The sequence below is a fragment of the Molossus molossus genome, unplaced genomic scaffold, assembly GCF_014108415.1.
Source record: "Molossus molossus isolate mMolMol1 unplaced genomic scaffold, mMolMol1.p scaffold_m16_p_2, whole genome shotgun sequence".
Classification (NCBI taxonomy): Eukaryota; Metazoa; Chordata; class Mammalia; order Chiroptera; family Molossidae; genus Molossus; species Molossus molossus.
The window spans coordinates 104,552,354-104,670,011 of NW_023425355.1; the positions used below are offsets into that span (position 1 = coordinate 104,552,354).

At 46.1% G+C, this 117,658-nt stretch overlaps 5 protein-coding genes, 1 long non-coding RNA gene, 1 other non-coding gene and 1 pseudogene across 11 annotated transcripts; 1 reads left to right on the forward strand and 7 right to left on the reverse strand.

The window, feature by feature from the left end:
* Nucleotides 1-7,210: 7,210 nt before the first annotated feature.
* LOC118635442 lies at nucleotides 7,211-13,589 on the reverse strand (annotated as a pseudogene).
* A 19-nt stretch (nucleotides 13,590-13,608) lies between these two features.
* On the forward strand, nucleotides 13,609-20,039 carry PCSK1N (proprotein convertase subtilisin/kexin type 1 inhibitor). Its single transcript, XM_036271457.1, has 3 exons — nucleotides 13,609-13,748; nucleotides 18,793-19,265; nucleotides 19,592-20,039. Exons 1-3 carry the CDS (start codon nucleotides 13,635-13,637, stop codon nucleotides 19,785-19,787), a joined length of 783 nt encoding a protein of 260 aa, XP_036127350.1. The 5' UTR covers nucleotides 13,609-13,634; the 3' UTR covers nucleotides 19,788-20,039.
* A 1,082-nt stretch (nucleotides 20,040-21,121) lies between these two features.
* ERAS (ES cell expressed Ras) lies at nucleotides 21,122-21,814 on the reverse strand. The gene has a single exon (XM_036270047.1). The coding sequence runs from the start codon at nucleotides 21,812-21,814 to the stop codon at nucleotides 21,122-21,124; it is 693 nt and encodes a 230-aa protein (XP_036125940.1).
* Nucleotides 21,815-26,405: 4,591 nt separating this feature from the next.
* HDAC6 (histone deacetylase 6) lies at nucleotides 26,406-46,381 on the reverse strand. 5 transcript variants are annotated; one of them, XM_036270905.1, is made up of 29 exons: nucleotides 45,736-45,845; nucleotides 45,109-45,231; nucleotides 44,896-45,024; nucleotides 44,673-44,761; nucleotides 42,724-42,808; nucleotides 42,587-42,627; nucleotides 41,830-41,926; nucleotides 41,587-41,684; nucleotides 40,500-40,604; nucleotides 40,307-40,375; nucleotides 35,480-35,606; nucleotides 35,302-35,367; nucleotides 35,150-35,209; nucleotides 34,983-35,072; nucleotides 34,567-34,673; nucleotides 34,410-34,477; nucleotides 33,998-34,163; nucleotides 33,780-33,908; nucleotides 33,448-33,616; nucleotides 33,021-33,154; nucleotides 32,482-32,550; nucleotides 32,173-32,365; nucleotides 30,639-30,788; nucleotides 28,325-28,499; nucleotides 27,723-28,213; nucleotides 27,527-27,634; nucleotides 27,250-27,396; nucleotides 27,032-27,160; nucleotides 26,406-26,833 (listed from the first exon to the last, which is right to left on the reverse strand). In XM_036270905.1, exons 2-29 carry the CDS (start codon nucleotides 45,199-45,201, stop codon nucleotides 26,765-26,767), a joined length of 3,453 nt encoding a protein of 1,150 aa, XP_036126798.1. In that variant the 5' UTR covers nucleotides 45,202-45,231; nucleotides 45,736-45,845; the 3' UTR covers nucleotides 26,406-26,764. The 5 variants fall into 5 exon arrangements, with proteins under 5 accessions (XP_036126798.1, XP_036126799.1, XP_036126801.1 ...); XM_036270906.1 differs by lacking the exon at nucleotides 45,736-45,845 and adding an exon at nucleotides 45,646-45,684; XM_036270908.1 differs by lacking the exons at nucleotides 45,109-45,231; nucleotides 45,736-45,845 and adding an exon at nucleotides 46,311-46,381.
* Nucleotides 46,382-52,262: 5,881 nt separating this feature from the next.
* GATA1 (GATA binding protein 1) lies at nucleotides 52,263-60,461 on the reverse strand. Its single transcript, XM_036271487.1, has 6 exons — nucleotides 60,354-60,461; nucleotides 55,732-55,970; nucleotides 54,854-55,231; nucleotides 54,611-54,756; nucleotides 53,970-54,095; nucleotides 52,263-53,260 (listed from the first exon to the last, which is right to left on the reverse strand). Exons 2-6 carry the CDS (start codon nucleotides 55,949-55,951, stop codon nucleotides 52,889-52,891), a joined length of 1,242 nt encoding a protein of 413 aa, XP_036127380.1. The 5' UTR covers nucleotides 55,952-55,970; nucleotides 60,354-60,461; the 3' UTR covers nucleotides 52,263-52,888.
* Nucleotides 60,462-69,204: 8,743 nt separating this feature from the next.
* GLOD5 (glyoxalase domain containing 5) lies at nucleotides 69,205-80,634 on the reverse strand. Its single transcript, XM_036270124.1, is given in 6 exon segments — nucleotides 69,205-69,244; nucleotides 69,679-69,757; nucleotides 69,760-69,802; nucleotides 70,790-70,869; nucleotides 70,872-70,944; nucleotides 80,575-80,634. Coding segments are annotated over 6 exon segments (375 nt in total).
* On the reverse strand, nucleotides 73,655-73,818 carry LOC118636785. The gene has a single exon (XR_004960767.1). It is a non-coding gene; the product is annotated as a U1 spliceosomal RNA (small nuclear RNA).
* A 20,226-nt stretch (nucleotides 80,635-100,860) lies between the features above and the next one.
* Nucleotides 100,861-103,534, reverse strand: LOC118636304. The gene is made up of 3 exons (XR_004960643.1): nucleotides 103,348-103,534; nucleotides 101,493-101,692; nucleotides 100,861-100,970 (listed from the first exon to the last, which is right to left on the reverse strand). It is a non-coding gene; the product is annotated as an uncharacterized LOC118636304 (long non-coding RNA).
* Nucleotides 103,535-117,658: the final 14,124 nt, after the last annotated feature.

Below are 117,658 nucleotides of genomic sequence, written 5' to 3' on the forward strand. Positions count from 1 at the left end.
ACTTTCTAGTTCTACGAATTTGACTACTCGAAGTACATCAGATAAATGTACTCATACAGTACAGCTGACCTTAAACAACACGGAGGTTAACAGAGCTGACCTCACACACAATTGAAAATCTGCCTATAGCCCTGGCTGGTTTGGCTCAGCGGTCAGAGCATCGGCCAGCGGACCAGAGGGTCCCGGGTTCGGTTCCTGCTAAGGGCACGTACCTCGGTTGCAGTTTGTCCCCGGCCCTGGTCGGGGTCGTGTGGGTGGTGACCAGTTGATGTGTTTCTCTCACATCGATATTTCTCTCTCTTCCTCCCTCTCTCCATCCTGCTCTATCTGAAGATAAATGCAAAAATGTCCTGGGTGAGGATAAAATTTAAAAAACACACATAAAACAACCCAAATTTATGATGTTACAGTTCTGTAAGTCAGAAGCCCAGCACAGGCCTCACCCGGCTAAACGCAGGTGTCGGCAGAGCTGCATTCCTTTCCGGAGGCTCCAGGGGAGGATGCCGTTTCCCGCTCATTAAACTGTTGACAGAATTCAATTCCCTGGGTTGTAGGAAATTTCATTGTATGTTTATATCACATTTTGCCTATCCATCATCCACTGGTGGACCACTGAATTGCCTCCACATTATGACTGTTGTGAACAATGCTGCTATGGTGGGAGGGGCACAAATATCTCTTTGAGACCGTGCTTTCACCGAAGATATTTAATGGTGATCCAAGGCATGTTCGTCCAAAGGAAGCTATCTGAGGGGAGCTCCTGAACTCCTCAGTCCCCAGGGCCAGCTCAGAAGAGATGGTCATTCTCTCTCTATGGCCTTTTCCGTTTGTTGCAAAACAACACTCAACTTTGTAACTAAATACAGGGGAGGGCAAAAGAAGGTTTACAGCCTTCAGTAACCACAGTTTTCTTCTTCTTTTTCTTTTTGTTGTTGTTGCTAATCCTCACCCGAAAATATTTTTCCATTGATTTTTAAATAGAGTGGAAAGGAGGATGGGGGAGGGAGGGAGGGGGAGAGAGAGAGAGAGGTGAGAGACACATCGGTTGGCTGCCTGCCACATGACACCAACCATGGTCAGGGATCGAACCTGCAACCCAGGTGTGAGCCCTTGATCCGGAACTGAATCTAAGACCCTAAGGTCACTGGGGCTCGCTCTAACCACTGAGCAACCTGTCAGGGCTTTGTTTCCTTTTCTAAAAAAGTTTGGAGCCCTGGCCGGTTTGGCTCAGCGGTTAGAGCGTCGGCCTGCGGTCCAGAGAGACCCGGGTTCGGTTCCCGCTAAGGGCACGTCCCTCGGTTGCAGTTTGTCCCCGGCCCTGGTCGGTCGTGCGGGTGGCAGCCACTCGATGTGCTCCTTTCACGTCGATGTTTCTCTCTCTCTCTCTGTTCCTCTCTCTCCCTCCCACTCTACCTGAACAAAAAAATGGAAAAATGTCCTCGGGTGAGGATAAAAAAAAAAAAAATTTTGGAATGCTCTGAATGAAGGATAGCATCTTTCTTAATACCTACTAAAATATAGGTATCTTTTAAATCTGCCTACTTGACATAAAATGAAGTGACCAAGATGGCCTTAATGTTCCTCTGACTTTACTAAACTTCAGAGCAGATGCCTTTTTTCCCTCTTGCCTAATTGCCCTGACTAGAACCTCCTGTTTAGTGTTGAATAGAAATGGTGAGAAGGGACAACCTTATCTTGTTCCTGATCCTTAGGGGAAAAGCCTTTAGTCTTTCACCATTATGATGTCAGCTGTGGGATTTTTGTCCTTTATCAGGTAAAAGAAGTTTTCTTCTATTCCTAGTTTGTTGGTGATGTTGATTCATGATTTAAAAAAAAAAAAACATATGAAAGGGTGTCAAATTTTGTCGAAATGCTTTTTATTGAGATGATCATGTGGTTCTTGTCTTTTAGTCTACTGATATGGTCTATTACATTAATGCATTTCAGATGTTAAGCCTGCCTTACATTCTTGGGATAAATCCCACTTGGTCACGGTGTATAATCTTTTTTTTTGTTACTATAAATGTTGGGTATGGTTTGCTGGGATTTTGTAGAGACTTTTTGAGTCTATATTCATAAGAGACATTAGTCTGTAGTTTTTTAGTGATGACTTTGTCTGGTTTTGCTTTTGGCCTCATAGAATTGGAAAACAGAATTGGACAATGTTCTCTTCAATTTTGGGGAAAGTTTGTTAAGGATTGTTATTAAATCTTTATTTATTTTTTTGTTAATCCTCACCCAAGGATATTTTTCCATTGATTTTTAGATAGAATGGAAGAGAGGGAGGGAGAGAAAAACATCAATGTGAGAGAGACACATCTCTCATATCAATTGGTTGCCTCCTGACCAGGCCTGGGATCAAACCTGCAATTCAGATACATGCCCTTGACCAGAAATCGAACCCAGAACTCTTCGGTCCTTGGATCGACACTCTAACCACTTAGCCAAACCAGTCAGGGCAAGGATTGCTATTAATTCTTTAAATGCTTAGTAGAATTCACCAGTGAAGCCATATCATTCTGGGTATCTTCTTGGGAAGCTTTAAAATAAATGATAATTATGAATTAATTTCAGTAGTTTACAGAAACTTCGCTCCAATAGAGCTCTGTTCCTTTTCTCCTCCTTTGTCCTATTATTGTCAGGCAAATTATATTTTTATACATTATAAGTCCATCAACACAGTTTTGTAATCATTGCTTTATGCAGTTGTCTTTTAAATCAGATAAACAGAAGAAAAGAGTTATAAATATGTATTTATACTGTGCTTCATATTTATATATGTAGTTACCTTTACCAGTGTTCATTATTTCTTCATGTGGATTTGAATTATCTCCTAGTGTCTTTTCAATTCAGCTTGAAGGATTCCCTTGAGTATTTCTTTCTTTCCTTCTTTCTTTCTTTTCTTTTTCTTTTTTTGTTAATCTTCACCTGAGGATATTTTTTTCCATATATAAATATTTTATGGATTGAACGTGCCTTTGAACAGGAATTGAACCCGCAACACTTCAGCTCTCAGGCCAATGCTCTAACCATTGAGCACACTGGTCAGGGCCCTGTAGTATTTCTTGTGGGTCAAGGCTGTTAGTGATGTTTTTGTTTAGCTAGGAATGTCTTTAATTCTCCCTCATTAAAATGTTTACTTGTGGTAAAATACACATAACATAAAATTTCTCCTACATTCTTTTTTTAAAAATATGTTTTTATTGATTTTTTTAGAGAGAGGAAGGGAAAGGGAGAGAGAAATAAAAACATCTATGGGCTGCCTCCTGCACACCCCACACTGGGGATCGAGCCTGTAACCTGGGCATGTGCCCTGACCAGGAATCAAACTGGTGACCTCTGTGCATGGGTCAATGCTCAATCCACTGGGCTACACTGGCCAGGCCCTCTTATGTTCTTAAAGGATATTATTGCTACCCTGGCTGGTTTGGCTCAGCGGTTAGAGCGTTGGTCCGCGGACCAGAGAGACCCGGGTTCGGTTCCCACTAAGGGCACATACCTCGGTTGCAGTTTGTCCCCGGTTCAGTTGGAGTCATGTGGGTGGCAGTCACTCGATGTGTCTCTCTCACATCAATGTTTCTCTCTCTCTTGTCTTCTCTCTCTCCCTCCCGCTCTAGCTGAAGATAAAAATGCAAAAAAAGGATATTATTGCTGAATTAGAATTCCTGATTGATATTTTCTTTAAGTATTTTGAATATGCCATCTCTTTGCCTCCTGGCCTCTGTTTTCTTCTGAGAAGTCAGCTGTTATTCTTGTGGTAATACCCTTATACATAATGTGTCATTTTTCTCATGTTGCTTCCAAGATTTACTCTTTGTCTTTAGATGTGTATAGATACGGATCTCCTTTAGTTTATTCTATTTGGCATTTGTTGGTGTTAGATGTGTTGATTAATGTTTTACAACAAATGTGGGAAGGATCTTTATTTTGCCCTCATACATGAGTACTAGGTTGATTGAATACAGAGTTTTAGCTTAAAATTTTCCCCTTACAGCTTTTAAGATATTACATCATTGTGTTGTAGTATCTGTTTTGACTGAGAAAACTCTGATGTTCCTCTATATTTTTAGGTGATATATTTTATGTCTTCTTTAGCCTTGGAATTCTAAATTTCCACCAGATCAATCAATTAATTAAGCAATCAAATATTACATGCATACTTTATGTTGGTCACAGTGATAGGGGATACGGCCATGAACATTACAGATGGTGTCCCTGTTCTTAGAGAGCTTCCATTCTAATGGGAGAAAGAGGCAGACAAGTAACAAATTCATAAATATGGGCTGCAATAAATGCAATGAAAGGAATGAACAGGGTGTAATGTTAGAGAATAATGTCTGTGACCAGGCTGCTATTTACATAAAGTGGTCAAGGGAGCAGTTGATTCTTTTTTTTTTTTAAACAATTTTTTAAATTCAGTTTATTATTTATTTATTTATCTTTTAATCCTCACCCGAGGACATTTTTACATTTATCTTTAGATAGAGCAGGAGGAAGAGAGAAACATCAATATGAGAGAGACACATCGAGTGGTTGCCACCCCAACCGGGGCCAGGGACAAACTGCAACCGAGGTACATGCCCTTAGCGGGAACCGAACCCCGGGCCTCTCTGGTCTGCAGGCCAACGCTCTAACCCCTGAGCCAAGCTGGCCAGGGCTGATTCTTTCTTTCTTTTTTTTTTTCTTTATTGATTTCAGAGAGAGAGGAAGGGAGAGGGAGAGAGAGATGGAAACATCGATGAGAGACAACATTGATTGGCCGCCTCCTGCATGCCCCCCACTGGAGATTTGGCCCACAACCTGGGCATGTGCCCTGACTGGAATTGAACCGGCGACCTCTTGGTGCATGGGTCGACACTCAACCACTGAGCCACACTTGCCGGGCAGGGAGCAGCTGATTCTAAGTGGAGCATTGCCAATACACTAAGGAAGGAAGGATGCATGTTGAATTTTCAACATCAATCTTGCATGGCTCTTAATTTTCCTTTTCCACTATCTATCGCTTGGTCTTTTGGGATCCTCATATTTGAGATGCTTCCTCAAAATTATCTTCCTAATTACTAATTCTGTCTTCCATTATTTCCATTCTATGTTTTCAGCCTATTGCTCTTTTCATAGCAGCCTCTTTTTTTTTAATATTCACCTGAGGATATATATTTTTTTTCTTTATTGATTTTAGAGAGAGAGGAAAGGAGAGGGAGAGAGAGATAGAAACTTCGATGAGAGAGAACATCAATTGGCCGCCTCCTGCATGCCCTCCACTGGGGATTTGGCCCACAACCTGGGCACGTGCCCTGACCAGGAATCGGACCAGCGACCTCTTGGTGCATGGGTCGACGCTCAACCACTGAGCCACCTCGGGCACCCGAGGATTTTTTAAAAAATTTATCTTCAGGTAGAGTGGGGGGGGGGGGGAGAGAGAGAGAGAGAGAGAAACATCGGTGTGAGAGACACATTGACTGGCTAGCCGCCTCCCGCATGACCCCGACCAGGGCTGGGGACCAAACCGCAACCGAGGTACGTGCCCCTTACCAGAATTGAACCTGTGACTCTTCGGTCTGCAGGCTGACACTGTAACTGCTGATCCAAACTGACCAGGGCCATAGCAGCCTCTTTTTAAAAAGATTTTATTTTGCCCTCGCCAGTGCTGCTCAGTGGTTAGAATGTCAGCCCCCACACTGAAGGTCACAGATTTGATTCCCAGTCAAGAGTACACACCTGGCCCTGGCCGGTTTGGCTCAGCGGTTGGAGCATTGGCCTGCGGACCAGAGTCCAGGTTCGGTCCCTGCTAGGGGCATGTAGCAAAATAATAATAATAATAATAAAAAGTGTACTCCCCTGAGTTGCAGGTTTCATCCCCAGCCCTGGTAGGGTGCATACAGGAAGCAACCAATTGATCTGTGTCTCTCACATTGATGTTTCTCTCTCGCCCTCCCTCTCTTCCACTCTCTCTAAAAATCAATGGGAAAAATATCCTTGGGTGAGGATTAACTAAAATAAATGACAAGACTTTATTTAGAGCAGTTTTAGGTTCACGGAAAAATTGAGACAAATGAGAACATGTCACTGCTGTACTTCAGACTCACAGGCCTCACTTCACTTGCTTGAATATGCCAATGCTGCTTCTCACTTTAGATCCTTTTCGTTCACAGTTCCCTTTGTCTGAAATGCTCTTTCCTCTGTTTTTTGTTTTTGTTTTTTATCCTCCCCCGAGGACATTTTTCCATTTTTTGTTCAGATAGAGCGGGAGGGAGAGAGAGGAAGAGAGAGAGAGAGAGAAACATCGACGTGAAGGGACACATTGAGTGGCTGCCACCCGCACGACCAACAAGGGCCGGGGACAAACTGCAACCGAGGTACATGCCCTTAGCGGGAACCGAACCCGGGTCTCTCTGTACCGCAGGCCGACGCTCTAACCGCTGAGCCAAACCGGCCAGGGCTGAAATGCTCTTTCCTTAAACCCATCTCCCCGAGTGACTTCTCCTCAACCTTTAGTTCTCAGCATAGATACTTTTCCTCAGGGGAAATTTTTCCAGACCCCCTCCACCATGAGTGGTAGACTTTCTTACCACTGTGTACTTGACAACTCTGGTATAAAGTTTAACTTGGTTAAGTACTGCCAGACAACTATCCAGAATGGCTGTTCAAACCTAGACCCTCACCCACAGTATGTGAGGGTTTCTATATCCACACATGCCCACCAACATTTGGTGTGCTTTGGTTTTCTAATCATTGTCAATATGGTGGGTGTAAAGTAATATTTCACTGTTTTAAAAAAGTTTGTACTTCTCTAATCATTAGTAAAATCGAGCATGCTTCACAGGGCTGAAAACCTCATTGATTTCTTCTTGTGTAACTTATCTGTTCCTATCCTTTGTCCATTGCTGGGGGGGAGGTCCTGTCTTTTTCTTGCTGATTTCCCAAAGTCCTCTTTCTATTCTGGATGTTTAACCTCTCATCATTTTAGGCATAGCAAATATAGTTTGTTATGTCTGTTAACTTTGTGGATGGGGTCTTTCATTAAACAGAAATCGTATTTATTTTTTTTAATCCTCACCTGAGGATATGCTTATTGATTTTATTTATTTTTACTACTACAATATTTTATAACAATAGGAGGTAACTGGAAATACTACATATTAACACAAACTATATGATACACAACCCCAGGGGGAGGAGTCAGCGGGAGTGTGTGGCAGAGACCACTGGTTTAGACTAAGAGCCTTTCAATGGACTGTTGAATAGATTGAATCTGCTGCTTCAGCTGTGAGTCTTCTTTGATGGCGACAGAACAGGAGACGACAGGTCTGGAGACCCCACAGGGCCGCCCCAGTGCCTGCTTGGAGCGTACAAACACACAGGGCACATTCTTGTCTTCACACAGCAGCGGAGATGCAGGGTGATCTCCAGGGGCTCTGCATCTGCAGCCATCACAGTGAACTCAGAGATGCCTCTCTTGAGGGTTTTGGTGACTGTGGAGAGAAGGACATGAGGCCAATAGGTGATGTGGAGTTTGGGCAGGGAAGTCACAATGAAGCAATTTCCAAGGAAAAGAAATACAGATGCAAGAACACTGGGCAAAACTCCCAGGCATAAGCAAATCTCTGTGCTGCAGTGGCCTTGGGAAGTAATAAGGGATTTAATCATCGACTGGCCATCCTCAATGCCTTCCTCAAACCCTCCATCAAACCCATCAGTTCTGCCAGAACACATCCTGAATCAGATCACTTCTTTCCTCTCCTCTGTACCACCTGTCCAAGTCATCACCATCTCTTGCCTGGTTGACTGGAACAGCTTTCACACAAACCCCTCCAGCACGAAGCAGTGTACTGCAACACGTCTCAAACTCTGTGATCTGTGACAGTTTTACCATCCCAACCTGCCACTAGTAATACTTCTGACAAGCTCACACCACATGCAACTGACAAGGAGGTGCAACACCACTTAGTATCATTCAAATGCTTATTCCTGATCGTTTATCTCTGTGGCCCGACGCTGGCCCACGGACCACACTCTGCATTAATGTTGGAGTACTAGACAAGGACACAGGTTCTAAAGCCACACTGCCCAAATTTAAATTCTGGCTCTCATTCTCATTAGAAGGTAAATGTGACTAGACCAGGGACTCCCGGCAGAGACAGGTGCCTTCAACATCCTCCCTGGAACATGCCGACTGCCTTACCCTCATTGGTTCCTTACCAAAGCTACTTGTAGTTACATAGCTGCTGAACAAGGTCCAATCGTTTTTTGGCGAGGTGGGCGTCTGCAAGAGGGTAGGCCTTCGGATTTACATCAGCCTCTGTCAGAGCTGCGGCTCTGCAGTCTCGCCTCTCCTCAAGAAGCGCCCCCGATGTCAGAGAAGGAGCACTCCATTATTGCTTATTGATTTGAGAGAGAGAGAGAGAGAGAGAGAGAGGAACATTGATACATTGATGTGAGAAAGAACATGGATTGATTGCCTTCCGTATGTGCCCCAACCAACAACCAGGGATCAAACTCACAACCTAGGTATGTGCCCTGAACGGGTATCAAACCCGCAACCTTTCTGTGTACAGGATGACGCTCCAACCAACCAAACCACACTGACTGGGGCAGAAATTGTATATTTTGATGGGTACATTGTCAACAGCATTCTTCCTTGCAGCTTGTGCTTTTGAAATTTTGTTCAAGAAGTCCTTCTGTATCCCTAGGTCATATAGTATTTTTTCTTCTGTTAATTTACATGTTTTCCTTTTACCTTAAGGTCTTTAAGCTGCCTGGAGTTATCATTTGTATATGGAGTGAGGTAAGGCTCCAGCTTATTTTGCTCCAGTTTTCCTAACACCTTAACCTTTCTGGCCTTATAACACATCCTAATATCTGACTGGTAAAGGCCATCTTCTTTACTCCCCTTCTACAGATTTTGTTTAGCTGTTTATATTCCTTTTTATTTTACTTTTTTGTTGTTGTTGTTGTTGTTCAGATAGAGTGGGAGAGGAAGAGAGAGATTGGGAAACATCGACATGAAAGGGACACACTGAGTGGCTGCCACCCGCACAACCCAACCAGGGCCGGGGACAAACTGCAACTGAGGTATGTGCCCTTAGCGGGAACCGAACCCGGGTGTCTCGGGACCGCAGGTTGACGCTCTAACCTCTGAGCCAAACCGGTCAGGCCTTATTTTACTTTTTCCAATTATAGTTGACATTCAATATTATATTAGTTTCAGGTGTAGAGCATAGTGGTTAGACATTTATGTAGCTTATGAAGTGATCCCCTCATAAGTCTAGTATCCACCTGGCACCATGCATAGTTAAGTTATTACAATGTTATTGACTGTATTTCCTATGCTGTACTTTACACCCCTGAGAGTATTTTATAATTGCCCATTTCTATTTCTTAATCCCTTCACCAAGCCTCTCAATCTCCCTACCATCTGATAACCATCAGTTTTCTTTCTGTATCTGTAAGTCTGTTTCTGTTTTGTTCATTTATTTTGTTTTTTAGATTCCACAAGTAAGTGAAATCATATGGCATTTATCTTTCTCTGTCTGACTTATTTCACTTAGCATAATACCCTTTATGTCCATCCATGTTGTCTCAAATGGTAAGATGTCATTCTTTAAAATTTTTTTTATTTATTTATTGATTTCTAGAGAGCGAGGAAGGGAAAGGGAAAGAGACAGAAACATCAATGAGAGAGAACATTGACCGGCTGCCTCCTGCATGCCCTGCACTGGAGACTGGACCCACAACCTGGGCATGTGCCCTGACCGTGAATTGAACCAGTGACCTCTTGGTGCATGGGTCGATGCTCAGGCACTGAACCACACTGGCCGGGCAAGACGTCATTCTTTTTTATGACTGAGTAATATTCCATTGTATATATATGTACCACATCTTCTTTATCCAGTCTTCTTTTGATGGGCATTTAGTTTGCTTCCATTTCTTGGCTATTGTAAAGCTGCAATAAACATAGGGATGCATATGTCTTTTCAAATAAGCGTTTTGGATCTTTTCAGATAAAAACCCAAAAGTGGAATTGCTAGGTCATAAGGTAGTTCTATTTTTAATGTTTTGAGGAATCTCTATACTGTTTTCCATAGTGGCTGCACCAATTTGCAATACCACCAACAGTGCTCAAGGGTTCCCTTACTCCACATTCTCATCAACACTAGTTGTCTGTTGACTTATTTTTTTATCCTTACCCAAGGATATGTTTTATTGATTTGAGAGAGAGAGAGAGAGAGAGAGAGAGAGAGAGAGAGGAGAAACATCGATTGGTTGCATATGCCCCAACCAGGGACGGAAGCCGAAACCCAGGCATGTGTACAGGATAACACTCCAACCAACTGAACCGCACAGGCTAGGGCTGTTTGTTGACTTATTGATGACAGTCATTCTGACAGGTGTGAGGTGATATTTCCCTTCTGCAGAATTGATTTAGCTACTCACAGACCTTTATTCTTTTATATAGATATTTATTTATTGAGATATAATTCACATATTATAAAGTTCACCATTTTAAGGTGTACAATTCAATGGTTTTTAGTATGTTTTCTAAGTTGTGGAACCATCACCACTATTTAATACCAGAACATTTGTATCACCTCAAAGAGAAACCCTGTACCCATTAGCGGTCACTCCTCATTCCATTCCCTTCTCCCCTGAGCCCCTGGCAACCACTAATCAATTTTCTATCTCTATGGATTTGCCTATTCTGGACATCTCACGTAAATGAAATCATGCAGTATGTGACTTTTTGTGTCTGGCTATTTTCACTTAGCATATTTTCAAGTTTCATTCGTATTGCAACAGGTATCAGCACTACATTTATTTTAATGGATGAGTAATATTCCATGGTATGGATATATACCTCATTTTGTCTATCCATTCATCAGTTGATGGACATTTTGATTGTTTCTACTTTATGGCTATTATGAAAAATGCTGCTTTTAACATTTGTGTACAAGTTTTTGTGCAGACTCTTTATATACATTTTTTTTATCCTCACCCGAGGACATTTTTGCATTTATCTTGAGATAGAGTAGGGGGGAGAGAGGGAGAGAAACATCAAGACACATCGAGTGGTTGCCACCCACACGATACCAACCTGGGGCCGGGGACAAACTGCAACCGAGGTACGTGCCCTTAGCGGGAACCAAACCCGGGACTCTCTCGTCTGTGGGCTGACGCTCTAACCGCTGAGCCAAACTGGCCAGAACTCTTTATATATATTTAAAATAATTTTTATTGATTTTCCTTAACATATTCAGATGGGACTTAAATTGATATTATATTGACATTATATATTAATTTGGATATAATTGACATCTTTAAAATATGAAATATTCTCATCCAAGAGCATAAAATGTGTCTTCATTTATTCAGATCAACAAACAGCCCTAGCCGGTGTGGTTCAGTTGGTTGGAGTGTTATCCTGTGCACATGCCTGGGTTTTGGCTTCCATCCCTGGTTGGGGCACATGCAACCAATCGATGTTTCTCCTCTCTCTCTCTCTCTCGCTCTCTCTCTCACTCTCGCTCTCGCTCTCTCAAATGAATAAATGAAGTTTTAACATTTTCTCTATAGAGGTCTTATATATCCCATTTATACCAGTTAGGAAACTGGTATAAATTAGAAATAGCAGTGTAACAATATTACCACAAACCACTCAGCTTAGAACAACATACAACAACACTGTCTTACAGTTTCTGTGGGTCAGGAGTTGGGGTGCTGCTTAACTGGGTTCTCTGCTTAGGGTCTCACAAAGCTGAAATGAAGGTGTTTACTGGGGCTTAGCGTTATCTGAGGTTTGACTAGAGAAAGATCTGCTTCCAAGCTCAGGTTATAGGCAGAATTTAGTTTTTGTAGTTGTAGGACTGATTTCTTTTTTTAAATTGATTTTTAGAGAGAGAGAAGAAAGGGGAGGGAGGGAGAAACAGAGAGAGACAGAGAAGCATCAATTTGTTGTTCTACCCATTCATGTATTCAGTGGTTGATTCTTGTATGTGCCCTGACTGGGGATCAAACCTGCAACCTTGGTATATCAGGACGATGCTCTAACCAACTAACTGAGCTACCTGGCCAGAGCCAAAGGACTGAGGGCTTTCATTTCTTGCTGGCTGTCTCCTGGAGGCCACCCTCAGCTCCTAGAGGGCATCCTCTGTTCCTTACTGCCTGAGGTTCCCCAAAGTGGCCACTTGCTTCATCAAAGCCAGCAAGGGAGTGAAAATCTCTTCCCTTGAAATGACAAGATGGTTGTCTCAAACTCATTTTTAACATAATTACATACAAGTAATCATGTACATCTGGTCACCTTTAGTCACGCATGAACTCAAGAGGAGGGGGTTATACAAGAATGCGAATGCCAGGAGGCAAGGATCATGGGAGCTACCTTAAGTATGTGTTCATTACACCATCCTAGGGTATTTAATCTTCAGGTCCATAAGGAGATGCATATAAGGATTTTCACTGTAAAGTTGTTTGTAATACTGAGGAGATGGAGGCAGTTAGAATCAATGCATTAGATATACTCATAGCAAAATAAATGGATCTTTCTTTTCTTCACGTTTAATGTATGCCATGTTACCATACTTCATTTTAACTCCAAAATGAAAATATCTTCATTTTCATCTGATTATAATAGTAACACATACTCATTGCAACACTTTTTTTCATACAACAGAGAAAAATGTAAAGGAGAAAGTGACAAATCATTAGTTATCTCCACACCCATACATAACCACTAACATTTCCTTTTTTACATTTTCCTCCCTATGGATACACACGTCTTATCAAAGTTTTTTTTCCTTTGATGTGTCATTTTTTAAGTGGCTTGAAATACTTTCTGGAACAATGTATGAGTAAAACCTACCTACCTATGTATCTATGGAAAAACAAGTAAATACAGACAGTAAAATAAAGTCAGAGACAGAAGGAGGGTTATAGATATAAAGGGAAAGAAAGAGTCAGAGGCAAGGAGAGACAGAGAAGAGAGGAAGACAGAGTTATGGGCACAGGACAAAGAACCACGGAGAGCCGTAGAGAGATGAAGATACTAGCAAAAAGATAAGGACGGGATGGAAAGGAGCATTTATTGAGCTCCTACTGAACATCATTGTTATTAAACTTTCAAAGTCACTTTGTGGGGCAGGTACTAATAACCCCCTAATACAAGTGAGGAACTGAGCCTTAGAATGGTGAACTGACCTGTCCATGGTCACATCACCTGAATTGAACCCATGGCCCTGTAAAGGGTCTGGTCCATAGAGGCGATCCGTAACTGTTCATCCAATAAACAAAGTCATATATCTCTTCCTCAAGGACTCATCTGAATCCATTTTTCCTGTCTGCTAAGGCGACAGCAAGGTCCGTTGCCCAGGCAACTGCCCTCCAAGTGTCATGGCAACCGCCGTCACAGTCTCCAGCTCTCCACCATGCCCCTTGGGCATCTCCATGGTGACCAGCAGGATGGAAGGGCTGCGGGGAGCTCGGAGGATGCGCCTGCGTCTGGTAGCGGGAGGGGGTGGGTAGGGGATGGCAGGGGCCCCCGGCGTGCGCAGCCGCAGAGCACCGCACCCTGGCCTGCGAGCCCCGGCGCTGCGCATTTGCCAGCCAGTCCGCCCGTCCGGAGCCCGGCTCGCTGGGGCAGCATGGCGGGGTCGCCACTGCTCGGCGGGCCGCGGGCCGGGGGCGTCGGCCTTCTGGTGCTGCTGCTGCTCGGCTTCCTTAGGCCGCCCACTGCTCTCTGCGCACGGCCGGTAAAGGTGCGACCTCGGTCGGGCAAAGGGTGGGGGAGGGGGGAGGATGCTACCGTAGTCTCGCTGACCCCGCTCTTCTTCGGACGTGCGGAGACATCTGCTAGGGTGGCCCGGGGTCCAGCCGCCAGTCCGCGTCCAGGCCATGCCGGCGACCCCGGGGCCGGGCTGGGTCTCTGGGTTGCGGGCGGCGGTATCGGGCTCGGCCAGCAGCCGCGCCCTGGCCGTCCCGCCCCGCCTGGCGCGGGTGGCGCTGTCCACGGGTCTGCACACATAAAGGAAGGGGCTGCACACGTCTGTGTGTGTGCGCGCGTGATGTGATGACAGGGGGGTGAGGGTGTGGTGTCCTTGTAAGTACAGTCGTCCCTCGCCACTTCGCGCTTCGACGGTCGCAGCCTCACTCCTTCGCGGTGTTTGGGATACAGTGTTTGGGAAACCGCGATAGAGCGAAGCCCCGGATGTCCGAGCGCGAGGTGGCGATGGACGACTGTCTAAATAAAGCATCCTACTTCGCGGATATTCCTTTGTCGCGGTAGAGTCTGGAACTGGTTGACCGCGATAAACGAGGGCCAACTGTATATGTCCTTTGATGTGAGCGCTTTCCATACAAAGGTGCCGTTATGGGTCCGGTTGTGCAGTGTGTGTGATGCTGGGTGTACTTATGTGTGTCTTTTCTCAGTAACACGCTGTGTATGTTTTTGAATCCTATAGCGGTGGCGTGACCTTCGGGCGTCTGTGTGTGTGTGTGTGTGTGTGTGTGTGTGTGAGAGAGAGAGAGATTTAGATTTTGTTTTGGAGGGCGTGGTCTTTGCATCCCCGGGTGCATTTTGGTTCTGTTGGACTGAGTGACTAGGATTTTGTTATGTGTGTTCATGAGGCTATTTCTCCCTGTTTCTTTGTGGAGCTATGTCATTGTGGGAAGGAAGAGCCTTGTCTCTGCTGCATTGTGTCTCTAAGGGGGTGGTGCGTGTCCTTGCATCTGGATGGCTTGGCAATTGTAACTGCATAAGCAGCCTTGTGTGAACGTGTGCAGTTCCTTTCGTGTGGATGTGGCAGTGTTGCGTTGCATATGTAACATGTCAGAGCTTGTCAGTCAATGTGAGTGTGTGTAGAGGCTGTGATTGCTGGTGAGTGTGATTCCATAGGGGCTGAGGGGTGGTGGGTGCCAAGGGCACTTGGAGCACATCCTCTTCTAACTCTTCAGAGCTGGAAGATTTTAAAATAATTAAATATTATATATATATATATATATATATATATATATATATATATATATATATGATATATGTTCAATGTAAGGAATAATGATGAAATAACCCCCATGGGTATCTACCACTCAGTTTAAGAAATAGAGCATGAGCAATATTTAAAAGCCCCTGGGTGTCCCTCCCCATATAAGCCCCTCTCCTCCATAATCATTATCCTGTATTTCTTGTTCATTGATCTCTTACTTTTGTTTGTACCTTATGACATATACAATATCTTGTTTAGTTTTTTCTCATAGAAATGGAATCATACCGGTGTCTGGTCTCTGGTCGTCACTAGGGGTCACTAGGAAGTCATCGGTGATTGTTATTCTCAGGCAGTCTCCAGTGGAATTCTGCAACCTGCTTTTCTTTTTTTCTCTCTACACTGGTTGTGAGATACCTCCACACTGAAGTGTGTGGTTGTAATTTATTTAAAATTTTTATTTATTGATTGATTTTAGAGAAAGAGGAAGAGAGAGAGAGAGAGAGAGAGAGAGAGAGAGATCAATTTGTTGTTCCACTCATTTATGCATTCATTGGTTGATTCTTGTATGTGCCCTGACTGGGATCTAACCCACAAACTTAGCATATTGGGATGATGCTCTAACCAACTGCACTACCCGACCAGGGTTTATAATTCATTTTTTTGCCCTGGCCGGTTTGGCTCAGCGGTTAAAGTGTCAGCCTTCGGTCCAGAGAGACCAGGGTTCGGTTCCCGCTAAGGGCATGTATCTCTGTTGCAGTTTGTCCCCGGCCCTGGTTGGTCGTGCAGGTGGCAGCCACTCGATGTGTCCCTTTCACGTCAATGTTTCTCTCTCTGTCTCTCTTCCTCTCTCTCCCTCCCACTCTATCTGAGCAGAAAATGAAAAAAATGTCCTCAGTTGAGGATAAAAAAATATATATATATATATAATTCATTTTTTATTGCCGCATAATAGTTTATCATATGAATATATCATTAGTCTATGAGTGCCCTTGCCAGGTAGCACGCAACCCAGGCATGTGCCCTGACCGGGAATCGAACTGGGACCTCTCAGTCCATGGGATGACGCTCAATCCACTGAGCCACACTGGCCGGGCTGCTGCTGTAATTTTTTTTTTATCCTCACCCGAGGATATTTTTCAATATTTTGTTCAGAGAGAGAGAGAGAGAGAGAGAGAAAGAGAGAGAGAAACATGGATGTGAACCCGGGTCTCTCCACAGTCCGACACTCTAACCGCTGAGCCAAACCAGCCAGGGCTGCTGCTGTAATTTTTAATGAACTTGTGTCTAGCAGCATATGCAAAAAACTTCTCTGGAGTGTAACACCTCAGGAGTGGGTCATAGGAGACGTGCACCTTTTTAGATATTGCCAAAATGTTCTTCAGAGTTATTTTGGCAATTGATTGATTGCCAACCAGCAATGTATGTGAGTTTCCATTTTTCCCACATCCATGCCAACATTGGACGACATTATTCAACTTTTTGCTTTTTTAGCAATCTTTTGGCTGTATTTTGCATAGTATCTCACTGGCATTTCAATTTGCATTTTCCTGATTACTAATGAAGTTTACTATATTTCATATGTTTAGTAACTGCTTTTGTTTCCTTTTCGTGAAATACTTGATTATGAATTTTGTCTGTTTTTTATTTTTATTATATATATGTGTGTATGTATGTATATATATTTATAAAATATATATATATATTTTATCCTCACCCGAGGACATTTTTCCATTTTTTGTTCAGATAGAGTGGGAGGGAGAGAGAGAGAGAGAAACATCGACGTGAAAGGGACACATCGAGTGGTTGCCACCTGCACAACCCATCCAGAGCCGAGGACAAACTGCAACCAAGGTACATACTCTTAGCAGGAACCGAACCGGGGTCTCTCTGGACTGCAGGCCAATGCTCTAACCACTCAGCAACCGGCCAGGGCTGTTTTTTATTGTTTTTAAATGTTCTTTGAATATTGGATACTAATCCTCTATTGATGGTTTGTGTTGTAGGCATCTTCTCCCACTCTGTTTACTTTTTATTCCTTTTTTAAAAGTTAATTTTATTTTATTTTACTGATTTGAGAGAGAGAGAAACATCGAAACATCGATGTGAGAGAGGAACATTGATCAGTTGCCTCCTGCATGTTTGCAAGACTGGGAATCAAACCCACCACCTTTTGGTGTATCAGAGGACTCTCAAACTAACAGAGCCATCCAACCAGGGCTACTTTTTATTCTTTGTATGGTGTCTTCAGACAAAAAGAAATTCTTAACTTTAATGTAGCCAAATTTATTTGCCCTGTCTTCCATTTTCTCAAATTTGGATCCGTTGTTCCTGCATAATTTATTGAAGGAATTTGACTTGTCCCCACTGCTTTTCAGTGCCACCTCTGTCATGGAGTAAGTGTCAATATATGTAGATTTGTTTCTAAGCTTTGTTTAATCCTGTTATTTCCTGTGCTGTGTCTAATCTGTTTAACTTGCCCATTTAATTTTTAATTTGATGTAAAATATAGTTCTAGCCCAATCAGTGTAGCTTAGTGGTTGAGCATCCACCCATGCACCAAGAGGTCACCGGTTTGATTCCCAGTCAGGATACATGCCTGAGTTTCTGACTCGATCCCCAATAGGGGGTGTGTGCAAGAGGCAACCAATCCATGTTGATGTTTCTCTCTCATTGATGTTTCTATTTCTCTTTCCCTCTCCCTTCCTCTCTCTCTAAAAATACATTTAAAAACATATTAAAAAGAAAAAAATAAAATATATTTCTAGATGTTTCTTTTTCAAATCTTCATTCATGGTCAGTTTTCTGTCCTGGCTCATACCTTTGATACTTTCTTTTATTTCTTTAAACTTATTGAAATTATATCAAAACTGTCTTAACTAAATTAGTCATTGGGTAATTTATTCTACAGATAGACTTGCATACCTGCCAAATGATATATGAACACTGTTATTCATTCCAACATTAATTGTAAGATAGCAAAAGACTGGAAACACCCTAAATGGTCATCAATTGAAGACTGGTTAAATAAACTATTGTACATCTACACAAAATGGATTCAATGCAGAGAAAGACAAAAAAAAAAAAAAAAAAAAAAGCAGCAGCCCTGGTTGGTTGGGCTCAGCGGTTAGAGCCTCAGCCTGTGGTCCAGAGAGACCCGGGTTCGGTTCCCGCTAAGGGCACGAACCTCGGTTGTGGTGTGTCCCCAGCCCTGGTTGGGTCATGCGGGAGGCAGCCACTAGATATGTCCCTTTCACGTGGATGTTTTTTTCTCTCTCTCTCTCTCTCTTCCTTTCACTCCCTCCCACTCTATCTGAACAAAAAGTGGGAAAATGTCCTCCGGTGAGGATTAAAAAAAGAGAGAGAGAGAAAGAGAAAAAAAGAAAGACTAAAGAAAGGATGCTTTAAGGAACTGATGTAGATAGATTCCAAAAAGCAAGGTGGGAACAGTCTGCTGCTACCTTTTGGTTAAACAAGTGGATAATAGGAACCTGTAAAATGCAAATATAGGTTCCTATTGTCCACAGTATTAACATAGAAAATCTATAGCTATCTTATCTACCACTGCCACTTCCATAAAGAAACCTGGTCTCCAGAAGCCCTGGGGCAGTTCTGAGTCACTAGGAAATTGGTGTGTGTGTGTGTGTGTGATGGGGGATCTAGGGGTCCTTGTGGTCTTCAGTGTGTCTGGAGATATTTGGGGGTCTCCAGTGGCCTTAGGGGTGTCTTGGTATATTTAAGGGGCCATGGTGCCTTTGGAGACCCCGGGGTTCATCCCTGACCTGACGGACGCCATCTTTCCCTCCACTTCGTCTTTCCCCAGGAGCCCCGCGGCCCGGGCGCAGCCACGCCGCCCTTGGGCGAGGCTGGGGTCCCCCACCGCTTCCGGCGGGCAGCGGCGCGCGGCGAGGCAGCGGAGGCCGTGCAGGAGCTGGCGCGGGCGTTGGCGCACCTGCTGGAAGCCGAAAGGCAGGAGCGGGCGCGGGCCGAGGCGCAGGAAGCCGAGGACCAGCAGGCGCGCGTCCTGGCGCAGCTGTTGCGCGTTTGGGGCGCTCCCCGCACCACCGACCCGGCCCCGGGGCTGGAGGACGACCCCGACGCGCCCGCCGCGCAGCTGGCCCGCGCCCTGCTCCGCGCCCGCCTTGACCCCGCTGCCCTGGCAGCCCAGCTGGTACCCGCCCCCGTCCCGGCCGCTGCACTCCGACCCCGGCCCCCAATCTACGACGACGGCCCCGCGGGCCCCGAGGCCGAGGACGCCGGTGACGACACACCTGATGTGGACCCCGAACTGCTGAGGTAGCTGGTACGGGGTGGGCGGAGGGGAGGGGCGGGCGGACGCCTGGGTTCCCGGACCCTAGGAGGGAGGCCCTGGGCCCAGGCTGTGGGTACAGAGATGCGTGCCTGGGGGGACAGTGGCGGAGGTGCACTCTCAGGCCCGGGGTTGGGTGACTCCAAAGTCCGGTTTCTGGGGAGAGGATGGGGAAACGCGGACTTTGTCCCAAAGCAGTGGGCTGGGGACGGCGGGTCCCCAGACGTCATGGGGTTGCAGGGCCGTCTGGGATCTAGGGCCCTGGCGTTGACACGCCCACACATCTTACTGCCTCCGTTCTGCTCCCCTGCAGGTACTTGTTGGGGCGGATCCTCGCGGGGAGCGCGGATTCGGAGGCTGTGGCTGCCCAGCGCCGCCGCCTCCGCCGCGCCGCCGACCAGGATCTGGGCCCTGATGTGCCACCTGAGGGTGTGCTGGGGGCCCTGCTGCGCGTGAAGCGCCTGGAGACTCCTGCGCCCCCCGCGCAGCGCCGCCTCGTGCCGGCCTGAGCACCGCAGGGGTCCTGCGCGCCCTCGGGTCCAGGACCACCCCTCCCCCGCCAGCACGACTGCTCCTCCGCCACCGAGGGCCCACGGCCGCCCCTCCCCCATACCCCAACTGCTTGCGCCAGCACTGCTCCTCTGTCAGCAGGGGCCCATTCATGGTCGCCCCTCCCCCGACACCCGAAGGTCCCCACCAGCCCGTTACTACCCTCTGAATCCCCCAAGATCACCACCCCTGACCCCACAATAAATACTATCTGCAGCAGCTATGCACTTGTCTATGAGTGGTGGTTTCTAGGGGCTGGTGGACTGGGTAGTGATGGCCACCCTTAGACCAGGAAGAGCGGCCCCTGGCCTCGGGTCTGGCTCTTTAGAGACCCCCTCCCTTAGTTTGTGCCTCAGTGGCAGTGCCCGCCCAGATCCTGTGTCCCACTTCTAGGCCTCGCTCAGGCAAGGGGAACCCAGAAGGCTTTGGCGCCACTTTCAAGCTACCTGCGTTAAGAGAAAGGGAGTGGACTGCAAAGCCAGGGCTCTGCCCTTCCAACCCATTCACATCTCGGCATGAAACTGCACAGTATTAGAAATCAGAATCTGGGCCTCCAAGTCGTTAAGAAAGTGTTATTTATCAAGGTAGAATGATAGGACATATCTTCTTTACATTTGTTAGCTTTATTTGTAATGTTTAAATATTCATTTCTATTGAATAGAAGCTGATCTATCTTTACCTAGTCCTGAAGATACAGGGTGTTGGAGTGTTGGTAGCTGGTCTGTGGTCATGGCCTTTGTACTTGCTATTCCCTCTGCCCCTAGTTATCTGCAAGTTTTGCTCAAATGTCACCTCAGTAAGGCTTTCCTTGACCTGTCAGGCTTTTATCCCTTCACCTGCCTTTAATACATAGTCTTATGTCATATGTACAAGGGCAGGGATGTGTGTGTGTGTGTGTGTGTGTGTGTGTTGTCTGTCTCTACATCCTTTGCACCCAAAGCAAGGCCTGGCACACAGCGGGCTTCCCCACATTTCTTGAATGAAAGAGTTTTCACAATTCAAGTAACATTCTCACCAGTTTCACACCCACCCACATAATGCTTGGCATAGAGGCAGCTTTGAAACCTGAGAACACTATTTTATTTTGCACAAAATCTCTCAACTTGACAGAATATAATCAATAGTATGTTCCACATTACCAAAAAGCCCACCACCAAACAAAAACCTTCCCGGAAGAGGGGTCCATCTATCCCAAATACACCCAGTGTCCCACATAGTTGGTTGCTCGGGGTTCTCATATCAAGGAAGCATCACCCTGGCCTGGGGGATGGTCCATTTTTCTTGATCAAGACCTTCAGGCCACAGAACAGCCACAGTGGCACATGGTCTTCTGGTGCCGAGACTTATTGCCACCTGACCCTGCCTCAGCCTCCTTTGCCATGGCCTCCTGGACCCTTTGGATCTCATGGATGAGCAGGGAAAAAGCCTCTTCTACACCTTGCCGTGTTTTGGCTGAGGTCTCCACAAAGGGGGCCCCCCAGCTCTTCGCAAGGGCTATAGCAGCAGCATGAGCATCTCCAGTGGTGGTCACAAGGTCGCACTTGTTGCCCACAAGGACAAGGGGCCGGGTATAGTGAGGACCCCAGGTGGCCCGCATCTGCTGCAGCTGGGTTAGAGATGAGGGGTCATCGAGGGCAAAGACACCCAGCACACCATCCCCAACAGCCAAGCACTGGTCACGCAGGGCCTTATGAGTGGCCTGCCCGGCTGTGTCCAACACATTCAGAATGTAGCCCCCATGGTCCAGGGTCACCTCCTTCCAGTAGGAATCCTGGATCGTGGGGTCATGGTCTTCCACGAAGCACTGGTGGTTTAGCTGGATGGTCAGTGCGCTCTTGCCCACACCACTTGCGCCCACCACCACTGCCTTGTACTCCGGCAGCTGCTTGCCCCTGGAAGGTGCCTGAGACCTGTGGCTCTCCTGGGTGCTAAGGCTCCATGAGCCCAGGCCCAGATCAAGCATGCTAGGCTTTTTTGGTGGTGCCATGCTCAGGTAAGAAATATGGACAGCAGGCCCTGCAACTGGGGAGAGAAGAAAGACAATTGGGGGGTGGGGGGCAGGGGGTGAACAGTAGGTTAGACCAGGAGACCATGGGGGCAAGGGGGCAGCTGGTGTCACTGAGTCAACATTTACTGAGTGCCCAGTGTGTGCTAATCACCTAATATGCTATATTAATTATTTATGTTGTTTATTCTCTTTCTCTCATTCCCTTCTACGACATAAACTCTGTGAAAGCAGGGATTTAAAATATATTTTTCTTTCTTTATTGATTTTAGAGAGAGGAAGGGAGAAGGAGAGAGATAGAAACACTGATGAGAGAGAACATCGATTGGCCGCCTCCTGCATGCCCTCCCCCCCACTGGGGATTTGGCCCACAACCTGGGCATGTGCCCTAACCAGAATCGAACGGGATTTTAAAAACAGCTTTGTTGAGACATATTTTATATACCATAAAGTTAATATAGTTAAAGTGTACAATTCAATTACTGTTAGTATATTTGAGGAGTTATGCAACCATCACCATAATCTAATTTTAGAAACTTTTTGTCACCCCAAAAAGGAACTCCCTGCCCATTCGTTGTCCTGCCCCACTCCTGGGATTTTGTTGGTTTTGATATCCGAGTTTGTTGAACCCCAGCCCAGCACAATGCCTGTCACACAGTAAGTGCTAAGCAATATTCCTGTCCCCAGGGAGTATATGTTCTAAAAGGTGGGGACAATGAACCAAATAAATAAGCAAATTATGATGTCTATTAGCCATTATCTAAAATTCAGTCTTTATTACTTATTCAACATACTGCTACTGGGAATCTACTCTATGACAAAGTGGGGGAAAATCTATAACAAACCCTGGTCCTCAAAAATGTGATGATCACCTGGCTTGTGTTGCTCAGTGGTTAGCATCAACCCATGCACCAAGAGGTCGCTGGTTTGATTCCTGGTCAGGGCACATGCCCAGGTTGTGGGCCAAATCCCCAGTGGGGGGCATGCAGGAGGCGACCAATCGTTGTTCTCTTTCATCGATGTTTCTATCTCTCTCTCCCTCTCCCTTCCTCTCTCTCTAAAATTAATAAGAAAAAAAAAAAAGAATGTGACAATCTATAGTCAGGAAGACAACAAAGATATTTCAACAACAGGTGGTAAGCATGCAGAAGGTGCTTGGTTAATGCTAGCATTTTTATTATGATTCAATTTTCATTCATTACTTAAAGAAGTTCCTGGCATGCCAGGTATTGTGATGGGTGCGGGGATGAGGGGTGTGGGAATGTGGCAGTGAACAAAATAAAGTCCCTGCCCTTGGGAGGATTAGATTCTAAAAGTGAGAAAGAGACAATAAACAAGATAAGCAAGTAAATTACCAAGCAATTAGAAGAGGATGGGCACACAGCAGGTGCTCAATGAGTGTTATCTATTAATAGCAAATCACCGTTAACTCATTCAATACACATCGAGATCTTCGTTCAGTGTGTGGCCTCAGGAAATGCATCTTAATGGCTGCTGCCTGTCTCCCTGGCAACTAGGGAGCAATGGCAGTTTAGGGGTAGATGGGGGGTTTCAGGTGTCCATGGGGGTTTGTTGTCTCGGAGGTGGAGGTCAGAATGGGGGAGCAAGGTCTAGCTGTGCGGTCCTCAGCCCAGAGAGATCCCTGAAAATAGTTACTGGATGTGCTCACCAAGAAAGAGGGCCATGAGGAAAGAGTTAAACAGGACAGAGTTCTGGGGGTCCCCAATGTTGGGGAGACAGAAAGAGGTAGAAGATCTCTCTTTGAGGACAAACTGAGAGGAGGGGGCGAGGGTGGAGGCAGTGAGGTGGCCACCGCAGTAGTTCTGGCACGATGGTGGTGGATGTGGAAAGGAAAAGTCGGATTCTGGTATATTCTGAAGGTGGAATTAACTGGCAGGATTTGCTGAGATTAAGAAGCAGGGAGGGGGTCAAAGATGACTCCTCAGTTTTGGGCCTGGGGAGATGTAAATCTGAGGTTCCCATTATTTGAGGGTGAGGACATGTGAGATGGGCTCTTCCCTCTTGGCAAGTCGCAGTGACTGTGACTATCATCCTAAAAGCACTAGATATTATTTACTGAGAACCTAGCTCATGCCAAGTGACCCGCCTGCCATGTCCACACTCAGGCCTCCTGATACCCTGGAGAGGTGTTGGCTAACATCACCGTGGCCACTCTATCAGTGAGGAACAGCAAGGGAGGTTCAGAGAAGTGAGGGTACGGTGACTGGCCTGAGGTCCCACAGTTCATCAGAGATCAACACAAGAGAGGTCTCACCCTTCGCAAGTAATAGAGAACGACTTTCTGTGCCAAGTGCTATTGGAGTGTCATTATGGGGTTCTTAGGACCCTGAGACCCCCCTCCCCCACCCCACCCCACCCCACCCCCATCCATGCTTCCTGGACCACATCCTTTGTGTGTCTTTTGTGTTCGCCTAACTACCTGTGGGGGGTGGGTTGGGGGTGGCACAGATTCAGGGAGAGTGGGGGGTGGGGAGACCACCTTAACGTGGGCCCTTACAACCCTGTTCAGGGCTAGCCCGGGACCTCACCGCACTTCCCAGTGACTAAGTCAGGTGCGGTTAGAAGGCTTGAGGCAGGAGGAGTGACCCCCAAGTTTTACCCTAAAACCCTGACCCTGTGCTCACTCTGGACCATCTCGGCCAGTTTTTCTTTAGGGGGGACGGCGTAGGGTAGGGGAAGGGACCTTTCACCCTCAGGCTGGGTCCGCGAGTCCGCAGTCCCACTTCCCGCCCTGCACGGTCCCTGGCCCAGCTCGGCCTCCACAAAGCCAGCGGCCGGCTGAAGGAGCTGGGATGTGGTGGCTGGCCCCCGCCAGAAGAGAAGCGGCAGAAGAGGAAGGGTACCCTTAAACCCCACCTCCGTCAAACTCCTACAGCCCTAGGTGGAGAGCCTCCCAGGTTGGGGCTGGGCTGAGGGCCCGTCCAGCAGCTCACCTCAGTCCTGGAGAGGAGGTTGCGCCGGGACCCGAACTCGCTGCAGCTCTGACAGGACCAATAGTGGAAGAGGTGCAACTCTAGCCCTGGAGCGGGGGTGGGGGCGGGGGCTACGCATGCGCATGGCCCGCCCTCAGGCCCCTCCAAGAACATATCCCCTCCCCTCACCACCCATCCCTGTCAGGGGGTGAGCTAGGGTCTTGCCCTTGCCTGCTGGTGTGCACCAAGGAAATTTGGGGTGTGCTGCCGGCAGCCAGACCACCCTGCGTGCCCTCTGCGTCCTGCTGCATCTTACCCTTACTTTGCCCCCAGTCAGGGCTTCGGTTTTTGGGTTTTTAGTGTGTGGGGGTGTTGGATTTTTTTACTTGAATGGCTAGACTTTGGGAAATATAGACTTTGGGAAATGTTTTGGGAGGACATAGAATCTCTACTGCCTCAAGGCGGCTTTTTGGTAGCTTGGGAAGAGGGTTGTGTCTGTTCTTGGAGGTAAAGAGTGGCAGAAGAGTGGTTATCCTGTCAGGGAAGAAAGAACCTGGTATTAGGTAGACATGTATCAAAGTTAAAAGATTTCCCAGACTCCCTTGCAGCTACCACAGTCATGTGACACAATTCTGACCAATGAGATGTAAGCAGGAGTTATTGGGTGGGGCATCCAGAATGTTCCTTAAAGGATGAACTGAGCTGGCCACAGCTCCCTTCCCCTCACCAATTCTCTTTCTTCTTGACTGAATAGGGCTCTCCTGGTCTTCTTGGGGCCATAATGTGGCCTTGAAGAAAAGTCAGAAACCTCAGCTCTGGACATGAGTTGCCAAATTAATTCTCATGTAGGAGAAATAAAACCCCCAAATTATTGCCTGGCCAGTGTAGCTCAGTGGTTGAGTGTCGACCCATGCACCAAGAGGTTGCCAGTTTGATTCTCGGTCAGGGCACATGCCCAGGTTGTGGGTCAAATCCCCAGTGGGGGGCGTGCAGGAGGCAGCCAATCCATGTTTTCTCTCATTGATATTTCTATCTCTCCCTCTCCCTTCCTCTCTAAAATCAATAAAGAAAAACAAAACAAAACAAAAACAAATTATCCTCCAGTTCCCCACCCTGGGTCCATAGTAGGCAATCCTTCCCCCTGAAAGCTACTCATGACTATTCAATTTAAGTATGTTAAATGTGAATACTCCCCTCCCCCGAATCAAGACAAAAAGACAGATGGAGATACTGGGGCCTGGTGAGAACACTTTCTGCTAGTTTTCTTGCCTCCTCAGCCCAGGATGTAGCTGGGACTGGCTGTAAGCCTCTCATTTATTTTTTTTGGTACATGCCTCTAGCAGGAACCGAACCTGGGACTCTCTGGTCCGCAGGCAGCCACTCCAACTGCTGAGCCAAACGGGCCAGGGCCAAGGCTCTTATTTCTAAGGCACTGATTTTCTCACGGATTCCACCATTTAATCTATAGTGGAGTTGGTCAAGCCGCTTGCTCTTTTTTGTTAGCTTTTTGGGTGCTGGCTGGGCAGGGAGTTGACCTGACGAAGACCTATGCCCTCATTTCTTCTATACTCATTAGCCATTGGCCAGGAGTGTAGGATTCTCCACCCAAGCAAGGTTAAAAGGCTCTCTTCAGGTTTTGTAACAGTTTGTACTTTATTACATAAGTAACCCACCATACCTGCCGGTTGATCCCCCCTCCCTCCAAAGTATCATCTTCTTGATAGCAGCACCCTCTTGGGGCCACTGAGCTGTCCCTCTTTCTTTTCTGGGGCAGAGTAGATGGAGTCCATAGAGCAGGCAGTGGGCAGGGGGAGAGCTACAATGAATCATCATAGTCCTCTTACAGGTATTTAAACTTAAGTCAGCATCCTTGGGGAGTTGTAGAGTTTTCAGGAAGGATGGAGTGAAACTGCCCCTCATCCAAGGTACAGGGTGGAATGAACTAAGGCTGGTCTATCTTGGGCCTCCGAAGGTGGAGAAGAGGAACACGTTCTGGGAGTTAGTGTGAGTGGGGCATGTCTTCCCCAAACTTGTTCTGGTGAGCAGCGTTCTTCACGTCTAGGAGAGCCTGAGGAGAAGGCAAGAGAGAGTGAGGACCCCCTCTACCTCAGCCGGGAGGCTGCCCCCACTCCAGCCCTCAACCACCCTATTTCCTGGACTATCTCACATGCAGAAGGGCCTCCTTTTTCCCCTTATCCAATCACAGAAGGTATGTGTGTGGGGGGAGTGAGTGTGCACACATTAGAGGGTCCTGCCTAGGGCCCACCTGGTGGTGAACATAGGCCTGACATCGGTAACACCAGGTAGACAGGTCAACGTAGCTGAGGACCAGCGGGTGTCCCGAGCTTTCATGGTGCCGGATCATATGGGCATTGACGTAACGACTGCAGTAGACCTGAGGTTAGAGATTGGATGTTGGGTAGGAATCAGCCCAGGTTTGTTCCTGGGCCAGCCTGGGCCCCATCCCCTTCCTCTGTTGCATACCTCATAGCAAGAAAGACATGCCCAGTTCTCCTGGAGTGCTCCACAGTCCTGGCAAGGTTGGGTCACATCCAGGCCAGTTTCAGGAATGGGACATACTTCCACCAAATGAGGACACCAGAGCAGTGGTGTCACAGCATAAAACATGGCCTGGGTAGGTAAAACTGAGTAAGCTAGGGACTTATTTCCCCATTATATGTTCCTGCATCACATGCTCCTACCTGGAGGCACAAATGGGTAAAAGAAGGAAGCCACCGTTCCAGCCACTCCCTGAGCTCACCTGGTCAATGTCCCCAAAGGCCTGCACTGGCACTGAATCATCCATGTCCTGACCTCCAGCGGCCTCTCCTAGTAGCCTCTCCTCTTCTGGGATCTCAGACTCTAGGGCCTTCTCAATACACAGAGGCAAGAGGTGTCTTTCAGAGTCCCAATTCATGCCCCTCTTTCCCCTACCTGGGTGTGGTGGTGGGTCTTACCTGAGCCTTGTTGTCTAGTTCCAAGGTCCTGAGATTCCCAATCAGTGTACTGAGGGATATCTTGGGTGTGGCTCCTTGCACAGGTGAGGTTGGAGTCTGGCTGTCAGTGCATGAGGCTTGAGAGGTTTGGATCAGCTCGGCTCCTCCCACAGCCTCCTCTGAGGTGGTGTGGTCCAGTGTGGCTCTCCCTGTGGCTGCCTCCAAGGCAGTCTGGTCTAGTGTGGCTCCCTCTGAGGTGGTATGGTCCAGCGTAGCTTCCCCCGTGACTGCCTCTGATGACTGGTCCTGAGTGAGTTCTACAACTGTCTCTGACTTAATCTGGGCTGGAATGGACTCTTGCACAGATGATGCTGATGTGGCCTTCTCCATGCCTGCATCCAGAATGTTCCCTTCTAGTGTGGTCAGCCTTTCAGCTGACCCAGGATTGGCTGGTTGGGGTGCCTCCTTGGTGATCAACTTAGAACTGAAGGGCCCCTCCTTGTCTTCGACCTCTGGAACCATGCAAGAGAGATCCTTGAGTATGGGTACTGTCTCTTCTCCTGCCTCTAATTCCTGCCCACCCCTAAGCCCTCCCTTGTCCCCAATTTCCCAGGCCCACTCACTCATTGTCCGCAAGCTGCGCCAGTATCTGCGATGGACTTGGATGGTCTCAGTGATTGAGGCCAGTGCCCCTAACAGTGGGGGCCGTGACAGGGTCAGCAGAGGTGGTGGGTCCCCAAGGAGGCTGCGGGTACAGGCAGCCATGGACTCCGAGATGGATGTCAGGTTATAGCCACCCTTTTGAAGGAAGAGGAAAGTAAAAGGTGTGATGGAGTGTCCTCAGGAAATTTGGGAGACAAGATGTCCTGCTTCCCAATCCCTCCTCAGAGTCCTGCAAGTCTGGAGGACGGCAACAGGGGACAAATGAATACAACCCATATCTTGTCAGGTGGGCAGCACCCATTGTGTGAGGTAGTTGTTGAGGGGGGATAAACTGCCATGTAAAGTGCAAGATAATAAGCACAACAGTCCTGACTGGTGTCAGTTAGCTGAGCGTTGTCCCATGCACTGAGAGGTCACTGGTTCAATTCCTGGTCCGGGCACATGCCCCGGTTGCAGGCTCAATCTCCAATAGTGGGAGGGTAGGAGGCAGCTAATCGATGTTTCTTTCTTTCTTTCTTTCTTTTTTTATCCTCACCTGAGGACACTTTTGCATTTATCTTCAGATAGAGTGAAGGGGGAGAGGTGGGAAGAAAGAGAGAAACACTGAAGCGAGAGACACATACAGTGGGTGCCACCCACCCGACCCCAACCGGGGCCGGGGACAAACCGCAACCGAGGTACGTGCCCTTAGCGGGAACTGAACCCGAGACTCTCTGGTCTGCAAGCCAACACTCTAACCACTGAGCCAAACCGGCGAGGGCTGTTTCTCTCTCTCTCTCTCTCTCTCTCTCTCTCTCTCTCTCTCTCTCTCCCTCTCCCTCTCCCGCTCTCTCCCCCTTCCTCTCTAAAATCAATTAAAATATTTTAAAAAATAACCACAATAACAATACTGATAGTAACATTAATAATAGCTGCTGTTCATTAAGTGCTTGCTATATGCTAGGCCCTGTTCTAAAGTCTTCAAGCATATTTTTAAAATTTTTAAATGTTTTATTGATTGATTTTAGAGAGAGAGGAAGGGAGAGGAAGAGAGAGATAGAAACATCAATGAGAGAGAACACTGACTGGCCACCTCCTGCATGCCCCTTACTGGGGATCAGGCCTACAACCTGGGCATGTGCCCTGACCAGGAATCAAACTGGTGACCTCTTGGTGCATGTGTCAATGCTCAACCACTGAGCCACACCGGCTGGGTAGGACTTTATGCATATTAACTCAATCCTCAAACCACACATGCTCAATCTGTGTAGGAACCTGTCTTCACAGTACAGGAACCTCTGGCTGCACCCACACAGAAACCCCTGCCCCAAACCTAGTACAGGAACAGCTGGTCTTTCTCTCCCCATGAACCCCTATTCTGACCTGGTATGGGAAGCCCCTTTTCGCATACTCCATATGAAATCCAGCCTCTACTCTTTTTACAGATAAAGAAACTGAGGCTCAGTGGTTAGACGATTTATCTGAGGTCCTAACAGCTGGGAAGAGGAAGTGCTGGGCTCGGAACCTGTGCTGATGAAAGAGTCCATGCTCTTTACCACCACTCCGCCATGCCATAAGCAGTCTGGGCGCACTGTGAGACTCTACTAGCCAGTTAATCTCTCTGTGACTTACTGTTCTCATCTATAAAGTAGTGAAAACAAGCACATAATATTTCTGAGAGGATGAAACTAGTGTATGAACAGTGCACAATAATCAGAAGCTACAGCACTTCGACAGTGCTTACCACATGCCAGGCGATCTTCCATGATTATCCAGCCTCATCTGAGGAAACTGGGGCCCAGGGGACGGGGACATTGAGTCATTTACAAAAGGTCAGTGAATTTACTTTGTCTAAGGAACTTGACAGAGGCAGTTCAAGTAGCGGTAAAAAGCAGACTACGGAGTCAGGCTGTTTGGATTCAAGCCCTGGCTCTGCCATTATTAAATGACTAGACCTCTGGCTAGTCACTGTATCTCTCTGTGCTTCAGTTTCCCTGACCTTGAGAGAGGAAAACGATGAGGTCAGTGAACCCCACCTCAGAAGGCTGCTTTGTCAATGAATTAATAATACATATAAAGTGTCAGAAGAGTGTCTTGCACATAGTGAGTACTCAATGGAAGCTGTTAATGCTGGTGCTATTATTAAGGCCCAGTATGTGCCAACAATCCTAGGTGGGGACACTCAAAGGAGATTTTAGGAAATCACCCCCAGTGGTGCAGCCAACTAGCAGAAAGGGCAGGACTCCAAGTCTTCCAAGCCACCCCCATCGGGGAAAGAGGGACCAAGATAGTTACCTCTAGGATTAGGATAATGCGGCCACTGGCAAGGCCCATCAGCAGGTGGGTGAGGTGGGCATAGCCCTCAGGTGACAGCTGGCAGCCCCCTAGTGGGTCCCCCCATGCTGCGTCAAAGCCAGCTGAGACCAGCACCAGTTCTGGATTAAACTAAGGCAGGGAGAGAAGAAATGCATGGGCATGAGGGTGGGGGCTTGGGTACATAGTAGTGAGGTAGACCCAGAAACACTGTGACAAGAACAAATGAAGACATGAAGACGCAAGTCAGAGAGATGGAGACATGGGACTTAGAGGCTGGGAGACACAAGACCAGAGTCCTGAAACCAGGAAGGGGAAGATGTGGGGACACGAGACAGAGAGACATGGAAAAGGATGGACAGTCACAGACACATCAGACACAGATTTAGACATGAAACACTAGAAATGGACAGATGGGGACATGAGGTAGAGATCTGAGACATGGAGACTCAGCCATCAAGAGATAGTGACATGAGACAGAGAGAGACAGAGATATCCTCACACACATGCCCAAGGGTGAGATCAAGAGGTACACACTCCCCTCCCTGGGTCAAACATGTGACACATGTGCACAAGACACAAGGTTTATACATACAGTGCCAAAGAGAGGTGCACACATATTTCCGTCTCAGACAATGACAATTCAAGTACCACACAAAGAAGATGGTCAGATACAGCCACACATACCCACACACAATTAGATAGTCTCATATAGGCCAAACAACACATTGTACTAGTGACGTACACACACAGTTTCTCCCAGAGGAGACAGTAATCCAGTCACCCCTGCACAGACACAATCATACATGTGCCACACTACATAGTCACAACAGTCACACTGTTGTGCCACAGGTGGTCACTTACACTCAGCCACACACACAATTTCACAGTTACACAAACACAGAAGGTAGTCACAGCCACTGTGCATCACCAGACACGTGTACACCACTGAACATGCACATTGGCACAGAGGTCAGAGATGATGCTTTTATCTGCCTTCTGAGTTAGTCACACAGTTTACACGTGGAGAAGATGGTTACCTACAGTCACTCATGCAGAATCAGTCAAATATATACAGGCCATCATTTCCAGTCAGAGAGACACACAAACAGCCATAGCAAAGAGACAGAAAGATGACTGTCACACATGCAAAAAGTCACACACCAGCTGTCACAGAAACAGTACCCATCACACAGAGAAATGGTAGTAGAAATAGCCACCTGCGCAGTCTCACATACATACTCAAACCCTTCCCCACCTTGCACATGCAGTTCCACAGAGATGGCAGTCACACGGGGCTACCGTCACATACAGACAGGAACACAAAGACCACCCCTGCATTCCCAGAAGTCCCTCACAGTTGCACAGAGAAGGCAGTCACATATGCAAAGACCATCACAGAGTCACTCCCTACTCCCTGTTGCTGTCTGTCTTACAGCATCAATCACCCAGAAGTCAGACACATGTGCACTCACTGCTACCCACACAGTTGTGTCACATACACCCTGAAGCTTACCTCATAGGCAATGGGAAGAACCAGACGATGCCAAGCAGTGAGGTACTCAGAGTCACCCATGCGGGGCCCATTCCAGGCCACGTTGACAGTGAAACCTGTGCCCGCAGCCCGGCCCACCTGGTTGCTGGCGCCCTCATCCCCCATGGGAAAAAAGGTGCCATGATCATAGCGGTGCAGGGAAATGTAGAGCACGCTGCCAGAGAGAGACAGGGTGGGGAGGGGAGTGATGACTGGTTAGCAGCCTGGCACCCTTGAAGCCTGGCCATCCACCTCCCTGGCCACACTCTACCCCCCGCCTTAGCCCCTCACCTGGGGTCCTCCTCAAATATGTGCTGAGTTCCATTGCCATGATGGACATCCCAGTCCACAATCAGGATCCTGGGGACGGATAGCTTCTCAGTTACCCAGGACACTGGCCCCTGGGAGAAGGCAGAGACTAGACCCCTGGGGCCTGTCTGCAGGGGCAAATATTGTGGGTGGCCGGACTATGGGTCCCTAGGGACAGTGTTGGGTAGCAAGCTTGAGGGTCCTATCAAAGTAAAGATGACAGCCAAGGCACTCAGGGCCAGACCCCAGGCACTGTGTGGATAATGGACCCTGGGTTCTGTTGGGAGAGTCATCAGGGACCAGAAATGCTGGGAGGGGACCCTGGATCCTGTTTCATAGCACCTGGGTACCACAATCTTGGGGTCTTCTCCGAGTAAGCACTGAGAGGCTAGATCCTTAGTCCTTTTCTGGGAAGTACTAGGCAAATGGACCCTTGGGTGTTTCTGGATAAGTCCTGGGAGCTGCACCATGGGGCCTGCTGAGTAAGCACTGAGCTGTGGGGGGGCCCAGGGAGCCCTCACCGCAGTGCATGCCCACTGATGGCCTGGGCATGGCGAGCAGCCACAGCCACAGAGTTGAAAAAGCAGAAACCGCAAGCAGCATCCTGCTCTGCGTGGTGTCCTGGAGGACGCACCATGGCAACACCATTCAAAACCTGGGGGGAGGAGCAGGGAGCCAAGATCAAACCACTGCCCTCACTATTTTCCTTATCCTTGTGCCCTTGCTTCTCCTCTTCCCCCTCCCACCCTTCCACCAGCTGCCAGGGGTGCCCAGCCCCGCAGCCCCATCTCCATGGCTACACTTCCCAGTGAGCAAGGCCTCTGGTGAGCAGGGGGTCTCTTCCTGAACACCATTACCTCAGGCCCTGCCCAGCTTTCTCAGAGTAGCCTCTCTTCATCCCCCAGAACCCCCTCGCTGAGCCAGAGCCTCACCCCAAAGCAGCCGTACCTCTCCCGCCAGCACGGCCTCCACAAGGCAGCATGTGGCACCAGTGGCCAGCTGTGCACAGGCGAAGGTGCTGGGACAGATGTAGATGGAGTCAAAGCTGGTGCTTTCGCGGTACAGCTCCCGGGTTTTCATTTTCTCTGTGGCCCGTAAACGACCTATGTACTCAGCACTGGATGCACAGAGAGGGCACTGGGGATAGCCAGGTGGTTCCATCCTCTCCATGGCCCCTCTTGTGACCCACCCCGCCAGCAGCCCTGTGTACCCAGGCTCCAGTCCCCAGGTGGTACGTGTGCACTGAGGCCCCATCCTACCCCCAGGAACAAGGGTCTGACCTGTGGCAGGTGAGCAGCTCAGTGTCTGTGGCAGGACGTGTGGGCAGGGTGAGACAGCGCCCAGAAAGGCCCAGCTCCTCCAGACGGCACATGATCCGTGAGACACGTTGGGGTACCTCTGGGTGGTGACTGGGAGATGGGGGACATAGAGGCAGGGCTTAGTGCTTGAAGAGAGAGAAAGACCCCTGCCCACTTAGCCCAGCTCTCCAACAGCATACTTGTCCCACAAGTTGTAGTGATCCATCATCCGTTGGTCATAGACCAGCCCTGTGCGAGCCTGCAACACTGGCCACATCAGGATTGGGGGAGCAGGGGGTGGCCATGGTCCTTCCTCTTCCTCCTCCTCATTGTCCCCCTCCACGCTGTCCCCCTCCAGGGTGTCACCTGCAAGGGGAGATCACATTCACCCTACTCCTCAACCCTGGATCACTGTAATACTCAGGACCTCAGTTTACCCAAACGTAAAAAGGAGTGGGAGGACCGAAACCAGGGCCCAGTGAGACAGAGAGAGGGCCTGACCCTTTCCCACCAAGGCAGCCCAGGAAAGTCAGAGTGGGTTCTAGAAGACAGTCTCCCCCCATGGTTCATTCTATCCCTGACCCGCCATTAAACCCACTTCCTGCCTCCTACCTGATCGCACAAGGATCTCCCAGAAGGGCTCCAGGGCTTCCAGAGTGCAGGACAGTGATGACTGGGCACTGGAGGGCAGGGAAGGGGAAAGTGTGACCAAATGGCCCCAAGGTGGTCAGTGAGGGTCCCACTTTCCCCTTCCACCACCTGGGCTCACCTCAGGCAGGGGGCACCAGGGGACTCCAGCATGGGGCAAGGGTCACCCAGAAGGGTGTGGATTGAGGCACTGACACCCTCAGCCAGGGAGCGCAGGTTATAGCCACCCTGGGGGAATAGGGTGAGGGGGGTTAGGAAAGAACCAGATGTTACCAGGGAAGAATAGCAGTAATATTACCTACCACTAGGGTGATGACTACATGTCAAGTAACAAGGAATTTAGGTGACTTGATTTTGCTCACTAAACAGTGCTATGACATGATTATTATTAGTATTATACAAGGAAGTTCAGTGACTTAGGTGAGGCTGTCCAGTTATGAAGCGGAAATGCTGGGACAGGAACTCCTGCTGAACTTGAAAGCTTTATTCTTATGTCCTCTAGGATTCATAGGCTCAGAGATGAAGTGAGTCACTCACCTCCAGAGACAGGATCAGCCTGCCTCCTGCCAGACCCATGAGTAGGTGGGTTAGCTGGGCAAACCCTGCTGGAGTGGCGGCCATCTCACCCTGGGGGGACACAGAAGGTCAGCCTGGCTCCATGTAGCCCCCTTCTGCCTACCTGCCACCCAGAGAGCCTGCCTTACCTTGGGGTCCCCTTGGAGGGCATCAAATCCAGCAGCCACCAGGACCAGCTGGGGCTGAAACTGAGAGAGGGAAAGAACTACATGAAGCCACCTGTCCTCATGGCCCACCCCTCACTGTCATCCTGCCCCAATACATCCCAGACCCCCAGGACCTCAAGTGCGACTGGCAGCAAGACTTGCAGGAAAGCGGCAATGTAGTCGGCATCTCGCATCCCCACCTGCAGAAAGAAGCACATGATGGTGAGATGAGGACATTCTGCCCTCTGCCTCGAACCACTGAAGGGCAGGGGAGAGCTTCACTCTGGGGGCAATGGGTAGGCAGACACTGACCTGGTTCCAAGGCACATTGATGGTGTATCCCTGGCCTTGGCCAAAACCTATGGTGGACCAGTTAGAGGCCTGCAGGTGGGGCCAGAACCGACCCTGCTCATAGCGGTGGATGGAAAAATAGAGCACACTAGGAGTAGAGAAAAAAAAAGAGATAAGGGGATTGAGGAGTCAATCCACCACATACCCCCAACCACAGCTACCATAGTTGCCTCAACCACTCATTCATTCTTCCCATTAAATCTTTAATTCATACATTCACTCTTTCATTTATTTACCCATTACCTCATTCATTTAATCTCTTTTTTTTATCCTCACCTGAGGACATTTTTTGCATTTATCTTCAGATAGAGTGGGAGGGAGGGAGAGAGAGAAACATCGATGTGAGAGACACATTGAGTGGTTGCCACCCACACGGCCTCAACCAAGGCTGGGGACAAACTGCAACTGAGATACGTGCGGGGACCGAACCCGGGACTCTCTGGTCCATGGGCCAACGCTCTAACCACTGAGCCAAACCAGCCAGGGCATTCATTTAATCTCTTATAGGAATTCCTCCCTTGGCAAACATTTTCTGCCCCCTCAGGTTTAGCTCTGAGACCCTGAGAGCTATCTCAGCCCCCAAGAGCTCCTGACACTGTGGGAACTCTAGATCATGCCCAACCATCTATCTGCCCCTGTGACCTAGGTAGTAACAGCAGGATTCAAATCCTGTGACTTTGGGAGGTCCACAGGGGACATGGGGCTTTATGTTAGTCGGAACCAGCTAAGGCGACCAAGAGCATCAGACCAGGCTGGGGAGCTAACTGTTTCTCCTGGAGACAAAGTGGGAGACTCGGAAGTTAGGGTTAGGAGGTGGTTCTATGTGTGGAGCTGGAGTAGGGGTGCTTGCTAGGGCTCCATGAGGCCAGTGAGGGGACAATTCTTTCTTCCCGATGCCTCACAGGCCACCTCTAGTACTTCTTTTATCATACAGGTGAGAAACAGAGCACTCAGAGCAGTGAGGGGGATTGACACACAGAACAGAAAGCCTGGGAGCAGGCTGTGGAGGACTTAATCCTGACTGAGGCAATCCAAATAAACAATCTCTCATCCATCCATCTAACAGTTCATCGCTCCCTGCCTTACTCCAGGAAGGATTTAAGGCAGCTTTTTCCCCTCTTTTTTTAGGGAAATGCATGAAATGGTGGTAAGCAATTAAACTAGGCAAACTTGACAGTCCCATTTTAATAAATGTTAATAATGTAGTTGTAAATTTTAATAAAATCGATATAAAAAGATTTATGAAATTGAAGAAAATATTTTGGGATTAGGGAATGAAACTCGTGAAAGCTCTGGTATTGAGTAGGTAGGAAATAATTGTTTTTCTTTTTTTTACGCTAATAAATACCAGTTCTAAACTTTTTTGTTGTTGTTGTTATCCTCACCCGAGGACATTTTTCCATTTTTTGTTCAGGTAGAGTGGGAGGGAGAGAGAGGAACAGAGAGAGAGAGAAACATCAACGTGAAAAGGACACATCGAGTGGCTACCACCTGCACGACCAACCAGGGCTGGGGACAAACTGCAACCAAGGTACGCACCCTTAGCAGGAACCGAACCCAGGTCTCTCGAGACCGCAGGCCAATGTTCTAACCACTGAGCCAAACCAGCCAGGGCCCAGTTCTAAACTTTTTATTTTACTAAGTTAGCCATTAAAGGAAGAGAAAGAAATACACCATAGAACATCAAGATTATCAAGGAAAAGAAATAATTAAAGAAAATATTTGAAGAAAGCCAATCCCACAAGAGAGCCACTGGAATCAACAGAACTAATACCCAGGAAACTAAGCTTATAAAGCAAACAGAAGATTTTAAAATAAGGTTGACTGACCCTGGCAGGGTAGCTCAGTTGGTTAGAGCATCATCCTGATACGCCAAGGTTGTGGGTTCAATCCCCAGTTGGGGCACATACAAGAATGAACCAATGGCCCTGGCTTGTGTGGTTCAGTGGTTAGAGCATCAACCCATGCACCACAGGGTCGCAGGTTTGATTCCCAGTCAAAGGCACATGACTGGATTGCATGTTCGATCCCCGGCCCATGCAGGAGACAACAGATCAACCTCTCTCTCTCTCCTTCCCCTTCCTCCCTTCTACTCTGTCTAAAAATCAACAGAAAAATATCCTCAGTGAGGATTAACAACAATAAAAAGAATCAACCAATGAATGCATAAATAAGTGGAACAACAAACTGATGTCTTTTTCCCTCCCCCACTCTCTCTTTCAAATCAATAAATTAATTAATTAAATAAAATCAGGTCGACTGACTTCCAGTGAAGGAATGATGGACTGATAGTACAGGTTTACCTCCCCACTCTCCTACAATCCGAGTCAAAAAACATTAAAGGAATGTTAAACAAGTATCCATCAAGAAGGACAGAATAGGAGAAAGGATTCAGACAATAAGAGACTTCAACAAATCCCTGGAAAGTACTTTGAGGCGCTGGGGGCCTGAGGGGATGCCCTGGGGTTTCCCTTCTGGAGAAATCAAGCACAGTTCCAGGTCACTGCACACAAAATCAGTCCTGAATAACCAGCTCAGTGAAAGATCCAATTCACTAAATTTACTTCTTTCTCTTTACTACTTAGCTTTAATTTTCCTGTTTTACTTGTCTTCATAATAGTCTTTTAAGGACTGTCTAACTTGTCTCCACCCCAAAACCTTGCTGTTGTTAAGAGACAGAGAGATGGGGAGCAGAGAGATTGAGAGGCATGGATAAATTCTTTTTCATTTATACAAACAAGATTACTCAGGAAGGAATGAAAATCAGACTGACATCAGACATCTGTCAGCAACACTGAATGATAGAAAATAATAAAGCAATGTCTAGAGAACAGCCAACCTAAATTAGATAATGGGCCATGGGAGCTCAGGATCCATGGGAGGAAAAAGTGGATTCTACAGAGTCTGTTCAATAGAAGGCTGGATAAACAACTACTTAGTAGTGTCCCCTACCGAGAAGGACTAGCTCAATCGCTTTCTGCTGGAAGGGTAAGCTGGTGCCCTTTCTGGAAGAAGATCTGGTAGTAGATCCCAGACTTTAAAGCATGCCAACCCTCTGACCCAGTAATCCACGATTGGAAATTCATCCAGTAGACATACTCAGAGAAGTGTAAAATTATAAATTTATCAGACTATTCAAGTGTAAAATTATAAATTTATCAGACTATTCACTGTACAATTGTCTGTAATAGCAAAAAACGGGAAGCATCATAAATGTGCCAGAATTAAATGACAAGAGATAAAGCCATACAATGGAATGTTATACAGTCCTTACAAATGAGGTACTTTTTAGAGGTACTAACATGGAGCAGTCCCTACCACATGCTGTTAAATGCAAAAAGCAAGTTGCCACAGACCACGTAGAGGATTATCCCATTAGGCAGTGTGTTAATGATAATGAATATTCACACATCTATAGGAAAAATTTTGCAAGGATATAACCTAAACTATCAACAGGTTTTTTATTAGGGTTATAATGCACTGCTCGGCCGGTGTGGCTCAGTGGTTGAGCGTTGACCTATGTACCAAGAGGTCGCCGGTTTGATTCCCAGTCAGGGCACATGCCCAGGTTGTGGGTCAAATCCTCAGTGAGGAGCATGGGGGAGGCAGCCAATTGATGTTCTCTCTCATTGATGTTTGTATCTCTCCCTCTCCCTTCCTCTCACTAAAATCAAGAAAGAAAAATAAATAAATAAAAAGATAAAGTTGTAATGCATTACTGAGTGCTTTCTGCTCTTTTGAAAGAACCAGGCATCTTTAAATATGGTAGGTTTTGCCTGGCTAGTGTGGCTCAGGGGTTGAGTGTTGACCCATGCACCAAGAGGTCACCGGTTCAATTCCTGGTCAGGGCGCATGCCCAGGTTGTGGGCTCGATCCTCAGTGGGGGGTATGCAGAGGGTGGCCAATCGATGTTCTCTCTCATCAATGTTTCTATCCCTCTTTCCCTCTCCTTTCCTCTGTCTCTGAAATCAATAAAGAAAAAAAAAGGTTTTTGAAAAATATGGTGGTTTTTTAAAATTGATTTTAGAGAGAGAGAAAGATAGAAACATTGATGAAAGAGAAACATCAACATCGATTGGCTGCCTCCTGCATACCCCCTGCTGGGGATTGAACAACCTGGCCATGTGCCCTGACCAGGAATCAAACCCACGACCCTTCTGTGAACAGATTGATGCTCCAACCAATTGAGCTGCACAGGCCAGGGCTTATTTATTTTTATTGTTTTTGTAGAGAGAGAGGAAGGGAGAGAGAGATAGAAATATCGATGGAAGAGAGCTACATCGATCGGCGGCTTCCTGCATGCCCCCTAGTGGGTACTGAGCCCGCAACCCGGGCATGTGCCGTGACCCGAAATCCAACTAGGACTTCTGAGTCCATGGGACAATGCTCAATCCAGTGAGCCACACCAGCCAGGCTAATTTTTTAAATAAATAATTGGTAGTAATCATAATTAGAAAAAATAAAGTAGTAATTTGAAGTTCACGCCAGCTCCAGTGTAAACTGGTGAACAAGATCTCCAAATATTTGTGGACGTAAATCTCATCTCTTCCCATTCTGCTGTGTGTGATCTTGTAACCTGTAAGTCTCAGTTCCCTCATCTATAAAATGGGGAACTCAACATCCCTGCTTCAGAGTGAAATTAAGAGAGCAGCACAGAACCTGGTCCCAGGGCAGGCCCAATAACATAATGTGAATGCCTTCCCTTCCCTCTTGGGCTTCTTCTGGCTGGGCCTCTAAGGGTAGGGGGTGGCTGGAAGTCTAGCATCTGGGATGGCATTTGGGGCATACCTGGGGTCCTGGTCAAAGGTGAACTGTGTTCCTTGACCATGGTGCACATCCCAATCCACAATAAGGACCCTGTGAACAGAAGAGAGGGGAGCACTGTATAAGAGAATCCAAGTGCATCTGGGGGAAGTGCCCAGAACAGGCTACTCCACCCTGTGCCACCCCCATCACATTTGCCCTGCTGCTTGCTGCTAACCTCTGAATGCCATGCTTCTGTTGAGCATAGCGAGCAGCCACGGCCACATGGTTGAACATGCAATATCCATCCATAAGACTGTGCTGGGCGTGGTGTCCAGGAGGCCTGGGCAGGATAGGGAAAGCCACAGATTGGGGGTTCCTCCTCTGCAGAGACGGACTCTCCCTTGTTCTAATCCTGGACCACCAAATCCCGCCGTGCTGATGCCTGACAGTCTGCCAGGAATTGAGTAACTGGGACCCTCAGACTCTCAACCCCAGTCTACTGCTCTCTCTTTGAAAGAAACTTGACGTTCCTGAAAATTATCAATGCATACACCCTCACACCCAGTCATTTTGCTCCTGGGGACTTAGCCAAGTCTATATAACAAAAAGGGTAAAATAACATGTTTATAAATGGACAACAATATTTACTGCAACATTTTTTGGAAACAGTAAATGATTGGGGAGAACCAAAACACCCACCATGAGGGAGCTGGATAATTTACTGTACACTTGCACAGTGGCATTCTACAGAGAAGAGCTTTCCGAGATACCTAAGTGGAAAATGCATGGTATGGAAGGGAGCGTCTTGAATGCTGGAGTGCTCCCTTAAAATAGGGGAGGGAGGAGAAAGGCTCTATCTTCTGCATTTCATCAGTTCTAGGATGCCAACAATGATAAGATGTACTGTGATTTTACATGCCAACAACAAAGCAGAAAATGCTGCCAACTGAATTCTGAAATGTCACTGTTTATAAGATGCATCTGAATTTCAAGATGTTACCAATATGAAAAATATGCATCTTAGAATCAACGAAATATGGTATTTATTCCATGAATAGGCACAGACTATTTCTGGAGGACACATGAGTTACTGGTTACAGTGACTACCTCCAGGAGAAGAAGCAGGTGTCTGGGGGTGGGAGTTGGGAGGGAGATCTTTTCTTGTACCTCCTTTTGTATCTTAAGTATGTAAATATACTACCCATTACCAATATACTAGCCATTATCAATACAGTTTACATTTGAGGGAAGAAATTTTTATTTTTATTCTTTGAGAGAAGAAATTTTTAAAAGGTACAAAGCCAAATGCTGGCTGGTCCTACCTGATGATGGCCATGCCATTCCGGATCTCGGCCCCCAGGACCGCATCCACAAGCCTGAGGACAGAGCCTGAGGCCAGGCAGGCACAGGTGTATGAGTTCTGGAGAGACAGTGGGGAACCAGAAAGAGAGTGAGGGAGAGAGGAGCCCTATCCACTCAGTTGCTTTCCCCAGGGTAGGGTAGGTGTGGAGATTGGCATTTGCAGGATTGCTACCATCCTCTGCCCTCACAGTTCTCATCCATACCGGATGCAGATAAACTGAGTCGTAGGTGTCTGCTAGGATGCGGAGTTCTCCCTCATTCATGTATTGGGTCGTCTCCATCAGATCTATGTATTCTAGGCTGGGGACACAGACAGGGGATGAGATTCAGGGCCCTACCTCCCTCCTTGGCCCTGAGCCAGGGCCCTGTCCCCTCCCCAGCATCAGACCCCTGGACAAGTCAGACCTCCTCAACCATCAATCTGGAGTAACAGCTGAGATATAGGTCACATTCCCTGCTTCTTCCCTAGCCTGCCACATTTCTAGTAATATCTCTTGCCTTTTGCTCTAGCTACACCAAATCCTACTGCTAGGCCTTTGGCCAGAATGTTGCAACTGTCTGTACCTCCCTTCTCTTAAAGCTCAGCTCAGATACCCCCTCTGCCAAGCTACTTTCCTTGGGCAACACCATACCAGGTCCCTTACTCTGGATGCCTACAGCCCCCTGGTCACTCTGTCCACACATCCACAAGCTGTTCATATACCAGATTGTAATAAGAACAATAGTTCGTCAGGCTGATGATATGTCAGACACCATTCTAAGCACACAACATATATCAAACCCTCCTGAGGAACTTGTGTTTACTAGTACCCCAGTTACAGATGACACTGAGATTCACAGAGGCTCAGCAACTTGCCCAAGGCCACAGAGCCCATGATATTCCTTCCCAAAGCATCCAGTCTGCCCTGGTGGGCCCAGGGTAACCTCCTCCCCATCCCTACAAGGTTATCAAAACTTCACCTGTGAACCAACATCAGCTCCTCCTTTTCAGCAAACCGGGCCTGCGAAAATACAAGGAATAAAGGGCTAAGGTGCTGGCTACACCCAGGTCCTGCCAGCTCCTGCCCACTACCCAAGGTGCCAGCTGGGGAACTCACCTGAAAGGACACACAGCGGTCCAGGAGGCCCTCCTGGATTAGCTGCTCCTTGATGGCATGGAGCCGCTCAGGGCCTTCAGGGAAGCTGGGTTGACAGAGATATAGTCACATGCACACACAGATATATACAGGGACATTGGTGAGCTACACATCCGGTCCTGAACTCTTTTCCATCCACCCTTGCATAGCTGCATATACCAGAAGCTTCGAAGTCACCCCTGATGCCTTATTGGCTCCGTTCTCATAATATATCCAGAGTCTGCCTCTTTCCTCATCACCTCCACTGCTGCTACATACCCACCTAGGCTACTGCAGTGAGCTCCTCACTGGCCCTCCTCACTGCCCTCACCCCCCCCCCCCAACAATCCTTTCTTCACACAGTAGCCAGACATTGGTTAAAATCCAAATCAAATCACGTCCCACCTAAGCTCAAAACCTTCTCATGGCTGCCGTGTCATCAAGCCAAGTACTTTTCAGCTAGCTCTCCCCCTGCCTAGACACTCTGCTCCCAGATATCTTCATGGCTCACTCCCTCATCTCCTTCAGATGCCTGCTCCAATATGAGCGAGGCCTTCCCTGACCATCCTATTCAAAACTGAAGAGTTCCCTCCACTACTCTTTTGGCTACTCTCCTTCCCAAGTCAGTGTTTCTCCATAGCACTTCTGTTTCTAACACACTGTATCATTTATTTTTTGTTTGTTTACTATCCGTTCCCCCCCAAAAAAATTGTAATATCCAGAAAGATAGGGGTTTGTTTGTTTTGTCTACTACCATGTCCCTAAAGTTTTTTGACATTCTGAGTCTTCTACTGGGGGAGGGGAGATAGATACTGAACTGGTAAACACACTGAGTATAATGAGCAAACAATGACATGGGCTATGAACACCTCAAAGATCAAGTGTATGGGGGAAGGGAGCGGCCAGGCATAGCCCTCTCTGAGAGAATCTTCTTTTTTTAAATTATTTTTGTTACAGATGTTTGTCCTTTTTTCCCCATTGACACCCTCCTCCCAGAGAATCTTCTTGAGATACAAATGTTAACTGGGAGAAGAGAAGGTGAAAATGAATCTCTGGAAGAGGGATTGGCCAGGGCAAAGACCCAAGATGAGGGAGTGCCTGGCATGTTGGAAGAACAGCAAGGGGACCAGTGTGGGTGAAGTGAAGTGAAACGAATGAGAAGAAGATTGGCTGATGAGGTCACCAAAGTGATATGGAGCCAGATCACGTGGAATCCAAGAGGCCAAAAGGAAGAATTTGAACTTTACCTTCAAGGCAGAGGTCTGTCTTTGAAATATTTTTAAGAGAACATCACCTCATACATATGTTTTAGGCGGCTATGTGGAAAACAGACAGCAGGAGTGAGAGTAGAAACAAGGAACAAGTGAGGGGGCCTCTACAAGTTTAGGTGAGTGATGATGGTGGTGGCAGGCAAGGCAATGAAGAGAGGTCATATACTGAATACATTTCAAACACAGAGCTAAAAGAATTTGCTGATGGACTACAACCTGTGCGAGCAAATGGGCGATGTAACTCTTCCATTTCAGCACAAATGTCCCTTCTTCAAGCACACCTTCTGGGAACCTTGGATGCTAGTCTAGAGTCCTCTATTAAACACTTTTGAAGCCCCTGGTCTGAAGTCTTCCTATTTTAAACACTTCACACTGCTGTTGGCTGTTTAACAATCCTCTGTCCTAATCACCTATCAGCTCCTTGAAAAGGGAGCCTGTCTGTCTTGTCCAACACATTTGTATCACCAACTTCTGGCACACAGTAGGCACTCAATAAATGTTTGCTGGCTAAATGAAAAGAACCCTTTCAAGCCTGAGTCCCACCTCCTTAAGTCATCTGCTTCCCCACTCTAGGCTAGTTCAAGAAAGGGTTTGTTCTTGCTAATGGCTGTAAATGTGCATATTTGTGTGGTTTGGGAGAGCTGGAGGAGTCAGCCTCACCTGTCATCCCAGAGGCAGTGGAAGTCATTTAGCTGTTCATCAAACACCAAGCCAGTACCAGATAGTGTCTTTACCTCAAGGTTCAAATCCTGCAGGGAAAAAAATGGTAGATACTGACCCATTTAGGGCCTGAGTTGGAGGTAACATCCCATACTATCCAGGATGAAGAACCTCAGGGTTGTGATGGTCATAGGAGGCTAAATTATGGCCAGGCCTCACTCACCAGCCCTTGCAGCCCCACAACTAGGTCTTGCTCTGCTGCGTGGCCAAGCTTCTTCATTCTGCCTTTCTTCTTTACCTCCGCTAGTTTGGGGCTGGAGCGGAGTCCTGCACCCTTCTTAACACCTGGTTTCTGCCAAAGAAGAGAGAAAGGTCAGAGTCCACTGCACGGCCCACTGCTCCCCTTCCTCCTCATCTGGACAGTCTGGGGCCTCACCGAGACGATGCTGGAGTCCTGGGGGGGAGATTGGGGGGTGTGTCTACTCCTTCGATGCCTGGTTGTGGTGGAATCCTGGCCGGTGGAGGTCATGGTTGGGGAGATTTCACCCCTGACGCGGTTCTGGGGGGTGTGGTGGAGGTGACTGAAGGGGCTAGGGTGTCCTGAGGACCCCACATCCCAGCCTCTTCCCAGGCCTCGCCCCTTATGGTAGCCTATCTCCCATAGCCTTCTAAAACTCCCTCTCTCTCAAGGTTCTCTCCCTCCACTGGGGTGTCCATTCCACCTGGTCCCGCCATTTCACTAGACTCCACCCCTTTAACACTATTCTTTCTGCTTTCAAAGTTTTGCCCTTTCAAAGAGCAATTAACCCCCCAGACTCAGTCCATTCTAGGGCGTGATCTTCCCAACAAGTCACCGCCCCTTCCGCTCTACCAAGTCCCAGTCCCAGATCCTTCCCTTCCTCTCAGCCTCGCCCAGACCCCACATCTTAACAGAATTGCCCTTTCCACCCAATCTCCCGGGATAATCACCCACCCTTTCACTCGGCCAGCCCCAGCCCCGGCCCCGACCCGACTCCACCCTTAACGATCCACTTAACTCCACCCCTTATCCGCCGACCGGCACCTTCCACTAGGCCAGATTCCGCCCCTAACGTTTCAACAAGCACCGCTCCTCAGGGGACAGCCCCTTTCCTTCCACCAAACCCCACCCCCTGCCCAAACGCTACCCCTGACGTTTTTCCGAGCCCCTTCAGCCAGTTTCGAGTCACCGCCCTCCAGCCCCCGCCCCCTCCATCGACGCCAACCAATCTTTTCAGCCCCACTCGCTAGGCGCAGCACCGCTCTTTTCTCAAACTCCGCCCAGGGCTAAGCACCGCTCAATTCCCGACGACCTGTAAGCCTGCGGTTGCCCAAGGCCCGCTTTTCCATTGGGCTGGTTCTCTCTACTGACCGCCCAGATCCCGCCCACACCAGCGATCTTGCCATCGGGCCACGCTCCGTGTGAGAGCTACACCTCCTCCGGGAGCTCACCAACGGCCGCTTTGTACGTCAGTACGCGACGCGGGCCGTGCTGCGCCTGCGCAAAGTGCTTGCCCGCGGTTCGCCTGGGCTCTTAGGCTCGAATTCGCCCCTCCCCCAACCTCCTCCGCTTTCCTCCCAGCTGCCCTGGCCGCCATCCTTCTGTTCTCATCCAGTCACCTTAGGAGCCCTCCGGACCCACGACAACTGTGCCTTGCGGCGACTCAAGAGAGAAAGCAAGCAATCAAGCCAACGAGGGAGTTAGGAAAAGGCGTCTCCTCTCCTTCTCGCGGCTTTCCCGCGCTGCGCGCGGTGATGACGTAGCTCGGGCGGGATGGAGCCCGGTTGAAACTGGAAGATGGCTGGTGGCAGCCAAATGGGAGTGGTGATGATGCTAAATGTGAAGATTTTCAGAATTAATGTTCACGAAGGTGTGTCGTGAGCAAGGGAGCATGCCCGAAAGGAATCACACATGATTGTGTCTTTACATAATGCCAGGTTTCGGTTTATTGGGCTCCCCAATAAATAAGCCAGTAGGTTTACACTAAGCAGGTTACACGCAGAAGGGGGGAGCTTAAGCAATAGTGCAGCAGAGCAAGCCCGACGAAGCCCCAATCCCTGGCGGCCTCCACAGATAGAGAGGCGTACGTTGGTATCAAGCCAGGCGGCTACAGTGGCTGCACGCATCTGGGGGGGTGGAAGTCCTGTTGGGCTCCTAGCGTGACCCGTGGTACAGCCAAGCTGGTGCGCGGAAAGGTCGAAGCTTTGGGTTCTTATAGCCCGCAATGGGCGGCGGTCCCACTCATATCGGTGTGGAGATGGAGTCCTTATCAGAGAGTTCAGACTTGCAGTTTTGCGGTCCCATCCCAAGGGCATTCCATTACACCCCATTACCTCAGTCTTGGGCATATTGCCACTTGACATAGCTGTCATGACTGACAGAGACTTCACATTGGGTTGTCAAAAGTTGTCCAAAAAGTCTGCTCTGCTCTTGCTGTATACAAGGTGGTACACAGGAAGCACTCACTCAGTGTCACTAATATTTTGCTGTGGAAATGGATGGTGGGGCGGAAGGAGTCTTAATAGGGGCAAATAGCCCTGGCCGGTTTGGCTCAACAGTTGGAGCGGTTGGAGCGTCGGCCTGCGGACCAGAGTCTCGGGTTCGGTTCCCACTAGGGGCATGTACCAAAAAGGGGAGGGGGGAATAACTGTAATGATAGCAAATATTATATGTCAGGCATTGTTGTAAGCCACAATTCTGTGAGGTAGTTCCCATTATTAAGGCTGCTTTGCAGATAAGGAAACTGAGGTTACATGACTTAGCCATGTGACCTTGGACAAGTTACTGAACATATCCATGCTTCAGTTTCCTCATCTGGAAAATTGTGATAAAATAGTGCCCAGGCCAGAATGTACTGGGGAGGGGAGTTTTTCTTGAGCAGCAGCTCTCCCTGTCATCCTTCACCTAGTAACCTCTGCTTCCAAGTATGTGCATGGAGGCAGTGGGGGAGTTGCTCCCTTGCGGAATAGGGGTGAAGGTGGGGGTGGGGGAAGGAGACAATTCTCTCCCACCCCAGGTCTAAATAGCCCCGCAGGAGGCGGGTTTGTCCTCCTAATCTCCCTTTCTCATTCTTCACCATTTCCTACTGGGCTGTAGGCTGGGGCCGGAAAGATAAGCGGTCTGGGGTTCAGCATCGCTGACTAACAAACAGATTGACAGCCCCACCACCCACTAGCCTGGCCCTCTGACCCTCTTGGAAACCCTAGTTTCCGCCTTCTCTTCCCTTCCACTCTTTTCCTGCCTGAATAAGTCTTGTCCCAGTGGAAGAGCGTCACAGCCCTAAGACCTTTAAACCTCCACATACACCAAAGAAAACACAGTGATACACACTGTCTGGAGTTGTGATGCTTGCAAAGTAATAGAGCAAAGTAATAGAGTAGGGAGTCTTGTAAGGGTCAAGGCCCACTTTTCTGTATAGTCAGAAGAGAACAGAGGTTGGGAAACTTCTTTTTTTTTTTAATCCTCACCGAGGACATTTTTCTATTTTTTTGTTCAGATAGCGTAGGAGGGAGAGAGAGAGAGAGAGAAACATCGACGTGAAAGGGACCCAACCAGGGCCAGGGACAAACTGCAACCGAGGTACATGCCCCTAGCGGGAACTGAACCTGGCTCTCTCTGGACTGCAGGCCGACGCTCTAACCGCTGAGCCAAACTGGCCAAGGTGGGAAACTTTTTCTATGAAGGACTAGATAGTAAATATTTTAGGCTTCGTAGGCCACATATAGCCTCTGGTATATTCTTCTTTCTTTCTTTCCCTTTAAAAATGTAAAAACTAGCCCTGGCCGGTTTGGCTCAGCAGTTACAACATGGGTCTGCGGTCCTGAGAGACCCGGGTTCAGTTCCCGCGAGGGGCATGTACCTCGGTTGCAATTTGTCCCCGGCCCTGGTTGGGTCGTGCGGGTCGCAGCCACTCGATGTATCCCTTTCAGTCAATGTTTCTCTCTCTTCCTCTCTCTCTCGCCCACTCTATCTGAACAAAAAAATGGAAACATGTCCTTGGGTGAGGAGAAAAAAAAAAAGCTAAAAATGTAAAAACTAGCTGCAGCCTGGTTTTGGCCTGGAGGCCATAGTTTGCTGATCCCTGCAATAGAGTGTCAGTCTTTGGTTTCCTTTATCTGGCTGGTATCCTTTTACAGGATAAGTGCAGAAGTTCCATGCTTCCTGAGGAGAGGTATTCCTTTTGTGTGAAGTGTGAGGAATATTCATGGACAGGGTCCCGGCACTTCTGGTGTTTTTCTACTGGGTCAAGCAAATGTCCCTGTACAGAGTGAGGATAGGGATTCCTATAGTTTCTATAGTGTTGTTTTTCCACTGAACCAAGCAGGGGTTTGTATACAGGCCAAGACGATTGTTTTTAAAGAGCTCCAGACTAGGGGTTCCCATAAAGTTCAGGATAGGGATTCTTAGACTGCATTATGACAGGTTCCTACAAAGAGATCAGGTGGTCCAGTTCAGGCTCAATACAGATGTTTCTGTACAGGTTCAGAGCTGTGTTTATATAGACAGGATCTTTATTCATGTCCAGATTCAGTCAAAAGATTTAAAAAAATTTTTTTTCTTTTATTGATTTTAGAGAGAGAAGAAGGGAGAGGGAAAGAGAGAGAGAAACATCAATGAGAGTGAACATCGGTTGGCCGCCTCCTGCATGCCCCCCACTGGGGATTTGGCCCACAACCTGGGCATGTGCCCTGACTGGGAATCGAACCGGCGACCTCTTGGTGCATGGGTCGATGCTCAATCACTGAGCCACACCAGCCGGGCCAAAATATTATTATTAATAGAGCTAAATTAGGCTAGCTGTTGTAACGAACAAACCCAGAATTTCAGGGACTTAACAAATAAATGTGTATTCTTGCTCATACAAAATCCAGTGTGAATATTTACTACTTGTTATTCATGGACCCAGGCAACTTCCATTTTGTGGCTCTGCTCTTTTCTGAGTCCTTGGAGTTCTCACTATTCAGCTGGTAGGTGGGGAAAGAGAGAGGGAGGATTCCATAAGAGGTTTTTATGGGCCAGTCCTGGAAGTCGTGTATGTCACTCTGCACAGACTCCATTGATCAGAACTCTGTCACATGTCCACATCTAATTGTAAGGGAGTCTGGAAGAGTGAGTGAACTCAGGAAGAAAGAGAACAGGTTTGAAAAGCCTATAGCATTGCCTGCTACAGAATTCTGTAGACTCCACAGAGCTATGCTGTTTAATGTGTAGCCACTAGCCAGTCAGGACAGTGGTTCCCATACCAAGTGAGGGTAAGGCTTCCAGAACAAGGCTAGGGCAAGGGTTGTTGGAGAGAGAGTCGCATCAGGGCTTCCTATACAGGGTCAGGAGAGTGTTTCCAGAGGGCAAGGTTAGGAATTCCTATAAAGGATCAGGCCAGAGATTCCTGTAAACTAGTCAAGTTAAGGATTTGCATTGAAAGTCAGATAAAGATTTTCTTCAGAGTCTGGTTATAGGTTCCAGCACTGTTATAGGCAAGGCTTCCTGTAGAGGGCAAGGGCCATGGAACCAACACAAGGTGAGCACAGGAAACCCTGAGCAGGGGAGTCCTGTGCCAGGGAAGGCTGTAGGTGCCTGTATAGGATGCAGTCTGGGCTTAAAGTAGAGGGTCAGGACAGGTGCCCTGCCACAGGTTCAGGAAAGGATGTTCTATGTAAGTTCAAGATTGAGGTTCACGTTGAGAGTTGGATCACGGGTTCCTATGGACTCTGGGGTAGGGTGTGAGGAAGGGATTGTTGTGTAGAGTGACATTGGGGGTCATTGTCAACAATGAAAGCAAGGTTCCTGAACTCAACCAGTGTTCCTAAAGAGTTTGCAGATGAGATTTCTGCAAACAGAATCAGGTCAGTAGTTCAGAACTAGATTTTATTATGAGTGAAGTGTTTTTAAAATGCTACCCGGACGGCAGGGCTCCAGTATAGTGTGAGGACAGAGGTGTCCTGTCCAAGGTCAAGGCAGGATTCCTATAGAGATATTGAGGCTCGTGAAGAGGGTCAGAACAGTCGTTTCTATAAGGGGTGGTGCAGGTGCTTCCTTACAGTATGGGTTCAGAGATTTCTAACCAAGGTAAGGCAGAGGTTCCCGTGCTATGGCAGGATAGGGGTGTCTCCTGTACAAGGTGAAGACTGGTGTTCCTGTCTAGGATCAGGCTGGATTTTCTGTTGATAATTAGAGAAAGGGCTCCCTTAGAGTTCCAGAGCTAGGTTTCTGTGCCAGGCTAGGGCTGCTGTTTTTATAGGGGTTGAGGACCCGGGGATCCTGAACGAGGTGGTTCGAGGCACACTTCCAGCACAGGTTCTGAAAGAGGCTTCTGTTCAAGATGAGGACAGGGGCTCCTACAGGCTGAGAGGGCTGGGGTACTGTGGAGCACCCAGGGACAATCCCTGTAATGAGAATGTACTACTGTGATTCTGCATTGGGCTAGTGTGGTGACTAGCTGAAGGGATGCTGTTCTGTTGGGGACAGCTGCTTGCCCATACTATGTTCAGGATATATGATTTCACAATCCTCATCTCTGGGGCTCAAGGGGAGAAGCCATAAAGAGAAGCAGTCCAAAAGCAAATCCAGATTTGAGTGAATTGAAGATTGAGTGATTTTTTAAAAGAGAGAAAAGCAGCCCAAATAAATGTGAGCAAGAATCATTTTGGCGGGGGTTGGCCCAATCCACTCCTTAAACTCAACATGGTCAGGGCAAGTTACTCATTAGTTCTGAGCCTCACCTTTTCATTAACAAAATGAGTATGAGTGTACTTTTTTTGGAGTATTTTTTTTCAGATGTTCATGAACTAAAGCAACTTCCAGCCATTGTTGACCACAGTGAGCACTCAGGAAATGGTGCTAATTGTTGTTAGGACCCTCTGGGTACTGAGGAAGCTAAGCCATGGAGCCTGGCCCAGCCCTGTGCCACCAGCTGTGTGGCCTTGGGAGAGCCGCTTAACCTGTCTGGCTCATGTGACCTGACTCAGTGTATGCTCCTATGTGAGGGTTTATTCAATGGAAGAGCAAATTCCACTTTAGGGGGAGCAATTCACCCAGGTGAGTAGGTGTGTTGGGGAGGAAGTTGGCACTGTGGTGAGCAACCCCAACTATGGGGCCTAAATATCCCCCCTAGAGGCTATTTTGTCCTCCTAATCTCCCCCTCTCCTTCTCTACCATTTCCCACAGGGCTGCAGGCGGAGCTGGGCTGAGAGAGATAAAAGATGAGTGACAGGAGGTCCCATGGACAGCCCCACGGTCCTGGACTGGCCTTCTGACCTTGCTGGCTGCCATTCTAGTCCCACTTTTTCCTCCCATTTTTGTCCTGGACGTGTCTTCTGTCCCTTGGAAGGGGGTCCCTAACTTACACTGACTGAAACTATATATATTGATACTTCCACAAATAAGTGTACAGAGAGCTGCTCACATTGTCAGCCACTCAGAGACACTGTGACATGGCACATAATATGTGATACGCTCACATACACAGACTTGCACAGAAGTACTGCCCTTACCAGACCCCCAAAGACATCCTGACACGTAGTACCTCATGGTCACACTGTTATGTCTCCACACACCATCATACACAGTCCTTGTTCAACATTCCAAAAATGTTTATTGATCAAATGCTGTACTCAGTACACATGCTGTCATACCATCTCAAAACCACCCTGTGTGATGCACAACCACACAAGCACAACCTCACACATTTCCTCAGCACACCCTGTTACACACTTACTTCCACATTCTCTCACACAGTTGCCCGTGCCCTGTTTCTCACAGTTACCTGGTGTCACACACACCATCTCTCCCAACCTCACCCCCGTGGTTACCACCTCACAGAGCAATCAGCCTGTCTCCCCCCATGATGTATGGATCCACATGTCCACATGCCATATCATACAACCTGGATGCTGTCACACGCGGTCTCATATACGCTGTTATAACTGCACATCAAAATCCACTATCATGAAGGGTCACACAGCCTCACATCATCATCAAAGAATCACAGACACCGTTCCACACCCCACCTACGATGACTCTTTATTCAGTCCCACACAGATTCATACCTCCAATTTCAGGACTTTGGTGGTTTTATTTTACAAAAGCTTTGAAGGTTCAGACCAAGGGGTGTCTGGGGCCCAGAGGGCTGGGTTGTACAGACTGCTGGCTACAAGAGGAGAGGGACCCTACCCCTGCTCTGAGGCCATGCTCTGTGTCCTCATGAGCTGAGTGGTGCCACCACCGTGGTGGTGGTGGTGGGAGGCATGGGGCCTGTGGGGAAGGAGCCTGTGGGTGAACCCAACAGGGGCCCTGGGAAAGGCATGAGGTGGCTGACAGGCCCTGATAGCACCACAGGGCCCAGGCCTTGGTAGAGATGGGCAGTACCAGGTGGGCCTAATGTCAAGCCTGAGGCGACTTCCCCACAATTCCCACTACCACTGCCCCCAGCCACCACCATGAAGCCACCAGCTGGTCCTTCAGCTGTTCCTGTACCTCCCAGACTCGACCCTCGTTTCTTTTTCCCTTTTCCAGATGCCTTGCGGTTTCTAGTCTGAATACCATCCTTCCGCATGGTCAGTGGTCGGTTCACCTGACAAAAGGGAGACCATGAGTATTTCCCAACTTCAGACCTTTGCCTCTATGTCTCTACCAGGGATACCCTTTCCACCCTACTCCTTAAGAATAGGGAATTCACCCAGAGACGTGGAAGTAGGGTACAGACTGAAAACCCTCACAAGAGGGATTGGAGGGGAAGAGATGAACACAGAACTTATATGTATGTACGCATAACCGATGGACATGGACAACAAAGCTGGGGATGGAGTGGGGGGATGGGGAGGAGGGTGTCAATGGGGGAAAAAGGAGAAACCTGTTAAAAAATAAATAAATAAAGAAAGAAAGAAAAGGGAATTGGGTCAAGGACTAGGTGAGCAGGCCCCAGCTATGGCACAGATGTTGTCCTAAGGGATCATGAGCTTGTGAAGCCCTAAGCTGGGAAAAGGCTGGGGGAAGCCTCTAGCCATAGGACTATCTGGTGGCTGGAGGGGAGGAGGAAGGAGATTAGAAATGGAGGAAAGAGACAGGAGCAGGAGGGAAAAGAAAGGCAGGGAGGAGATGAAGGTGCAGAGAAGAGGGGGATGAGGGGAAAGAAGGAGGGAGGCGAATAACAGGAAGAAGTACAGAAGGGAGTGAAGAAGAGAGGTAAGGGACATAGGAAGAATATAGGGGAAAAAAAGAAGGAAGGGAAGGTTTGTGGGATGGGGGAGAACAGGAAGGAGGCTCCGAGAGGCAAGGCACACCTGGTGTAGCTTGTAGTAGAGGCCACAGGCATTGCACACAGGGTCCCCACTGGCATTTCTCCGCCACAGTGTCGTGGTGGTTGTCTGGCAGTTGGTACACTGGGTACCTGCCCGTTTGCTGACAATCTGGGAGAAGCAAGAAGGTGAAGATCAGTGCATTGGGGGGTGGAGGACACAAGAGTTGAGGGTCAGGGTGAAGGTAGGGCTGCCTGGACAGGGTATAGACTGTGGGTTCTCTATGGTGCGAGGACATGACCTCCAGTCCTGGGGCTTTCTATATTGTGGGGGGGACTAGATCAGTAGTTCTCAACTTGAGCGGACATTGGAATCACTTGGGGAGTTAAAAACAATCCTGATGCCCGGGCAGCACCCCAAAACAATTAAATCAGTACATCTAGGGAAGGTCCCAAGGTGATCCCAATGTGTAGCCAAATGAAAACTGCTGTGCAGGGAGTGGACGGGCCTCCTCCTTGCAGCCTGTGAGAGTAGGTTGAGGATAGGCACTCTTGGACAAAGCTGGGTTCCTGTATGGATGGGGAAGGGATGGGGATGTGGGTTCTTGTACAGTGTGAGGACAGGGACCCCTGCATGGGGTGAGAACAGCAGTACCTGGGTAAGGGGAATCAGGCCTGGGGTCTTACCAGGCGCTTCTTGGGCCGGATGAGGGGCCTGTTTTGCCCATTCATCTTGTGATAAAGGCCACAGGCGTTGCACAGGTAGTGGCCTGTCCTGTCCCGCCGCCACAGCGGAGTGGCTGTTGCTCCGCAGTTCACACACTCCCTGGCCTCTGGCAAGGTGGACAGAGGGAAAAGGAAGCCAGGCTCAACCCAACTTTGCCTTAGATGCCCCCCCCCAACCTCCCTGCCCCTTTTTGGGAATCTCACCACAGGTGGCCAGGGGCAGAGTTCCACGAAGCTTGGGGGAGGAATAGGCCGCTGGATTGAGGGGGCTTCCGGTGGGAGAAAAGAAGTTACTGGGAAAGTCAGCGCCCCCATAGGCACTGCTGGGGACAGGAATTGATGAAGGCAGTGCAGGCCCCAGGGTCAAGAGGTCTGGACTCAGTCGCTCTGTCTTTAAGGTCTCCAGGAAACTGCTGCTGCCTTTCCCATCCGGATCTTCTGAGGCCTGGGGAGGGGAGTCCTCGCGGGTGGGGCACACAGTTGAGGGAGGGTAGAGCCCAGTCTTGCCATAGGCCCAGCTGGTGTATGGTGAGCCCCCTGGGATCCCTTCCATACAGTTGAGCAATGGGTACACCTGAAAGACTGTTGTCAGGGTGGGTATGGGAAGGAAGAAAGAAGGGGACAGAACGGTCTGAAGCCATCCTACTTTCAGGGTGCAGTGGTGCCCAACAGCCCCAACATAGTGGCCAACTTCCCAACCTTGTCATGGGTTGCCAAAACAGCTACTGGCCAGTGGGTGACTCCTGGATCCTGAGCCCCACTGGTCACTCTGGCAACTGCAGTAGCCTCCAATCATTTCTAAATGGGCTTTGAGAATAACTGTTGTGATTTGGGGCCCCATGGATCACTCAACAACTAGGGCCTCAACCACCTACTTCCAACACTTCTTCCCAATGTGGCAGGTTGATGAGCATGGCATTGACAGGTCTGGACGTAACTAGGGGAAGTGGTCAACACAGCCATGTGAAGGCTTCTAGCCACTTTCAAGATAACCTCCTTGTGGGGTTCTACCCTAGCTAAGGGTCTCCATGGCAACCCCAATGCATGGAACCAGTGCAAGGAAAGCCACCCAAAGGAGTTACCTGGGGAGTGTCTGTAAGCCTCAGCATCCCTGTAGTAGGCCAGTGCAGCAGCTGCAGCCGAGGTGGTGCTCGGGCCAGTGGAGGAGGCTGCTGCATCCAAACCCTCAGGACCCGAGGGGAAGAAGACCCCTGACTCTGGTAGTGAGGACACCAGGGCAGGGTCCACAAACTGGGGCAGGGGCTCAGAGGTCCCCAGGGCCCCCAAGCCAGGGAACTCCATGGGGCTTCTGAGGTTCCACCTGTGAAGACAGGAAGGGTCCTCAGACAGAAATCCTCCCCTTCCCTCTCCACTCCCTCTTCCCTCCTTTCTCTCTCCTCCCACTCCATCCCCTCAATCTTTATATGCCTCCTTTCCATCTCCCTAGGTCTCTTCTCCTCCTCTCTTTTGCTCCCTTCCCAGTCCTCCCTCATCTCTCCCTAGTCTTCCACTCTCTCTCTTCTCACTCCCCATCCTCCTCTCCTTTCCCATTCTCCTCCCCTTCTTAAAAAATATTTTTTTTCTTTATTGATTTTAGAGAGAGAGGAAGAGAAACAGAAATATCAATGAGAGAGAACATTGATTGGCCGACTCCTGCATTACTCCCCACTGGGGATTGGGTCCACAACATGGGCAGGTGCCCTGACTGGGAATTGAACCAGCAACCTCTTCATGCAGGGTCAACGCTCAACCAATGAGGCACCCTGGCTGGGCTTATTCTCCTCCCCTTCTTGACCCATTTGTTTTTCCTCTGCTCCCTCCCTCTTCCTCTCCCTCTTTGACCCCCTTCTCTTCCTTCCCTTCCTCTTCCTCCCTCCCTTTCTTTCTCTTCTTCCTCTTCCAGTTTATTCTTTTTCCTCTCCCTCCCTCCCATCTCTTCTTTTTCCTCCTTTCACTCAACTTCCCTTCTTTCTTCTCTCCTCTTCCCCCTCTTCTTCCCCTCCTCCTCTTCCTCTCCCTCTCTCCCTGGTCCTCCTTCTCTTCTCTTCCTTCTTCTCTCCTCTCCTCCCCCCTCAGCCACCTTTTCTCCTTCTTCCCCTTTCTACATCTCCTCTACTCCTCTTTCCTCCTTTCTTCTTTTCTCTTCCCCTCCTGTCCCTTCTCATTTCCTCCTCTCTCCTGCCCTCCTTTTTCTCCATCCTTCTCCTCATCTCTTTTTTCCTCTCCTCATTTTTTCCTCCTGTCCTTCTCCTCCTCCCCCTCCACTTCCTCTTCTTCTCCTGCCCCCATATTCTCTCCTCTCCCCCTCTAGAACAGTCTGGGTGGAGTGGGGTACAGAATTAGAGTCCCATGAACCCCTTGGTCACCCCCTGGAACCTGGGGTTTACCCTCCTGTGCTCCCCAATTTCATCTCTATCTGCTGCATCTTGCCTTCTGACTTTCTCAGAAACCCCAAGATTTCCGGCTTGACTCCCCCTCCCCCACCTCAGTTGGGTCTGCAGACAGAGTTCCTCCCTGCTCCATGGGGGGGTCAGTACCCCCCACTGCTTATCTCTGCCATCCCCGCCCAACTTTTGAAATCACCCCAAGGCCACTGGCTTCCTCTGAGAAGGGGGCCAGCTGGGAGGTGTTCCCTTTACCCATACCCACTCCCCTGGGGAAGCTGGCCATAGTTCTGCTTTCTGGTTCCTTCAGTCCCTACCATCCCCAGGCCTCAGTTTCCCCATTTTCCAGATAGGAGGTGATGACAAGGCTAAGCTAAGACCTCTGAGATGGCAGCTTGGTCTATGCCCCTTTGCTGCCACAATTCCCTGTGTGTATCTCTGTCTCCCTGGGTCTTTCTCTGACATTTTTCTATGCTACCATGATATATATTGCTCTATCGGTGTAGTTTCATAAAAGTCTAATGTTTTTCCCTCCCTTTCTCTGTTTTTCCATGTCTCTATGATTGTTTCCATCTTTATCTCTTTCTGTTTTTATTGATTTGGGAGACAGAGAGGAGGGAGGGAGGGGAGAGAGAGAGAGAGAGACAGAGAGAGACAGAGAGAGAGAAACATTGATGTGAGAGAGAGAGAAACATTGATGTGAGAGAGAGACATCGGTTGGGAATCAAACCAGCGACTAGTGCATGGGACAATGCTCAACCAACTGAGCCACACTTGCCAGGGGCCAGGCCTATCTGTGTCTTTTTATCTTTTTGTTTGTTTGTTTGTTTCTCCTCTTAGCTCTCTTTATATCTTTTTCTGTTTCTCTTCTCTCTCCCTCTCCACTCATATCTACATTTCTCTCACTCTGTCTCTTCCTACTTGCTTGTTTCTTCCTGCTTTCTTTCTCTCTGGGCCCCCTGGCCTAATTTCCATGTCTGTTTTACTATCCCCACATTCCTGACCGCACCCCACTGCACACAGCCCCAGATGAGGATCCAGGAAACCTATCCCTGACTCTGACTTGCACTTTGTGAACCCGAAAGCCTCAGTTTCCCTGTCTGTATGATGGAGTGATGGAGATAGAATGGAAGGCCCCCTTCAAACCCCCTGCCAATGTGACCCATTGTGTGGACAGGCTGTGTTGGGCCCAAGGTTGGGTGTTATGCTGGGGAAAAGATGGCCCTGTGGATGCGCCCACAACCAACCTAGGCCCAGGGTCTATCCCCAGGGAAGGCGTCTTGCCTCCGCATTTCAGTCTCCATCTCTTTCCTCTGTGTCTTTCCATTATTCTATTTGTGAATCTCTCTCTCTCTCTCTCTCTCTCTCTCTGTTCCTGGGTGCCCTGCTCTCCTGCTGTCTCTCTTATTCTTTCTGAGTTTCTCTCTGTTGCTCTCTCTACATGTCTCTGTCTCTTGTTCTTTTTCTCTATTTCTTTTCTTTAAATATTTTTTTCTTTATTGATTTTAGAGAGAGAGGAAAGGAAGGGAGAGGGAGAGAGATAGAAACATCGATGAGAGAGAACATCGATTGGCTGCCTCCTGCATGCCCCCCACTGAGGATTTGGCCCACAACCTGGGCAGGTGCCCTAACTGGGAATCGAGCCTCTTGGTACATGGGTCAATGCTCAACCAGTGAGCCACACCGGCGGGGCTTTTCTCTATTTTTTTTTCCCTTCCCATCTCTCTTTGTTTTTCCCTCCATTCTCTCTCTGTCTCCCTGTGTGTCTCTTGCCTTTTGTTTATATTACCACTCTTCCTTTATCCCCTCATCCTCACCCCCCTATAATCTCTCTCTAGCCCCCTGCCCCCCTGCACCTGACACCTTGGTGGGTCTAGAGCTGCCCACCCCTCTCATGGCAGGGGCCCAGCCCCCCCACCCCCGCCCAGTTATCACTCTCCAGACAGAGATAAAGTTTATCTCAAGGCTGGGGGATATGAAAGCTCCTTATCAGCTGCCCCACTAGAGTAAGTGCTGCCCCAACGGGCAGCGGGCAGCAGGCAGCAGGCCGGCACCCTCAACTCTCCCTCGCCCAGCCCCTCACCCCAGGTAACGTCCCTATTCTAGCCCTCAGGGAGGGTCCCTCAGAACTAAAGGGAACAGAGATGGGGTCTGAGGGCAGATGCGTTTGGCAGGGTTTGAGGGTCAGATAGAGGTTGAGGAGTCAGAGGTATGGGGTATAGCTATGGGGTTTAAGAAAGCAGATATGGGGTTTGAGGAGCAGGGACAACCTTAAAAAGTCACATTTTGGGATGAGAAATAGGTTGGGAAAGCAGAGACAAAGTTGAGGATCGGGGTGAAGTTTGAGAATCAGATAAAGTTGAGAAATTAGACATGTAGTTTTAGGGGTCAGAGATGGATTCTGAGGACCATGGAAAAGTTTGAGGGCCCAAGGGTTATGAAGCGGATAAGGGTTATGGAGCGGATATGAAGTTTAGGGGCCAAAAATGGGTTTGGACAAGCAGAAATGTGTCTGATGATTAGAGATGGGTTATGGGAGCACAGGAGGAGTTTCAGAACTGAGATAGAATTGGAGTAGAGAAAGATTTGGGGCCAGAGAGATATGGCAGACAGAGACATTTTAGGGGCTGAGATGGGGTTTAGGGAAGGCAAACACAAGAATTTATGTGACAGTACAAATTTGGAGGAGTAGACTTGGTGTTTGGGATTGCAAAGACATTTTTATGAGTAGGCAAGGGGTTGGGGAAGAGAAATGATTTGGGGGGATCAGAGAGAAGTCACAGGGAACAAATACAAGGTTTGAGAGGCAGAGATGGGAGTAAGAGGATGGAGCTAAGGTTTGACAGGCCAGAGATAGGTCTGGGGGTCAAAGGGAGAGATTAGGGCAGAGGCAAGGATGTTGTAGAGCAGATAGGGCTTGGGGAGCAGAAGTAGTCGGGGCAGGGAAGTGAGTTTTGGGGGAGAATCTGGAGACAGAGACAAGTTCAGGTAAGTGAAAGTCAGAGGGCAGAAGTAGGATTTGGGAGATAAAGGTATGTTTTAGGGGGCAGAGATGGGGTATGGGGAGCGTTAAGGGATCAGGGTAACATAGATATTTTGAAAGGTATAGATGGGAGTCAGGGCAGAGAGAGGGGTAGGGATGGGGGTTGGAAAGACAGAGGTGGTCTGGAGGAGCTGTCAAGGGATTCAGAGGTGCTAAACACTTTGGGGGCCAGCAGTAGATTGGGGAACCTGAAGCAGGCTGGGGGAGTAGCCTTGAGGTAAAAAGCAGCAAGCCCGGAGTTTGCCTTGCTGGGGACTCTTGGGGGGCTGAGACTGACCTGGGCTGGTTGGTGCAGAGGGTTCAGCTGCTTTGGGGATGTGGCGAGCTCAGTGTGATCCCAGGGGGTGTCCTGCCTGGCCTTGGCCTTTGAGGCTCCCTTCCTCCTTCCCTCCCTCCCTCCCCTCTCCCTCCTCCCTCCTCCCCAGGGAGTGGCTGATGCACCAGTGGGTGGGACAGACCAGGGGAGGAGGCGGGCCCCCTGCTGATGGGGCACCTCTTGGGCAGTGGGGGCCTTTCTCCATCCCACCTGCTCACCCCATGGATTCTTGGACCCTGTTTGACTTGGGATCCCATGGACTTCAGTGTCCAACCAAACAATATGGGCTGAAGCCAAGATAAAACAAAAGTAGCAGATATGGTTACAGGACTCTTCTGGGTTTTTCACTGACTGTTTGTAAAGCCTCTATTGTGTGCTGGGCCAGGTGTGGGCTGGGCACTTATGTATGTAAGTCTTCCTGGCCATAGGGAAAGGAGGGGTATGACTATACCCATTTTGCAGGCGAGAAGAATGAGGCTCACAGAGGTTCAGTGGGATTTAAACCAGAGCCCATGGGACATCTTGACGACCCAGACCCAGCTGGGGCGCCAGGCCAGGGCTGGTGGGAGGCGGGGGCATACTCACTCAGTACCCCACTGGGGCTTACGCCAGCTCTGGCCTGTCTTGGGGCAGCAGATAAGTCTTATCAGATGGAGGCCACGGTGGCTGTTGGCTTCGCGGTAACAGGCTGTCTTAGGATGGGGGGCGGGGCTGGGGGGCACCCAGGGACAGCGGCCTCAACTTCTTACCCGCCATGGTGCTCTGGCGGCGGGAAACAGGTGGGACCAGGGGTTGGTTCCTCTACGGGTCCTTGAGGAGTGGGATAGAGTGGGGGAAGGGAGGGAGAATTGAAGGGACAGAGAAGAGTGAGACAGAGACAGAGATGGAAATCAGGAGACACTGAGAGATAAACAGAAAGAAACACAGAGCTGGAAGGAGACAGAGGGCACAGAAAGAAAGACCGAGAGAGGGGGAGAGATACACAGAGAGGGCCAGAGACAGTTAAAGACAGACAGATAGGCAGAGAGAATGCGAGAGAGAGAGACAGAAACAGAGAAGGGAAAGATAAAGCCTGAAAATGACAGAGGCCAATGACACAGGTAGAGAAACAGAAGGGAGACAAAGCCGAAGCTGTAGAGAAGGGGACAGAGACAGAAAGATAATCAGAGACAGAAAGTCTGAGAGGAAGTCCATGAGACCCCACGTGGCAGCCTGGGTACACCCTGGGCAGGTGGTGCTGGGGTTGGTGGGACAGGGGAATGTGGATTGACGTGGACTCATGTAGCCTGTGACTCTGCCCTTAATCTGCTGAGAGCGACCCTCAGAGAGTTGTTGGGCCTCTGCATCTCAGTCCCCACCTTCTTGCCCTATCCTACTTCCCCCAAATAGTAACAACAATGACAACAATCAGTGTCTCATGCTGTCATAGACCCATGCCTGGCCTGTTCTGAGCACTTTCTCTGTATGAAATTATTGGACACGTGCACACAGTGCACAAAGTAGGTGCCCAACTTGGATCCCCATAGGGAAGGGGGTAAGGTTACTCAGTCACCACCCCAGAACTCCATGAGACAGGGTGCTCTCCTGACCACCCATTCTACAGATGGGGAGACCAAGACCCACTGAGGGCAGAGGGGAAGGATGGAGCCCTGGGTCAGTGGGGTCTGATCACCCATGTGACCACCCCTGAGGGAGTTTCCCTTCTTCATCTTGTCTCTCTCTCTGGCCTTGGTACCCTCATGCAAAATGGGGATTTTGAGAAGGAAAGAGCAAGGCCACAACTTCTAATTTATTGAGCTACTACTATGTGTCACACCCATGCTGAATCCTTATTGGTAAGAAGGAAGAAAAAAACCCAATGACCTAACTGAAGATGGTTTCAGGATATCCACTCTGGAGCCAGCCCACCCTCATTTATAGACCTCCCTACCACTGACTGGCCATATGGCCTTGGGCAAGTTGCTACCTGCTCTGGACCTCAGCTCTTCATCTGTAAGGATGGGGTAATAATAGTGGCTACTCTGTAGGGTGAAGGGGCCACTCAACTTGCTTTAATCTATTAAGTAATTTTAACTCACTTGAATCTCAAATCTCAATAACTGTTAAGTATTCTTACTTATTTATTGAGTACCTACTGTATATGAGGGATAGTACTTGAACCGTTTTTACTAGAACTACTTCTAATTCTAATACTGATACTAATAATATGCTGACACCAATATCAATTCTAATTACTAATATTAATATTAATTCTAATATTGATACTATCACTAGTACTAATTTTAATAATGATAGTAATACTAATGATAATTCCAATCTAACAATAATGCTGTTGTTAATACCAGTACTGTTTCTAAAACTAATAATTATTATTCATCCTAATTCTATCACCAACAATAATGTTGATAATACTGACTTGGATACTTTTCTTAGCACTAATACAATAATAATAACAACAGCAACAATGATTGCCAAGCTACCCAGGCACTGTGCTAAGCGCTTTCCATGCAGAATTCTATTCCATTCGCACCAGGTCCTTGTGGTGGGAGTGCATATAGTTCCCCCATCTTCCAGCCTGGGAGTAGGTACAGAGAAATAAAGATGTTCGTCCAAGGCCCTGGGTCCTTGTCTCAGCTCCGACACTGATTTTCTGCATGATTCCTGGGCAAGCCACCCTCTGAACCCAATTCCTTCACCTGGAAAATAGGTACAATTATAGAGCCCACATCAAATGTTGTTGAGATGCCACTCAACACAGGACCTGCCTGGCACACCATAAATGGTGAGTTCTGTAAAGGTAACTGTCCTCAATGTTAGTATTATTAGAAACAGCAGTTGCAGTGTAGGCGGAAAGGTAGGGAAAAACTGTCCTCCTGGGAAAAGGCAGACTGGATGCATGTCTCACACAAGGGTTTGGCCACTAGACTCATGGCCCATTTCTGGAGGGAGAAAGGGCTCAGGAAGGGAAGTGAAGGGTGGGGAGTGGAGGCCTCAGAGCCCTGCCTCTGTCAAGAGCCAGAAACCCTAGGGCTCTGAGGCTAGGCCTCACCCTATTCCCTCCCCCATCCCTGTGGAGGGGGCACAGGCCCAGAAGTCTGCGGCTACAATTCAGCCAGCAGGGAGGCAGCTGGGAGTGGGCAGATAAGGGAATCAGTGGGGCCAGGCCAGGCTTTGGGGGAGACCCACGAGGGCGGGAGGTAGGGGTGAGGGTGGGGGTGGAGTGTCCCAGCCAAGTGTCTTCTTTGTCAGACCTCCATTTGAGACTCAGCCCCAATGTCCTCCCTTCCTTGAAGTCTTCCCTGACTGGTTCCTTCTCTTCTGGCATCTTCTGGGGTTCTGGAGCTTGGTGCCAGTCCATGGCGTTTGGACTATTTATGCCTCTCCCAGATTGCGGAGTCCAGCAGGATGGGGACAGAACCCCACCTTGTTTACTTCAGATACTTTAAAAAAAATCCTCACCTGAGGATATTTTTTTCCATTGATTTTTAGAGAGAGTGGAAGGGAAAGGGAGAGCGAGAGAGAGAGAGAGAATGTGAGAGAGACACATAGATTGGTTGGCTCCCATACATGCCCCAACAGGGGCCGGGAATCGAACCTGCAACTCAGGTACGCGCCCTTGACCAGGAATTGAACCGAAAACACTTCGGTGTGCAAGCTGATGCTCTAACCACTGAACAACACCGGCCAGGGCATACTTCAGATACTTTTAAAAAGAAATAATATTACAGATCCAGTTGAAGTCCTTGCACCAATTTCATCTCCCTTTCTCCTTCCACGCCTTGAGTTTGGTATTTATCTTCCTCATGACTTTTTATTCCACTAGTACATATGAATAAACAACATATGATACTGGGGTTTTGGGCTTGTTTTCGAACTTCGTATAAATGGAATCATACAGTATGTGCTTCATACAGCATAATGGCTGTGACATTCATCCAGACTGTTGTGTGTATCAATAGTTCATTCTTTTTTTATTAAGATGTAATTCACATACCATAAAATTTACTCATTTAAAGTATACATTTCAGTGATAGTCTATTCACACAGTTGTGCAATTATCAACACTATCTAATTCTAGAACATTGTCATCACTCCCAAAAGAAGCCGGGTACCAATTAGAGGTTATTTCCCATTCCATTTTTGCTTCCCCCAAGCTTCTGACAGCCACTAATCTAACTTCTGTCTCATGGATTTGCATGTTCTGGACATTTCATATAATGGAATTATACATATGAGGAGTAGAGTTGCAGGGCCTTATGGTAATTCTGTTTAACTTTTTGAGGAACTACAAAAGTGTTCTCCACAGCAGCTGTAGGAGGGTTCCAATTTATGTATATCCTTTCCAACACCTGATATTGTCCTGCTTTTTTGTTCTAGCCATCTTGGCAGGTGTGATGTAGTATCCTGTGGTTTTGATTTGCATTTTCTTCATGACTTATGATGTTGAGCACTTTTTTCATGTGCTTATTGACCATTTACACATCTTCTTTAGAGAAATGTCTATTCAAATTCTTTGCTCATTTTAATTGGGTTATTTGTCTTTTTATTGTTGAATTATAAGAGTTCTTTATATATTCTGGATGCTAGGCTCTTATAGATACATGATTTGCAAATATTTTCTTCAATTTGTGGGTTGTCTTTTCATTTTTTTGAGAGTGACTTTTGAAGCACAAAAGTTTTTAGTTTTGATGAAGTTCAGTTTATTTTTTCTTTGGTTGCTTATGCTTTAGGTGTCATATTTAAGAAACCATTGCCTAAAGCAAGGTCACGAAGATTTATGCCCATGTTTTCTTCCAAAAGTTTTCTAGTTTTTGTAGTTTTAGCTCTTACATTTAGGTCTTTGATTCCTTTTTATTTCATTTTTGTATCTGGTATAAAGTGGAGGGTCAATTTCATTCTTTTGCATGTGGATATCCAGCTGTCCCAGCACCATTTGTTGAAAAGATTATTCTTTCTCCATTGACTTGTCTTGACACACTTGCCAAAAATCAGTTGCCCATTATGTATTATTTCTGAACTCTTGATTCTATTCCATTGATATATATGTCTATTTTTATGCCAGTACCACACACTCTTGATTACTGTAGCTGTGTAGTAAGTTTTTATTTTTATTTTTTATCCTCACCCGAGGACATTTTTGCATTTATCTTCAGATAGAGCAGGAGGGAGAGAGGGGGGAGAGAGAGAGAAAGAAAGAGAGAGAGAGAGAAACATCTACATGAGAGAGACACATCGACTGGCTGCCACCCACACAACCCCAATCGGAGCTGGGGACAAACTGAAACCGAGGTACATGCCCTTAGCGGGAACCGAACCCAGACTCTCCAGTCCGTGGGCCGATGCTCTAACCACTGAGCAAAACTGGCCAGGACTGTAGTAAGTTTTTATTTTTTTATCCTCACCCAAGGACATTTTCCCCCCCATTTTGTTGTTCAGATAGAGCAGGAGGGAGAGAGAGAGGGAGAAACATCGATGCGAAAGGGACACATCTAGTGGTTGCCTCCCTCACGACCCAACCAGGGCCGGGGACAAACTGCAACCGAGGTACATGCCCTTAGCGGGAACCGAACCCGGGTCTCTGTGGACCTCAGGCCGACGCTCTAACCACTGAGCAAAACTGGCCAGGGCTATAGTAAGTTTTTAAAGTGGGAAGTGTTAATCCTCCAACTGTGTTTTTCTTTTTCTTTAAAAATTTTTAAAAATTGATTTTTAGAGAAGAAACGAGAGGAAGAGAGAGAAAAACATCAACATGAGAGCAAAACTTGGATTGGTTATCTCCTGCACACCTCCTACTGGGAATCAAACCCGCAACCTTTCCATGCATAGGATGACGCCTAAGCAACTGAGCCACACAGGCTAGTACGGTGCTTTTTTTTTTTTTTTTCAAGATTGTTGTAGCCATTCTGGGTCCCTGGCATTTCCACATGAATTTTAGGATTCGCTTGTCAATTTCTGCAAAGAAACAAGATGGGATTCTGATAGGGATTGCATGAAATTTGTAGATTAATTTGGGAAGTATTGTCACCTTAACACTATGAAGTTTTTTATCTGTAAACATGTGATATCTGTCTATTTATTTAGGTCTTCTTTAAATTCTTTCAGCAATGTTATAGTTTTCAGCATACAAGTCTTGCCCACCTTTTGTTAAATTTGTGTTATTATTTTTGATGCTATTGTAAATGGAATTGTTTTCTTAATTTCATTTTTTGGATTGTTCACTGCTAGTGTATAGAAATATGATTAAGTTTTGTGTGATCTTATATCCTGTGACCTTGCTGAGCTCATATGTGTATATATGTATATGTATATGGTATATGGTATATATAATGGTTTTGTTGTGGGTTCCTTAAGATTTTCTGTGTACAAAATCATGTCATCTGCAAATAGAGATAGTTTTACTTCTTTTTTTCCAATATGAATGACTTTTATTTCTTTTTCTTACCTAATTGCCTTGATTAGAACCTCCAGTATAATGTTGAATGGAAGTGATGAGAGGAGACACCCCTGACTTGTTCCTGATCTTTGAGAGAAAGTTTTTTTTCACCATTAAGTATGATGTTAACTGTAGGTTTTTTGTAGATGCCCTTTTTCAGGTTGAGGAAGTTATCTTCTATTTCTAGTTTACTGAATGTTTTTATCATGAAAAGGTGTTGAATTTTGACAAATGCATTTTTCTGCATCTATTGAAATTATGTAGTTTGTACTTTATTCTATTAATTTGGTGTATTTGCATTGATTGATTTTCGTATTTTGGACCAATCTTGCATTCCTGGTTATGCTGTCTACTTCTTGTATGTGTTACTGAATTCTATTTACTAGTATTTTGTCAAAGATTTTGGCATTTATATTCATGAGATATTGGTCTGTAGTTTTCTTTTCTTGTTATGTCTTTGTCTGGTTTTGATATCAGGTCAGTGCTAGCCTACGAACTTATTCCCTTTTATTACTGAGTTGTAGTCCACAAAATGGATATACCATGGTTTGTTTAACCATTCATCTGCTGATGGACATTTGGGCTGTTTCTAGGTTTTTTTGCCTATTACAAATCTGTAATTTACAAACTCATATTCTTCTTTCTGAGCACAAACATGTGAAAGAGTTTCTCCAAGGGTGGGAGATATCAGCCCATCTATCCATCCACCCACCCACCTAACCATTCATTCATCCACCCATCTGCTGCCCACCTCTCCCTCCTTTTCCCTCCCTCCCTCCCCTCCCTCCTTTTCCCTCCCTCCCTCCCTCCCTCCCTTTCTTCTTTCCATAAATCATCTATCTCCAGGAATATAACATCTGTAGCCAAAGCAAGCTATCTTTTCAAAATAAGCAGGAAACCTGCTACAGCTTTTGGCAAGCCTTTCACGTGGTGAAACTCACATTCTTACAATCCTCTCTTCCCAGCATTTTTGGGGCTCCCTGGTGGTTCACTCATGGGGCCTGGTTGAATTACCACCTGTGTAGGGACTGTTTAGAGACCAGAGTCCACATGACTAGGGACTCCCTCACCTCAAGAGACTCTTATACCTGCTCCTTCATCCATACATCATTCATTCATTCATTCATTCATTCAGGAAGATTCATTCAGGAAGCTGTACTCTTCCGTTCCCTCCTCCTTTTTTTTTTTTTTATCCTCACCCGAGGACATTTTTCCATTTTCTGTACAGATAGAGTGGGAGGGAGAGAGAGGAAGAGAGAGAGAGAAACATCGACGTGAAAGGGACACATCGAGTGGCTGCCACCCGCACGACCAACCAGGGCCGGGGACAAACCGCAATTGAGGTACATGCCCCTAGCGGGAACCGAACCCGGGTCTCTCCGGACCGCAGGCCGACGCTCTAACCGCTGAGCCAAACCGGCCAGGGCCCGCTCCCTCTATGCTTACCTCATTTTCTGGTTCCTCTCCTTGTTTCAGAATTTTAAATGCCTTTGGACCTCTTCTCTAGTTGACATTTTCTCTCTTGGTGAACTCATCCAGTCTCTGTCACTCATTGCTCCCTCTTTCTCCTCACTGATCTCCTGCTGTTCATCACACGCACCAGGCACATTCATGCTTTAGGGCCTTTGCACTGGCTCTTCCCTCTGGTGTGCTCAAATATCTCCTTCTCTGAGGTTTCCACTGACCATCCTTTTACACATTGGAAACTGCCCCAGTGATTTTTATCTGTATTCCCCTTTTTCCATGTTTTCTTTTTCTCCAAAGCATCCTCTAACATACTTAGTATTTTTCTTACTTTTTTATTTTTATTTTTTTTCTATTGATTTTAGAGAGAAAGGGAGAGAGAGATAGAAACATGGATGAGAGGGAACATCAATTGGCCACCTCCTGCATGCCCCCCACTGGGGATTTGGCCCACAACTTGGGCATGTGCCCTGATGGGGACCTCTTGGTGTATGGGTCAACGCTCAACCACTGAGCCACACCGGCCGGGCAGTATTTTCTTAACGTCATTTTGTATCTCTCCCACTAGAATGGTAGCTCCACAAACATACACATGCTTATCTCTTCTGTTCAATGCTCTCTCTCCAAAGCCTGGAACAGGTCCAAGCACACAGTAGGTGTTCAATATATGTTTATTAATTGAGTGAGTGAATGGTGGTGTGGTGTGTGGGGGAGGGGCAGGAACAGAAGAAATTTGTCCCTGTCCCATTCTACTCTGTCAGGAGCTGAGCCTCAATTGAGGAGTCTGGACTTACCAGATCCAAAGGTAGAAAGTACCACATCACCTGGGGGTGAGACCAGATAAGGCACACCAAGAGGTGGTAGTATCTGGGCTGGTCCTTGAAGGTCCAATGGAAATCATAGAGATCCTGAGGTTCAGTGAGGCTTCTGGGGTGTAGGAAACAGCAGGCAGAACCTGAAAGAAGCGATATGAGTTTAAAAGGATAAAAAAAGAATGGATTCATGGACAAGGAGAACTCTGTCAGAGGCCTTGAAGCCCAAGGGCCTGATCCTGGATTTGGTCCCCAGAGATGTTATACCCTAGTCCCTGACTCCCAAAGAGCTCAGAGACCTTATATACTAGACAAACACCCATACATAATGCTAAGACAATAATAACGAAGAGCTAATATTAATTGAGAAGTTATTAATTTATTGGGGCAGCTTGGAAGGAGAACATTCAGTCATGTAGGTTTGGTCCCAAACCCATCTCAGGTTCCCCCAGCAGGATGTGTAAAGTACCTAGGAGTCATCAGTTCCTGGAGGTCTCTGGATCTGGGTGAAGGTCTGGAGGAAGGAAGGAAAAAAGCAACATTGCAGGGACCAAAATCAAGGAACGGCAGCTTCAACCATGAGGAAACATAGTTGGACACCTCAATCAGGTTTCTGTCAAGGTCTTGGAAGTAGATTGACATAATAGGCCCTTTTGCCCAGTTCTGGGGACTAGACCCGCCTCATTGGGGACATTCCAAGCCTGAAGTAGAAGACAAAAGTCATTCATCACATTCCATGAGTGAGATCAGAATTTAATTCCTTATAGTGGCCTAGAAGACCTCTGTAACTTTCTGAGCTCATCTACCATTCCCCCTTCCCTCCCTCTGCTCTGGACATATACCAGCTGTATGGCCTTGGGCGGATAACTGCTCTGTACCTCAGTTTCCTCATCTGTAAAATGGGAATGATAATAATGTTTAGTATTAGTAAGTGGCAGAGTCAGAATTCAATCCTAGGCAGTCTAGGCCAAAGTTCATCCTCTTAACCCCTATGCTTTCCCCACTTCACTTCCAAACAAAACTTTTTCACTGATACTTTCCTAAAAAAGAGTCCAGGATATTTGCACAGAATATATTCAAGACCTCAATCTGTATTCCCCAACAGGAGAACCAATTCTCCCTTTACGTGAAACAGTTTTGTTACAGGGACACCAACATTAAATAATAGTAAATTAGAAATTATTTCCTCTTCAATCATTTTTCAGTCCTTCTGATTTTACCAAGAAGAAAGTCTCTGGTGGGTGCTAACAAGTCCTTAGCACCTCCTTAACCACTTGCCAAATCTCCATTTGGAATGCCAGGGCTGGAGAGTTCAGGGAATGGAAATAGCTAGAATGGAATGACATTGTGATGCTTTTATAGCTGTTTGTTTTTACAGTTACCCTCCTTTTGTGCCAAGATATAATGGGTTTTTCATTTGCTTGGTTGAACATTTTCTTTTTACATAAGTATATTTCTGTAATGAGGATTTAGGTACAATTTTTACAAGGGTAATGTAAAATTTCCTTTTAAAATATATTTACCTGAAAAAATATGTCAATAAAAATAATGTGTAAACAATTGTGTACAGGCATCATCTGGATGTGAGGAAACCTCTCATGCCTGAAGTTTGAGGAAGACCGCATGCTTCTGTTTTCACTGCATCTGCAGCAGCTTCCTGAAAAAAAAAAAAAGAAGATCTGACTCACCTTGAGGTGCTGGACCATTTCCTCCAAAGGTGCCTCTGTGATCAGACATATGTCCAGGAAGCCAGGAACTGAGTGAGCAGTTTGGGTTCAAATTCCTTCCCCACTTTATGAAGGTTACATTTCTGTTTTCCAAAACACAATGCTTTCCTATCTTCCTATTTAGGGAGAGAAATCAACCTAGAGCTAAACCTCCAAGATGAATGTGAGACAAAACCTCCCTACCTACCCCAACAAGTGTGGCGAGAGAGAACCGAGGGACCACCAGAGCCAAATTAAAGCCAAATAGAGAGCAAAGCCGGCCGGCGACTGGTCCCGAATTCTCGGAGACCAGCCCTGGGGCCTCCAAATGTTGTGGCGTGACAGAGTCAAAGAAAGACCACTAGAGAACTGAAGTCCAATTAAGAGCCGTTTACTAGCCGGCCGGCGTCTGATTCCAAACACCCCTGTGACAGAGCCTTCCGAATCAGCCCCGGTATGCTTTATTACATGCCTTTTATACCTTACAGAAAATAGGATCTTCTTGATATGCCCAGGGCCACAGCAATGCTGTATAGAATTAGTTTACCTTACAGATAACAGGAACACCCAGGCTCACCCAGGAACACCCAGGTATTTCAAGGTACATTGGGTCACACTTAGCTGCACAAACACAATACAAGCCTAATTCCTTGAGATTGTGGGGGAGATCGAGTCTCTGACTCAAAACCTTTAGGCTCTATGGACTCTGTCAGACACGTAGCAGGCTCCCAACAATTTATTGGTTCTGGGACTATTCCAGTTTACTGAGGTTATTTTGACTAAACAGATTCAGCTAGAGGGCACACAGTGACTTTCTCAATCATCAGTTATGGGATTATAAACATGCCAGCACACAAGGTTTTAAAAATGTAGAACAGGCCCTGGCTGGTTTTCTAAGTGGTTAGAGCGCTGGCCTGAGGACAGAAGAGTCTAGGGTTTGATTCTCTGTCAAGGGCATGTACCTGTTGAGTTGTGTGGGAGGCAACCAACTCATGTGTCTCTCTCACACTGATGTTTCTCTCTCTCTCCCTTCCTCCCTCCCACTCTATCTAAAAATCAATGGAAAAAATATCCTCAGGTGAGGATCAAAAAAAAAGTAGAACAGGACTTTTAATGAAAAAAACAAACAAACAAAATAACAACTCTCTGCTCCACCCCAGTTTCATTCCCTAGAAGCAACTGCTTTTAACATGTGTGTGTTTATTTCTTCTGGAAATTATTTCCTTATCTCCAAATAATGTTTATACTACCCATGGCAGAAACAACAATTTACCTACTTACTATACATTTCTCCATTTTTTCTTATAAACACAATACAAATAATGTCAGCAGGGTTGTGGGTGGGGCCTCTGGGTACCTCCCTGCCCCACTGAGCTGTCACCTTTTGCCCATTCACTTCCTCCTTATTCCCAGTCACGGCCCAAGCCCTGACTGCCTGTCTCCACTGGTTGTTAAATAAGAGAAAATTAAAACTCTATCTTCTTTACTCACTGTTAATTGGGTTTTCTCCTGTGTGCCTCCAGACACAGTCCCTAATTGATGTGCCACTATTTTTTGATTTAACAACTTTAGATATCTCTATCCTTTTTCTGCTATGATGAATGAGAATTCAGCTCATCCAAGAGATAAACCAAACTTATATGTATATATGCACAACCAATGGATACAGACATTAGTTTGGGGAAAGCAGGAGGGGACTGGGAGTGAGGAGGAGGGGATCACTGGGGAAAAAAGAGGGGACATCTATAATACTTTCAACAATAAAAAAATAATTAAAAAAAAAAACATATATCGGGTCCGGCCCATGTGGCTCAGTGTTTGAGCATCAACTCATGTACCAAGAGGTCGCCGGTTCGATTCCTGGTCAGGACATATGCCCAGGTTGTGGGCCCGATCCCCAGTGGGGGGCATGCAGGAGGCGGCCAATCAATGTTCTCTCTCATTGATGTTTCTGTCTCTTCCTCTCACTTCCTCTCTCTCTAAAATCAATAAAGAAAAAAATTAAAAAAAAAAACTTTTATCTCATCCACATTACTACCCCTCCCAATAGAATTCTATCATCATTTTTAGTTCCTCTTTTAGTTCTTTTATAATTTTAAATAATTCACTTGTATCTTTACATCTTGACAGATTAACTTTAGCCAGTTTCTCATTGATCTTACTCTCCTTCTCTTCATGTCTCCTCCCTCTCCTGTGCCTCTCAACCTCTGCCATTTCTTGTATCATTTTTACATCTCTTTCTTTTACATTACCATGATTGATACAACATCCACTCTATTAGAAAATGACTTTATTTCACTTTTACACATTAATGATAGTTTGGCTGAGTATAGAATTCAAGGTTGCAAGTTATTTTCCCACAGCCTCTAAATACATGGCTTTATTGTCTTCCTGAATCTGGTGTTGCTGACAAGAAGTCTGATATTAATCTGCTTTTCATTCTTTTGTAGATAATACATCCACCCTCCACTCTTGCAGCTTTTAGGACTTTTTAAATAATTAAAATATATATATATGTTTTTATTGATTTTTTAGTGAGAAGAGAGAGAGAGATAGAAACAGTGATGTGAGAGAGAAATATTGATCGGCTGCCTCCTGCACACCCCACACTGGGGATTGAGCCCGCAACCTGGGCATGTGCCCTGATTGGGAATCAAACTGGGATCTCTGAATCCACGAGACGACGTTCAATCCACTGAGCCACACAGGCCAGGTAGGACTTTTTTTATCCTAGATGTACTGAAGTTTTGCTCCAATGTGTCCAGTATAGGGACTTGAGGCATCATATGCTTCATTATCACTATTGGCTCATGCAAGGCCCCTCTCTAGTTTTCTTTTTTAGGGGGAGGGGGGAGAGCGCGAATGCAGTCCCCCACTACCACAAAGTGTGCAGTCGAGTTTCCCACATTTGGGTAAATTGCAGGGGTCAGCACATCCGGAGTGCAATGGATAAGACTCGCCCTGGGAAAACCACCTTTGTGATTATGGTATCTCCCCTGCCAGGTAAGTATTCTAGTTTTCTTTATACATTTATTCTTTTTATCTCCATTCTCCACTCCTGTCCCCACCCTAGCCAACCATTATAATGTGTTTGATGTTTGGTTTTTATAAGTTATTGTAAAAACTGTATTATTGTTCTATTTGCGTATGTTATAAATTATATCATGCTGTAGACCCGATTCTGTTTTTTTATTTTTCACTCAGCATGATCTTTTTAAGACCTGTCCATTTTGCTGTGTATACATCCAGTCTGATTTTGCATAATTCTATTTTAATGCATAGCATTTCATGTTAGGTTTAAATTTTGTATCCTGTTTGCCATTCTATGGGCCCTTTCAACTTAAGAGAGAATATATATTTGCTTCCTCTGCATTTCCCACTTTTGTAGTTGTTTCAAATTCTTAAGGATAGTACAGTATTCAATCTCTGGAAAGCTCCTTTCTTCCTGGGGTCTGTATTTCTTGGGAACTTTCTTTCTTCTGTTCCAAATTGGACTGATTATCCTCTAGGTATCTTTCTGGGATCTCCCTAGGGATCCATGTGTCCTGACTTTGATGTTTTCCTTACTCCTGGCTTAATCACTCATGTTGACGTAGCATAATCTCAATTTCCAAAGCAAGTGGGCAAAATATCTGAGTCTTTTTATGTTCAAGAATGTTTTATTCTACCCTCACCTTGACTGATAGTTTGGTTGGACATAGAATTCTAGGTTGAATTTTTTCCCCCTCATAATCTTGTAGGTGTTCTTCTATTGTCTTCTAGTCTCTTATGTGAATCTTGAGAAATCTGACATCTGTATATGTATTTATTTTTCTTTTGCAGTTGAACTACTTTTCTTTTTAACCTCTCTGAAAGTTCTTAGGATCTTCATTTTCACTTTGACGTTCTATCATTTTATTTATTTATTTATTTATTTTTTGGTACGTGCCCCTAGCGGGAACGGAACCCAGGACTCTCTGGTCTGCGGACCAACACTCCAACCGCGGAGCCAAACTGGCCAGGGCGATGTTCTATAATTTTATAAGAACACAGCTAAGTGTCAATGTACTGGATATTCAGTTAACACTTTCCATATAAAGACTGGAAAGTTTTCTTGAATTATTTCTATGGTAATTTCTTCCTCTCCATTTCTCCATTCTCTCTCTGGAAGTTCCACCATTCAGAGTTTGGAATCTCCTTTCCGGATCCTTTAAAACTTTCTCACAGATTTATTGTGGGTTTTTTGTTTTAAGATATTTTTTCTTTATTGATTTTAGAGGAAGAAAGGAAGGGAGGCAGAGAGAGAGAGAAACACTGATGAGAGAGGACATTGATTGGGCCACCTCCTGCATGTCCCCTACGGGGGATTGAGCCCACAACCTGGGCATGTGTCCTGACTGGGAATCGATAAAGGGAGTGGAGACCAAGAGCAAACCCTCTCTTATTTTCCCTCAGCTGGAATTCATCTCTTTTTTAAGAAATGACAAGACCCAGAGGAGGTCCAGTGCTATGAGGACAAGCCCTCTGTTGGCCAATTTCACTCAATCCCCTCTTTTCCTACTCCACAGTTATGATCACAGAGGACAAAATAAGAAGGGAGCATCTCAGATTAAATAAATGTTTCTAGGCATGTGTGTTTACAGATCTACTTTGAAACTGATGGGAGGACATACCTCCTTCCTCCAACTTCCTGTCTTCTGCACACTACCTACCAAGTCTTTCTCTCTTTTTTTTAAAATTGTATTTAATTTTTCTTTATTGATGTTAGAGAGAGAGAAGAAGGGAGAGATAGAAACATCGATGAGAGAGAACATCGATTGGCTGCCTCCTGGATGTCCCCCACTGGGGATCAGGCCCACAACCTGGGCATGTGCCCTGACTGGGAGATGAACCGGCCGGGCCCAAGTCTTTCTCTTGATTTGCATTCTTTAGTAATTTTTTAAATTTACATTACGTCTGCTACAGGATTTTAAAGTGCCTGTGGTCTGGCACTACAGGTAGTAGAGTATAGTGGTTAAAAGATCAGGCTCTGGAGCCCAACTGACATTTAATTAATCTCTCTGTACCTTAGTCTCCCCTTCTATAAAATGGGCATGGTTTTATACATATCCTATAGGGCTGTTGTAAACATTTTTTAAAAGAGTTGTATATTTAAGGGCTAAGAACAATTCCTAACAGGTGGCAAGTGCTATAAGAGTTAATGATGATAATATTGTCATGGTCATCTTGTTGAAATTCAGACTCCCTACTATGACACTCAATCTCTACAGCCTCATCCATTGTTCTTGAACTCCAAGCCACATTGCCCTTTTTCCTGTTCCTCATAAGGGCCATCCTTGTACCTTTGGTCTCAAGGTCTGTCTCTTAATTAGAAAAGAAGCTTCATAAGAGTAGAGAATTTTCTCTGTTTTGTTCCCCACTATGTCCCAAACAACTAGCAGATATTCAATAATATTTGCTCAGTTAGTGGATATCTACCACAACAATTAGGCCCAGTGCCTGGCACAAAGTCTAACTTCTATTCCCTTCCCTTCCTTTCCTCTTCTTCCCATTTCATTCTATTCTAGCATAGGCTATGTTATTCTGTTCCATTCCACAGTGTTCAATTCCATTCAAGTTATTACATTTTAAACAATTGATTTTACTAAGCCCCAGCTAAAAAAAAGTCCGTGTTCTATTTTCATGAGTGTTGAAGGCATTAGCAAAGTTTCTGAGTTCTGCTGTCCTCATGGATACAGAGGTTCCACAGGGACACAGAAGCAGTAGAATGAGAAAATGACTGACATTTGGGCTCCGTTGAAAATTAAGTCATATGTTTAAAAAATCTTATTAACCTTTTAACTCCTGTAGGATCTGTAATGGAACTTTCTTTTCTTTCCTACATTGGTAATTAATATTTTTTCTTAATTGCTTGAGAGAAAACAGAAATTACTAATATTTTATCAATCTGTTCAAAGAACAAACTTTTCTGATCTATATTTTTAGACCTGTAGATTTTCCTTAAGCACTGCTTAGCAGCATCCTCAATTTTGATAGTCTTTTGGAAATCAACTCAATCTATTCCTCCTATTTTTCTTTTCTTTCTTACTGCTGCTGTTTTTTTTTAAATTTATTTATTGATGAGAGAGAGAGAGAGAGAGAGATTTGTTGTTCCACTCATTCATGCATTCATTGGTTGATTCTTGTATGTGCCCTGACCAGCGATCTAACCAACAACCTTGGCGTATCTGGATGATCTAACCAACTCAGTTACTCAGCTAGGGCCCCTCCCATTTTTTAATACCCTGCCACCTCAGATTTACACCCCAGGTCCTGTTTTGTATATGGGAAGCTCCATCTTTGTAAATTCAAGGATGAGTAGGGCTGACTCTTTCTCTTTTTTCTTAATAGCATATATTTTAAAATTAATTTTTGTTACAGATGTTTCTCCTTTTCCTCCCATTGACACGATCTTCCTCGCTCCTTCCCCCTTCATAGTATTGTTATCTATGTCCATTGGTTACACATATATGCATATAAGTTCTTTGATTTATCTCTTCTCTTCCCCCGCCCCTCTCTTCTGAGGTTTCTCAGGCTGTACCCTACTTCTATGTCTCAGGGTCTATTTTGTTCATCAGCTTCTATTGTTCATTATATTCCACAAATAAGAGAGATCATGTGATATTTGTCTTGCTCTGATTGGCTTATTTTGCTTAGCATAATACACTCAAGTTTCCTCCATGTCATCTCAAAGGATAAGAGATCTTTCTTTCTTACAGCTGCATAGTATTCCATTGTGGTACATAGTAAATGTACCACAGCTTTTTTATCCACTCATATTGATGGACACTTGGGCTATTTCCAGATCTTAGCAATTGTAAATAGTGCTGCTATGAACATAGGGGTGCATATATTCTTTCTGATTGGTGTTTCAGGCTTCTTAGGCTATATTCCCAGAAGTGGGATCATTGGGTCAAATGGCAGTTCCATTTTTAATTTTTTGAGGAAACACCATATTGTTTTCCATAGTGGCTGCACCAGTCTGCATTCCCACCAGCAGTGTACTAGAGTCCCCTTTTCTCCACACCCTCACCGGCACTTGTTGTTTGATGATTTGTTGATGGCGGCCATTCTGACAGGTGCGAGGTGATAGTTCATTGTTGTTTTAATTTGCATCTCTCTGATAATCAGTGATGTTGAGCATTTCTTCATATGTCTCTTGGCCATGTGTATGTCCTGTTTGGAGAGGTGTCTATTTAGGTCCTCTGCCCATTTTTTTTTTTTTTTTTTTTTTACTATCCTAAATTGTTTATTAGGTAAGAATTTTACAAACATTACTTATATTTGCGATAATGGTGGAGCTGGAGAGTATTGCACCATCTCCAAGCTGCACCACGAGAACCACCAATAGTGTGGTGGAATTAGTGGCCCTTTCCAAGGCCATGGCTCTTACAGCCTGCAGATGTCAGCCCTCGCATCTCCCTGTGCTTGTGGACTGGTTTGGTGATCCATGGGTGTCAGGATTCCTGCTGATAGCTTTATGGAATGGATCAATGATGATAACCTCAAATAATTTGTATGTGGAATCTTCACCAACCCAGTAAGAATTCAGGACTCTTAAAGCCCCACAGTGGCGTCCAGCTTGCTCCTCTGCAACAGACTGAAGACTTCGTGCAAACTTGAGCTGGTTAACACCATGATGGACAGGCTTGCCATAGGTTGCACCCTTAGGAACAAGGCCTTTGCGGCCACCATGGTGCACACGAATCCGATATATGATATAACCTTGCTTGGCCTTGTATCCCAGCCTGCGTGCTTTATCAGGCCGGGTGGGGCGGGCAGCCCTGTGGAGCGCAGAGAGCTGGCGTACTGCCTGCAGCGCACCTGGAGAAGGAAGCCCATTACATTGGGCTGCTTCTTCCTCCATAGCTCCTGGATGTACTTGTAAGCGCCCATCTTGGCTTACTAATGGCTGCAGCCACATGGAAAGGAAGCCTCTGCCCATTTTTTAATTGGATTCTTTGTCTTCCTTTTGTTGAGTTGTATGAGCACTCTATATATTTTAGAAATTAACCCCTTATCTGATGTATCACTGGCAATTATGTTCTCCCATATAGTGGGTTCCTTTTCCATTTTGATTCTTGTTTCTTTTGCTGTGCAGAAGCTTTTTAGTTTGACATAATCCAATTTATTGATTTTTTTCCCTTTGTTTCTCTTGCCCTAGGCATTGTATCAGTGAAAATTCTACTGCGTGTGATGTATGGGATTTTGCTGCCTACATTTTCTTCTAGGATTTTTATGGATTCATGAGTCACATTTAAGTCTTTTATCCATTTTGAGTTTCTTCTTATGTATGGTGTAAGTTGATGGTGTAGTTTCATTTTTTTGCATGTAGCTGTCCAATTTTCCCCACATCATTTATTAAAGAGACTGTCTTTACTTCGTTGTATGCTCTTGTCACCTTTGTCAAATACTAATTGAGCATAATGTCTCGGGTCAATTTCTGGGTTCTCTGTTCTGTTCCATTGATCTATATAGGGCTGGCTGTCTTAAGGAACAGGAGGAAGGCCAGTGTGGCGTAGAATCCAAGAGTGAGTGAGGTATGGGCAGGAGGGGAAGGCAAAGGCCAAGTCATTCAGGATTGTTGAGGCAAAGTTTATAAAAAGATGATCAACTCTCACATCTCTCTCTCTCTCTCTCTCTCTCTCTCTCTCATCTAAAAAGTCAATGGAAAAATATCCTCTAGTAAGGATTAACAAATAAACAAAAAATGCCAAACATAAATTATAGGTGGCATTATTTTTAAAAAAGATGATCAATACATAACCCTATATAGATAATAGAGTGCCCCGACCATGTTCTCCCCCCAGCCTCCTTCACAGGGAAGGCTGCTATCTTTCTACAAAGTCCTCTTCAAGGTACCAGTGGGCCATGGAATTCTTATGGCAAATCTAAAGATCAGTGCTGTTTCCTGGCCCCTCCCTATACTGCCCCATCCTTTTTTAAAAATTTTATTTTTCTTTATTAATTTTTAGAGGGAGAGATAGAAACATCGATGAGAGAGAACTTTGATTGGCCGCCTCCTACACGCCCCCCACTGGAGATTTGGCCCACAACCTGGGCATGTGCCCTGACTGGGAATCAAACTGGCGACCTCTTGGTACATGGGCCAACACTCAACCAGTGAGCCACACAGGCTGGGCTGCCCCAGCCTAATATCCCTGGCTGAACTAGCTCACTGAGCTACCTTGAGGGAGAAAGGCAGCCGGCCCCACTCCTCAGACTTGTTGATGGCTGACCGTGTGTTAGAGCAGTGTCTTTCCATGTCCCTCTGCTGCCATCTGCTTGTCTTTGTTTTATTTTATTTTATTTTATTTTATTTTTTATCTTCACCCAAGGACATTTTTTTGTTTTTGTTTTTTGTTCAGATAGAAAGGGAGGGAGAGTGAGGAAGAGAGAGAGAGAGAGAGAAACTTCGACGTGAAAGGGACACATCGAGTGGCTGCCACCTGCACAACCCAACCAGGGCCGGGGACAAAGTGCAACCGAGGTACATGCCCTTAGCGGGAACTGAACCCGGGTCTTCCTGGACCGCAGGCCGACACTCTAACCGCTGAGCCAAACCAGCCAGGGCCCATCTGCTTGTCTTTGAAAGAGGAAGAGAGAGGGAGAGGAAGAGGGGAAAATGGGTGTCAGCACACCAGGACAGCACACATAGAAGGGAAACAGGTTACCAGTCCGGGGCTAGGAAGTCCCCAGCCTTGGTGCCAATACTTGTGCCCTAGGCTCCCAGGGGCCACCCCATTCACCTGCTTCTCCAAAGTCCTGTCCCACATTCTAGGGAGCCTGGGGGGCAGATGGCACAGCATAGAAGGATAAGTGTCCTTGCCCTGGGACTTCCAGACAACCCTCTGGTCCAGCGCCTGGAGATCAAGGGGCAGGAATGGGAGGGCAATTGGTTGAGGACTGCTAGTGGTGACACAGGTAGTCTATACAAGTGCAAGGACTCTGACATAAAATTCATTATCTCTTTTTCTTTTTAAATATATATATTATTTTAGAGAGAGAGGAAGGGAAAGAGAGAGAGAAAAAAACATCGATGAGAGAGAACATTGATTGGCTGCCTCCTGCATGTCCCCCACTGGGCATCAGGCCCACAGGTGGGGCATGTGCCCAGACCAGGAATGGAACCGGCAGCCTCTTGATGCATGGGTCAACACTCAACCACTGAGCCACACCAGCCAGGCGAAACTCATGATCTTGAAAGCAAAAGGTTAAGGTGTGTCTTAGACAGTTCAGGCCAACATAACAAAGTATTATAGCCTGGCTGGCTTAAAAAACAAAATTTATTTTCTCACAATTTCAGAGCCCAGAAGTCCAGGGTGTCAGTATGGTCATGTTCTGGTGACAGCTCTCTCCCTGGCTTGTAAATGGCCACCTTCTCGCCATATCCTCACATGGCAGAGAAAAAGAACAAGCTTTCTGGTCTCTTCTTATCAGGACAATAATCCCATCATGAGGACCCTACCCTCATGCCCTCTTCTAACCCTAATCACCTCCTAAAAGCCCCACATTCTAATACCATCACATTGGGTTTAGGGCTTCAACATATGAACTTGGGGGGTGCAGATAATCAGTTTGTGAATAATAGGTGTATATGTGTAAGGGATTACTTAGTAATAACACAGAAAAACCACCCATCTTGAAGTAGTGGGGGGCATTATTCTAGAATGTGAGGCCTCTGATCTCTTTAGGGGTGTGTCTCTAGAGTGTGAAATCTCTGATCTGTTTGGAAGTCTGTGTCCAGGGTATGAAGTTAGGAGCTGAGTTAGAGTATGACCACTATGACTTACTATGGGTCTTTCTGAGCTAAGTCTCTACTAATAAGTGTTCTGTGCCTCAGGGTGCAATGCTCCTAAATTCTTTTGGGGTGTGAGCTCTGGGGTCTTCTTCATCTCCACCCATCCCTCACCCCACCCTCACCCTCTGATGCTGAAAGGCAGGAAACATTCATCAACCCCATTGCTGTTTGCCTTACCCTGAGCTAGCCTCTGTCTCTCTTGTGGGTTTACCTGTCCAGCCTCTGGAGCATGTGGGTTTGAGATTCTTGTTCCTAGACATACCCTAGATACCTCCCCCCATACACACAAATGCTCTGTGCTATGGATTTTTTTTTTAGTATGTGATTTTCCTTTATAAAGAGTTATACACATGATACATGAACCTAGCTTTGTTTAGTGGTTCCAACAATACATCAATATATGGAATACATCAATATATGAACTACACAGGTCATCTCCACCTCCACCTTCCAAAAATGGCTACCAGGGTTAGCCATTTCCTTCCGCATGCGTGTGCGTGCACGCACACACACACACACACACACACACACACACGGTCACCATAACCAGCTCTCACCTGCTTTTCCTTGTCAACAGCATGTCCTATGGAAGGCACCCCCACTTTCACAGGTACGCACAGGTCCCATTCATTTTGTGTCACGTGTGGCTGGTGCTCTGTGATATAATGCCAACTTCCACCATCATCTCACTCTGCAACAAATGGACAATTACAAGATTTTCCCAGTTGTTTGTGCCTTGTGCACACAGCTCTGGGCATGTGTGTGAGTGTTAGAAGTGGAATTGCTGAGTCAAAGGGTTCATTCACTCAACAAACACTTAATGTGTGTGTTCTGTGTACCAAGCACTGTTCTAGGTGCTGGGAGACATCAGAGAACAAGATAGAAAAATGTCACTGCCCACATGAAGCTGACATTCTAGTTGGGGAGGAGGAAGGGGTTCAATTTTTATTTAGATGTTTCACAAGGTCCTGGAAGGGTTTATTCCCATCAGCGGTGCACTTGCTGGTTTATTCCCCGCTAGTCTCTGCACGGTGGGATCTGCAGCAGGAAGCTGCTGCATTAGCTTTTGCTCTTTATAAGATCTACAGGGTCTGGGACTGGAACGGTCTATTTGGGGATGTGGGACACGTGTGCATGTGCGTGTGCGTGGTTAGAGAGAGGGATATAGCAATTGAATGGTCAATTGGGGAAAGTAAAGGGAAATAAGAAGAGGAGAGATCACTTAATGGTAGTGGAGGGAGCAAGGGACAAAATGATCCATTGAATTAAGCATAAAGAGCCTATCCTGGGTCACCCCTACCAGGGGTGCTGGGAGCAGCAGCACTGAGGAATATATTACTGTCTCAGAATATACCATTGTGCAATTGTTGTGTGGACGCTCCTAGGGCCACACAGACTGGGGTGTAGACACCCTAGGGGTCACAGAGACAGGGGTGTGGACGATCCTGGAGTCACACTGAGTGGGGTGTGAATACTCCTGCGGCCACATAGACAGAGGTGTGGACACCACATGTGGTAACAGACACATGAGGGTGTGGACAGTCTTAGGTTACTCAGACGGGACTCTGGGCATTGCAGAAGTCACACACACTGAGGAGTGGACACTCTTGGAATCATACACACCAGAGACTGTACTCTGTTGGGGTCACTCAGAGTGGGGTGTAGACACTTCTGGGGTCAGGCTGACTAGCATGCCAACACTACTGTAGTCAAAGAAGCTGGGGTGTGGTCAATCCTGGGGTCAAACTGATTTGTATGTGGACACATCTGGGGTCACACACACTAAGGAGTGGACAATCCTGAGTTACCGAGACTGGTTAGTGGATATTCATAGGGTCGCACATACTGGGGTGTGGACATCCCAGGGGTCAGATAGCCTGAGTTGTGGATGCCCCTGAAGTAACACAGATTAGAGTGTGGAGCCTCTTGCAGTCATTCAGACTGGGATCTGGCCCCTCCCTCCTGGGCTCAGACCACCTAAGGTGTGGGCAACTGTGAGGTCACACAGAGTGGGTGTGCACAGACATGGGGTCACAAAGCTGGGGGTTTAGACACTCCTGGAGTTACTCAGGCTAGAGTTGTGGATACACATGAGGTCACTCAGAAAGGTGTATAAACACTCCAAGGGTTACACAAACTGGAAAGTCAACATTCCTGGAGTCATCCAGAGGGAGTTTGAGATACTCTTAAAGTTAAACACACATGTTGCAGACTGGACACTTCCTCATGTAGCACAGACTGAGGTGTGAACATCCATGGTGTTACACAGAGGAAGGGATGTGGACATTCTTGTGGTCAAAGAAATGATGAGTTGGCACCCCTGGGGTCAGAGATTGAGGTGAGGACACTCCTGTGATTGCACAGAGTAGTTGATGGATACGCCTCCACACAGACTTGGAAAGGAACACCTCTGAGATCAGAATCAGACAAAGTGGTGTGGTTGGCCCTGGGGTCACACAAATGGGTATTTGGACACTCATGGGGTCACACACACTGGGAAGTCAACATTCCTGGGGTCACTCACATAGGGATTTGAACACTTCTGATCATATGGTCTAGGGTGTGATCACTGCTGGTGTGACACAAAGCAGGGTTTGAATACTCCTAGAATCACACACTGGGATGGGGACATTTCTGGCTTCACACACAGGGGTGTACACACTCATGGTGTCACACAGATTGGGGAGAGGCTACTCTTGGGGGCCACACAGATTGGGGACAGAATGATGCTGGAAGCATGTATTTGGAGACCACAAACAACCAACTAAACTTCCCTAAATAAGGCAGGCTTAAACTCTAGCCGATCAAAAAAAATGATCACCTCATTCTGCTTCTGCATCTGCTCTACAAAAGCCTTGCCCCCGCTTCTGTCGGGGAGTGCTCCTGCCCACTTTTGGGTGCTGCCTAATTTGAATTGATGTCTGTTCAAATAAACTCCTAACAATGTTAATGTGCCTCAGTTTGTCTTTTTTTTTTTTTATCCTCACCCGAGGACATTTTTCCATTCAGACAGAGCGGGAGGGAGAGAGAGGAAGAGAGAGAAACATCGACATGAAAGGGACACATCGAGTGGCTGCCACCCGCACAACCCAACCAGGGCTGGGGACAAACTGCAACCGAAGTACATGCCCTTAGCAGGAACCGAACCCGGGTCTCTCTGGACCACAGGCCGACGCTCTAACCGCTGAGCCAAACTGGCCAGGGCCTCAGTTTGTCTTTTAACACACCTAAGCCACACATATGACAGACAGGCTCTGGAATGTGGCCTCACTTTTAATCGCCATGTAACACCCACAGACGCCCTCTTTTCATGGCTATTGAGGTTGCTGGAGAATCATCTCTAATCTATTGCTTGGAAGGTCTGCAGTTCCTGTGACCTTGGGCTTCTCACATCCTTCCAGAGTTGATCTTACTGTTTATTTTTCTGTGAAATGAGGATCATTCGTTTCCTTCCCCCTTTGCCAAGACATTTTGAGGATGGAGTGAAGTTCTCAAGTTAAAACTGCTTTGCAATATGTAGCACTAGGACTAAGACTCTTCCTAAAATTCAAAGCAGTGAACTGGCTGGTCAAGATGATGTGGGGAAATAAGCTGGGAGAGTGGACACCTAGTTTGTAATCATAGATCTAACTGTGTGACCTTAAGCAAGTCACTTGCCTGCAATGAGCCTCAGGTTCCTGGGTATAACACCAGTCTGACAGGGTGTCACATGGGTGGTTAGCTGTCCTCAAAACCTATGCTTCATCTGCCCTACTGTTGAACTGTTGCAAAGCAGCTGCCCAGCCAGAAACTACATTTCCCATTCTCTCTTTTTTTTTTATTAATTAATTCTCTCTCTTTTTTTTTTTATTAATTAATTTTTGTTACAGATGTTTCTCTCCCATTCTCTCTTGCACCTGGTTGGGCCAAATGACAAGTCTTGCCAAATGGAATTTGAACTAAAATGATGTGTGTTCTTAAGAAACAGCTGTGCTTTGTCCATTTGCTCTTTGTCCATATTTTGGAGGCGTAGAGCTTCAGTGGAGGGTGAAGCCACAGTATACAAAGAACCTGGGGTCGTCAGCCACCACATGCAAATCCACCTGTTGACCAGAAACACCCACATTAATCTGTGATGAGAGTAAGACATAAACTTATTATTATGTGAAACCATAATAATACATTTGTGGGGTTGGTTGGTTACTGCAGGATAATTAATTCCTGAATACATAGTACTGGTGTGTGGACTGTGTTTGCGTAGAGATGGGCTCTGCAAATTAAGAAGCTCATGCTTAGGGACACTTGCTTCCAGGAGGGCCTTCTGGCTTCTGGGAACTGCTCACCCTTCCTTTACAACAGGCAGAGCTCCAGCCAGGGTGAGGGGCTGGGAGGGCATCTGCACTTCCAAGCTGGACACTGGCTCCACTGCCAGAGGGCAGGACATGGAACTCTGTTCTTCAGAGACCCAGAGGTGAAAGAGGCCCTGGAACACTGTAGTTTTAAAGTTTGTTGTTGTTGTTGTTGTTTTCCTTTATTGATTTTAGAGAGAGAGGGAGAGAGAGATAGAAACATCAATGAGAGAGATCATCGATTGGCCGCCTCCTGCATGATCCCCACTGGGGATGGGGCCCACAACCTGGGCATGCGGGAATCGAACCGGCGACCTCTTGGTGCATGGGTAGATGCTCAACCACTGAGCCACACCGGCAGGGCTGTGTGTGGAATTCAGCCACTTCTTTCCATAAATGGATTAAAGTTAGCTTTGATTTCACTAAATGTCTGCAACAGTGGATTTATTTTTCTCCTTAGAATGGAAGCCCTTTCTGGTGAGTAGCCAAGACTCACCATGCTCCCTCACCGCTAGCCCCAGCACTTCCCCCAGGACAGAGCCGCAGAAGAATTAGTGGGGCAGCAGCCAGGGTTTCCCAAACCATGGCCACCTTCAGGGACATTTGATGTTCCTACAAACACAGGCCCACGCAATGTGCCGGGACAGTGCTTGTTTAGAGAGTGTATTTCTACTCTAAAGAAAATGCCTGCCTTGCCACCAGATCTGGAGTTTGGAAAGACTTGAAGGAAGACATTTAAACCACAGAGGTTCTGTAGCTCAGTTTCTCTCTATATAAAATGGGCATGCTAGAATCTAGCTTGGCCATCTCAAAGGGTAGTTAAGAGATTGTGTGAAAAGGGTCTTTCTCAGTTAGGCGTTCTTCTCCCTCCAAGTAACAGGAAGCCCTAATAGTATGCCTTCAAGTGAGAGGGGTTTATTTACTCCCATTACCAGAAAATTGGAGGTCGACAGTCTCAGGCTCAATGATATTATAAGCAGGATAGAAGTTTCCTTCCCTTTTTCATCTCGACCATCTTTTAGCATGCCAACTTTCGTCTTCAAGCTTATAGCTAGTGCATTTCTAGACCTCACATCTGTCTCCAATGCCAAAAGAAGGGAACAGGACAAAGGCTTTCTCTTAATTAGGCACTGTCTTTTCATTTGGGATGGACAGTCTTCCCTATAGGTGATTCCTTGTATCTCATTGGCCCAAAATGCATCACATGCTCCCCCCCCCCCAATTTATCACTATCCAAAGGAAGCAAAATTTCTATGGTTGGTTTAGACCAATCATAATCCATCCCCTTGGTCTGGGGAGGGAACTTATTCTCCATTAGAACAGGGGATCTTCAACCCTAACCCTTATCCCTAACCCCAACCCTAACCCTAACCCTTATCCAACCCTAATTATAAAAAAAAAAAAGAACAGGGGATCTTCATCTACCATCTGAGGAGCGTGGAGATGGGGTAGTGGAGAGGGAGGAAATGGGGGTGAGGACTGTAGGGGAGGCAGTGGGAAGCATCTGCCACAGAACTGCCGAGTGGGAGGCAAGGTGAGTCAAGTTCTAGCCCTAGTTCTGCGTTGCAGCTGCTGTGTGGCTGGGGTTCTGTCCCGTGCCCAATTGTGGCCTCAGTTTCCTCTTCAGTACAGGAGGAGTTCAGCTAAGTGGTCTCAAAGGACACTACATGTGTTGGTGGCCCTATGGCCTTGACCTGGACATGGGGTCTGGGCTGTGAAATCCACCACATAGCAGAGAAGGCCCACTGAGTCTTGACTGGGGAAGGTCCAGAGGCTACTTGGCTTGTGCTTCCTACCACCCAGCAGGGGCGAAGATCTCTCTTCTCTCTGCGATCAAGGTCATTTCAGTTGTACTGGAAGAGGTCACTTGGAGAATGTACAAGGGATTCCTGGGGCAGAGCAGGGGCCCACATCTGAGTCCAGTTTCTAGTTCCCAGCCACAGTTGTTGCTGATGTCATGCTGCATGACTTTGAATAAGTCCCTGGCCCTCTCTGTACCTCAATTTCCCCATTTGTTCAGTGAGGCAGTTAGACAATATAGTCGCTACCAATCTTTATAGTCATAAACTGCTGAGGCTGAGTGGATTCAAGAAGGACAAAAGAGAAGTCTGTCCAGGTAGCTCAGTTGGTTGGAGCATCGTCCCAATACCCCAAGGTTGTAGGTTTGATCCCCAGTCAGGGCACATATAAGAATCAACCAAGGAATGCATAAATAAGTGGAACAACAAAGTCGATATTTCTCTTTCTCTCTCTGTCTGTCTCTATCTCTCTGCTTTTCTCTCTCCCTCTAAAATTAATTTTAAAATGTTTTTTAAAAGGACAGAAGAGAAAGGTGAGGTCTGCAATCATGGGAGGCCCTGTGAGGTAGGTGATGGGGGAGTCAGAAACTGCCAGTGACAGACGGAGAGCTAGCACCCTGACTGTACCCTGTCACCGATGCTGCTCAGAGACCCTACCCTTGCCTCAGAGTTTTTGGGAAAAGGGCAGATCTTGGGGTGGCCTTCCAGCCTCCCTCTGTTCACTGTTCAATGCCTGCCACAAGCAGGCCTCAGTCAACACTGTTCTTCCAGTCTTGGGCCCTTAAGGTTTGTTCCCACACCTTCCCTCCAAGCACAGCCAGAACTTTTGTGGATGGCCTGCTCCCTCCGTCCCTCTCTGTCTTTCTTTTCTAATTCTTCTTCTTCTTATCATTATTATTTTTTGTTTGGTATGTGCCCCTAGCAGGAACAGAACCCAGGACTCTCTGGTCCACAGGCCGATGCTTCAACCGCTGAGCCAAACCGGCCAGGACCTTTATCATTATTATTATTATCATTATTATTATTACTATTATTATTGTGTTAATCCTCACCGAGGATATTTTTCTATTGATTTTTAGAGAGAGTGGAAGGGAGGGAGGGGGGAGAGAGAGAGAAACATCAATGTGAGAGAGACACATCAACTGGTTGTCTCCCACATGCCCTAACTGGGCTGGGGATTGAAACTGCAACCCAGGTACGTGCCCCTGATCAGGAATTGAACCCACTATCTCTGGTGCATGGGCCAATGCTCTAACCACGAAGCCGTGCTGGCCAGGACTTCCCTTCTTATTACTTATTGAGCTTCTACTGTGTGCCCGGCTTGATGCATTGGTTCCAGGTGTTGGGGATGTAACAGGGAACACAGCAGACCTGCTCCTGTTCTCCTGGAACTCGGAATCTGCTTGGCAAGTCAAACAAGCAGTTACTATTCCTCATCAGGAATGTTCTAAAAGAGCAAAGATGGGAACCAACCAACAGAGCCAAACGGGGTGTGTTTGTTTTCTAGGGCTGTTACAACAAAGTAGCACAAACTTGGTGGCTTAAACATCAGAAATTTATTCTCTCGGTTCTAGGGGCCAGAAGTCTTAAATCGAGGTGTTAGCAGGCTTCACTCCTTCCAGAGGCTCTAGGGGAGAAACTATTTGTTGCTTCTTCCAGCTTCTGATGACTGCCAGCATTCCTTGGCTTATAGCCACATCATTACAATCTCTGCCACTTCCTCTGTGTGTGTGTGTCTTCTCCTCTTCTGTCTCTTTCAACTCTCCTTGGGCCTCCTTCTTATAAGGACATTTGTGGTTACATTTAGGGCCCACACAGATAATCAAGAAAATCTCCCCATCTCCAGATCCTTAGCTCAATTACATCCTTAAAGTTCTTTTTTGTCATATAATTGAATATTTATACAGTCCAGAGATTAGGAGGTGCATGTCTTTTGGAGGGTCATTATGCCTTATACCACAGTGGGGAGGGGGGTGCCAGTCCTTGCAGGAGGTGGCATCTCAGCTGAAATCTAGAGAATAAGGCGTTAACCCAGCAGAAGAAGAGGAGACAGAATGTGCCAGCAGAAGAGGCAGCATGTGTGAAGGTCTTGGAGGTGAGAACAAACAATGTGGGGAAACAAAGCAGTTTAGGAGAGTGGATTGTATGTAGTGCGATGAGGAGGTGGCTGAGGATGCTGAACAAAGGCTGTAGGGTGCAGGGCTTCTCCTCTGAGCCACTCTCTAGACTCTGGGTCTGGAGAGATTCCAGCTGGAGCCTGCCCACTCCTCAGCACCACCCTGGCTTCCAGAAGCCCAGTCCAGCCCAGCCAGACCCAGGGAAGATAAGGAAAAAGAGCCCGACAAGTGCCGGTGCTTTGCAGGCCGGGCAGTTGGGCATAATGTACCGGCCTGTGCCTGAGAGACACAGCCCCTCACCAGGCCTGGAGACTCAGGTGGCCAGTCCCCCCTCACTCAGGAAGAGAGGCAGTTCTCTCTGGATCCCAAATAGTGTAGACTGATATTGGCTAAGGACACTAACTACAGAGAGAGTGCCCTATTGACCAATAACCATGTGAAAGATGCTCAATCTCATTAATCATTGGGGAACAACAAATTAAAACTACAAAGAGGAACATCCCATAATAACATAATGGTAAAAAAATTATAGTAATTCCTTATACATTCCTGGTGGCAGTGTAAAATGATTCAACCACTTTGGAAAACCGTTCAGAATTACTTAAGAAAATTTTGTTGTTGTTGTTGTTTGCATTTATCCTCAGAGTGGGAGGGAGAAAGGGAGAAACATCGAAGTGAGAGAGACACATCGAGTGGCTGCCACCCACACGACCCCATCGGGGGCCAGGGACAAACTGCAACCTCGGTACATGCCCCCAGCGGGAACCGAACCGGGGACTCTCTGGTCCGCGGGCCGACGCTCTAACTGCTGAGCCAAACCGGCCAGGGCTAGAAAGTTTAAAGATATGCGTCTCCTGTGGTCCGAAATTCCCCATCTCCATGCACACTAAGAGAATAAACCAATTGTGGAATACACCCAATTATCTCTGGGTAATATGTGCCCAGTTCTGAAAGTCAGCCAATCAGTGATAAACCCCCTTGAAAGGCAGCCAATCAGTGACAAGTCCATGCTTACATCCAAGAGCAAATCAAAAAGCGCCCTTTCCGGCCCTGGTCTGAAAATCCAGCCTTACTCCAGCGAGTGCAGGAACAGTCTGGAAGTCGGTGCTCCCACACTCCCGCTTCTCTGTTAGTCAAGCCTTGCACACCCTGTTCCACAAAACCTTCCCGAGCTCTGACTTCTCAAAAACGGCGCCTGACAAGTAGAGTTCACCTTCTCAAGTAAGTGTAAAATTCACCTTATTTGCAGCAGATATCAAGTACAATTTATTGTTAGTTTGCAAGTTCACAGCCCTTTCAATGGCTTAAGCTTGGTTATGCATTCTGATGTGCAGTTATTGTGGCGGTTATTATCTGTTTTTTTAATTTTGTGTATATTTAAACTCAAAAATGCTAAAACCCAAGTGCAAATTTTGTGGTGAATTTTCTAAAAAGTAGGCATTTATTAAATGAGGTTAAAGTCCTTTTGAAGCTTTTTCAGCAGGATCCAATAATTCATTCAATATAAAAAATGGTAGAAAGTCAGGTATAAACCAACATAGTACATCTAAACAAATGAAGTGTGATTTCCTCAACTCATACCAAAGCAACTGATAAACTACTAATTTATTTTTAAATACTTTTTAAAAATTGATTTGAGAGAGAGAGAAACATTAATGTGAGAGAGAAACATCGATTGGTTGCCTCCTGCACTCACCCCAACCACGGATCAAACTCCCAACACATGTATGTGCCCTGACCAGGAATCAAACCCACCACCTTTTAGTGTAAGGGACAATGCTCCAACCAACTGAGCCACACCAGCCAGGGCTAAAATACTAATTTATTGATTAAAAATTCAGATGAAGAAGATAAATTAGGCAAAGCGGAAGCTGTAATGGCCTTCCACGCTATATTATCATTAAATTCAGCTTGAATGACTGCTTAAAGGTACTGCTACCAGAAGTATTTTCTGATTTAAAAACTACAAAATAATTTTCAAGTGCCAGGATGAAATCTGCAATAATAAAAAATGTAATAGCTCCATTTACTATTAATAGATATTATGAAAGATCTAAATGCCTCACCTTCTTGTGGTATAACCTTGAATGCAAGTAATCATAATGCAGAGGAAAATATTTCCCTTGGCTAATGCAATATTTTTCTCATGAAAAAGACTTGCTAATTAGACTGTTTCGAGTAAAATCCCTTCCAGATAAGACTTCAGAAACAATAGAAACTTTTTGCAGAGGCTCTTTCATTGAATTAAGGACTAATGAGCACCCTGGCCAGTGTGGCTCAGTTGGTTGAGCATTGTCCCATTCACTGAGAGGTTATGGGTTCAATTCCGTCAGGGCACATGCCTGGGCTGCAGGTTCAATCCCTGGTCCGGGGTGGGGGGAGTATGGGAGGCAACCAATTGATATTCCTCCCTCACATTGATGTTTCTCTCTCTCCCTTCCTGTCTCTCTCAAATCAATTTAAAAAATGTCCTTGTGTGAGGATTAAAAAAATAATAATTAAAAAATAAAATATGGCCCTGGCCAGTTTGGCTCAGCAATTAGAGCATCAGCCTGTGGACCAAAGGGTCGAGGGTTTGATTTTAGTCAAGGGCAAGAGCCTCGGTTGCGCTTCAATCTCCGGCCCATGCAGGAGGCAACCAATCAATGTGTCTCTCTCACATCAATGTCTCTCTCTGTCTCTCTCCTTCCCCTCCCCTCTATCTGAAAATTAATGGAAAAATATCCTCGGATAAGGATTAAAAAAAAATTTTTTTAATTAAAAAAGAAATAAAATATGTAGCCCATCTGGTGCGGCTCAATGGATTGAGCATCATCCCATGGACTGGGAGGTTCTGGTTCGATTCCTAGTCAGGGCAGATGCCCGGTTTTCAGTCTTGATCCCCAGTGGGGAGCGTGTAGGAGGCAGCCGATCAGTGTATCTCTCACATTGATGTTTTTATTTCTCTCTTCCTTCCTCTCTCTCCAAAAAATCAATTAAAACATTTTTTAAAAATAAAATATGTATGTAAAATCAGACAACCTCTGTTGACAAACTATGGTCTGTGAGCTGTCTGGCTGTTTTTGTAAGTAGCATTTTATTGGGACACAGAAAATACCTGTTCATTTACTATTGTTTAGGGTTTCTTTCCCACTATGATAGAGACTGTAGGGCCCACAAACCTAAACTATCTACTGCCTTGTCCCTTAAGCAAAAGTTTGCTGACCCCTGGTTTAGACTATTTACAGTTAATGTAATTATTAATATGGTTGGATTTATGGCTACCATTTTATTATTTGCTTTCTGCCCCCCTCCCCTTGTTCCTCTGTTCCCCTTTTTGTTTTCTTTGGAGGTTTGAATATTTTTTAGTAATACATTTAAATTTATCTATTGGGGTTTGGGCTATATCTCTTTGCAATAATTTTTGGTGGTTGCTCTAGGGATTATAATGCATATACCTAACCTTTCACAGTCTTTTTAGAGTTGATATTTTACCATTTCCAGTAAAATGTAGAATCTTTGCAATCATTTGGCTCCCTTTACCACACCCACTGTTTAGTTTTCATATACATTACATCTACACACATTGAAAACATCAACAGACAACGATAACATTTTTGTTTAGAACAGTCATTGTTTAAAACTTAGGAGAAAAATTGTCTTTTATATTTACCCAGATATTTACCATTTCTTTTTTCTTTATAATTTTTTATTAATTTATTTTAGTTACAGATGTTTTTCCTTTTTTCCCCATTGACACCCTCCTCCCCATCCCCCATCCCCCATACCCGGCTTTGTTGTCCATGTGGATTGGTTATGCGTACATGCATATAAGTTCTGGGGTTTATCTCTTCCCTCCCCCCACCACCCCCTCTTCTGAGGGTTGTCAGTCTGTACCCTACTTCCACATCTCTGGGTCTACCCAATTGATATTTACCATTTCTGCTGCTCTTTTTTTTTTTTTATTTTTTTTTTTATCCTCATCCGAGGACATTTTTCCATTTTTTGTTCAGATAGAGTGGGAGGGAGAGAAGAGAGAGAGAGAGAGAGAGAGAAACATCGACGTGAAAGGGACACATCGAGTGGTTGCCACCCTCATGACCCATCCAGGGCCGGGGACAAACTGCAACCGAGGAACGTACCCTTAGCAGGAACCGAACCCGGGTCTCTCTGGATCGCAGGCTGACTCTCTAACCGTTGAGCCAAACCGGCCAGGGCCTGCTGCTCTTTTTTTATTTCTGAAGTTCCAAGTTTCCCTCTGGTATCATTTTTCTTTATCATTCAAAAACATTTTTATATGTTGTTAATGATTTTTAGATAGGAGAAGGGAGCAAGAGATAGAAACATCGATGAGAGAGAAACATGGATCAGCTGCCTCCTGCACGCCCACCCCAACTGGGACAGGGGATCAAAACTACAACCCAGGTACTCGAACTTGACCGGGAATCAAACTGGAGGCCCTTCGGTGCAAGGGCCGACACTCTATCCACTGCGCCACACCAGCCAGGGATCTTTATCATTTCCTGGAGAGCAGTTCTGCTGTTGACAAATATCTCACTTTTCCTTCATTTGAGAATGTCTTTAATTTGCCTTCATTTCTGAAGGTCATTTTCCCTGATTGAAATTCTGGGTTGACAATTTGTTACTTTCAACACTTCAAAGATGTTATTCCACTGTCTTCTGGCCACTGTATTTCTGATGAGAAATCTGTGGAATTTGCACAGTTGTTCCCCTATGGACACTGTGTCACTGCGTCGCTTTTCTCTAACTGCTTTCAAGGTATTTTTCTTCATTTTTTGTTTTCAGGAATTTGATTATTATATTTCTTGGCATGGTTTAATTTTTTCTCTTTTTTATCCTCATCCGAGGACATTTTTTCATATTTTGTTCAGATAGAGTGGGAGGGAGGGAGGGAGGGAGAAAGAGAGAGAGAGAGAGAGAGAGAGAGAGAGAGAGAGAGAGAGAGAGAAACATTCACGTGAGACATTGAGTGGTTGCTACCTGCACGACCCAACCAGGGCCGGAGACAAACTGCAACCGAGGTACATGCCCTTAGCGGGAACCAAACCCGGGTCTCTCAAACCGCAGGCCGACGCTCTAACCGCTGAGCCAAACCGGCCAGGGCGGCATGGTTTTCTTTGAGTTTATGCTGCTTGGGGATCACTGAACTTCCTGAGTCTGTTAATTTGTCTTTAATCCCAAATTTGGGAAGGTTTTGATCATGTCTTAAATTTTTTCCCCCACACCAGTATCATTCTCTCTTTTTCACACTCCAATGAAATGAATATTAGACTTTAAAAAAATTATTAGACAGTAAAAAAAAAAAAAATTTTTACTGATTTTTTTAGAGAGCGAGGAAGGGAGAGAGAAACATCAATGTGACAGAGATACATCGATTGGCTGCCTCCTGTACACCCCCTACTGGGTATTGAGCCCACAACCTGGGCATGTGCCCTGACAGGGAATTGAACTGGACCTCTCAGTCCATGGGACAATGCTCAATCCACTGAGCCTCACCTTCTGGGCTGAATATTAGACTTTTTTGTTTTGTTTTGTTTTGTTTTTTTGGTGCGTGCCCTTAGTGGGAACCGAACCCGGGACTCTCTGGTCCGCAGGCCGACGCTCCAACCACTGAGCCAAACCGGCCAGGGCAATATTAGACTTTTTTATATCATCCCATAGATCCCTGACATTCTGCTCACACTTTTCAATATTTTTCTCTTTGTTCTTAAAATTGGATCATTTCTGTTGATCGAGGCTCAAACTCACTGATTCTTTCCTCTGTCATATCCATGCTGCTATTGAGCCCATCCAGATAATTTTTAAATTTCAAATTTTATATTTTTTTATTCTAAAATTTCCAGTTGGTTCTTTTTTACAGTTTAGCTATAGTTTTTACATACCCTATAAAGTATTAAAACTCTATAATTTTTATATACAAGGGTGGGCAAAAGAAGGCTAATAATATTAATACAATAATATAATATTAATAAATAATAACATGAGAATAAACTCTGTGTTTCACATACTCACAACTAAACTTACCTTTGCCTGCCTCTGTATTTTTCTGCTGAGAACCTCTATCTTACCATTAACTTCAAGTGTGTTTATCTTTGCTTCATGAAAAATGGTTGGCATAGCTTTTTATTCTTTTTATAAGTCTTTGAGAATTCTAACATCTGAGTCCTTTTGTGTTGGTATCTGTTGTCTTTTCTCTTGAGAACTGGTAGCATTTTCACGTTTCTTTGTATGTACATTAACTTTGCATTTTATCTTAGACATTTTGAATATTGTGTCGGTTAGATTCTAGGTCTTATTAAGTTCCTGAAAATAATTATTTGTTTTACCAGGCGATCGATTTGTTTAGGTTCAAATCACAAGTTTTGTCTCCTCTTCTGTGGACAGTAGTTCTGATGTCAGTTCCATTTTCAAAGCCTTTGCTATCCTGTTTTGAGTCTGCTTGGGCATGTACAGCTCAGGAGTGAGCCTGAGACTTGTGTCAGTTTATGCACAGAATTAGGGGATTCCTTTCTCCATCTCTCTCCTCTATGGAATTCCCTTCCACATTCTCCAGTCTTCAGGGGCCTATTTCCCTGGTCCTCTGGCCAGAATGGTGCCATTTGTCTTGGATATTTAGCTGCCTGCACTGCTTCCATATAGTTCTAAACTAGAGCCACCACTGGGGTAAGGCCAGGAGAGAAAAAAGAAAAAAAAGTTCCCAGAGATCCACCCTCCCCCCACCACACACACACTCTTCAGACTATACTTGGGTATTGTGGTTCTGGGTAGGAGATCCTTAGACTATTTAAAGATCATTCCCAGAATATATGATCTCTCAGCTCTTTGGTTTTTTGTTTGTTTGTTTTAAATCTGAATTAGAACTTATTTTAACTATTTGGGCACCTGTGACTGAGAGTTTGAAAACTCTTACTGTGTATGTGAGTCTGTCTAGTGGGTGGGGGTCTCTGAGAACCTTTGGTTTTTGTGTCCCATGACATGAGGTCGCTAGGTTGTTTGGGGCCTATTTCCAGGTGTGAAATATCTGTTCCTTTTTGGGGTTTCAGTCTCAGGGCATGATGTTTTTGACTTATTAAGGTACTATTTTTTAATAAGTTTTTATTGATTTTTTTTTTTTTTAGAGAGAGATAGAAACATCGATGTGAGAGAGAAATATCGATTGGCTGCCTCCTGCACGCCCCCTACTGGGGATCAAGCCCGCAACCTGGACATGTGCCTTGACCAGGAATTGAACCAGGACCTCTCAGACCATGGGACAAGGCTCAATCCACTGAGCCACCCCGGCCTGGCAGTTTTTGTTTTGTTTTGTTTTGATTTTGATTTTTAGGGAGAGAGGAAGCAGGAGGGAGAAAGAAACATAGATGTGAGAGTGAAACATCAATCAGTTGCCTCCTGCACACCCCTTACCCAAGATAGAGCCCACAATCCAGGCATGTGCCCTAATCAGGAATTGAACCAGCAACCTTTCAGTGCACGGGACAATGCCCAACCAACTGAGCCACACGGGGCAGGCCTGCGATCTTTTGGGATGTGTATCCAGAATAAAATCTCTGAAATATTTTTCATTTTTTCTTCAAGAATTTGAGGTAATTGAACTGTATGTGGGATTTTATTTCAGGGTGTGAGGTCTCTGATCAGTTTTGGGGTCTGTGTCCAGAATGTGATGTCTCTGAGGTATTTTTTGTGGGGGGGTCTCTGTCCCAGGGTATGAGGTCTCTGAGCCGTTTTGAATTACTATGTCCCTGGGTGCATTTCATAGTGCAATGCCTTTGAGGCAGCTCTTTGTCTGTGTTCTAACAAAAGAGGTTTCAAAGTTTCTCTGGGTTATGTTGCTCACTGTACAATGATTCTGAATTATTTTTTAGTCTGGGTCCAGGGAGTTGATCTCTCTTAGCTGTTTGGGGAGCTGAGGTGTCTGAAGGGTATGAGATGTCTGAGTTCTTAGATTTGTATTCCAGGCCATGAAATCCCTGTATCATTCGGAGTATGTTCCAAGGTGTGAGGTTTCTCATATTTTTGGTAGTTTCTGTATAAGGGTGTGATGCCTCTGACCTATTAGTGGTCTATTCCTGGGGTATGAGCTCTCGGGATTTGATCAGGTTTTCATCTCATATTGAAGGTTTCTTTGCTAATTGGTTTCTGTGAAGTCTGTGGGCTATTTGGGAGCCTGTTTAAAAACTGTTACCAAGGTAGGAGGATTCTGAATTGTTTTGTGATCTGTGGCCAAGGTGTGAGGTATCTGAACTCTTTGGGTAATTGGTGACTGTGTCCAAACTGCAGTAACTCTTTTTAAGGTCTGTACCCCATAGTGTTATATCGTGGGGGGGGGGTGGATCCGGATCCCAACATATCAGGTCTGTGAGCTCATGGGCATTTGTGTTTATAACATGAGCTCTCTAAATCGTTTTGTAGCCTGTGTCCAAGGGTGTGAGTTCTCTAAACTGTTTTGGGGTCTGGGTCCCAGGATGTGAGCTTTCTGAGATTTTGAGGATTTATGTCCGGGGTGTGACTGCTCTGTGCTGTTCTGGGTTCTGTGTCACGATAGAAATTCTGAGCCATTTGAGATATGTTTCCAGGTGTGAAGTCTCTGTTCCTATTGACAGTCACTGTCAAGGGTGTGATGTCTCTGACCTCTGTTCTGTTTCCAAGGGGGTTTCTGAGCTATTTAGTTGGCTGTGTGACTGTGTAAGTTCACTGTCTGTTGATAGATTTGGCTTCCAGAGCATGGGATCTCTGAGCTGTTTGGGTTTTGTATCCATAGTGCCATGTCCTCTGAGCTGTTTTGGTTGGCTGAATCTGCAGAGGTGAGATCACTGAGGTATTTGCTGTCTGTGCCCCAGGGTGAATTGTCTGAGCCATTTTGAGGTGTGGGTCCTAGGGTGAGAGTTGTCAGAACTGTTTGGGGCATGTGTCCAGTTCTGAAGTTCTCTAGGTATTAAGAGTCTGTGTGACAAGATGTGAGATCTCTGTGTTTTTTAGTTGCTCTGTCCTTGCAAGGTCTGTGAGGCTAGGTGGGGGGTGGGGGGGAGAGAGTGGTTCCTGGGCAAAGCTTAAGATTTTAGGATTATTTTGTGCTGTGCCCAGAGTGTGAGATTGCTGAGCTCTTTGGGGCACTGTCTCAGGGTGTGAGATGCCTGCAGTGTTTCTGGGTCACTGTCTGCATTTAGAGTGCCAGGCCTCAACATTGTTTTATGTTCTGTGTCCAGTATGTTCTGTACCCAAGAGTGTTGAAGACTTCGTGGTCTTGGAGTCTTGGTACCACAGAATGAGATTTCTGAGGTGTTTGTACTTCTTTTTGTCTCAGTGTAAGTTTTCTGAGCTGTTGGGATTTCTTTTTCCCCAGCATGTGAGCTTTTGAGCTCTTGTGGGTTGTGGGTCTAGGATTTAAGGTTTCTGAACTTTGTGAGAGTTTCTGTCAAGGGTATGAAACCTCATAGCTCTTGTGTCTCTAAAGCCCATCTTTAAGCTATTTGGCAGATGTTTTCAGGTGTGAGGTCTCTGACGTTTGGATGGGTCTGTTACAAAAATGGTATTAAAAAAATTTTTTTATTTCTGGGTCTATTTCTGGAATATGAGCTCTCTGAGGTATTTAAAATATACTGTATATATTTTTATTTTATTGATTGATTTAATTTATTTATTTTTAATTTTTTTTCTCTTTATTGATTTTAGACAGAGAGGAAGGGAGAGGGAGAGAAAGATAGAAACACTGATGAGAGAGAACATTGATTGGCCGTCTCCTGCATGCCCCCACTGGGGATTTGGCCCATAACCTGGGCATGTGCCCTAACTGGGAATTGAACCAGTGACCTCTTGGTGCATGGGTCGATGCTCAACCACTGAGTCACACCGGCTGGGCTGATTGATTTTATTTTTAAAAAGAACTCTTATTTATTTAAAAAATGTTTTTCTTTATTGATTTAGAGAGAGAGGAAGGGAGAGGGAGAGAAATAGAAACATCGATGAGAGAGAACATCAGTTGGCCGCCTCCTGCATGCCCCCCAATGGGGATTTGGCCCACAACCTGGGCATGTGCCCTGACTGGGAATTGAACCAGCAATTTCTTGGTGCATAGGTTGATGCTCAACCACTGAACTACACCGGCCAGGCTTATTGATTGATTTGAGAGAGAGAGAGGAATGGGGAGGGGGGGACTTGGGTACTTATGTAGAGGGTGTCACCTTTCTGAGTTGTCTGGGGTCAATATCCCAGGGAGTGGGGTCACTGATTATGATTATGATTTGGGTCCCAAAGTTTGTGTCACAGCTGTCTGAGCTGTTTGGGTGTGAGCTCTCAGAACACTTTGCAGAGATGGTTCTCACCTTGTCTTTGAGCACTTTCCCCGCTTGCTTCCCCACCCCTCCATTAACAGCCTGTCTTTTAGACAGTCCCTCCAGACGGTACCTGTGTGTCACCTTCATTCTGTTTGTGAATAGGCATCTGAATTGTTTTGTGGTTTATGTCAAGAGTGTGAGGTCTTTGCCCAGATTTAAAAATATTTTTTTCTTTATTGATTTTAGAAAGAGAGAGACACATCAATGAGAGAGAACATTGATTGGCTGCCCCCTGCATGCCCTCCACTGGGGATTTGCCCACAACCTGGGCACGTGCCCTGACCAGGAATCTAACCAGTGACCTCTTGGTGTATGGGTCGATGCTCAACCACTGAGCCTCACCAGAAGGCTAAATCACCTTTTCTCATTTACACTTTTCCTTCTAGGTGTTTGCTCCTCCCATGCTTGTGCACACAGACTTGTGTATGTGTATTTCCTTATAACACATATTTATAAGTGGAATTCCCAGGTCAAAGAAGTCATTTATTCAACAAAACCCTTTTTGAGTACCTACTGTGTGCACGGCTGTTCGAGGGGCTATGGAAACTCGGGAAACTGTACATCCACATCCATCCGGGTGGTACTGACATTCCAGTGGGGAGGGGTGCTAATTTGTTTATTTTGATAGATGCTGCCACACAAATTCACACTTCTATCAGTGGCATCACAGGAACGAATGTCTGTTTATGGTCCAGGGCTCTGCTGCAAGGGTTTGAACACCTTCACTTAGCCCTCATTGATCATCAGGTTATGGGGCTGGGATGGTCCACTGGGGGACATGTGAAGGGGAGACAGGGATGAAACATGGGTGAAAAAGGAAGACATGAGAATCTATTCAGTTGTGTTGGGGTGAACAAAATATTGAATGATTTTGGTACACTGACATTAAACAGCCCTTCCTAGGTCGCACACACAAGGAAAGTGTGACCCTAGAGCGACTCGGAGATGGACCAGTCCGCTTCGGGAGGTACCACGGGGATAGGGGGGTCCGTGTATTTTGGAAGAAACCACTTAATGTGTGGGGACACGAAAGGTCTCGTTACCCCATGCGTGGATCAGCCCCCACCCCAGAAAAAGAAGAGAATAGCGCTGTCTTGACACACGCCACCCTTGCTCAAAAGCACCCACCTATCTGGAAGCCGCCTATGCCACAATCTTACGTCTAGTCCCGCCCAGTGTGGGGGGGGGGTCGGGGGAGGGGGAGGCTGCAGGGCGGTGATTGGCTCCAGGATGGGTAGGGTGGGATTAAATCCTTCCCTGATCTCTGATTGGTCGCCGGGAGATTACCTACCCAAGCTCTTCCAGGGTAGCAAGGGTTGCCTTAAACCCTTACTGGCGGTGAGTCTGATCCTCTGGCTAATCATTGCCATTGGCTGCTGGCTGTGCGCAGGCGCTGTTGCTCCTGGGCTGGCGTTCAGGGTTGCAGAGGTAGGGCTTTGGCTACGGGAGGCCACAGGTTCGAATCCTGTATAGGAACTTCAGTTTACGCACCTGTAAAAGAAGCTGGCATTATTGGCTGGCACAGAATGTGTCGGGTAATCTTTTCTATTCTCTTTTACTTGTTCTTTTTAAAGCAATGCTTATTGCATCCCATTATACTAGTTTCTGGAACCCCTGACCATTCACAACAGCACTGAGAAGAATTCTCTAGAGTTTCTGACAGCTGATTTCAGGCAGCCTGTAGCTCTGAGTCCAGCAGAGAAGGTTCAGGATGAGATGATTTCATGATTCTCCTCCAAGCCAAACCCACCTTCCCTCAGAGAGGGTGACTTGGGGGCATCATGTTCCCTCTGGACCAGGCCTGAGTAGGGGTGTATGGAGGTGTGTGTGTGTGTGTGTGTGTGTGTGAGAGAGAGAGAGAGAGAGAGAGAGAGAGAGAGAGAGAGAGTGTAGGGTGAGGGGGTGGGCCCTAAATTATAAAGATGCATGTTTTCATGCTTTGAGATGGAAGGGTGGGTGGCAATGAAAAGGAGACTTTTGAGAGAGGAGGGGGCAAGACTAAACTTAAAGGAGTAAACTTTTTAGTGATGGTATTTTAAGTATCAGGCAGGGAAGGTGTTTGGCTGGGTATAGGTTACTGGGAGGAAAGTGGTTCTCAAGTCCATCAACTCCTAAGGTAGTTTATTATAGACTGGATGCAGTGGAGGACTGTGTCCAGGATGTGAAGTCTGACTTGTTTTGGGATCTCAGTTCAGGGTATGACAGACTATGAAGTCTCTCAGCTGTTTTGGGGGGTCTGTGTTACAGCAGTTTAGATCTTCTAGATGTTTGTGGTTCTCTCTCCCAGGGTTTGAAGTCTCTAAGCTATTTAGGGGTTCTTGTGCATGGATGTACAGGGTTTTCTTTTTTTCTTCTTAAAGTTGAATTTCATTTTTGTTTCGTTGGCATTTCTCTGACTATTAAAGGGGCTCAATATTGTTTTTCTGAGCTTGTTGGCAAGATGTATTTAAGTTTTATGAATTCTCTTTTATGTCCTTTGATCTTTTTTCCTTTGTAATAAATATATTTAAAATAATTTTAGACTTAAGAAAAATTGCAAAAACTGTGCAGAGTTCTTGTATACCCTTTGCCTCACTTCCCCTAATGTAAAGAACTTATAATTCCCATAGCATAATTTTAAACCAGGAAATGAACATACTGCTGTTCCTGAGCTGTTGTTCACCTGTTTGGTGTCTGTGTCCAAAATGTGAAATATCTGAGCTCTGTGGACCCAGAACTCCCATGGGTTCTGTGTCCCATGTTGGGATGTCTCTGAGCATTTGATGTATGCAGATGCTTGGCCTTCTATCTTCTTGGTGGTCTCCGGCCCACAGAATGTCCTTGACCTATTAGGGTGTCTCTTTAGGGCACATCTTCTCTGAGCTGTTTAGGCTTCCTTGTTCAGAGTGTGAGGTCTCTGAGCACTTTGTGTGTAAGGATGTCTGTGTCCAAAGCTGTGTGTCCCTGTTTTTATTGGTCTCTATCAGAGATTCTCAGGTCAGTAAGTGGGTTCTGTGCCTATGGCAGGGTTTCTTAGCCTCAGCACTACTGACATTTTAGACCACAAAATTCCTTGCTATGGGGGGCATTACAGCTTATTGTATTAGTTTGTCAGGGCTATCTACCACAAACTAAGTAGCTCAAACAATAGAAATTTATTTTCTCACTAGAAATCGGAGATCAAGGTGTCAACAGGGTTGGTTCCTTCTAAGGGTGAGATGGAGAATCTGTTCCATGCCTGTCTCCTAGCTTCTGGTGGTTTCCTGGCAGTCTGATGTTTGTGGCTTCTGCTGCATTTATCTTCACTTGGCGTTCTCCGCGCGCGCGTGTGTGTGTGTGTGTGGCGGTGTCCAAATTTCCCCCTAAAAAAAAAAGACACCAGTCATATCGGATTAGGGGCTCACCCTACTCCAGTATGACCTCATCTTATATCTGCAATGACTCTTTTTCCAAATAAGGTCACATTCTTAGGGGTTATGACTTCAACACATGAATTTGGGGGTGGTAGGAACACAATTTAACCTATAACAGATGCTCAGCATGAGAAAGAAAGGAAAGGAGGGCCCGGCTGGTCTAGCTCAGTGGATTGAGCTTCATCCCATGGACTGAGAGATCCCGGTTCAATTCCTGGTCAGGGCACATGCCCTGGTTTCGTGCTCTGTCCCCAGTGCGGGGCGTGCAGGGAGCACCACCTCTCCCTTCTTCTCTCTCTAAAAAATCAATAAAAAGAAATTTTTAAAAATAAAATAAAAATAAATAAAAACATATCCTCAGGTGAGGATTAGAAGAAAAAGAAAAACGACCCTCGCCCTGGCCGGTTTGGCTCAGTGGTTAGAGCGTCAGCCTGCAGTCCACAGAGACCCAGGTTCGGTTCCTGCTAAGGGCATGTACCTTGGCTGCAGTTTGTCCCCGGCCCTGGTTGGGTCGTGTGGGTGGCGGCCACTCGATGTGTCCCTTTCACATCGATGTTTCTCTCTCTTCCTCTCTCTCCTTCCCGCTCTATCTGAGTGAAAAATGGAAAAATGTCCTCGGATGAGGATAAAAAAAAGAAAGAAAGAAAAACGACCCTCTTGTGAAAACTGTAAATCTTGTTATGAGAGAGACAGGTTTGTACATTTATGCAAGAGGCAGGGTCTGAGTTCTAGAGAAAGGCTTTGGGGTAGGGTTCAGAGCCTCAGTGAGTCAAAGAAGCCTTACGAGAAATTTAAAAACACTTTGATCACAGTGAAAATGCAAATAAATCTTACCAAATTTGTGAGATGCAGCAAAGTGGTGCTTACTCAGAGAGGAATTTGATAAATAAATTAAATATTAAAAAAAGGAATTTGGCTTCTGCCTTGCTTTTTCTTGAATCACTTGCTCTGTTGGAAGCCAGCCACTATATATATTGTGAGGATACTCAAGCAGCCCCATGGAGAAATCCATGTACCAGAGAACTGAGGCATTCCAGCCAAAAGCCAGCACTAACTTGCCAGCCATGTGAGTGATCCAACTTGGAAGCATAGCTTCCAGCCCCAGTCAACCCTTCAAATGACTGCCTGAAAGACCCAAAGCCAGAACCACACAGCTAAGCTGCTCCTGAATTCCTAATTCCTCAAAACTGTGAGATAATGAATGTTTACTGTCGTTTTAAGCTGCTACATTTTAGGGTAATTTGTGGTATTTCCTGGGTCTTTGAGAGTCTGTCCAGGGTTTGATATTTTTGAGCTTTTTGTGACTTATGTCCATATTAGGGTATTCCGGACACTTTGTGCTTCACATTTTTATTTATTTATTATTCTTTAAATCCTCACCAAGGACATATTTTTATTTATTTTAGAGAGAGAAAGGAAGGGAGAGAAAGCGAGAGATGGAGAGAAACATTGATAGGCTGCCTTCCTACTCCCCGTGCCCCGACTGGAGATTGAACCCAAAACTTGGGCCCATGCCCTTACTGGACATTGAACCCTCAACCCTGAGACCCTTCAGTGCACAGGACAGTGCTCCAACCAACTGAGCCACACCGGCAAGGGCTGGGATTCACATTTTTAGATCTCCAGGTTTTTAGATATTTGAACTGTTTGGGGTTCTATGTCCCAAAGTGTGGGGATTCTGGGTTGTTTTCTGTTCATGTCCAGAATGTGGTCATAACCTACTGGGATTCTGAATCCCAGGGTCTGATGTCTCTAAGAGACTTTGTCCTGGGGACCAGACTTTGAAGTCTTGGAGCTCTCTTAAAAGTCTATGTTCTGGGTGTGAGGGCATTGAGGTGTTTGGGAGTCTGTGTCTCAGGTTTCACAGCCATGGACTCTTTGAAGGACCCTGTACAAGTTTTGTTCGTTCTTTGAGGGGTATGAATTTTTAAGTCCCAGGAAGATACATCACTGAGGTGATCGGAGTCTGCGTCCAGGGTGTTAGGTGTTGCAGCAGTTTGGGCCACTGAGTCCCTAGATGTGAAGTCTCTGTGGTGTTTGAGAGTCTATGTCCAGATATTGCTTTAATGATTTTGAGGATGGGGACTCTTGTGTCCCAGGGTATCAGCTCTCTGAACTGTTTATGGATGTGTATCTCAGCATGTAAGCATGTAAGATTCCTAAGCTTTTTGTGGGTGTATGTCCCAAATGTGTAGGGTCCCTGACATGCTTGTGGCTGCATATTGCAGTATATGAGGTCTCTGTTCATGACATATGTACCTGGTGTGAGGTATCTGAGCTCTTTGAGTGTGTGTCCAGGATTATGAGGTCTCTGATCTGTTTGGATGTTTATTTCCCAGGATGAGTGATTTCTGATTTGGTTGTGGGCATATATTCCAGGATGCGAGTCCTCTGATCTATCTGGCTGTGTGTGTGTATGTCCAGGATGTGAGGTTTCTGCTCTCTTTGTGAATACATGTCCTAGGATATGAGGTCTTTGACTTGTTTGCCATTTTATGTCCCAGGATGTGAGGTCTCTCTCCCTGGGTGTATGTTAAGAGTATGAGGTCTCTGATTTATTTTTGCTTTTATGTCCCTGGATGTTAGATCTTAGATTTCTTTGTGGGTGTAAGTGCCAGTGTGTGAGCTCTCTGACCTGTTTGTGGGTATATGTCCCAAGATATGAAGACTCTGAGCTCTTTGTAGATATATTTCCCTGGTTGTTATTCTTTTTTGTATTTTTTTTCTGGGGGTGTGAGTACTCTGATTGGTTTCTTGGGTGTGTGTTACAGGATATGAGGACTATTCTGTCTGAGGGTATATGTCCCAAAGTACGAGATCTCTGCTGTGTTTGCGGGTGTGTGTGTCTGCATGTGAGGTCTTGAAAATGTTTATGGGTGCAGTTCTCAGGATGTAAGTTCCCTGGACTCTTTGTACGTATATGTCCCAGAATATGAGGTCTCAGATCTCTCTATCCCTGTATATGTCCCAGGACATGAGGTCGCTCTTCATGGATATATATCAAGGGTATGAGCTCTCTGATACTTTTGTGTTGGTATGTCTCAGGGAATGAGGTCTCTGGTCTGTTTTTTGGGGGGAGGGTGTCACATAATGTGAGTTCTCAAGTTTGTTTGTGGTGATATGACTTAGAATGTAGGTCTTTGATCGGTTTGGATGTGTATGTCCCATGATGTAAAGTCTCTGAGCTCTTTGTTGGTGTATATGCCAAGGTGTGAGGTCTCTGATCTGTTGGGTGGTATATTTCCCAGGATGTGAGGTCTCTGATCCATTTGTTGCTGTATACTAGTATGTGCGCGTCTGTCTTCATTGCTGTATGTCAGGGTCTGTTTGTGGATTTTTTTCCAGGGTATCAGGTCTCTGATCTGTTTCTAGGTGTGCTTCCCAGAGTAAGAAGTCTCTGGTATGTCTCTGTATGTAAGGTATCTGATCTTTTCATAGCTGTAGCAAGAGTTTCAGGTCTTTCATCTCTTTGTGGTTATAATTCCCAGGTGTGATGTCTGCATTGTATTTGTGGCTGTACCTCCTAGAATTTTAGGGTTGTTTCTGCAAGTGTGTCCCAGGATGTGAGGTCTCTGATTTCTTTGTGTATGTCCCAGTTGTGAGGCCTCTGATATGTTTGTGGGTATATTCACCAGAATGGGAGATCTCTGATATGTTTATAGGTATATGTCCCAGAGTGTGAGGTCACTGATCTATATGTGCATATAGGCCCAGGATTCGATGTCTGTGATCTGCTTGTCACCATAATGATCCGTGCGTGAGGTGTCTTTCATGGGTGTATGTTAAGTTTTCTGATATGTTTGTGGTTGTATAAATGTGGGCGTGAGGTCTCTTATTCGTTTGTGGGTATATATCTCTGTGTGAGGTCTGCAAGGTCTTTTTGGGTTTGTGTCCATGGTGTGAGGTCTCTGATCTGTTTCGGGGTTTATATACCAGGATATGAGGTTTATGACCATTTTGTCACTCTGTGTCCCAGAATATGAGGTCTCTGACACAGGTGTTCATAAAAAATCTGGGTGTGAGGGCTCTGATCGGTTTATGGATTTAAGTCCTAGAGTTTGACATCACCGATCTGTTGTAAGTGCTTTGTCCCATGATGTGATGTATCTGATCTTTTCAAAGTCATATGTTCCATGATGTGAGGTGTCTCATCTATTCCTCAGTGTATTTCCAAACATGTGAGGTCTCTCACCTGTGGGAGGGTGTATAGCCCATGATATAAGGCCTCTTATTTATTTGTAGGTACATATCCTAGGATATGAGATCTCTTCTTTCATTTGAGTGGTATGTCCCAATTTGAGAGGACCCTGCTTTGTTTTAGTGTGTTTCCCAATATGTGAGGTCTCTAAGTTGGTGGTAGTGTGTACTGCAGGATTTGAGTGCTCTGGTATATTATGTGTATGTCTCAGGTTGTGAGATTGTATATCACAGAATTGGAGTCTCTGATCTGGTTGTGCACATATATTCCAGGGTGTAAGGGATCCTAGCTGTTTGCCAGTGTTTGTCCCAGGTTGTGTGAGATGTTTGTGGCTGTATGTCCTAGGATGTGAGGTCTCCAGTCTGTTTGGGTGTTTGTCCAGGAGGTGAGATTTCTAATTTATGTTGGGTACATGTCACAGGATGTAAGTAAGGTCTCTTATCTCATTGTGAGTCGAATTCCCATGATTTAAGGTCACTACTTTTTATGGGTGAACGTCCCAGGTTGTGAGTTCTCTGATTTGCCAGGAGGGTTATTTTCCAAGATATGAGGTTTCTCATACGTTGCAGGTCTTTTTGTGGGTTGTGTGGTCTTTAATCTGTTTGTGGGTACATATCTCAGGCAACCTGATCTGTTGGATGGTGTATGCCACATGGTGTGAGGGCTCTGAACTATCTGTGGTGTTTGAAATCTCTGATGTGTTGGTGGCTACATGTCTAGGTTGTGAAGTCTGCAATCTCTTTGTTGGTATATGTCTCAGAATGTGACTCCCTGATCTGTTTGCAGGTCATGTCTGATGGCATGAAATATTTGGTGTGTTCATTGCGCAGTGAATCAGAGTGTGACGTCTCTGAACTGTGTGAGGGTGTTCTCCTAGGATCTGAGTTCCCTCATCTGTTTGCTTTCAGCATGCCCCAGGAAATGTTTGGTCTCTGACTCTTGGTGGATGTGCATCCCAGAATGTGGGTTCTCTGAGCTGTTGGGGCATGTATGTTCCAGGTTATCAGATCTCTGAGGTTTGGAGGGAATATTTCCAAGCATATCAGATTTCTGGTTTGTTTGCTGATATATGTGTGTATGTTTATATGTGTGCCTATGCCTATATTCTATATCTATGTCTATATCTATATACTTATATATACATATCTGATATGAAGGTGTGTATGTCCAGGCTTTGAGGTTATTGAGTTGTTAATGGGTCATCTCCCTTGGTTTTAAACCTTTTACCTGTTTGGGATTATATCCCATATGTTCTAATAAGTGTCTATTGTAAGATCTCAGGCCTTTGATCGGGTAGGTCTCTGACTTGATTATGGATGTATATTGCTGGATTTGAGATCTCTGATTTGTTTGTAGGTATCTATCTGTCTCAGGTTGTAAGGTCTCTGATCTGTTTGTGGATGTACATTTCCAGATTTCAGGTCTCTGTACTTATTCTGGATGTACTTCCTGTATATAAGATCTCTAATTTATTTGTAGTTTCATGTTGCAATATTTGAGGTCTGTGATCTCTTTAGGATTGTATTCCCCACATGAGGTCTCTGATCTGTATGTGAGAGTCTGATCTCTTTGTGTGGGTTCCTCAAGTGTGTAAGGTCTATTCAGTTTGTTGTTACATGGCCACGTTTGTGAAGTATGACATGTATGTGGGTTTATGTCTAAAATGTGTTTTGCTCTGAAATTTTTGTGTTTCCCAGATGGTGAGTTCTCTTATGTGTTTGTGAGTTTAATTCCAAGTGATTGAGGGCTCTGAGCATTTTTTGGTGGTATATGTCCCAAAATGTATGTCTCTCTGTTCTTCTTGGATTTATGTTAGTGGGTGGGAACTGTTCACCTATTTGAAAGTATATGACTCAGAATGCGAGGTCTGTGAGCTGTTTATGCATGTATGTATCTGGTCGCTGAATAAATTAGCACCCCAAAGATGTCTACTTCCTAATCCCTGGAATTGATGATTATGTTAATTTACATGGAAAAAGAGACTTTACAGACATGATTAAATAAAATATTTTGAGATGAGGAAATTCTCCTAGATTATTTAGGTGGGCCCAGTGTCATCACAAGTGTCCTTATATGAGGGAGGCATGAAGGCAGGAGTCAGAGAACATGATGTAGTGACAGAAGCAGAGTCAGAAAAGGTGATGTGGCCCTGGCCAGTTTGGCTCTACGGTTAGAGCGTCGGCCTGCAGACTAGAGAGTCCCAGGTTCGGTTCCCGCTAAGGGTATGTACCTCGGTTGCAGTTTGTCCCCAGCCCTGGTTGGGGTCGTGTGGGTGGCAACCAGTCAATGTGTCTCTCTCACATTGATGTTTCTCTCTCTCTCTCTTCACCCCTCTCTCCCTCCCACTCTATCTTACCATAAATGCAAAAACGTCCTCGGGTGAGGATGAGAGAAAGAGAGAGAGAGAGAGAGAGAGAGAGAGAGAGAGAGAGAAGGAAAAGGTGACGTGATGACATAAGCAGAGATCGGAGAGAGAGAGGTAGAGAGACAGTCGGCTCTGGTTTATCGCTGTTAATCAGTTTCAGACTCTACCACGATAAATGAATATCCAAGAAGTAGGATGCTTTATTTATATACAGTCAATCCCTCGCCACTTCGCGCTTCGACATTTGCGGCTTCACTCTATCACGTTTTTTTCAATACTATACTATATTTGGAAAAACCACGATAGAGTGAAGCTGCGAATGTCGAAGTGCGAAGTGGCGAGGGACGATCGTAAGTGGATAGAGAGAGAGAGCTTTAAGGATGAAACACTGCTGACTTTGAGGGTAGAGGAAGGGTCCATGAGCTCAGGAGTGCAGGTGTCCTATAGGAACTGGATTCTCCCCTAGGAACTCCAGAAGGAAGTCAGCTTTACTGACACCTTGACTTTTACCCTTTTAAGTCTCCTTGTCAATCTTCTGACCTGCAGAAATGTAAGATAATAAATCCATGTTGTTTTATGACAATAAGATTGTGGTGATTTGTTACAATAGCAAGTCCAGTCCCTGAGGAGATCAAAGGCCTACACCTTCAAGAAATGGAATAAATGTGGTCTTCTTTTCTAAAAAGAAAGGAAGGAAGGAAAGGAGGGAGGGAGGGAAGGAGGGAGGGAGGGAAGGAGGGAGGGAGGGAAAAGAAAAGAAAAGAAAAGAAGAAACTAATACAATGTCCCAGGTTGTGATATCTCTGGTTGTTGGTGCACATCCCAGGATGTGAACTCCACATTTGTGTGTGTCTGATGGTGGGAGGCCTAGATCTGTGTGCAGGTGTATGAACCAGAGTGTGAGGTCTCTGATCTCTTTGATGTGTGTTCCAGAATTTGTGGGCCCACCTGTTTGGGGGTGTATGTGCTAGGAGAGGAAGTCAGCAATCTGATTTTGTGTACAAGTCCCAGGATGTGAGTTCTCTGAACTGCTAAGGTGTGCATGTTCAGAGTGTAAGGATTCTGAACTCTTTGTGGGTATATTTCCCTTTGCTTGAAACCTCTGATCCATTTCTGGGTTTATATTCCAGGATGTGAGACTTCCTGTCCTGTTTGTGTCTGTCTTGTGGTATTCATAAGACATGTTTGCTGGTATGTTTCCCTGTGGTATGTTTTCTGGTGAAGGAAGCAAGGTATATGCCCCATGGCAGGAATTCCCTCATTTGCTTGTGGGTATTTGTATGATGGTGTGAAGAGTCTGATCTTTTTGTTTGAAGGTGTTTTCCCAGAAGGTGAATGCTTGGGTCTGTTTCTCAGTGCATGTCCTAGGGTGTGAAGTCTCTGATGTTTTGTGACTGATGTTTTGTATATCCCAGAGTGTGAGGTCTGAGCTGTCTGTGGGTGTATGTTCTAGGTTCTCAGATGTCTGATATCTTATGTGGATATTTGCAAGCATTTTTTTTTTATTTGTTTGCTGGGATATATGCCATGAAGTGAAAGTCTGAGCTATTTCTGGGTGTATGTTTCAGGATGTGAGGCCTCTGATCTGTTTGTGGGTGCATGTCCCACATTGCCAGCTCCGTGATATGATTCTGGGCATATTTCAATGCATGTTTTTTTTCTGGGAGGATCTCTGTTCGTGGGTATGTATCCTAGGATCTGAGCTGTCTGATCTCCTTGAGTCTGTACATGCCAAGATTTCAGGTGTCTGTATTTATCTGCTGCATTTGCCAGCATGTGAGGGCTGTAACCTCTTTATTGGTTCATGCTACAGGATTGAAGTGTCTGATGTGGTTTGGGTTGTATTTCTCAGATCAGGTCTTGGATCTTTTTGTGGGTATATGTCACATATGTGAGTGTGTCATCACCTTGGGTGGGTTTGTAAAGGATACGAGGTCTGTTATCTATGTGGTTATATGTCCCAGTTTGTGAGATTTCTGATCTGTTTGTGTATGTCAGAGAATGTGGGATTTTTCCTTCTGTGTGTGTATATCCCAGAGTCAAAGATCTAGTCTGTTTGGGGGTCCTAGAATATGGGTCCTGGGTCCCTGGTCTCTTTGTGGGTGTATGTCTTAGAGAGTGAGTTCTCTTATGCCTTTGTGGGTTTAATTCCCAGAATGTGAGAACTCTAAGCATTCTTTGGTGAATGTCCCAGAATGTGTGGCTCTTTCATCTTTTGTACGTATGTCCCAGGATGGAAGGTCTCTGATCTCTTTGGAGGTGTATGACTTCTTTGAGCACTTCATAGGTGTATGTCCCAGAATGTGATGTTTCTTTTTTGTGTGCATGTATGTTCTGTTTGCTCAAATAATGGATCACTAAATATGTCCTCACCCCACTCCTGGAACTTGTCAATATGTTGTTTTACCTGGAAAGGGGGACTTTGCAGATACATAATAGGTAAGCATCTTGAGATGGGCAGTTATATTGAATTATTTAGGAGGTCCCACTTGTAATCACAAGGGTTATTATAGGAGGAAGGCAGAAACTTCAAGATCAGAGAAGACTAAGTGACTGTGTATGTTGAGACAGAGGGAGGGACATGTGATGATGGAAGTAAAGTCACAAAAAGTGATGTGATAGCAGAAGCCAAGGTCAAAGAGAGAGAGAGAGATTTGGAGCTAAAATGCTGAATCCTCTGATCTCTTTGTGGACTCTGCCACAAGATGTCATGTCTACCATCTGGTGTATTTTTTGGCACATGAGTGTCTGACTTTATTGTGGATTTATGTTGAGGGATTTGAAGTCCCTGATCTGTTTGTTTTATATGATACGAGATGTGAGGTCTCTGAGCTGTTCATGTATGTTGCTGAATGGAGGTCTCTGAACTGTGTGTGGGTGCATGTCCAGGCTGCAAGGTCACTTTTGTCAGTGTACATCTCAGGATATGAGGTGTTTATGGGTGTATTCCCCTATATGTGAGGACTGATATGTTTCCATGTATGATTTGTAGGTTTTTTAGGTGTCTGATCTGTTAGTATGTGTCCAAGGATATAAAATTCCTGGGGGGGGGGGGTTGTGGGTGTATTTTCCAACATATGTGATTTTTCTGAGCTGTTTGTGGGTATGTGCTCCAGAGTGTGTCTCTCTCCACTCATGTGTATTTTGTCAGTGGGAGTCTCTGATCTATTTATGGCCATCTTTCCAGGATTTTATCTGATGTTTCTGGGTATATGTCTCAGGATCTGTTATCTGTATTCTCTTTGTCGGTGCAGTCCCCGGATATGAGGTCTCTGATTTGTTGTTATATGTTCCAGGATGCAATGTTTGTGAATGGTTTGTGGATGTGTTTTGAAGAATTTTGTGTCTGTGATCTGTTTGAGGGTGTGTGCTAGGATGTGAAGTTTCTGATCTGTTTCTGTGCATATTTCCCAGCATGTGAAATCTGTAAACATTTTTTCACTGTATATCCCAAGATGTGATATCTCTTTTGAGGTCTCTGTTTCTAGCTGTTTATTCCAGGATATGAAATCCCCAACTGTTTGTGGGCATATGTCTCAGGGTGTGTGGTTTCTGATCCATTTGTGGGCGTATATCCCAGGGTTTGAGGTCTCTAATCTCTTTGTGTATGTATTTCCCAGGATTTTGAAATGTATTTCCTAGAATGTACATCTCTCTGGTCTATTTTTATGTACAACAAAGGGTGGGCAGTATCTGATCCCTTTGTGGGTATACATCCCATGGTGTGCACTCTGATGTTTTGCAGGTGTGCCTTAAGATAGTAGGTCTATGTTGTGATTGTGTTTGTGTCCCAGGTTGAGAGGTCTTTCATCTAGTTGTGTGTGTGTATCTAGCTTGGTAGCTCTACTCTCTGTGGGTGTATGTCCAAGGGTATGAAGTCTCTGATCGATTTGAGGGTCTGTGTCCCAGGGTTTCAGATTTGTTTGTCCATCAGGATGTGAGATGTCTGATTCCTTGTGGTTTTGTCTCAGGTTATGACAGTCTGTTCTTGTATGTTTGTCAGCAGTGTGTGGTCTCTGATCTGTATGTGGTTGTGTGTCCCAGGTTGCCAGGTTTTGACCTATTTTCTTCGTCCCAGCATGTGAGGTCTCTGGGGTGTTTTGGGTTTATGTCCTACAACTTGAGTCTCTGCTCTCTTTGTGGGTATAGGTCTCAATGTGTGCAGTCCCTGATCCATTTAGTTTATTTCCCAGGATGTGAGTGCATTGATCTGTTTGTGGGATTTTGTCCTGGCATATGAGGTGTCTGATATTTTTATGTGCATCTGTCACAGGGGTTGAGGTCTATAATGTTTGTGGGTATCTGTCCCTGGATGCTATTTCTCTGAAATATTTGTGGGTGTATATCTCAGTTAGTGTGGTTGATATTTTTGTACATACATCACAGGATATGAGGTCTGTTTGGTGGGGGGGGTGTTTATTTCCTAGAATTTGAATTCTCTTAACTGTTTTTGTGTGTATGTCTCAGAGTGTGAGAGGTCCCTGATCTGTTTGGGTATGTATGTCCCATGATTTGAGGTCTCTGAATTAGTTGATGTTCTGCATCCAGCATATTAATTCTCGGCATTATGTTTCGGGATCTATACCCTAAGTCTCAGAAGAATTTCTGAATCCAGGATTCAAGGGTTCTGAGCTTTTACTGGTCTACATTCCAGGGGTGAGTTCACTGAACTGTTTGGGTGATTGCCCTAAAATATATGGTCCCTGAGCTCTTTTGGTTTGAGAGTTCCTTGACCTGTTTAGGATATATTTTCAGGTGTGAAGCCTCTTCCTCTTGGGAGGTCTCAGTCCCAGGGTGTGACATATCTGACTCATTAGGGGTTTATTCCAGGGTTATGGTCTCTGAACTTCCAATGGTGTGTGTGTGTATGCACATACACCCCAGTTAGTTTTCTGTGATGTTTAAAGGTCTTTATTTGGTGTATGAAATCTCTCAATGCTGTGGTGGTCTCTGTGCTGAGTATGGTATCTCTGAACTATTTAGAAGTCTCTCTTTTCAGGTATGAGGGCCTACAACCCTCAGATAACTCTAGTGTGTTTGTGTCTGTGCTCAGGATGTCACCCCTGTGAATGGTTTTGAGCCCATATCCTAGGGAATGAGTTCTCTATGATGTTGTGACTTTTGTCCTTGGGTGTGATTTTTCAGTGCAGTTTCAGAATCTATTTCCCAAGTTTGTTGTCTTTTTATTGTTTCAGACCTCTGAGGTGTGTCCCAGAGTGCGAGATCTCAGATCTTTGTATCCCTTGAGGTCCCTAACTGTTGGGGTGTGTTTCCAGGGGCATAGTAGTCCCTATTGAGGGAGTTTCAGTTCCAGGGTATGAGGTCTCTGACTTATTTAGGAGTCTGTTTCCAGCATTTGAGGTCTCTAAGTGGTTTGGGGTTCTGTTACCAGTTTATGATGTCTCTCAGGTGTTTGGTGTGGCGGGGAGTCCATGTCCAGGTGGTTATGTCTCTGAGCTGTGTGAGGGATCTCTGTTCTAGTAAGTTTTGTTAACTCAGAGCCTTTTGGCATTGTGTGTCTAATGTGTGAGGTTTCTGGAAAACCTGTGGGTCTGCTTTGCAGATTGTGAGGTTAATGAACTCCCTGAGGGTTTCTGTTCCATAATGTGAAGTACTTGAGCCGTGTGGGCATATGTAGCCAGATGTGCTATCTCTGGGCTGTTTTTGTGTCTGTCTCCCAGGTTAGAAGTTCTCTGAATTGTCTGAGAGCTTGCACCCACAATGTGGGGTCCCTAAGCTGTTGTGGGTCTTTGTCCCAGTTACGAGGTCTCTCTGCTGTTTGTGGCAGACTTTGCACAGAATATGTTTGGTGATATGTCTATGAGTGTCAGATTATTTCAAATCTTTCTGGATATGAATACAAAGGATCAGAACTATCTGAGGTCTCAGTCTAGGGTGTGATTTTTCTGAATCATTTGGTCTGTGCTTATAGTGTGAAGATTCTGAACTGTTTGGGGAATTGAGCCCAGAATGTGAGGTTTGTAAGCTGTTTGGGGTCTATGTCCAGGTTGTGTGATCTCAGAGATATTTGGGGTGTGTATAACAGGGTACAAAGTCTCTAAACTTTGTAGAGGATTGGTATCCAGATTTTAAGGTCTTTGAGCTCTTCCATGAGCTGAGTGAGAGGCCTCTGAGCTGTTTGGGGATTTGTCTCGGTGTATGAAGGCTCTGAGCTATTTTTAGGAAGTCTGTGTCCAGTACATGACATATCTGAAGAGGAATCTGTCAAGAGTATGAGGTCTCTGAGCTGTCTGGTGGTCTGAGAAGAGGGTGTGAGGTCTCTGAACTGTTTGTCTTTCTCCCAGTTTATAAGTTCTGTGGGTCTGTATCCCTGGTTCTGAAGTCTCTGAGCATTGTAGGGTCTGCAGTCAGATGTATGGGTTATAGAAGATAAGGTCTCTGAAGCATTTGGTAGTCTTTCCTCTCGTCCTACTCTGAACCATTTCGGTGTCTGTGTCAAAAGATGTGAGGTGCCCTGGCCAGCTTGGCTCAGCGGTTAGAGCGTTGGCCTGTGGTCCGGATAGACCCAGGTTCGGTTCCCACTAGGGGCATGTACCTTGGTTGCGGTTTGTCCCAGGCCCTGGTTGGGTTGTATGGGTGGCAGTCACTCAATGTGTTCTTTTCACATCGATGTTTCTCTCTCTCTTTCTCTTCCTCTCTCTCTCTCCCTCTCTATCTGAACAAAAAATGGAAAAGTGTCCTCGGTTGAGGATAAAAAAAAAAGATGTGAGGTCTCTGAGGTGTACATAGATCTTTTCCAGGGTCAGAATCCTCTAAACAGGGTGTTTCTGGGCTGTGAGATCTCTAGGCTCTTTGGGGTCTGTGTCTAAGACTTGAGGCTCTGAGTTGCTTGTGGTACCATGTTCTAGGGAGTGAGGTCTCTGGGATGTTTAGTCTTCTATTTTTCATGTCTCTGAGCAGTCTGGGGGGTCTTTGTCCAAGGTGTAAGGTTTTGCAATAATGTAGGGATCTGTAATAATGTAATGGAGGAACATGTCCCTGGGTACCCCAATTCCAAGTGTGAGGTCTCAGATGTTTGAGCTGTGTTTGGGGTGTGACATCTCAGCTGTTTAGGGATCTGTCCCAGGATGTGAGGGCTCTGAGAAATCTGAGAATCAATGATTAAGGTGTGAAGGCTCTGAGTAACTTAGATAACAGTATCCCAGCTTGTGAGGTCTTTGAGATGTTTGCGCATTTCTATCCCAGAAAGTTCTGTAATGTGTTTGGGGTCCAGATCCCAATGTAGGAGGCAGCATTTAGGTCTTGGAGCTCTTTGTAAGTCTGGGTCCCCTAGTTTTGGTGCAGCCTGTTAGTTATTCAGGGCCTGTGTTCAGGTATGAGATCTCCAAGCTGTATGGAGATGTGTATCCCAGATGTGAGGTCTCTGAGGTCTGGGGTCAATACCCAGGGTATATGGTCTACGAGCTGTTTGGAGGCCTGTGTCCTGCATGCTATGTGTTGGAGCCTCTGAACAGTTTAGGATTCTGTCACCTGTGTGTCAA

What these genes read in the sequence shown, in the direction of transcription:
- PCSK1N (XM_036271457.1), top strand. Translation starts at nt 13,635, where the DNA reads ATGGCGGGGTCGCCACTGCTCGGCGGGCCGCGGGCCGGGGGCGTCGGC. An exon ending in TCTGCGCACGGCCGGTAAAG is followed by an intron (nt 13,749 to 18,792) that starts GTGCGACCTCGG and finishes GTCTTTCCCCAG; the next exon opens with GAGCCCCGCGGCCCGGGCGC. An exon ending in GTGGACCCCGAACTGCTGAG is followed by an intron (nt 19,266 to 19,591) that starts GTAGCTGGTACG and finishes GCTCCCCTGCAG; the next exon opens with GTACTTGTTGGGGCGGATCC.
- GATA1 (XM_036271487.1), bottom strand. Translation starts at nt 55,951, where the DNA reads ATGGAGTTCCCTGGCTTGGGGGCCCTGGGGACCTCTGAGCCCCTGCCC. An exon ending in GGCTTACAGACACTCCCCAG is followed by an intron (nt 55,232 to 55,731) that starts GTAACTCCTTTG and finishes CCCTGACAACAG; the next exon opens with TCTTTCAGGTGTACCCATTG. An exon ending in TCTACTACAAGCTACACCAG is followed by an intron (nt 53,261 to 53,969) that starts GTGTGCCTTGCC and finishes CCCTTTTGTCAG; the next exon opens with GTGAACCGACCACTGACCAT.
- ERAS (XM_036270047.1), bottom strand. Translation starts at nt 21,814, where the DNA reads ATGGCACCACCAAAAAAGCCTAGCATGCTTGATCTGGGCCTGGGCTCA.
- HDAC6 (XM_036270905.1), bottom strand. Translation starts at nt 45,201, where the DNA reads ATGACCTCCACCGGCCAGGATTCCACCACAACCAGGCATCGAAGGAGT. An exon ending in TCAATGTGCCTTGGAACCAG is followed by an intron (nt 35,368 to 35,479) that starts GTCAGTGTCTGC and finishes TTCTTTCTGCAG; the next exon opens with GTGGGGATGCGAGATGCCGA. An exon ending in GGAGATCCTTGTGCGATCAG is followed by an intron (nt 34,164 to 34,409) that starts GTAGGAGGCAGG and finishes CTCCCCTTGCAG; the next exon opens with GTGACACCCTGGAGGGGGAC.